A 121,896-nucleotide genomic window follows, 5' to 3' on the forward strand; every position below is an offset into this window, starting at 1 on the left:
TTATAAAACGCCCCCTGGCCGCTCGCATCCTACGTCATCTCCGCTATTTATTAGATTAATCGAGTACATCGAAAGGCATATGAACTGCTCGCAGTGCTTGTGGTTGGATTTTCCTACCGCAATCATGCGACCAGTTCAGGCTAAAAGACAACCAAGTGACGTGGTCAATGACGCTGCTTTGTTAATTATGCACACCCTTAAAATGCCTGTTTTGACCGTTTGGCACGCCTGCGTTCGGTTCTCCACTCCCCGTTTTCAAGCACCTTCCCCTGTTACCACCCACAAACGCCTCATTCTGTCACTCAAATTAGCAGGCATTTGCTATTTTGCGAGCACACAATTTCCGACCGCAATGAATGGTTCGCGCATGCGTATTACAAACCATACGCATGCGCAGTTGTGCGAACATCGCTCGGAGCGAACGAGCGGCCGCTTACGAGCGGCTCTGAATCAGGCCCATAGTGCCTCTGCTGACCAAAATAATACTTTGAAGATGCTGAAACAGATTGTGATTCTACATGGAATTCCAAACAGACAATAAGACACATTATATTGGAAAACAATTTCGACAGTGGGTGGCGGAGCATAGTGTACACTGGTTGTACTACATTCCCTATTACCCTCAAGCAGGGCTAATAAAATGCTTGAATGGGCTACTGAAACAGCAGATTGAGAAAAGAATGCCCACAAATACACTCAGGTGATGGGACAGAGTATTGACAACGGCTGTTCAGAGTGTGAATGATAGAATGAGTGGGGATACTACACCCTTTCAGAGGATGTTACTAGCCCCACCCCCAGGCCACCACTCTCAGTTGTCATATTCAGGAAAAGAGAAATGAAAATAGAAAACAGTGGGGTAGATGTATGAAGCCCAGAAACGGTATCAGCGCACGTTATGTGCGCTGATACCGCTTCTCCCCGATGTATGAACGGGGTCTGGGCGGTAAATGACAGGGGCGCATAGCGCCCCTGTCATTATCGGCGCTGCTATCTACAAGATAGCAGCGCTGATAGCCTGGGCTATGTACGAATGGTCAGATCGTCTGATCGTTCGGCCGGCTGTAGCTGTCGTTATCGACAGCTACAGCCTGGTGTTAGCCTATCCACACAGCAGGGACAGCGCTGTCCCTGCTGCGGCGGCTACCGGCTCCAGGGCTCCATGCGGGGATCTCGCGATACTTGCGAGATCCCGCGCATGCTCAGTGGAGCCGGCTGGGACAGAGACACAGCGCATCAGCACTAGGCTGATGCGCTGCTGTCTCTAGCGGGTAGCGCCGGAGGGGGGAGTTAACGCTCCCCCTCTCCGGCCGATGAGATGTTTATACATCTCATCGGTAGTGCTTCCTGCTTCGCCTCGGTAAAGAGGCGAAGCGGGAAGCGTTATAGCGGCACGTTAAGTGCCGCTATAATACATCTATCCCAGTGTCATCAAAGTCCTTGAAGATGGGGCTTTTTGTGAGTACAATCATTATTAACCTGATAGGGGCCATCCTGATCAGGAATACCGTGTACTGTACCTTTTTTTCTCAAACAAGAACATGAGAGATAGCTGCACATGGGATGACACTGATACTCAAAAACATGTGGTAGCATGTACATGCATGATATATGTTGTATGGAGAAGGGTGATAAGATAGGGTAACTTATACTAGTGCCTCAATAACAGTATATTATAGAGAAATCAATTGAACATCAGGCATGAGGAACCTCATTGGTCTTTTCAGTAGATGGAAACCAGGAAAAGAAAGCAGGGGAAATTATATTAGAAGGGTTAGGAGATACCTTGATATGTTACATTATGAATCTAACCCTGTATACCTTCCTGTCAACAGGTTGATCCCCGTATCAGCATGAGGTACCTGTGGATCCTTGTGATACCATGGATGGTTGCAAGCAAAGCACTGGTAGAGAAGAGAGAATTATATCAACACCTGACTGATCTATGGCAATACTTTCAGATCCAAATGCATGTTATTGCTGCTAAGAAATTACTAGGGTTACAAGACTGCTAGATGTGCACTCATTACCCAGTAGCAGCTACTTTAAATTGGGTAGTAGTACCACTGAAAGAACTGATATTTGGCTATAACAAAAGGACACACTGCGAGCTGGTTAAAAGCATTTAACACTGCTTATTTAAAAAGATGCCCTGTTTATGCTAGAATACTACCAGGACACTAACATGAATGCTATACTACAAATAAGGTGTTTGAAGATAGAGTCTTGTGGTTTTTGCCATCCACCTTTCCAGATGATGTACTGTATATTATGTCTATGGAAGAAAAGCTTTAAAGTGGCTCCCTTATTGTGCTTCTGGCAGATATACATTGGCATGATTATTATCAACTTCTTATTATATTCCAGATAAACATGGGTTAATCCAGCGGTTCCTAAAGTGTGCTCTGTGACGCTTATGCAGGGGTACAGCAGGTGGATGGCACAATGGTAAGCCAGCTGGATGGGCCTCTCTAAGCAGCCTGTGGCCATGTACACAGAACAGCAGGCCCCGTGCTGACACTGACTGATTGTCTGACTCGTGTGGTTCTGCCCCCTTCTCCACTTCCTATCTTTTCTCCTCCTACACTACACAGTGTGAGTCCTATAGTCTCCTCTGGCTCTGTAATTGGTCAGTGTAAGAGGAGATAAGGGGTCTAAACCAAAAACACAGAGAACATCCATGTACATATCACTTTTCAGTATGTACTAGAGTGTTTTCTCTGTCTTCTGTCTGCTAGTGCTGATAGCAGGCTAGAATATTAGAATATAGGTGCTGCCATAGGCCCCTATGGCAGCGCTAAATGACCCAGCTATTACTAAGAAGTGGAGTCACTTACTGTCAGCCGTCTTCTCCAGCAATTATATTGTCCCTTGGAGGACCCATTATCTGCTAACAGGAGAGAGTAGAGTTGAAATATGAATGTCCTCTTCTTTGTGTAGATTTGTTATCTTGTCAATAAAGTATATTTTTTTAAAAAGCCATGAAGCTGCAGTGCATGTTCTTCAAAGTCTTGACATGAGAGCAAACTGAGCACCGGCTTGTGAGGCAGTTTCAATTGGAGGACAGGATAAAGTTATTCAAGACGCAAAGTGTCGCAGTAGCCGCTTCCTGCTTTGCTTTGATAACAGGCAAAGCAGGGATGGCTTTTTCACCATTATAAGTAGAGTATTAGTGAAGATTGAGGGTATATGGATGCGAGACATCCTATAATTAGTAGGTTTTATATAGAGTAGCAGTTCTCAAGTTGTGGGTCACGACCACCTCAGCTTGAAGTAGCAACTCTCAGGAGTCTGAAATCAGTTGAACTGTCTGTTACTTCAGACTCCTCTGATCAATGGCTGAGAGATCTGAGAGTCATCAGGCCGCCCCACCCCAGTGCTCATTCTCTCCTGTCCTGCCCAGCAGCAGACAGCATCAGGCTTAGCTGAAGCTGAGTCTGTCTGTAAAGACAAAGGAATGGGTATGAAGTTCCGGCAGCTGAATGGAGAAGATCCCAACAGGGCAGGTAAGTACCTTATCCCTACCCCTCCCCCTCATAACCCTGACCCTCCCTTAGTGGTGCCTAAGCCTAACTTCCCCCCTACTGCCTAATCCTAACCTCCCCCAGTGGCACCTAACTCTAACCTTCCCTTCCCCTAGCCTAACCCTTCCCGGGGGGTGCCTAACCTTATGCCTCCAGGAGTCCCTAAACCTAACACCCCCACCCCCTCCCAGCATTGGGATTAAGATAGGAATCGGTATTTCGTTACCTATCTTAAGTCACCTGTCAGGCTTTCGTTGTCGGGCTACAAACCAGCGCGGCATGTAGTCCACCGGTCTATTAACTACATCCCAAAGACAAACAAGCAGCCAGCAGTGGTCTTCAGTCAGACACAGAGGAGCCAGCTGCTAGTAAGCAGAACTCTCTCTAAGTCTGTGAAGTAGGTGCACCCAGGTGGGAATATCTTTGTGGAAGTGGGGGAAGAAGCAGCAGGACAGCATGAGAGGGAAGGAAGGGAGAAGTATGTAATGTGGCGTGGAGGGGGAATAGAGGAGTGCACAGTGTGGAAAGTGGAGGTGGAACAAGGGAACACACATTAATTAAACACCCACTGCCTCTCCCTAGTCTCCCACAGCCTCTCCTCAGTTGCTCTCTGCCTCCCACTGCCAGCCTCTGCTTTCTCCTGCCTCTCCTTGCCACCCTCTGCAGCCCTCTATAAACCACTGCCTCTCTTTGCCACCCACTGCATCTTTCTGCCACCTTCTGACTTCCACTGCCTCCCTTGTCACCCTCTGCCTCCCCCGTCACCCTCTGCCTACCCCTGATAATAAATTGTATTATCACTTTGGAAATATTTTGTTGCTGGTTATCTTTGACTGGCATTTCCATTAAACATTTTATGAAGGAATATTTTACGTAGACAGAATGGATCAGATGAAGAAACAGAAAAAACTTGATGAGTGTCAAACAAAATTGTGTGGATATATCAGTACAAACACACAGGAACAGGGAAATATTATTGGTCTTGATTATTAGTTTATCACCTACTTAATTTAATTAAATGTATGCATTAATATTATAGTACAATGGCTTGTGACTCTGGAATTATTGAGGCACAGACAACCAGATGATAGTGGAAATTATGTAAAAACTGCTATGCATGTTAAATGAGAAGCTGATTAGACCCCAAAGAACAGGCAATCTTCATAGCAATTATGGAAATGCAGACAAATATGTATTACTTACTACCAGCTCTGTTTTGCAAAGATAGAGGTTGAGTTGTATTAGCAATAGAGAAAGACGAGGAAAATGAAGAAGTATAGCTGTGGTCCATCTGTACTCTGTGAACCTCTCTCACAAGAGTCCAAGAATATACTGTTTTCAAATTATAGATTTTTACTGTCATTGCCAGGGCTAGGTAAAATATAGCAAATAGATATATGTACATAGAAATACACATCTAACATACAGCAATATCTTATGGGGCTCTAGAAACAGAGAGGAAATAACCAACTGCAAATAGAGACAGTAGCAAATTAATTGTATTCAAGCAAAATGATCTACAAATCAATGGAACAGATTTGACAATTCTTTAGTATGATAATAAAATCCATGTTCAATATGACACTGTGTGATACAAGTAATAACTTTTAACTCTGCATTCAATAATATTAAACAATACAATGAGACCTTCCTTTTTGTTTATCAGAAGTAGGCATAGTACGAGCAAGAGATGTTCCCAATAATCACAATGAGAAAAACACATCTGGTAAATATATTATATACCATAGTGAAAAATACATTTCTGACTGTTCTCTTTATTTTTTGGCATTTCAGTGTAAGGTTCAACATATTTCATTTCAAGGCCTCACATAAATTTACAACAACTCATTTTCAAGGAGTAAAACTCTTACGGGTAAATTTACTATAGTGGGAGTTTTTAGAAATGGATATGTTGCCCATAGCAACCAACCGGATTCTAGCTGTTATCTTCTAGAAGGTGCTAGTTAAGTGTTAAGTAGAATCTGAGTGGTTACTATGGGTAAAATCTCCACTTCAAAAAACTCTCACTTTAGTAAATTTACCTCCTAGGGCCTGATTCAGAGGGCGGCATTAAATTATTTGTGCAGTCCGGATTGCCCGTCTAAAGTGAAAGGAGATTGCGAGGCGCTATTCAGTTGATGCCCATTTTCGTGCTGATTGCACCCATAGTGGTCGGGTTTAGCCACGTAAAACGGCTACCTTCGACCAAAGTGCTGGGCGTGATCGCGTAAAGTGCTGTTTGGGTGCCAAACAGATCACTTTTTGCCCATTTCAGCTTGCACCCCCCCCCCGGGGCTGCGAGCTGAAATGGTGCGCCGGCAGCTGATCGCGCCCGACAGGAGCAACAATTGAATAGCTTCTGTCGGTCGCTTAAGGGGGCAAAACAATTGAATACCGCCCAGAGATGGATGAATTTGAAGAGCCGCACACAAGCGACCGTGAAAATCTGTCCATCTCATTTGCAAATGCAGAAGGAAGTGCTGCAATTGTGATCCCAACGCTGCAGCTGACGTCGCTGGGATCACCATAGCTACCATTGCGACCATCGGTTGCTCCTTTGGTCAGCTCTTGGAGACAAGCCCTGTCCCAGCTCTGCCCCCCAAAATTCGGCAGCATGTCAGTCACAGTGCGGCTTGGGGGGGTCTGCGAGCATAAACACAGGACCTATTGTGCACATGCGCAGATCCAGAAACATCGGAGATGTAAGTTCATCATCGGATGAACATACATCTCTGAAGGCCCTTAGTTCTCTGCTAAAGTATCTTCTCAGATCCTATGTTGTAACACCAGTACTTGTTCAGACACTAAACACATAAGGCCTGATTCAGCTTTGGGAATAGAGTAAGAAAGAGCAAGTAAGTAACTGTGCATCTTGGTAAAACAATGCTAAACTGCAGGTGGGGCAGATATAAAATGTGCAGAGAGATTAGATTTGGGAGGGGTGTGTCCAAACTGAAATCTAAAATGCAGTGTAAAAGTGTAAAATGAAGCTGTCCAGCAGTGTCGGACTGGTGCATGAAGGGTCCACCAGGTATATATAATGGAAGGGGTATGACTCACCATTAGGTAGATGTGGTCATCAGATGGAGGGGTGTGGCCAGATAACTAGTAAATTAAAGATGAAAAAATTATGGATGAAGGCCAGGTTGTGGCAAACAGACTACTTCACCGAACCCCTTCCCCCCTAATGGTGCATGATGTCGCCCACACAGCTGATTCTGGACAATGGAAATAATGGTTCAGATCTATATATATCAATATCTGCTTCAAGTTCAGAACCTGGGCTACACTAATACAAGTAAGTCCGTAATACAACCAAATTAAAGTTTTACCATGTGCGTATACATGTGTATATTATATATATATATATATATATATATTTAAATTTCAGAACATGGGGTGAGATAATAGTAACCATCATATATCATTGCTCACATCTCCCTCAATATCATGTACCAGAACTGCCCCTCCCCCCACAAACATGACAACTCCCCTTCTCCCTCAATTAAAATGCTGTTCCATAACTGTCCCCCTAAATCTAACAACCCCCTTCTCCAATATCATAGAAGTGCCCCCTCCCAGACCTGACAACCCACCCTTCTCCTTCAAATTAAATCCTGCCAGTAATAGGGGAATACCTGACAGCCCTTCTCCCTCAATTAAAACCATGCCCCAACTGCTGATAAAAGATCCATTTTAAATGAGACCTCAGTTCAATGGGGGAGACCCTCCAATAATAATGCTAGCAGCCTGCAGTGTAGTGAGGCCGCGCAGGCTGAATCGCTGCGACGCGTGTGCACGTGCTGCTCTAGAGTAATAGACTTTGGAGTCCGAATAGGACAGGCGCCGGGACGCAGGTAGAAAATGTTGCTGCACTGCTTGGCAGCTGCGACTGTGGTCACGTGAAGCACCCTCTGCCTGCCCCATGGCCGCGGCCCTAAATCTTTAAAACTGCATCCAGTCCGCCCCTCTACATGTAGTCCTTGCTGTCTGCCGCAACGCCGCTGCTACCGGATCAATCAATTCCCCGGCAAGAAGCTGTTACAAATACAAACTGAAAATTGCCGCCGGTGACATGCGCTAGGCAACGCCCTCCCGCCATAAAGGGCGTGGTTATGAACCCGCAGGTACCACCGGGGATTTCACCGAATCCCCAGCAGCCCAGTACGAGCCTGTTGTCCAGCATTTGTGGACTGCATGCAAAAGCAGCCAGTATTTATGCAAAAAATATTTTATGTATTTGCACCCCTTGCATTGCAACATGGTTTGTAAAAACGTGCTCTGTCTTACTCTATTCCCTAAAGTGAATCAGGCCCATAGAGCGGTATCTAACAGTATAGCAAGTCCACAAATAAAATGAAAAATATTAAGGATTCGTGCTGCATGACAGCAAGGGAAAATCTTACAGTATTAGGCGACCATCCAACGTACATATCCTAACTAACCAGACAACTGTGCCTAAACTGATAAGGAACAGTTTCTTAGCCTAGAACACCTGCTGATCTGGTGAAAGTTTAAAGCCATTAAAGGGACTCTCAAGGAGCATACACACTAAGCGATATATCGGACTATATATAATTCCAACGTGGATCGGAACGATATGTCGGCCACATCGCTCAGTGTGTAAGGGTGATTGCGCGCTCCCTTGTGTCATTCGTCACATCTTCTGATCTTCTGATCTGTGCATGCACCGCAGATCTGAAGATACGGCGGCTGATACCATGCCTTAGGGTGCGGCTGGGGAATGAAATATCAGGCGGTCATAAACTAGATCAGGCAGTGTGTACGGACCACCTGATATATATACACAATAACAAACAGACACTAACACATACATAAATACATTCATACATACATACACACATACTAAAACAGTACACATACATAACATACTGACATACTTACAGTTAATGCAGCAGCTGCTGCAAGTAAAGGACAGGTTGCTGATGGGGACACCTCAATTCATTAGGCCCCGCCCACTGACGTAATGCCATGATTCTCGTTGATATGGGGCGAGCTTGATGCATTGACTCCGCCCCATTGCAGCCAGTATAGGGGGAATCGGTGTGTGGTCCGGAGCAAGCTGGGGCTGGGCGGCGGACCCAGTGACCCTCCCCCTCCCCCCTGGTTTGCACAGTTACTGTCTGTGACAGTGCACTGTGCAGAGCATGTGACGGGCAAAGGAGACCGTCCACGGGCCCCTTGGATCCGGTAGGCCCTAGGCGAGCGCCTAGGTTTCCTCATGGGATATCCATCCCTGATTGGCCAATAGGCGGTGGATTGATTGCAACTGTTGCGCAGTAGTAGAGAAGGTGCACCTGAAGTGTTATTTACAGAAAGCAGGTAGCTTTGAGAGATTCTCCGATGTCTCTGCGATTCTTGCCCTCTTTTCGTTCCCGTTCATCCTCCCATGGTCGCTGAGATTACCAATATTTAGGGAGTACCCAATTCAGTATCTTTGTTTTCTCCACAAGCACTACATAAACCTGTAGAAAACATTTCTGTATAAATGTGCTTATAAATGTACTTATTTATAATTCCACTAGAGAGATAATATGGCAATATGGGACCTGTAGGAGAGATGACACTCCCGATCCCGATGAACCAACTTGTAAAAAATGAAAACCTGGGCACTCCTCTCAGAGCTACCTCGATGCCCACTTGTAAAACAAAACTCAGGAGAGAGGGCCTGCACACACTCCTGAAATTGGGTATGTGGCAGCATAGCCTCACCCCCGACCAAACTACCAACAATAACAACAAAAATCATTGCAATGACAATAACTTTCTATACGGTCAGCTACTGTCCAACAGTCCAACTAAACTAGGCAAAAAAATTGAATAGAGGAATAGAGGTGACAACATAAGATCAGTACAAACAATCAACCTTTCATCTGACTAGGGTATCCTATTTGCATGGTGAACCAAGGTAGGAACCCTCGGAGCATTGACGAAGGGGAAAATAGTTGGACATTGGTGCCTCAAAAAATTGTGTGCTTGGCAGTCTTATTCTCCTGGACACCTCACTGCTTTGACTATTGTCCCCCTGACTCATCTCATCTTCACCTCCGTTGGCCCAGGGCTTATATTTTGTCTGAGATATTACCATAAGCTATTTTTTATTACCTGTACTATCTGGAATGTTACTGGAAAGACCTTATCTGGCACATGGTTTATCCAATTGATTTGCTACCTTAAGTACGCTGTATACAAAAAAGGGATTTAACCCTATAGATGAATCATTCATGATTATCACTATGCAAATATCATGGCTGTGTATTAGAAATAAATTCGCCTTTGGCTTAAAGAAATATTGGGACAGTAGTCCACAACTAAACTTTGTATTTCATCTATACAATACAAAAGATGAAAAATAAGGCGCTATACCCTTAAATATAGGAAAAGTACAACAACACATTAATATACAGATGTGCTCAAGTCCATTGTGGCTGATCGCGCCACAAACGTGCGCGCACATCTCACTGTGCGCCACGATATGCTATGTCTCAGATTGCGGAAGTGCGTCTCCATTCAGTCCTATGGAGACGCAAATGCTCGTCTCCGATTACGGGAGTGCATCCCCATTCATTCCTATGGAGAAGCAAATGCGCATCTCCGATCGCAGGAGTCCATCTCGCGCCACTCATGGCGCAATTCGCTGCGCTACAGGCAAGGTTGTAGCTGGGCATATCTGTACATCACATGTATGAGAAAAACAGACGTCCTTATGATGGAATCAGTATGAGATGCCAACGCTTAGGATCCCAGCTGTTAGAATCCTGATGCCGGCATCTCGAAAGGGCTAGCATACCGACACTTGTTGGCCGGTATACTAACCCTCCCCCTGTCCCTACCCTACCCAGTGGCGGGCTGGGCCGAGGGGCAGGGTGCTATGTGCCCCCCGGGCCACAGCGTCATGCGGGCCGCGGGCTGGTGCAGTCTGTGTCACTGTGACACAGACTGCACCGCGTGTGTAGCGCTGACCGGACAGAGTTCGGTCAGCGCTACACTGACAAACACACAGCCGCCGGCTCCAGCAGCTGTGTGTTTGTTGTAAGCAGCAGCCAGTAAGAGTCTGTCAGACTCTCATTAGCTGCTGCTGCGCCCACTGCGGGAGCCGCTCCATCTTCCGGCTCCCGCAGTGGGCAATGGGAGAGGCGTCATGATGTCATATGACGTCTCTCCCATAATGCAGAGCGGCCCGGCCCGGGAGGACAGACGGAGAAGCAGATGTCGGCGGCGGGAGCGGGGATTCAGGTAAGTGTTTTTTTTATTTTGTTTTTTATATTACGTGTGTCTACTGGGGGGGTGTCTGGCACTACTGGGGGCAGTACAAAGGGGGGACTACTACTACTGGGGGCATTACAAGGGGGGTGGGGGACTACAACTACTGGGGGCACTACAAGGGGGGGACTACTACCACTGGGGGCACTACAAGTGGGGACTACTGCTGGGGGCACTACAAGGGGGAGGGGACTACTACTACTGGGGACTACTACTACTGGGGGCACTACAAGGGGGAGGGGACTACTACTACTGGGGACTACTACTACTGGGGGCACTATAAGGGGACTACTACTACTACTACTGGGGGCACTACAAGGGTGGTGGGGGACTACTACTACTGGGGACTACTACTACTGGGGACACTACAAGGGGGGTGGGGGACTACAACTACTGGGGGCACTACAAGGGGGGGGGACTACTACCACTGGGGGCACTACAAGTGGGGACTACTGCTGGGGGCACTACAAGGGGGAGGGGACTACTACTACTGGGGACTACTACTACTGGGGGCACTACAAGGGAGAGGGGACTACTACTACTGGGGACTACTACTACTGGGGGCACTATAAGGGGGGACTACTACTACTGGGGGCACTACAAGGGTGGTGGGGGACTACTACTACTGGGGACTACTACTACTGGGGACACTACAAGGGGGGACTACTACTACTGGGGACACTACAAGGGGGGGACTACTACTGGGGGCTCTACAGGGGGGGACTACTACTACTGGGGGCACTACAAGGGGGGGACTACTAATGGGGGCACTACAAAGGGGGGACTACTACTGCGGGCACTGCAAATGGGGGGACTACTACTACTACTACTACTACTGGGGGCACTACAAAGGGGGGGGACTACTACTACTGGGGGCACTACAAGGGGGGGACTACTACTGGGGGCACTACTGGAGGCCTGCATAAGGGTGTTCTCTCCTGTGGCACACGGGGGCACTGCATATGGGCACTACGACAGGGGGCTGCCCTAATCTTTATTTTTACCTTACATTAATCCCATATGGACCCGCCTCCTCCCTGGAATACTGGAGGGGGGGCGCCGTAGCACGCATATTCTTCTGACACACACGCTACTCCTCTGCCAGGGCCGCCTGCATGCATTTGCCCCCTAGGCTAAAAGTTGCCAGCCAGCCCCTGACCCTAGCCCTCCCTCTTTGGTGCCTAACCCTAACCTCCCTCCCTAGTGCCTAACCCTCCCTCACCGATGCCTAACCCTAACCCTCCCCCTAGTGCCTAACCCTAAACCTAACTCCCCGAGACTTCGGGATGCCTGGCTTCTGACTGGTGTCAGGATTTCGTCACTGGTAATAGGAGCGGCAGCATCCAGACTGCCGGAATGCAGAACGCATATCCTTCTGATATGCTCAAATGTCCCAGATATATCCTCCACAATGTTTATACATGAAAGACAAAAATTTCAAAGAACAACATTGTGTAGTATGTTCTTAATAGCCAGCAGATCTAGTATAGAAGGTAAAGATTTCTCCTCTGGTTTATACGTAGAGAACCTCACGTACCATACTCACTTCACTGAAGTACATGCATATAAAGGTTTCTTTATAACCCCTGAGTAAGATGTGTAGAGTAGGCAAACCACCAAAATGAAAGGGATAGCACGTACCTACTCACTTAAAAACATCCGCACAACAGCACATAACTGTTTCTTTATATGGAAACCTCCAGTACGTACCCCCCTCACATAAAGGCAAGATGATTCTTTCATATAATGGTTTCTTTATATCCTATCACCGATATGCAGTAACTTCATCAACTCCTCAATAGCAACAAGTAATTTATTCATGTCATCCACAAGATAAAAATATAAATAAATACAATAGGAAAGCCAAAGTTCATGTATAGCTCATAGACCAAAATCATCTGTTCTCAATGGAGCATATAAACAGCTTGTAAATAGCTCAAGGTAAAAAGTCTGGACCAAATACAGAGCAAGGTAAGTACCTCCAGAGACAGGCTGGCGTGGCTGTGGAACTTCTGATGTTTTAAATCCCCGGAGTATTTTATGTCTGTCCTTGTGTGTCCCCTTATATTTTAGAAATTACTATTAAAGGTTATATTTTAATATTATACAATCCTTACACAACAAGAGTGGCCCACAAAAGAGTCTTCTTTCTCTCCAATATGAATAGTCCAACAAATATTAGTCAGTGTACAGGGCTCACTTTCTGTCCTCCCATTAGACGACATATTATGACATAAACAATCGGACGATTGTGTTCTTCGCATTCGTATGCATCGCAGTGCACATGCGCGTCGGCCACTGCGATCGGGACTGCGATCGCAGTGACTACGCAGACCCATCGCAGAGTGATTGACAAGAAGTGCAGTTTGTGGGGGTGACGGGGGGGTGGTCTGCGAAATGCTTTGAGCGCCATTGCATGGGCATGCATAAATTAGCCCCTGGGATGCCTGAGGCCTAATAGCGTGTGCGGAAGTTAGCTATTTCTGAGTAAGGTCAGAGCTTGTGCAAGTGTGTGTGAGGCTGCGATGGTACTCGATTGTACTGATGGTTTTGCAGTCTTGCTAAACATTACAGATGTGTGTAAGGTAAAGTGGGCATACTTATGTAGTGTTGCGATTGCAATGAATTAGCATACTATCGCAGTTGAACTGCATGCATAATTGCTATTGCAATCCCTTCTATGTACTCCCCTTCGGCATCCACACACCGCTGCATTCTTATTTTCCATTGGTCAAAGCTGTGCTGTAGCTCGTTATCTATCAGCCGTCTCAACAGCTCCATCTTTTTCTCCTTTACCTAAGTAACTGATGCAAAACGGGTTCCCTTGAGTACAGATTTGACTTAACGGAAAAGATAGAAGTCACTTGGTGCTCAGTCTGACAAGTAAGGAGGGTGTCCTAGCACTGCAATTTGTTTGTCAACCAAAAACTGCTTCACATGGGTATATTTTCTAAAGTAAGAATTTTTAGAAATAGATATGTTGCCCATAGCAACCAATCAGATTCTACTTAACATTTAACTAGCACCTTCTAGAAGATAATAGCTAGAATCTGATTGGTTGCTATGGGCAACATCTCCACTTCTAAAAACTGTCACTTTAATAAATATAGCACACAGAGAGAGCTGTGTGGACTAGTGCTCTGTCCTGATGGATGTTGAAATAATTTTTTCACAACTCTGGCCTCTTTCTTCTGATTCTCTCAAAGTTGCTACAACATTTTTGTCGTAATGTTGATTCATCATTTGGAGTCAACGGTCAATATTTTCCACATTTACTTTTTTTTGTGCAAGGCCTTCCAGAACGTTCACCGTCTTCGATATCCTCATGACCATCACTAAATCTTTTGTGCCACTCAAACACACGTGCACGTGACATACAATCTGCCCCGTAAGCCTCGGTTAGTATACGGAAAGATTCGGTTTGCATTTAGTTCAACTAAAAATTTTAAGTTGACACATTGCTCTACTTTTGAAGTAAACATTTTACGACACATGGGAAAAGCACAACTCCTTCAAATGCTGTGTGACAGCAAACTATCTGTGTGAGAGGGGTGAAACTTGCAAAACCATTTAGGGATAGTCCAAGGTCAATGTTCCCCCACTCCCTTTTAACTCACAGAGTATGGTTTATTTTAAGTTAAGTCTCAATATTGAACAGCAACACCTTGTATATAGCATTAATAGATAAATAAATAATAATAATTGTATTTATATAGCGCTTTTCTCCCGCAGGACTCAAAGTCGCTTTACAGACATCAGAAAACATGGTACATTGTTCAAGGATTAGGTATTGCAGAAAATAGAAAACCACACGGAGAAATTAAAAACAACCAGAACCTAAAGAGCACAATAAACATATTGCAGGGTTGGTGCAGACATTTATAAAATAAAATAAAACATATCCCTATAATATAATTGTGTAGGACAAATCAAAAAAGAAGAATGCAAATCAAAAAAGAAGAATGAAGTAAAAATGTGTAAAAATGTAGATGTTAAAAAAAAAAAAAAACATTACAGCATCACTAGGTTTTTCTCCAAAATTGGAGACTCTTGCAATCCACCTATCCTAATACAGTAAAACAAACCGAGTAAAAAAAAATAATTTTAAGTAGGAAAAATACTTTAGTTATATAAAAATATGTTAAAGTATTTAAAACATTTTTTTTATTTTTTATTCAAGATTCTGTGTAAGAATGCAGATGCTGTGGTATGTCATATGTTAATTGCAGAGAGTGGGTGGGGGGCAAAGGACCCCCTTTCCCACAGACTGCTTTTAATCCTAAATAATAATCATATGGAAAATACTAGTTCTTAGGTTACCTGACAACAGGTTGCACTTTCACCGCAACCTATAGAGATGGTTGATTTGAAGATGTACTGTTCCTGTAATTTTCCTGTCACTGTAATTGTTCACATAAGCAATATGAATATGACCTCCAGCTTGGTACCTTGAACACAAAGCTCTGATTATCTTGTCTTTTTCGCTTGAGATGTTCTGTTATTGGCATCACAGGTCACAGGAAAAGAGGGGCTTGTGTTTAGCGTTGTTTTAGATAAAGCCAAATGGAATCTAATTATCTCTGCTTTACCTTTACAGCCCTGTTGTCACTTTACTCTTTAAAAAGTAAATAAATAAATATTTCCATTATCTAAAATTGATGTGGTTTACTCTTATTATCCCTTTAGGCTAATACTATACACTTTTACAAAATATGGAAAACACAATTCAAATCGATTGTAGTATTAACTAAATTGATAGTCTAGTTTGTCTTTAGCAATTGCAAAAGTGGACAAAGATATGCTTAAGAAGATTAAAACAGCAAATCAGACTACCTTTGGTACCTATATGATATATCAATTATCAACCTGAAATTATAGGTGCAAATTGACAAGAAGATTACCTATTACAAAATACTAGAAACTAAAAGTACAGTAAAAATACTTCCTACCTTTAGTGCTGCCCTTGTTTCTCACTTGATCTCCCGGTTCAACAGTTTAATAGTTATCTCAAAAGAGGGTAAAGACTAGGGGGTATATTTACTAAAGTGCGGTTTAGAAGCAGAGATGTTATCCATAGCAACCAATCAGATTCTACTTAACATTTATCTAGCACCTTCTAAAATATAATATCTAGAATCTGATTGGTTGCTATGACCAACATTTCCACTTCAAAAAACCTGCATTTTAGTAAATATACTATATATAGTTGTGCTCATTCCCACCCATTTCACTGTTGAACATAGTCCACTATGCGAAAATTCTTGGGGATCGTCGACATGCAATGCTACCCAACATGTCCATTGTGACCAAGTGTGTTTTTTCCCAGGTAGGCCTCCAATAATACTAGGAGAGTTGTCAGTCTCATTCATACTATCAATTTTCAGAAATCACCATCTCTTGACACAGAGAAAGCGTTTGATAGCATCAGCTGACTTTTATGCATGGATACTTTGGGCTCGATACAGTTAGGAACAGTGGGCCTGATTCAGAGCCAGACACTATTTGCGGATGGTCGTTCCAAAAAAGGGGCCAGCTATTTAAAATGAGCGCTCGCTCATTGCGGTTTGTTGACGCCTCTATGTCTGAGCGAGCGAACGAAAAATGCGCTCGCTATTTTGTAAAGACGCCCCTTTGCCGTTCGCATCACACGTCATCTCCGGTATTTATTTGATTAATCGGGTACATCGAAAGGCATCTGAACTGCTCGCAGTGCTTGTGGTAGGTTTCTCCTACCGCAATCACTGCGAGCAGTTCAGGCTAAAAGACAACCAAGTGACGTGGTCGATGACGCTCCTTTACTAATTATGCACTCCCATTAAATGCCCTTTTTACCGTTAGGCACGCCTGCGTTTGGATCTCCACTCCCCCGTTTTCAAGCACCTTCCCCTGTTACCACCCACAAACGGTATATTATGTCAATCAAATTAGCAGCCCCTCGCTGTTTTGCGAGTGCTCGATTTCCGACCGCAATGACTGGTTTGCGCATGCGCATTACGACCCATATGCATGCGCAGTTGTGCGAACATCGCTCATAGAGAACGAGCGGCCGCTTACGAGCGGCTCTGAATCGGGCCCAGTGTACAATTCGCCCCCCCTCCTGGACCAATCTCACCCCAGACTCGCACATTTTTGTTTACTGCCCTATGGGACTGCGAACAAAAATGTGCGAGTTGGTATGGCCCTAAATGCTCCTAATTGGTTAGAGCCCTTGGAGTCATTTCAGATTTGGAGGTAATTTTCTATAGGGGATATAAGCACTTTAATCAACATTCTCAGCCTGGGTCTGTGTGAATTATGTCTCTTCAGAATCTTTTGATATCACCAATGGAGCAGGGCAGGGGTGTTCTCTTTCACCCCTGACAGTTAGCTAGTCATTGATCCCCAGAATGCGAGAATCCATAAATCCCCCAAACATGCAGGCCTCATTTGGCTTTCAAGAATACTAAATATCTTTGTTCACTATGTTCTCCTCGAACATTTATTCTATATAACTTTTATAAGATTTTAACTGCGCACGGCCACCCGACCAAGTACAAAATCAATAACAATAAAACAGAAGAATTGGCTTTACATTATCACTCCTCTACATACTCCTTAAAAGCAACTATAGCTTCTCATGGAAATGTAATAAAATTCCTTTGGGCCTATGTTACCGACACTTATGATGCTCTTCATAAGGAGAACTTTCCTATTGTTATTTGTTCCATTAAATGGGTCATGTTCAGATGGAAGGATGTATTAATTTCTTGGCTTGACAGAATAATAGTTCTTTCAAATAAATTTCCTACCAAGGTTGCTTTACTTCATTGCCATTCAAGTGCCCAAATCCACCTTGATCTATTTGCATAAGTGGTTGCCCAATTTGTATGGATAGCCGAGCTCCCGAGAACCAGTTTATTAACTTGTGAAGCACATTCTCAAATAGAGTGAGAGGCCTTCCAGATATCCTTCTTTACTCTCATCTATGCCAGGCGGTAGCTTGGTTTGCTAATAATCTACTTCCTACAGTGATTGCTTTCGAAAAACAATCCTTGAAAGCGAAAACTGCTTATCTGAAAATTAAGAATAAACTTGATGATGGGCATTCCTTGAGCTTTTATATAGCCAAAATGTATGTGGCATAATGTCCTTTGGGCAAGTCACTGCTTAGCGGTTTATGCTTAGTAGAGCACATTGGTAGAAGAGATCAATACTGTAGTGGTTGTGGAATTGGAAGATTTAAAAATGGCCCCATAATATCCCTTTCAACAAGAATAGTATGTGCTTTCCTTGGAAAAGTAAAGATATTTGTCACTATTCCATGAGGTTTGGTTATGAGAAAAAGAATAATAATCCTTGCTTAAGGAGATAGAGATGGAAGCACAGTCATCGAAGTCAGTTAGTTTAACCATCTATTTAAGACTAGTTGTCCAAGTCAATCTCAAGTCCATGGAAATAGACTTGACCATCTCTAGTAGCCGTCCAGAGGAATGTTAAGAAGATGTTTTTACGGCTGAGCTACATAGAGACAGCTGCAGCTGAGTGATACACTAGCAACAGTGCAAGATTAGTAAGAGCCATGAGGAGCTGCAAGACTGTAGGACTGATTTTAACAAATATGCATAAAAAAAGCTTTAATAGGTTTCATGTAAAATAGTGTATTTATATCCATAAGCAGGCCGCCAAGACATCGGACGGGCCCGGATACTGAGGGGCATGACCACTGGAGAGCTAAACCCAGTCCTAGTGGTTATGCCACCCCTGTTCAAGTGTACTTAAACTCAGATTCAATTGCACCCAAGCAGGTTGTAAGCACAACATTTTTTATTAAGATTTGTTTTCATAGTGAAAAATGCATTTATTATTAAATTTGAAAAAAAAATACAACAGGTATAATCTTTCTTCTTATGTACGAATAAAAGTACCAGAAAAATTATTATAAAAGACCCCTACAAAATCATATAATATACACGAACAATGAAGAAATATCCTATAAGCTTCTGAAGGGAATTTTCAATCAGCCAATCAATAGAAGCTAACTAGGGCTGTTGACCATCATCAACAGCAAAATTTTCCTCAGCCCTCAGGCATGTAGTAAGGTTATAGACAGGAAAATATATGTCTCTGTGTGGGTCTGTCTCAATTAAGCATTGTCTTTACTGACATCTGTCTGCCCTTGCATACCTCTTCTGCCTCTCTAAGCTCAAGAAACAGTGGCAAAATTCCAGGAGTGACCTCCAGACGCCAGCTGTCAGAAGATACAAGGAGCACACAGATAAATCCATATATAACGGCAGCCTGTGCCCTGCTGATCACTGCAGCAGTGAAGGCAACGATTATAGATGGATCTATCTGTGCATTCCTGTTAACCGCTGTCCCATGTCTTCAGCTGGTGGCGGTTGGTGCAAAATACTTTTCTTTGTTTATTGTCGCAATAAACAAATAACTTTATTGCTTAAAGAGTTGTTCACTGCTGAAAAGCAGTGGAGTTGAGGCACGATGAGGAACAGGTGCAACCAGAAGACCAAGGAGAAGGTAAGTGTCTATGAGCTGGAGCCAGAGGGACACTGGAGGGCAGGAGAGACAAAAGGGGGCTGACTCGTGTGGAGAGACAGAAGGGGTTGGCTAGAGCTGGATAGACACTGGGGGCTGAGAGAGAAGAGGCTAGCTGGAGCTGGAGTGATATTGGGGGCTGGAGAGAAAGAAGGGGGCTGGCTAGAGCAACATTGGGGGGCTGGAGGGACAGAAGGCGGCTGACTAGAGCATTAGAGACACTGGGGTCTGGAGAGACAGAAAGGGGTAGGCTGGAACTGGGGAGCTGAAGAGGCAGAAGGGGGCTGGATAGAGCAGGAGAGTCTGTGGGCTCTCCAGTGTAAGGGGCTGGTTAGAGCAGGAGATACGATGGGGGGCTGGAGAGACAGAAGGGCTCTGGCTGTATCTGGAGATACATGAGCTGGAGAGATAGAAGGGGGCTAGATAGGGTGAAATTATGGAGCTAGAGAGACAGAAGAGGGCTGACCAGAGCAGGAGAGACATTGGGGGGCTGGGGAGACAGAAGGGAGCTGGCTAGAGCTGGAGACACTGGGGTACTGGAGTGAAAAAAGGTGGTTGGCTGAAGCTGGAGAGACATTGGAGGGCTGGAGAGACATAAGGGGACTGGCTAGAGCGATATTGGAGGGCTGGAAAGACAAGGGGCTGGCTAGAGCTTTAGAGATACTGGGGAACTGGAGAGATAGAAGGAGGCTGGCTAGACCTGGAGAGACAGAAGGGGGCTGGCTAGACCTGGAGAGACAGAAGTGGGCTGGTGGGATCTGGAAAGACACTGGGGAGCTGGAGAGACAGAAGGGGGCTGGCTAGCACAACATTGGGGGCTGGAGAGACAGAAGTGGACTGGTTAGAGCAACATTGGGGGCTGGAGAGACAGAAGGGGGGTGGATAGAGCTGAAGAGATACTGGGGAACTGGAGAGATAGAAGGTGGCTGGCTAGACCTGGAGAGACACTGGGGGCTGGAGAGACAGAAGGGGACTGGTGGGACCTGGAGAAACACTGGAGAGACAGAAGGGGGCTGGCTAGAGTGACATTGGGGATCTGGATAGACAGAAGAGGCCTGGCCATAGCAGGAAAGACACTGGGGGCTGGAGAGACACAATGGGGCTGAGTAGAGCTAAAGACACTGGGGCCTGGAAAGACAGAAGGGGGCTGACCTTAGCAGGAGAGACATTGAGGGCTGGGTAGATCTGGCAAGACACTGGGGAGCTGAAGAGGCAGAAGGGGGCTGGCTAGAGTGACATTGAAGAGCTGGAAAGACAGAAGTGGGCTGGCTAGAGCAGGAGAGACAATGGGGGCTGGAGAGACACAAAGGGGTTGGCTAGAGCAGGAGAGACAATGAGGGGCTGGAGATACAGAAGGGGGCTGGCTGTATCTGAAGAGACTTTGGAAAGCTGGAGAGAGAGAAAGGGGCTGGCTAGGGTGACATTGGGGAGCTGGAGGGATAGAAGAGGGCTGGCCAGAGCAGGATAGACACTGGGGGCTGGAGACAGAAGGGGCTAGCTAGAGCTGTACAGACACTGGGGGGGCTGGAGCGAGAAGTGGGCTGGTGGAATCTGGAGAGACTCTGGGGAGCTGAAGAGACAGAAGGGGGCTCACTAGAGTGACATTGTGTAGCTGGAGAGACAGAAAAGAGCTGGTCATAACAGGAGAAACACTGGGAGGCTGGAGAGACAGAAGGGGGTTTTCCATAGCAGGAGAGACACTGGGTGCTGGAGAGACACAAGGGGGCTAAATAGAACTGACTACACTTGAGGGCTGGAGAGACAGAAGATGGAGAGACACTGGAGGACTGGAGAAACAGAAGGGGGGCTGGCTAGAGCTGAAGAGACAGATGGGGCTGGCTAGACCTGGAGAGACACTGGGAGGCTGGAGAGAGAAGTGCGCTGGTGGGATCTGGAGAGACACAAGGGGGCTCACTAGAGTGACATTGTGGAGCTGGAGAGACAGAAAAGGGCTGGTCATAGCAGGAGAGACACTGGGGGGCTGGAAAGACACAACGGGGCTAACTAGAACTGACTACACTCGAGGGCTGGAGAGACAGAAGGGGGCTGGCCATAGCAGGAGAGACACTGGGGCTGGAGAGACAGAAGGGGGTTGGCTAGAGGTGGAGAAACACTAGAGGATTGGAGAAACAGAAGGGGCTGGCTAGAGCTGGAGAGACACTAGGGCTGGAAAGACAGAAGAAGATGGCAAGAGCATTTCTTTAGCCTCTGGGCACCTGGTATAAATGTATGCCCCTGATAAGGAGGTATATGTTCCAAATATAAATATGGATGTTGGTGTACACCTATTTCTGTGAGCATGCCCAGTACAAATTTCTGTAATTTGTACTCAGCAATCAGCTGTGTGCCCAACTCAGCAATATTTCCATTTAGGGCCAGATTAAATTACCCGCAGTGCTTACCACAGGCTTATAGCTCCCGGGTTAAGCACCCGGGGCTATTCACTCTCCTGCAATGTGAACAAAAATCCATATTAAGAAGGGCTTTCTGTCCCTACTGCGCTGCTGCGAGTGTGTTAACCCATAGCTCCTGGCACTTTATCCAGAATCTATGAGTTAATGTAGACTTACCATGTAAGGAAATGGTATTGTAATTTAATATCTCCAGGCCATAAAGCCTGGAGCTACAAGCCCACGGTAAGCGTCATGGCTAATTGAATGCAGCCCTTAGTATATTGATAAGCATGCTGGGACTGGTAGCGTAACCAGCCTATAACTTCTAAATTGGCCTATGCAGGGAGTGTAGCTGTGATAACAGGGTCTCCAATCCCATGGACAGTGCATGGGTACCTGTAACTAATGTGTAATAATCATGGCCAGAGACAAGGGCTATTGAATAACCTAATGCTGGGTAATAAGCATATTGCACCCACATCTAACAGCATGTGGTGGTAATGTGGTTGAGCTTAATTAACAATTTGCAGAAAATATAATGAAATATAAAGGTGCAAAATTACGTTTTAGAATGGAGATTCCTTGAGCATCTGCAATGATGCATTCCCTGTAAGCTAAAATACGTTATGTGCACAGTGCTTGGGCTCTGCCACTGACCGCCAAAAGAGGACATTTGGAAGTCATGGGCCTGATTCAGAGGTGGACCCAGTAGCAGTACTGCGGCTGTGTGGTAATGACGTGGCTGAAGGGTGTCCTATTGAGATACCAACTGGGCATGGTACGAATTCTCTGATGTGCGCCCAAAGACGCACCATCAATTGGACATCGGCCACACCACTGAACATTAGAGCAACCCATTGGTTGCTCAGAATGTCTGACTTTACATGGTCACCGATGCCAGTGGAACTACGTACCTGACAACGACACACCCCCGCCGCCAATAGCAACACCCCAGTCACCGCCTAGGAACGCCCTTCAAAATTGCATGGATCTACGTGCAACTTGGATATGCGTCCCCTCGGCAGTAACCATCGGGACACATGTGCATTGCATCTCGGATGCAAGCACAGAAATAAAACATTAGGCGCTTGCAGTCAATAATTTAATTCTGTCCACCTCTGAATCAGGCCCTATATAACAAGAAACTGTTTGGGAGGCATGGTATCATTTATTTTGCATACCTATCTACTTTGCACATTTTATGGGATAGTACCATTTTATTCTATGGCTAAAATATAATATAGCCTGGATATTTGGTTTGGCCTGATAATTTGAGATGTGGTTTTTACGTACATGGGGTGTGGCCTAGTTATTTGGGTGTGACCTAGAGCTTTTTAATTTTTTATGTGAATTAGTGTATTAGTTCCACATTTTTTATCTGTGTTTACATATACATTTTATCTCAGTGAGACCATAAGAAAAATATATTTACATTATTTTGGAGAACTGTCCCTATAATGTCTGATCATCTTAAAAACAGATGGACTGTCAAGACAGTACACATCACGGGGTAATTGTAACAGCCTGTGCGATGCAGGCACATACAAGTTTCCAATGTTTTACATGGGCAATCATTTAAAAAGGCAAAAGCAGGCTATTACTGTACATTTACCCCCATAATTGCACTATTTCACAAATACATTATTTGTCTACACATCTGTAACTCATCCCTTCCTGGTTACAAACATAAAACATTCTTCACATGCAGAGTCAAATGTACTAAAAACAATTCCACAGAATTCAGGATTGTCAGCTTTTAAAACCATACATACAGTATATAAGTATATTTATCCTAAATCCTTTCACTCTCTATCTTACTACCTCCTAAACTGTACATAATTGCTGTAATGTAACAATGTTTATGTCATATTGGAACACAACATAAGCGTATCATTATAAGTATGACAGACATGGGCAGGTATATTATTATATGTTGATATCACGTGATAGGTACCAAAGAATTAAAAATTCAGATAAAATGTATTTGTGGCCTAGATGGATATATCAGACACATATATGGGTGAATGTAATAAAGTCTGATCTTTTGAGTGATTTTTAAGTCACCGTATATAATAGAATGCAACTAGATGCAAAGTCGCCAGAAATCAGCCACAATCACTCTCAACTGGATAAAAGTCGCCATCCAGAATTTTGTAATGTCAAACATACAAATGGTCAATAGCCTAAAGCTGGCCAACTAGTTGATTGGTTGGAATGAAAATCTGGTAAGGTATGAAAGCAAATGACAATCAGCAATTTGCTCCCAGTCGCCGGAAAATGGACAAAAACTGTTGTTTGAACAAATTGTTTAGATCAAACATTTAACAAACTTGTCTGAACGACCATTTTCATCTGTTTTCTGGCATTTAGGAGCAAATTGCTGATCATCAGTTACTCCCATACATTACCAGATTTTCATTCCAACCAATCAACTAGTTGGCTGGCTGGATGTAAGTTGGTCTAGTGTATGGCCAGCTTAAGGCTCACACACACTAGATGATGTGCTGTATGAACGATATTGGTGAAAGATTTCCCTTGAACTTTCTGTAGTGCAGGACAAACGATATTGGGTGTACACACTAAAAGATATCTTTCAGTGAAGTCATCCTGCCACATCTCTGAACAGGCAATTCTTGATGATATCGTCAGATTGGCCTTTAAATCTTGTGCGACTCTGGACTCTCCCTCTCAGATCAGGAGTTAGGATGGTTTCCAAATGCTTGATTTTACGAGTGTGGCCAGTCCATGCAGAGGACATAATTAGCATTTATCCAGCTTTAATATGCATCATACAAAGTGTTTTGAACTTTTGAGTGTCATAATTCCAGCATATACAGGACCAGAGATCACAGTAATACCCCTTTTACCTCGGAGCTAAAACCAGGGTTATTGAAGGGTTAACCCAGGCAGCTCCCTGGTGTAAAAGGGTAAAGGGTTGGATCGCCGGGTCGAGTGACCCGGCAATCCAACCCAGGTAAATAGCAGGGTTTAACACTGGAGTAACCCGTGAAACCCTGCTGTGTGTACAGCGCACTCTGGGTCTTGATGACCTGCAGTGTGCCGCAAGCCTGCCGATTGGTCCGGCTTCAGTGGTGCTTGGAGATGACGTCATCTCCAAGCGTCCACTTTCATGCCGGAAAAGCCGGGTCTATGCAGACCCGACTGCTGTGTGAGCGGCGCCGACTCGGGAATATTCTGAGTCGGCGCCAGCTAAATTCCGGGTCTGATCCGGATATCAACCCTGTTCCAACTCCGGGTCAGACACGGAAGTTTGGTGGAAAAGGGGTATAAGCCATTAAATGTGGCAGTAGGGTCATCCTGCCTGAGCTGAATGTTTTTGTTTTATATGTGGGCACCATTCCAGAGTATGGGAGGAAGTCTGGGAGTCTGGGGGAGCAGCAGAAGAACCTAGCACTGCTCTGGACATATATGTACATATTGGTCTCGTTAGGCACTGGTTAGTGTATTATTATATGGTATAAATAATTAACCCTATTGATGGCCTGTAGCAGTGCACCCCTAACAGTCATGTTTTCTAGATCTCCTAGTTGATGCACAGGAGACACATGTTAAAGATCCACAGGTGGTGCTAATTGTTTAATTTGTGATACTTAGAAGAACATGCAGCATTACTAATATTCTATTATATTACTGTTTCTATTGTGGTCATGGTGTGGGCTGGAGAGGGGGGTTTCCAGGCAACCAGAACCCCCCCTTCATTTGCCTTTGTCTGTCATAATGCCTCTGTACTGCATAAGAGATATGAGAATGAATAAATACCAGAGAACTGGCTGTAAAGTATGTAAACACTTTTCGGTGATGCTGAATATGGGCATCACTCTTGGTTACAAACACCTCTGTTGTATACACAGATCCTGTCACAACACAAATATAACAAGGTGCATGTATCCACCAGGAGCAGGGCCGACTCGAGGCATGTGCGACCATTGCGGTCGAACAAGGGCGCCACCCCATAGAGGGTGCACCCCTCCCAGCCATTTCCGATTTCAGCGGGACAGTCCCATTTTTCGGGCACTGCCCCGCTGTTCCACCCATGGGCGGTCGGGAGGTTGGGCACCTCCACCACTGCAGCTGTGCCGGCCCCAGAAAAGAATATGCCGCGCACATGCACGCACCACCAATTCAGTGCAGGGAGAGAGCTGGGGGCAGCCCAGCTACTGACATAGTGCTGGGCTCGTGTGATAGAGGAGTGTGATAGACCTTTTGACTTTTGCAGAGCAGGTTCAGGTGTCTAGACAAATCTGATGGGGTGTTCCTCTAGTCACCAGAAAATGTAGGAATATTGTGGTAAGTTGTTGTATGTTGCATAACATACAGTAGTAATAATGAAAGATAGGCCAGACCAAGGGGTTATAGTAGCATACAGTGATGTGCTAAAGGTAACTATTCCATAATCTTAGGTGGTTAATAGAGAGGGGAGAAGGCAGGACACACACTCAAAGATATTTTACATGTATATGTTAAACCTCTTTTTTAATTACAAAATTATTTATGAACATAATTATTGAGAAATCCATGAGGTCTTCACACTTTGGTGGAGTGTGTGGAAAAATATTTAAACCCATTAATTATAGTGTTATTTTGTTAACATAAACACCTCTACCCACTGTGTTTTAAAACAGCTTGAATGTAGAATGTTAATTTTTCTGTTATGTAGAAATTTGTAAAGCATATTGGTGAGTCAAAGGTACATTTTCAGCTAAGAACACAAGATCATGTTTATCTCTTAATTTTTCAAACCAAAAAATTTTAACTTTGAGAACACATAAATGATTTGGAAATACATGCTTGCCTGCTCGCCCTCTATGGACACTCCTATCCAGTGCCTTCCTCTTGTCCACACATTCTGCCTGGGGGGTGTGCTGCTTGTGAATATCGTTGGCGTTCTAGATTAACTAGTGAATGTGTAAATAGTAGCTGCAGCAGGTACATGTTGTGCTAATGCATTTTGTAGCTCATTAAGCACTGGGCAGATTTGATTAGTAATCAGCTGTTGTGCTTGTGTCTGGTCTTGTACTGTATATCTTTGCTAAACTCAATCATTCTTTAATCCATTCTATGCAGCAATTTCCAATGTGGTTAAATGTGCTATATGATGCAGTTATAATAATGCAATGTATTTTGTATAAATGCTATTAATATGGGTGATTTTTTTTTTTATCCATCATAAAATCAGATTGTACATTTCTGATGTCTTGCAGGCTCCCACAGAAATTGCTTGTGTCTTGTTCAGGTTTTGTTTGTTGTGGTTGTGGCTCGGGGCTTGTTGTGATTGGGCTTGTGTTGGTTGTTCTGTGTAATCTTCAACATTCACACAATGTTTCCATCTTCAGGAATGAGTGTTAGAACGTAATGCTATCAACTGCAATGGCCTTGGGAAATAGACCAAATCGCAACACCGCAATGGGCCACTTCCCATATCTCGTATCTCGGTATACAATTACCAAAGACAATTCATGAACTTTATGAATCAAATATTACCACTATCATTAATAAAATATTACAACTATCAAACTGGCAGCATTTGCAACTGTCCTTTTAGGTACAGTCAACTTTATAAAAATGAAAACCTTCCTGAAATTACTCTATCCCTTACAAGTCTTCCCTCTTCTTTATCTGATGAGAAAATTTTTTACAGCTTTTAAGAAACTTATATGGAAGAATAAGAAACACAAATTAAGCATGAAAATTCTACAAATGACTAAATTGGAAGATTAAATGAATTTCCCAATATTATGCTGTATAACCACGCTGCAATATTTCACAAGTTTGATTCACCATAGTGACCTTTACACAAACTATTCATTAGAAAGATGATTTTTAGACAACATAGATTTTTTTAATCTCAATACCTCATGTTTCCTATTTCTCCTGCTGGGGAACGCTGACTTTCAACATGGTCTGGCATATTATCCGTTGGGAGCTTGGACATCTCATGGTTTGAGGAGTGTCAGACATCTAAAGTGCCCTTTAACCTTTGAACATGCAAAACTTTTTTTTTATTTTCTTACAACTTGTGATTTAAGCTGGGTACACACTGACAGATATATTGGCCGATCAATTGACCAGCCAATATATCTGTTATATCTGTTGCCCATCAACCAGTGTGTACCAGCGATATGTCTGTGAACGACGTCGTTCTAAGACATATCGCGTCTGCTGTGCTGCAGAGCCGATGGCAGATATATCTCCAGATATATCTGGACATCAGCCAGTGTGTACGGGCGGTCCACCAACCGCCAGTACACATGCAGCAGAGGCCGAGGGGAGGGGGCGGCACGCCCTCAGCCGCCTCTTAGCTTTCTGATGAGAAGGTATATAAAAGGCTACCACAGAAGCCTTTAAAAAAGAACTTCATACCATTTTAGAATTGGCAGTTGAACAACAAATAATTTCTAAAAAGATAAAATAGTCTCTAATCATCAACTGGCCTATGATTCCAATCTATTATATGATACCAAAACTGCACAAGAATGGACAGAATCCACCTGGTCGGCCGATTATAGCCGCAAGAAATTTTTTGTACTATACTCTGGCACAATAAATGGATTATTGTTGCAGTCTGTGGTCCAGTCTTTAACTACTTTTTTAACAGACACGACCAATTTCCTTTTAAAGCTACAGTCATCATCGCCATTACCTCGAAATGCTATCATGTGCACTATAGATGTGGTAAATCTATACACCAGTATCCGACATTCAAGAGGATTTTAATCAGGGCCTGATTCAGAGCCGGACGCTATTTGCGCTCGCTCGGTCAGAAAAAGGGGGCGGCTATTTAAATTGAGCGCTCGCTCTTTGCGGTCTGTTGACGCCTCTATGTCTGAGCGAGCGAACGAAACATTCGCTCTGTATTTTGTAAAGACGCCCCCTGGCCGCTCGCATCATACGTCATCTCCGCTATTTATTTGATTAATCGAGTACATCGAAAGGCATCTGAACTGCTCGCAGTGCTTGTGGTAGGTTTATCCTACCGCTATCATGTGAACAGTTCAGGCTAAGAGACAACCAAGTGACGTGGTCGATGACGCTGCTTTGTTAATTATGCACACCCTTAAAACGCCCGTTTTGACCGTTTGGCACGCCTGCGTTCGGATCTCCACTCCCCGTTTTCAAGCACCATCCCCTGTTACCACCCACAAACGCCTCATCCTGTCACTCAAATTAGCAGGCACTCGCTATTTGGCGAGCGCTCAATTATCGATCGCACTGACTGGTTGGCGCATGCGCATTACGACCCATACGCATGACCAGTTGTGCGAACATCGCTCGGAGCGAACAAGCGGCCGCTTACGAGCGGCTCTGAATCAACAATAGTGCATATAAAGGCCCTGACATTGATTTCTTCTTGTCTCTTCTTGAGATCATGTTGATAAGGAATTATTTTCTGTTTGATTACGGAATATATCTCAAACGCTCAGGCTGTGCTATAGGGTCCTGTGTGGCCCCTAACTTTGCCAATATCTTTATGGCAGAAGTGGAAAAAGATTTATGTTTCACAGATACAGAGATCTCCAAGTCAACTGCTGATATATAGATGATATCTATCTGATCTGGTGGGGCAGTTAACAAAGTTTTCGTACTGTCATGGATAACAGAAATGCAGCAGATCCAGCAATCAAATTTATCTGTCTGTTCGAAAATCAATTATCTTGATGTGGAAGTCTCCCTTAATTCACAAAATGAATTTGTTGCCACACTATATTCAAAACCTATAGATTGCAATACTTTACTACATGGGGCCAGTGACCACCCAGGAGCCTCTAAAAATGAACTTCCATTTTCGCAGTTTTTAAGAATCTTGCAAGTCTGTAGTGATCGGCAGGTTGCAGAGACACATATTGACTACATGATTGATAAATTCCTAGTATGAGGATACCATACAGTCAGCCTGAAAAAAAAGCTAAAATCAAAGCACTAGGATTGACAAGATCTGACGCTTTCTCTCCAAACCCTTCTCCTAAAGAAGATCATTGTAGGATCGTTTGGCCCAAGATTACACTCTTGTCAGCAAACAAATTGCTCAAAGAGCTAAGCTGATGTGGCCTATAATTACATCTGATCAGCAATTACCGGGCATCAAGGACTGCACTATCTTACCTTCTTTCCGACGTGGCAAGAATATAAAAGACAGTTATCCACAATGACATTTCCTCATTTGAAAATCCTACTATGGAGCATTTTCTCACACGCAAATCAGGGAATTATAGATGCTTAGGCTGCATCACATACAGTTTTTTAGAGATGGGCAATACTTTTGCTCATTCCCATTCGAGATTTTTTTTTTAAATCAAGCATCCCCTAACCTACTCTAGCAGATTTATAGTATACTACATATGATGCCCCTGTGGACTCTTTTATATCGGCAAGACCTCCAGGCAGTTAAAAGAAGGGATGGCCTTCCATAGGTCCAATATACATGTGGCCCTAGAGGGTAAACCATCTGAGCATCCTGTAGTCACACATTTCTGGAATTGCAAACATACATTGTTCACTATCAGATACAAAATGATAGATTGGGTGTCCCGAACCCAAGAGGTGGGGACCGGGATCGCATCGATCTACCGAGGAAAGCATTGTGGATTCACATCTTACACACTGGTTTAAAGGAGATCCTATCATTTTCCTGTTACCTGTAAAATAGTGATTGTCAATATACTTTTTCTTGCTAGCCGGATGGTTGGTAGTAATCTGTTGTTTTTTTCCATTAGATATCTCTAGGTTGTTCTCTTATATCCCTTTTCAGACATACAACCCGGGAAATTTCCTGCTCAGACATGGGAATTTCTCCTGTGCAAAATCCCGGGTATTTGGTCGAGACCGCCCTTTCACACTAGAGCTTCTACCTAGGAAATTCCCGGGTAGACCTCTTTCAGACATAAGCAGGGTTTTTCTGTTTTTTACACAGAAAATCACAATTTTCTCATTTAAAGTGGACGCTTTGCTGGCATTAATGAGGACATGCAACATTAATTCAACTGTGTAACTTTGAAAAAAAATTATGGCACAACATTTGTGTTTTCAAAACAAAGTTTTATTTTAATAAAGGCCTTTACTGCCACTCCTCTCCTGTCCTCTCTACTCACCAATTCCAGATTGTGTGCGATATGTCCGGCGTCTCTCCTGTCCCTCTCCGGCTGCCGTTGATGATGTCATCATCATGCAGCAGGCTGTCGTGGGCAGATAATCAGGAGCCGTTTGGTGAAGCCCGGGAATAAATTCCTGGGTAGTACCATTCAGACATGAGCAGGGTCATTTCCCGGGGACTTTGCAGGGTTGGCATAGGTACCTTTCAGACATACGCGAGATCCCAGGAATTTGGCAGAGTCAGGCCAAAATCCTGGGAATCTCAGTATGTCTGAAAGGGGTATTAGACACACAGTTAATTTATAGCTCCCTTCAGGTGTTATAATCATTGTTCTGATATCTATGTTTACATCTAAGTTTTATCCTATGCAGTCTATTCTAGTGCCTATGACTTTCTATTGTTGTTTTTCAGCTTGTGTATTATACATCACTATGGTGATGATTTGTCACAAAGAAGCCACACCCCCTGGAGATGCCTGCGCATTGCGTGACGTCATCGGGAGTCACGGCATGGAGGAGGGGAGTACGAGTGCACACTATTTAAACGTATGCATTTCTACTTTATATTGTCTTGATAAAAGGGTTTGCAAACTGAAACGTCGACCTACTCCTTGACCTTTGGAGACTCTTTTATTTATACTGATAGACCCTGAGTGCCATCCAGTTCTTTTGGATATACATCTTTATAGTAGAGGCACCGGGCAAGTTGTTATTTAATCCAGGACTGCCGGACACAATGTATCTATCTATCTATCTATCTATCTATCTATCCAGTATGTGTGTGTATATATATTTATATATACACACCACCATCATTCTTATTCCTTGGATTGAAAGATTTTTCTAGAACGTTGATTACTCCTTTCAGGGTACCTCTCAACCTCAAAGAAATATCTACTTTTGGATAATGTAATAAATTCATAAAACAGTCCTCAGTGGTTAAGTGTATACAAAAATAGGGAAGTGCTACAGAAAGAACCTCCACTGTACCCAGAGCAAATTGCCGGGGGGTCGCGTCCTTGGTTTGGCATCACTTGCAGGGCGAATCATAATGATTTGAAAATGTCATTTTTCAAAGGAACGGATCTTCCATCAGACAGCCCCAGTGACATCATATAACCCTAAATGGAGAGAAAAGCTTGATAGTGAATTTTTTTTTATTAATAAGCGTATACAGAAAAAAAAATAGAAACTTACAAAGAAATCCTTAAAATGCATATTCCAGTAAAATCAATATACCTGATCACACAAAATGTTGAGGTTATATTATCATAATAATAATAATAATAATAATAATAATAATAATAATAATAAAAAAAATAAATAATAATATGTGTGTTCTTTCCAGACTCAGATGATGCCCAGGATCTATGTGTAAAATGTATGTTTACCCCTTTTATATTTAGGGGCATTTGCTTGGATTCCACCTCATTGGTGGTATAATGCAATGGTAAGGACGACATCTACTGTAGGTGCAGCTGTTCTACTCTCCTCAGACATTTTTACTTAGCGTAATTGTATGTAAAAACGTTTTATGCAATTGTCCACATTTCTGAAAACATCTACAGGGTGTCCAGTCAATTGGTTGACAATAAAAAGGTGGTCGACTTCGTCATTAAACCACTTTAAACGTATTATGCTATTATACCTTCCTTTTTCCATATGTATCTCAATATGGAGACTTACTAAAGGGAAAGCATTTCTTTTATGAAAATCGTTGGAAAGAAAAATAAAGTCAAAGTGATATGCCTGCAACCCGCTTCTATCTATATATTAATAGCAGAAGGACAACTTTTATGAGTGACATATTTCTATGATTCCATTGTCTGAGCAGTTCACATAAAATTAAAGATCTTGGGGGTATATTTACTAAGCCTTGGATGGAGATAAAGTGGACAGAGATAAAGTACCAGCCAATCAGCTCCTAACTGGCATGTCACAGGCTGTGCTTGAAAAATTAGAGTTAGAAGCTGGTTGGTTGGTACTTTATCCCCGTCCACTTTATCTCTATCCATGTCTTAGTAAATAGACCGCTAGATTTGCAGAAAAATATTGGCGTTGTAAATGGTTGCTTCATTTTGGAGTTATGTGGCAAAACGTCTGCCAGCCATTTACAATGCATCACCATTGGCTCTGGAAAATGTGACAGTTTGTGAACTTTTCCTGTGCACCTGCCGGGTGATCTGGTACATGTGACCTGCTGGGTGGTCTGGAAACTGTGGGGGTCATTCAGACCCGCTCGCGAGCGCAGGACGCTCGCAAGCGGGTCGATGTTGCCCCACTGCGCATGCGCACGACGGAGGGAGCTCCGTCGTGTGCATGCGCGAGACCCGGCTAGCGACGGGCTCTCCGTTGCTACTGGTCTCGCACCAAAGGGGAGTGCTGTCGATGTTGATTGACAGCACGCCCCCTTTGGTGGGCGTGCCGGGGGCGTGGCTGCCAGACAGAGGCGTTCCCATGGGAACGCCTACCGTCTGAAGCCGGCCCCACTGACATCACTAGTGATGTCAGTGGGAGTGATTTTGGCTCTGATAGAGCCAAAATCACTCCAGGGCTTGCGGCAGCGAGACCCTACCGCAGGGTCTCCGTCGCAAACCCGATGGTCGCGATGGTCTTGACCATCGCGACCATCATCATGGATGCTCGCTATAGCTGTGGGTGGTAACCCACAGCTATGCGAGCATCCATAAGGCCGCTCCATTTTCATGTAGGAGGGCCCTGATTCAGAGCGAGCGCTCTGGTCAGAGCGTCCGGCTCTGAATCAGGCCCTGTGACCGCTATTGTAGCCACATATATCAGCGAGATTTGGGGGGACTTCAATCACCGACTGCAGTATAATTTCATTATTCACGGTTTGTTTACACCAAACATGCCTAAAGGCCGGCCTTGACGGCATAGACGTGGTGGAACCCTTTCAGGTCGCCAGAGCGTACAATTGAAAGATCTCAATCATCATATGACAGAATCAACTGATATGCTGCTTGCATTGGACATGACATTCACATTACTACTGTTTGGATCCTATGGACGTGTAATGTGTGAACTGTGGTGCCCTACACTTCTTGGTAGAAGAGATTAACTGACATTTTTCAGACTGCTGTCAAAATGGAAAGGTTTAATTGCCCAATTTGGTTGTTCCACGATATTTAGCAGAACTCTTTATGACAAATACCCTCAAATTATGGACTAATTATCTCCATAATATCCTCAGTAACTAATATCCTCCATAAAGTGGTTACTGCTGGGATTCCCTAGTATGGTTGATTATGCATAATTGCCAGGTTTACATTTCAACCAATAAGAAATACAGAAGTTGCCATGTTTTCAATAAATCAACAGCGGATTGAAGGAGTATTGTAGGTTTAAATTCACTGCAAAGTGATGAGAACTGACTGTAATTTGTTTAGTGAGCCTCAAAATCCATGGTTATTACATCCAACGACTTTGTGGTCAAAGTTGCCAGAATCTCGCCGCAATTCTTGACAACTTGAAAGTCACCCCAAACATTAAACCTATTACATTTTCCCCATAGTCTTTGTGTTTTCCTATATGCATCACTATAAAACCATTATTTGCTGGGTTTAACACACTAGTGCCCTGATACTGAACCTGTATGTAAGTTATGTTTTGTCCATTTTGTTATTTCTCAGTGTATAGACCAGTGACATAAGAGGGTGAGGGGAATAAAATGAGAACATGACAGGACCGCCGAGGCATCTGATAAAAGCACAGGAACAAGACATGCGGTTGTGATGTAATGAGGATGATAATACTGTGATGTGATGTGATGGAATGGATGCACACACCATACAGCAGGGAAACATGCATGCTGTGGGTGTGACACCATGATCATGAGGATTTCAGGAAAATCTAACACTATGTTCACTGTGTTCTAGATAAGAGAAAGATGAGCAAGCAGTTACAGCCCCAAACAATGCATGCACTGTGATTGGAGAAATAGAGATGTTGTGGAAAGGTTAGAGAGGAAATATTAAGGTCACAAAGCCATGTTACATGTAGGTAATACTGTAAGGGAATCAGGAGACTGCCAATGGACGGATGTAATCCAGAATAAAATGTTTAAGAGTCGTCCCTGAGCCAGAGGAGGGAGACAGCCAGCGCCTGGGAGCCGTCACACAGCACAGCCTGAGCCTGCGTCCGGGCGGTGCCAGAGACAGGCAGCAGGAGAGGGCGGAGCAGCACAGACCGGAGCCTCGCACACACATACATGTTATACGCTGCCGGAGCTCACAGACAGCATAATACCCATGACGCAGCGCTAGCACCTCAGGGAACTGCACAAATCATCGCTCTTGTGTGCGAGCATCCGCAGTCTCTTCCACTGCTGGACAATAGGAACATTGCTGCACTGAGGAGAGCCAGGCAAGGACACCAGTGACAGTGCATGCCAGGTAAGAGGGGGCACTGCCCACTGGCTGGCATCATTACATTGCATACAGCAGACGGGGGATATAATCATCATGTAAGCGGGGGTAGAGCAGTATTTGGGGTTTTATTCTGACAGGCTGTTGCTGAGGGCGGCTACTAATTATACCTGCAACACATTAATGCACTGACATTGTGCGGAGGTTATGGGAGGATATGGGGGGGGGGGGGGAGTACCATATCTTCTTCCTGGGTTATCACTGGCACCATAGCTGGCTATGGGGAGCAGGGGAGATTACGGGATCAGGAGCGGATATATATAATAAGCAGGATGAAGGCTCCCAGCAATAATCGTCCCTGTGATGATCTCCCCCCACTCGGTTCCTGGCAGTGTACTGGTGACATGACAGCACTTACCACTAGTGAAAGATGCACCTCTACCATCATATACCCCCCCCCCCCCCCCCCACACACACACACAGCTAGCTACAATACACAGTGTAGCCATCGCTCTCTTTATACACAGACATGCATACAACATTTATATATGCCATAGAACAATATAGTTAAGTAAAATATTTGGTGATAAGCAGCATGATTCCCTTCTTGTGTTTATTTGTTCAGTATAAACATTTTTTGACACTGCTGGAAAATAAAAATATTACTGCTATTGCTGTTTAGACTTCAGTTATGTTGCCAAACAGCTGCTGCCTTGTGTTTCAGATGCACAAATCCCAGGGGTGTTTTTTTGACAGCCAGATATATTTGGTGGATCCATAATAAGACAAGGGGGACGAGAGTAATTGATGAAGATGATTTAATTCACAGCCACATGATTTATTTATTTTTTTGTAGGTTTTATTTTCATTTGAATCTTTTACTTTATATCTGAATTGCAACCAATAATTCATTTCATTTGTACATGATAATGTAAACAGTAGTTAACAAAACACCATGTGTCTCTGTTACAATACTGTATTGTATTGTGTAGGTTAATATGACATATTGGCAAGACCTTTTTTATCAATTCTGTATACATCAAATGTTTTGTTAATTAGTAACCGGTACCAGAGCTTTACTTTGTTATTTTGCATAGGCTAGGATGATTTGGACACAGATCAAATATTTCAGCTATGGAGCATGTTATTTTCCTTTGTGTTTTATGTTAGATGGAAACCAATATGGAGGATTCTGAGACCTGAGGTAGTGACATTTAGCATTAAAGAAAAAGAACAATCCCTTTCCTAATTCTGTCAGATGAAAGAAAGATTCTTGGTCTTTTGAATCCTGATTACGTTGCAGTGAAGTTGTCTGCTTCTTACTAGCTGTGTAATTAAGGATTCATGAAGCTTGTTTCGTGGGGAATGGGGACAGGCTGCATGGGATGATCCAGTAATTAGTTCAGCCTGGTAAGGCTACAGTACGTTTGGGGAGGTGCAATGAATTATTTGGTGTCTAATATTAGAGATTACTATTCCTAAGGTTTTATTCAAAATTATAAAGGATAGTGTAGTTAACAATTTTATTGGTTTGCAAGAATGTACATATGTGGTTAAAGAAATATTTACAAACTGTCACATTTGTAAATCTTACTCCTGTAACTTCGCCCAAATCTCTAAAAATGTGTATTATAGACCCTGGATTATAAAATACTAGTATTTGTTGCTAGCACAGCAACATTTGTTGTTTACTTTTATGTTATGTTCGCACAAAAGAGTGGTATTCGTAGCTTGTGATCTGATTGACAGTGGCCGTGGGTGGCATATAAGCAGTCATGTTGTACTTTGAAATGATTGTTCTGTTGGCAATTTTTGAATACCATACATATTCTTTTATTAACACTATTAAGTATCAGCTAGGCTAGATAGATCTTCAAGTTCACTAGATACAGTATATCTGCTAGATGTTGATTTTTGAGCTTAACACATAAGCTGCAGACACACGTAAAGATTTTCTATCCAACTAGTTGGTTGGTTGGAATGAAAATCTGGTAACGTATGGGGATAAATGATGATCAGCAATTTGCTCCTAAATGCCAGAAAGCAGATGAAAATGGTCGTCAGACAAGTTTGTTAAATGTTTCATCTAAAAAATTTGTTCAAACAACAGTTTTTGTCCATTTTCCGGTGTTTGGGAGCAAATTACTGATCATCAGTTACTCCCATACGTTACCAGATTTTAATTCCAACCAATCAACTAGTTGGACAGACAATCTTTACGTGTGTACCCAGCTTTAAGCTGCATACACACACAACGATTTTGTTATGAACGATTTTCTGTCAGATTTTTTAAAGTGTAATGAACGATTTTTTTGAACTGCAAATGATTTTTGTAACTTCCCTTAATGAAAATCGTTCAGTTGGTCAGTCAGAATGAGCTACAACCGGGAACGCGCATGAACGATAATTGTTCATCGTTATAACTCAGAAACTAAACGATTTTTTCAACAATTGAATGATAATGACGTCGTTATAGTTAAATTGTTCAAAAAAAATCGTTACATGTGTATGCACCTTTACTATTGATAATGGTTTGAAGAAGATTTTAGAAGGTTTTTAAGGTGTAAAAATGTTTTCTTGTTACAGATAATTTTTGTGTTAGAGATAATGGCCAAATAAAGTGATTTGCTTGTCCATTCAATTTTCCAATGCCTATTTCTGTTTTATTTTCAAAGCTAGCAAACAATATTACATTATAAAGTCTGTGTACATATGGGTGCTGGCCACTATACAAGCATATGGAAGTATGCGCTCATATGACTCTCACTGCTTTCTCCCCATAATTTTCCAGGTGAATATAGGGGGTATTTTCAGGTCTTAGCACAAAGGACAGTGAAGGCCCCCATACATCAGAGATTGATTGCAGCAACCGTGCAATTTGCAATCGATTGTGTATAAAAATCTTTCCCTTTTTCAATCGATTGCAAATTGCACGATTGCTGCAATCAATCTCTGATGTATGGGGGCCTTTAGGCAGGAGCTTGCATGCTAGTCCTTGTGGCATCACGCTAAACTCTAATTCTATTAATTATAATGTGCCAGAATGAGGATGTGGTGGTGTCACAGGCATTTAGAACCTAACAAAACTTTTATAGTCAGAAATGTAATCGCATTTTGCATCCATATGTGTTACTAGCTGTTGTTCCCCTCTCTCTCTCTCTCTCTCCCCCCCTCTCTCTCTCCTCACCTTCTTTTTCTTCTCACTCCTCCCCCCTTACTCCATCTCTCGCTGTTCCCTCCTCACTGGCTTTGCACATAAATGTCAGACACCAATGGTTGCTTTTATATTATTGGCCAAACCCTACAGTAGTTATTCTAGACATTATGTATTGGTTGCTCTCCACACACTGATATTGGCAGGGCTGTCTTTACCTTCTGTTTCATGTCATTGTCTGCCATTTGTTTGTGATAATATATTGGTAATGAATATGTAAATTATTATAATTTCTATTCATTTTATAGAATACCAAATAAATATACTAGGAACACAAATACAACTTGCTGCAAACAGTTTCTTAAAACACATTTAGTTATTTGCAAAGACAGGTCTGTTATTTAAAGTATGTTTTAACATAATATTGCTAGACATCTAGGGGTCTATTTACTAAGTAGTGTTAGGAGACAGAGTGAAAAGTGATAAGGTGCCAGCCAATCAGCTCCTAACTGTCATCTCACAGACTGTGTTTGAAAAATGACAGTTGGGAGCTGATTGGCTGGCACCTTATCACTTTTCACTCTGTCTCCTAACACTGCTTAGTAAATAGACCCCTTAAGGTCAATGAAGCAAGTAGTAAAACGTGTGAGAGTGAAGTTATTAGATTTTATTTATTAAGAATCAGATATACTACATAGGACTGATAAAAAGAACTCATCGTTAGAGACATGGATAGAAATCTGGTGTGAATGGTAGAGATAATGGACCTCATTCAGAGGCGGTCGCACGGAACAATTGGACATAGCGAGCAATGTTTTTTTCAACTGCACATGCGTGTACATGGCAGTGCGCGTGCGCAAGCCTGTCTTTCCAACCGCAATCCTCTTGCTCGTTAGTCACTACGAGGTCGTAGCTGTCATTGACATTTCGTGCCGTTTGTGGGTGGTTACAGGGAAGGTGCTTGTGAAAGGGGGTGTGGTGGTGCGCACGCAGGCGTGGTTGACCTTAAAAAGGGCGTTTTAAGGGCGTGCATATATTACTGAGCGAGTCATCACACACGTCATCTCGTTGCAATAACAATGCTACTGCTCATAGTGCTAAAGGTAGCCCAGGGTCTACCTTAAGCATTGCGAGTGCAGGCGATGGTTTCTGCCTCAATCGATGTCTATAGGCAATTTACACTGTAACAGGTGTTAATCGTGCTGACGTAGAGATAGGAGGTGTGCTTCCATTGTTGTGGGTGTTTCCGCGCTTACGATGTGCATTGCGATTGAGCGCTCGTTTTGCATATTCTCGATCACTTTGGGTGCGACCGATCGCTCCCGAGCGACCGCCTCTGAATGAGGGCCAATGTGTGTATAATAGCATCTCAGTGATGCCAGATTTGTGCATACTTGCTGGAGGGCAATTATATGTAGGAAAATGTGATCAATAAATCATATTAATTTCCATAATAGGGTCAGATAGGTCATGTTACGTATATATGTCCAAAAAACCTAGTACTCCACAGTGGCAGGATGAGATATTTTCTACCCACAGCAAAAAAAATGTAAAACCGCACCTATTTCTGGGTTGCTGTACTGTCTGCAGGAAAATAGCAGCCTCTCTCTTATGTCTCTGTCCTATTAATGACATTGGCATCAAGTCTTATACATGGCTGCTTTAAATTAGTCTATGGGGCCTGAGGCAAATATCACTTTACTGGCATCCCATTCTCATTTGTAAGCAAACGGATAATTTGTAAATGTATTACACAATGTTTTATTTAGTCTTGAAGAACAATGCATTAATAAAAAAAAAAGCTACAATGTATACAAAACTTATTGCTGGCAACAAAAGTTGTGATTTGAAAAGTGTTGGTGCCCTATATAATATATATATATATATATATATATATATATATATATATATATATATATATATATATATATATATATATATATCTCAGATATGTAATTTCCCTCAGTCTAGTGTCTAGTTATACAACTCAGGTAGATTAAGCAGCAGTGACTAGACTGATCATGTGACTGACCTACATCATAAAAGAGTTTTTGTGATGTCACTCAGCTTGGACATAAAGGTCAGTGCTGGTAACAGAACATCAGTAATCAGCTGACATTGAGCACGTATGTACTGTACACATTCACTGTTTAGTTCTGCGTATAATAAAAGAAAGACAATATAAATATATATATATTTACTTTAATATTTGTTTGGTACATATTACACTTTCTTACAGTATTAGAATTGGGGAGCAAGCTTCCCAATGTTTGGGCTAGGATTAATCTTAGGATAGGTTCAGATGTATGACTTGGGCTAATTGCTATGCAGAGGTCAGTGTTAAAAGTATCACATTTGTTCTAATTTGCTAATGTTTCCATTAGAACCAGGAGTTTCTAATTAGTTTAAGGAAACTGTTGTTATAGACACAGGGGATCTCTTGTCCTGCTAGGATACCTAGTGCCTCTCCTATTATAACTTCATTAGTAGGAAGTCTAATGGTAGAACATATGAAATGATGGGCCTAGAGAATATGCACATATTTATCTATTAAAACCGCTCTGGTCCAATATTTACCAGTCACCCTAATACCATAACAGACCAGTCAGGCTACAACATATTGCTATTCTTCTTAAGCTGGGTACACGCTAGACGATATTTTGGACGATTTGACTATTTCGGACAGATCAGTACGACAAATAGTTCAAATCACGCAGTGTGTACCCACGATGTCGGGTGGAGCATGCTCCCGTGGGGTCGTCAGCCGCATTGCCAGGTCGGCCCTACATGCAGCTCAATATGACGACGCGGCTGATGACCCCATGCACTGTCATTTACAGTTTGGAGGCCTATACACAAGTCCACCCACCTGCTGTGCATTGGTAATATGTTCCTACTAGCATTAATTACACCTCACAATTTCATAAATGCCAATTATTATTATAACACATTAAGCAATTTCAAAGTTCCCTCCATTGTCTTAAAGCGGCCCATACACGGTGCGATAGTCACCGTGCGACGTGACGGGGGATCCGACATATCGGGTGGTCCCCACACGTGGTGCGATTGGGTGGCCGACTGCCCGATATGCCACATAGCGCTGCATGGGATCGCACATCTCATCCCCAGATCAACTGAACCTGCAGTAAGATCTTGCGGTGCGATGTACGACCCCACTGATACGCACACTATCCGATATCATGCCCATACACAGTGCGATATAGCAGCCAAATCGTACCAATCCGTCGGATCAGCTGATTTATCGCACCATGTATGGGCCGCTTAAGAGTTTGGGGGAAAAGCCGAAATAAAGTGATTGTTAATTTTTATGCTCTGGTCTGACTGGCAGAAATGTATGTATAAATACATATAGAAAACTAATTAAATATTCTTGTATTAAATTTCACAGTCTGTTGCTTATATACAATATAAATGAGTTGTGATGAGTGTTACAGTAAGCACTTTTTGAACATTTTCGACTGTGAGTTTTATGTTACAATGCGCTAACACCTTAAACTTAGTGTAAGCAGCCATTTGGTTCTCTAGAATGCAGCCTACCATTTGCTAGGATTAGAATCTATTCCGACAGTTATTGGTTAAGTGAGGGCCATTCTGTCCCATTCTGCTGCATAGACAGGTTGATAATAGTGGTTGGAAGACGACTGCTACTGGCCTGTGTGTACAGTCATCTTCTGATAGGATTTACTGATCTTAGAACTGATAGGATTAAAACCACACATTTGACCAAGTGCCAGCCCCAGGTCTTGTCAGATTTTTTATCGTCAACAGGCCGAGCAGTAGGATCACTGTATGTGTGACCATCTGTAGATAGGACAACATATATGCTGGGTAGACCAGTTATAGCCAATGCACAGATCTGAGATTATGGGCCAAATGTAATAGGTAGTCTGTTTTGGTAAATTACGAGTTTGGTGCTAAACTCGCAATTTTTCACAACTCTCCAATGTAATAGGGTGTCTGTTCACTAAAACTCGCATTTTTCAGAGTTACTAAAACTCCCCATTCTCAAACTCGCATCCAGATGTTTTCACATTGAAAACAATCAACTCGCCCAATGTAATAGGGTGTCTGTTTCAGACTCGCAAAAAAAAGATAACCAAAAGTCCCCAAATAATAGACCTGCTTCAGGCTAGAGAGTACATCCTGAGCAGGTCAGATTAACACAGAAACATTCACATATCCATGAGATATGTACACGTTTCTGTGTGTACTTATGTAAAATGTTTTTAAATTTAAAAAAAAATGACGTGCACCCCCTCCCCAAAAGCATAACCAGTCCCGGGCTTTATAAAGCCTGTTCTGGTTCTAAAAATACAGGGGCCAAAATGCGTATTTGGCCCCTGTATATTAAGAACCAGCACAGGGCTTTGTTGAGCTGGTCCTGGTTCTGGAAAATCAGGGGACAAAACGAGTAGGGGTCCCCTGAAAATTCCAGAACCAGCACCAAACTCTTTCTAGCGGGGGGATAATGCCACAGCCAGGGAAAACCTTTCACTGGTTTCCCTGGCCAAAGCATTAACCCTGACCGCTAATCAGTCCAGGCCGGGGATCCCTGGGGAGTTGGGCACCCCCCCAATAAAGGGGTACCCCTCTCCATGGCACCCCAGGCCTAGACTGATAGCCCGGGGCTATCCCCGGCACCCTATGGCCGTGGGTGCCGGTTTGATAGTTTTAGTGTAAAGTGTAAAAATTACGTTTCCATATTGTCTTTAGTTGTAGAACCACAAGTACCAGCAAGCCTCCCCTGCATGCTGGTATTTGGAGAACCACAAATACTAGCATACGGGGCATTACGGGCCCGCTGGCCCTTGTAGTTCCACAACTAAAGAAATACATAAATAAACAAACATACACCGTGAATGTAAAATTTTAATAAAACATACATGCACACTCACACTTACTCACCTAGTATCCGAAGTAATCCATAGGGGTGTACCTGAAAAAAAAAATCCATACTCACCTCTCCTATGCGTTGATCACGTCCACTGGCAATCCAGGGGTTAAAATAAAAAAACGCAAAAAAACGATCCATGCCGGACACAAAGCCCTGTGCTGGTTCTTAATATACAGGGACCCCCTACGCATTTTGGCCCCTATATTTTTAGTACCAGAACAGGCTTTATAAAGCCCGGGGCTGGTTATGCTTTTGTGGGAGGGGGTGCACGTTTTTTTTTTTTAAACACACACAGAAGCCATCACGGATCTCACTGATCTGTGATGGCTTCTCTAAAACTCGTACCTTTTAAAGCTACTCGCATTAAAAAGGTGTCAGTTTACATAGTCCTAAACTCGCAAATGCAGTAGCCTCGAGCTGAAAAGTTCGCAGGCTATTGAATTTGCGAGTTTCAGTACAAACTCGCACTTTTCAAAAGTGCGAGAAAGTGCGAGTTTGTACTGTTACTAAAACTGACTACCTATTACATTTGGCCCTATATGTTGTTTTATTCAAAGATAACAGAAATTAAGTACTCTGCCTAAGCAATAGAATTCCGTGCATGTTTAGTTTCAAGTATATATTCAGCATGGAACTTTTTTGTGCGTTTTTTTAATGAATGAGAACTACAGTCTAAGTTTAAGACAATCTGGGAATTTAGGGGGTCATTCAGACCCACTCGCGAGCGGCAGTACGCTCGCAAGTGGGTCGATGGTCCCCACTGCGCGTGAGCACGACGGAGGGAGCTCCGTCGTGCGCATGCGCGAGACCCGGCGAGCGAAGGACTTTCCATCGCTCCGGGTCTCGCACCAAAGGGGACGTGCTGTCGATGTTGATTGACAGCACGCCCCCTTTGGTGGGCGTGCCGGGGGCGTGCCTGCCAGACGGAGGCGTTCCCATGGGAACGCCTACCGTCTGAAGCCGGCCCCACTGACATCACTAGTGATGTCAGTGGGAGTGATTTTGGCTCTGATAGAGCCAAAATCACTCCTGGCCTTGCGGCTGGGAAACCCGACCGCAGGGTTTCCCTCTCAAGTCCGATGGTCGCGATGGTCAAGACCATCGCGACCATCTTTTTGCACGCTCGTATATGCTGTGGGTGGTGACCCACAGCTATACGAGCGTCCAGGAGGACGCTCCATATTAATGGAGGAGGGCCCTGATTCAGAGCGAGCGCTCTGGTCAGAGCGTCCGGCTCTGAATCAGGGCCTTAGTATTTTAGTAATAGATTTTCCTTCACCTTCCTTACCTCAATCATTATAAATGTTTCTAAGTGGCAGATGCATCATTCTCATTTATGATCTGCTGCTGAATTGGCTGTAGAATTACAATGAGATACAATTTAAAAAGACAAACCCTGGCAACTGGAACACACCTAAAGCATTACAAATGGTTGGAAATAAGTTATTTGCACGTATGGTTTATGCTAGTCATGCAGACACTTTCGTTACACTTGTGCCCATGTTGTATACCATTTATTTTATATGTGCAGCAAACGCATTCACTATTAGGCGTCAATTAAATTAGAAAAAACTCTGTAATAATGCAGAGACAACTCCCCATGTCAACACAAAAATTTTAAGCTGGGTACACACGTAAAGATTTTCTGTCCAAACATCCAACTAGTTGATTGGTTGGAATGAAAATCTGGTAATGTATGGGAGTAACTGATGATCAGTAATTTGCTCCTAAATGCCAGAAAACAGATGAAAATGGTCGTCAGACAAGTTTGTTAAATGTTTGATCCAAACAACAGTTTTTGTCCATTTTCCGGCGTTTGGGAGCACATTGCTGATTGTCATTTGCTTTCATACCTTACCAGATTTTCATTCCAACCAATCAACTAGTTGGATGTTTGGACAGAAAATCTTTACGTGTGTATGTACCTTTAGAGCGACGAAGAAAGCACCAACCGGTGTCAGCAGATATCTGACAAATAGCCAATCACAAACGATATGCTAGTGCCGGTGACTGTGATCATTATCATCTGCTATTTGTACCTGCCTCTGATTTATCGCACATAATACGGCTTACCCAGGTGTAGATGCGTCTCTTTCCTGGTCTGCATGTGTAGGCATTTGCGATAACATGCCCTTACTGCACTTGGCCTGCATTTGAATGCCCCTGTCATGCCCATCCAGATGCAGACAGGCATAAGTGATAAAATCATGCAAATCTGCATATGCTCCATTTGTTCTGTGCATGTGCAGTTCTAATTCACGCAAGAGGCTGTACACGCTCACAAACAGTCCTCCATCCTTTAGTTTCTCACGCCACATTTTCCCGATATCCTATCCCCCTCCACTCTTATGCCAGCTACACACTGGCCGATCAATTGATCAGCCAATATATCTGCTGGCCGTTGGCCAGTGTGTACAGATGATATGTCTGTGAACCGCATCGTTCACAGACATATTTCATTGGCTGCACAGCGGATGGACAGATCTATCTGCAGACCACCCGTACACACAAAGCGGCAGCCGCTGGGAGGGGGCGGCCCCAACACGCTTTTGCTGGATAGGTGATGGCCGTTGTGTATGAACACCATCATCTAAAGATATATCTGGAGATCACTCGATCTGCATATATATCTATCAGGTGTGTACCCACCATTTTCTTCTTCTAAGAATTGTATCTCCTTTTAGTGTTCACTCTAGGATTTTTTTGGGCAGGGTGCTGATCACTGAAGAGGGCATATTTTATATTGAAGGGCAAGATTTTGGACACGACTCGTCGTTAAAGCTGTTATATACAGATATAATACATTATAATCAATGTGTTACAGTGTAAGATAATGCATCCAAATCTTATTATGCCACACAGTAGTGCCCTAATTTATATTATGCTAGAGAGTAGTTCCCACAATTCATGTTATGCCACGCAGTAGTACCACAAATTCCTATTATATATCACAAAGTAGTGCCCACATTTCATACTATAAAGATATTTAGATCCTGGAGAAATTCCCATTTGATACTCCACGACTGTTTTCGTTTTCTTTTCTTTATTGCTTTTTTTACTTTTACTGTAAGGGTGTTAGTTATGTTGGGCACATAAAAAATGTTTTAAACTGTACTAGGGTTAGGAGCCCTTCTGCCGGCACTCACCCTCCTTCCACACTAACCCATCCTCCACGAAGGTTCGTTCCTCACCCACAGCCATGGCTGACATCCTGAGCAAATCTGTACCCCTCTGCCAGAGCCATAACTAGACATTTTGGTGCCCTGTGACAGAAAGAGCATTGGCGTCCCCCCACCCCTATTGTAAACAGGAACAGTCCATGCGGCAGACATGAGCCCCCAAAAGGGGTGTGGTCTTGTGGGTAAGGGGTGTGGCCACACTATAATACACCCAATTCACATTATGCCACACAGTAGTGCCCCGTACACATGTTACACAGTATTGCCCCTTACACATTAGTCCACACATTAGTAGTGCCCCTATACACATTATGCCACACAGTAATGGTCCTTACACATTATGCCACACAGTAATGGTCCTTACACATTATTTCCTTGCACATTATGCCACACATTAGTAGTGCCCTTATACACATTATGCCCCACAGTAATGCACCTTCCACATTATGCCACACAGTCATGCCTTTTACACATTATGCCACACAGTAATGCCCCTTACATATTAGTGCCCTTTATACATTATACCATAAATCATCACCTCCCCCAATCCCCTCCCTATGTCAATATTAATAAATCATGATTTAATTATTTCCAGCCCCAGCGTCACTTCCAGTCCCAGCCCCCAGTCGCACTTCCAGCCCCCGCTCCCAGTGGCGCTTCCAGCCCCAGCCCAGTGTCTCTTCCAGCCGCTAACACTTACCTTCCGCGACTGGCTGCCCGCCGGTCCATGGCTCCCTTGCTGGAGAGACGAGACGTTATGACATCTCTCCCTGCAAACACTGAGGGAGACTGAGGGGGTCATGCAGTACGCTCGCAAGCGGGTCGATGTTCCCCACTGCGCATGCGCACGACGGAGGGAGCTCCGTCGTGCGCATGCGCGAGACCCGGGGAGCGACGGGCTTTCCATCGCTCCGGGTCTCGCACCAAAGGGGGCGTGCTGTCGATGTTGATTGACAGCACGCCCCCTTTGGTGGGCGTGCCAGGGCGTGCCTGCCAGACGGAGGTGTTCCCATGGGAACGCCTACCGTCTGAAGCCGGCCCCACTGACATCACTAGTGATGTCAGTGGGAGTGATTTTGGCTCTGATAGAGCCAAAATCACTCCAGGGCTTGTGGCAGGGAGACCCTACCGCAGGGTCTCCGTCGCAAGTCCGATGGTCGCGATGGTCAAGACCATCGCGACCATCTTTTTGGCCACTCGCATATGCTGTGGGTGATCACCCACAGCTATACGAGCGGCCAGGAGGCCGCTCCATTTCCAAGGAGGAGGGCTCTGATTCAGAGCGAGCGCTCTGGTCAGAGCGTTCAGCTCTGAATCAGGCCCTGAGTGCAGAAGACAGTCACTGCCCGCTCCAATGTATAGAGGTAGTGGTGCACCTGGCAGTGAAGGAGCTGGGCGCACCACTACTAGTATGCATTGCTGCGAGTGAGGGCTTTTACTGATAACGGTGGTGGTGGCCGGTTCCAACGACAGGGCAATTGCGTTCTGTGCGACGGCACCAGCAGCACCACCCTAGTTACAGCCCTGCCCTCTGCTGCCCCCTGAGCTGCAGAGCTTGCAATTCAGCCAGTGCGGCAGATCCATGGAGAAAGGAAAGATGGTGGGCCAGCTGGGGCAGAGTACAGAGTACATCACAATCTCACTCTTGCCTCAGAGGGCTTCTGGTGACTGTTTCCTTTGCATGAGCTGCAGAAGAAAGGGGGAAAGCTGCACCTGGGTGTCTCCAGCTTGGTGGAATTGTCAGCAGCATTCAGTGGGAGCCCCTCTCTTATTGTGTGTGCACTTCTTAGGGACTGGGTTGTTGCCAAACGGCTGTTTCCGGCCCTTTGCTCCACCTTCTCTTGTTGCTCTGTCACGGTCTCAGTGTGTGTCGGAGAAGGCATGGCGCAAGTCATTATTTACAGAGCGCAATTCCCAACAGGCATGGCACAGTGCGTCGCTAAAAGTGCCTAGCGGGAACACTATCATATTGTTGTATCGTTTTTCTTAGTTTTGTTTTTGCCCCTGTTTATGTCTGTTGTATCGCTATTAAATGTATATTAATTTTTGATTGTTTTTTATCCAATTGTTATTCTAATATGGCACTGGTTACACTCTGTGGTGTCATATAAATAAAATATAGTAAAATATATTTTACGCTAATTCGCACCGGGATGCAGTCAGGAAGCAGACGGTCGAAATGCAGACTGCCGGCTTCTCGACTGTCAAATCCCGGCAGGGGTCTAATGATAGGCATCGGGATTTCGACGCCTATCATTATGCCTACGCTGGGAGTCCGACGCCTGGCATACCGAACGACGGTAAGCCGGGCGGCAGGCACGGACACCCACTCTTAGGTTAGGGGCTCCCGGGGGGGACTCAGGGTTAGGCACCCCCCCGGGAGGGTTAGGGTTAGGCTAGGGGAAGGAGGGTTAGGGTTAGGCACCCCCCAGGGGGAGGTTAGGGTTAGGCACCCCCCCCAGGAGACTTAGGTTTAGGCTGCGGGGATGGGGAGGGTTAGGTTTAGGCACTAGGGGGGAGGTTAGGGTTAGGCACCCCTAAGGGAGGGTTAGGGGGGGAAGTAGTGTTAGTTTTACTTACCTTAATCCCCTGTCGGGATCTTCACTCCTGACGGTCATAGGGCCGGCGGTCATTCAAACTGATTCCTTGGCACCGTTCTCTGCATCAGTTTTTATAATTGTTAGTACTGTAGCTTTTAAAGTGATATATGGCATCCTGTAGAAGGTGTACTGTTGTAGCATAATATAAACTAGGACTATAGACTTTTACAAAAAAATCAGTGAGCCTTATAATGTTGTAGTGATCATAATTCCATATATTCTCGTCATGCAACAGTTGAAGGTTATTCTTGCCACTGTGAACTAAGCAAGCTGATACATGGGGAGATTGTGATCTGTGTTATTTTTATTAGTAATGTAAAGTTAGAACAAGAGAGATTACTGTTCCATGTCATTTATATATACCCAGAGATGCAGATATGTTTTGTCAGATTATTTCTACAAATCCTGCTCCCTCAGGTTTCTACAGTAAATTGCCCATCTGAGACTGCGGCATCTGTGTGTTTAGGATGTTCAGATTTAGTTTTTCCCCTGGCAGTTATTACTCTTTAATGTACCAATTATATTTGCTGGGTCATATTATGTAGGATAGACACATTAGATACTGTGTGATTCTGCCGGATAGCTAGTTTTTGCTTAAGCAGTAAAATTAAAAGATAAAAGACAAGAGAAGACACTGCCACATATAAAGATTATAAACTGACAAAGTAAATAGAAAATTAATGTTTAAACAATAAACTTTCCTGTAGGTCTGGTACAGTTACAGAGACTAAGGGCCTGATTCAGAGCCACTCGTAAGCGGCAGCTCGTTCGCTCCGAGCGATGTTTGCCAAACTGCGCATGCGTACGGATCGATATACGCATGCGCGAACCAGTCAGTGCGGCCGAAATTCATGTGCTCGCAAAATAGCGAATGCCTGCTAATTTGAGTGACAGGATGAGGCGTATGTGGGTGGTAACAGGGGAAGGTGCTTGAAAACGGGGAGTGGAGATCCGATCGCAGGCGTGCTTAAAGGTCAAAACGGGCATTTTATGGGTGTGCATATTTAAAACAGCAGAGTCATTGACCACGTCACTGGGTTTATTTTTAGCCAGAACTGCTCGCAAAATTGTGGTAGCAAAAACCAACCACAAGAATAGCGAGCAGCTCATACCCTGTTCGATGTACTCGATTAATCTAATAAATAGCGGACATGACGTAGGATGCGAGCGGCCAGGGGGCGTAGTTTCCCAAAAAACGACCGCAAGTTTTGTTCGCTCGTTCAGACCTAGAGGCATGAACAGACCGCAAACAGCGAACGGTTCATTTGAATAGCCACCCCTATTTTCTGGACGAGCGAGCGCAAATAGCGACCGGCTCTGAATCAGGCCCTAAATTCACAGTTTCCCTTAAAGCCATTGTGTCATATTGCATGTCTCTTGGAAAGTGTAGTGTTTGCCATTTTTTTAGGTATGTGTGTGTGTGTGTGTGTGTATGTATGTATGTATGCATGTATATATATATATATATATACACACATACACACACACATATATATATATATATATATATACACATATATATATATATATATATATACACACATATATTTACACACACACACACACACACACACACACACTGCCGTTCAAAAGTTTGGGGTCACTTAGAAATGTCCTTATTTTTTAAAGAAAAGCACTATTTTTTTCAATGTAGATAACAATAAATTAATCAGAAATACACTCTATACATTGTTAATGTGGTATTTGACTATACTAGCTGCAAACATGTTTTTTAAAGGAATATCTGCATAGGTGTATAGAGGCCCATTTCCAGCAACCATCACTCCAGTGTTCTAATGGTACATTGTGTTTTGCTGAGCGCGTTAGAAGACTAATGGATGATTAGAAAACCCTTGTGCAATTATGTTATCACAGCTGAAAATGGGTTTGCTCGTTAGAGAAGATATAAAACTGGCCTTCTTTTGAGCTAGTTGAGTATCTGGAGCATCACATTTGTGGGTTCGATTATACTCTCCAAATGGCCAGAAAAAGAGAACGGTCATGTGAAACTCGACAGTCTATACTTGTTCTTAGAAATGAAGGCTATTCCATGGGAGAAATTGCCAAGAAACTGAACATTTCCTACAATGGAGTGTACTACTCCCTTCAGAGAACACCATAAACAGGCTCTAACCAGAGTAGAAAGAGAAGTGGGAGGCCCCGATGCACATCTGTGCAAGAAGACAAGTACATTAGAGTCTCTAGTTTGAGAAATAGACGTCTCACAAGTCCTCAACTGGCAGCTTCACTAAACGCCAGTGTCAACATCTACAGTGAAGAGACGACTCCGGGATGCTGGCATTCTAGGCAGAGTGGCAAAGAAAAAGCCATATCTGAGACTGGCCAATAAAAGGAAAAGATTAATATGGGCAAAAGAACACAGACATTGGACAGAGGAAGATTGGAAAAAAGTGTTATGGACAGACGAATCGAAGCTTGAGGTGTTTGGATCACACAGAAGAACATTTGTAAGACAAGAACAAGTGAAAAGATGCCGGAAGAGTGCCTGACGCCATCTGTCAAGCATGGTGGAGGTAATGTGATGGTCTGGGGCTGCTTTAGTGCTGGTAAAGTGGGAGATTTGAACAAGGTAAAAGGGATTTTGAATAAGGAAGGCTATCACTCCATTTTGCAATGCCATGCCAATGACAGCGCTTGTTTGGAGCCAATTTCCTCCAACAGGACAATGACCCAAAGCATACCTCCAAATTATGCAAAAACTATTTAGGGAAGAAGCAGGCAGCTGGTATTCTTTCTGTAATGGAGTGGCCAGCGCAGTCGCCAGATCTCAACCCCATTGAGCTGTTGTGGGTGCAACTTGACCGTATGGTACGCAAGAAGTGCCCATCAAGCCAATCCAACTTGTGGGGGGTGCTTCAGGAAGCGTGGGGTAAAATTTCTTCAGATTACCTCAACAAATGAACAGCTAGAATGCCAAAGGTCTGCAATGCTGTAATTGCTGCAAAAGGAACATTCTTTGACAAAAGCAAAGTTGAAAGGAAAAAATTATTATTTCAAATAAAAATCATTATTTCTAACCTTGCCAATGTCTTGACTATGGGCCTGATTCAGAGTTGGGAATAGAGTGAGATATCTCTCTCAACTGTGAACCTGAACAAACAATATTGCAATGCAAGGGGTGTAAATACATACATTTTTTTTACATGTGGGGTAAATACTAGCTGCTTTTGCAAGTAGCCCACAAATACTGCACAGCTTTATTATTACTCTACAATTCAGATGTCAGTTGGAAACACTCCTCCCAAATCTAAATCTCTCTGCACAATTTATATCTGCCCCACCTGCAGTGCAGCATGGTTTCACCAAGATGATAAGTTGAGAGAGATATCTCATTTGCAAGTCTGAATCTGGCCCTATATGTTCTATTCATTTCGCAACTCATTTAATAAATAAGTCAGTTTTCATGTAAAACACGAAAATTGTCTGGGTGACCCCAAACTTTTGAGCGGTAGTGTGTGTATATATATATATTCAAAAGGTTGTCTGTTTACTATAGTTCAGTAAGGATTATTGTATATTATATTTGTTTTCAGTTATCCAATCAAATGAGTTTAAAATATTCTAAGCTAGGTCATGCTCCAGATTGCAGTAGATTTAAATTTGCAAATGACAACATAAAGTTTCGGTGGCAGCGAAGGACGGAGGGGAAGGAAGGGAATATATAACGAGAAACAAGACGATACTGTACAACTCTCAACTTAAGTCAACACACAAGATCCTGGAATGAAAGTATTCTGGGGATGACTTAATTACAGGAGTTGTACATTCCCGAACAGCACATCACGATCATCCACATTACAAGTTTTCCCTTGCACCCCATAGGGCTGCGCGTGAAACCTTGCAATGAGAGAGGCAGAGCCATAACTAGACTTTTTGGTGCCCTATGCCAGAGAGAGCATCTACGAGTGAGAATGATAATAAACAGGAAAATTGACAGGCCCAAACAGCACCCCCTGCCCTGCGGTCCCCTGTGCCATGGCACAGGTCGCATTACCCTAGTTACGGCCCTGGATACAGGTATCGTAATTGGTTAATATGTGCACTACCAAACATCGCATCACTGCCCGGCATCACATTGCCTTTAAGAAATGATGATTATTTTGTATGTTTGCAAAACTTAATTCAGTCATAGTTCATAACAATTTTGGGTAGTTTTGTTGCATAAATTAAGCATAGTTTGTGTACCAATGGTTTGTTACACTTTCAGAGCTTGGGCTTTTTTGTGTGACTGAGGGGGGTCTCTCATCTCTCAGGTGATTATTGCCTAGGTTTACAGTGTTGGACCAGACAGACTAACTGCCATCTGCCAAGCACCTCCAGCAATGTAGCTGGACAAGTTGGGAATATTTTACCAAGTTTATGAATCTTGGTAGTAATAAATATTTATAAAGTAAAAGTGTCTTTAAATTAGACAAATATATGCTTATAGGCATTTTTATACACCCCCATTTTAGAACATTTAATTTGCCCCCCAAAAAACCACTTGCTTTCTATTATTTGACTGCTTTTGAAATATGCATAAAACAGCCATTTGACACAATTTAAGAACCCCAAATACTTTTATCACTTTGTCTTTTTTGGGGGTACAAACAGATCTCCCCTATTTTCACCTATACTTAACACCGGTAAAACCAGGAAGAAGTTTTGCGCGAATGATGCTTTGCGACTTTTGGAATGGAATTGCGCGAAAAACGGGTGCACGCATAGACGCGATAAGCTTTCCTGGTAGTACATAGACTTTTTACAGGAGACATGTTTTGGCAAATTTGCATGTTACTTTTATTCTACTGCATTATATGTCTTGCCATCTGACATCTGTACAAGGCTAAAATTGATAGTGACCCATTCACAAAAACAGATCTGAGATTTTATATCAATTTATGAGACATGCAGTGCTGTTTCAGCAGCATGTTGCCAAATCTGTTACATTTTAATGTGTTCTTTCAATGCATACAGAATTCACAACTACATTTTATAGGCAGCACTTTAAAAAAAAATCCCATTTTATGGTTTCCTCAATGTGCCTGCTGCGTGGCTTTTATAACTAATTCTATTGATGCATCAAACAGGCAAGTTTCTTGTCTGGTACTACTCATAAACTAAAAGAAAAAATGCATACCGAAGGTGACCTCTAAAGTGTCACAACTAAAGTCTAAAGGTCAGCTACAAAACTATAGCATTCAGATGAGGCTAGCAGTGAAATCTACTAAAACTGACAATATGCAATTAGTGGTATGGAATAAATGTATGTCAATGTGTCTTACAGACATAGAGAATCAGCTTCATATTGTGTGAAAACTGACAAAGGGATATACAGTGTAATAGATTTAATTTAACTAAGAGTTCTAAATTGTATTTAATTAAAATGTGTGTGTTTAATTTTTATTTTTACATCTTTATTTATAGTGAAGCAACGAATGATATAGCAACATGTAACAAAGATATTATCAAATTACATATGACACATAGATGAAAATTGTAACATGTAAACCAAAAAATAATTTTACAGAAATATTTGCATAAGGTTAACAATTCAACCAATTCTCAAACAATATGAATATTTCAGGAACAAAACAGTCCTATAGATAAGGGTAACCCTATAGCATAAAATGCACATGCTGAGCCAGAAAAAAAAATAAAAATCATCATCTTAGTATACAATAAAATTAACTAATAAAAATAATAAATTAAATAAAACAAAAAGAAAAGAAATTGTGCCCGCCCCCTCTCCCCCAACTCTGTACATATAATTGAAAAATCATAGGACAATGGGTGGATCTCCCTCTGCTACCAAACCGTATTGGACAACGAGCCGTGGAGTTGAGCCCTAACAGCACTAGATAAAGTTGTAATGTAGCTCTCCCATACACCAAAAATTTGCTCCACTTTTTTGTCCCCCTCCATCATCACTCCCACCCTTTCCATTCAGAAAAGGTAAAAAAGTTTAGCTTTAAATAATGACAAAGATGGGGATTCACCAAATTTGTAAAATAGACTTACGCGCTGCTGCCATAATTGCAATCATCAATTTTTTACCACCTCTAGAAATATTTTGTCCCCTTGGAGAAATACCAAAGAGCGCCCATTCAGGGATTAAAGGCAAATAATTTACTAAGTGTTCAGTTGAGAAGTTACGCACCTGTACCCAAAATCTATGACCTAAGGGACAAAGCCAAAGGCAATGATAGAGATATGCATATGATTCGCCACATTTAAAACAGTCATGAGTGGTAGATATTCCTGTTAAAAATAGTCTATAGGGGGACAGATAGGTTCTATGCAGCACATTCAGAAACATCTCTTTATACATTGAAGAGGAAAGCATTTTGCATGATTTAGAATGTGCCTGCAATAGATTGTCTATCTGAAGATCAGGTAGGTACTGAAGCCAACTTGCTAGACCCGTTGATTAGTGGAGTGATCCAAAATAATTTGGAAGTGCTTATATGCCAAAGAGATTGCCCTCCCAACTGACGGTGGTCGCCCAAGCATCGTATCAACTGGATTCTGCCAATCCACCGGGGAGAAATATCACAATATGGAGCTGATGTAATGTTGTGCAAGGAGAAATGCCACCGGATATGCTGCCAGAACGGGAAATTTGTCGGTGGCCTCCTGGAGCGTAAGTGGCCTCCGATTATGGTCATTGGTCAAATTACTTATATTAAGTATCCCACTCAGCTTCCAAATATTAAAAGGGTGATGCCCTCATCCTTTTTGAAAGTCTGGGTTAGCCAAAAAGGGGAGATATAATGATTTGTGAGCATTAACACTATGTTTATGTCTCATCCACATCCATAATTTCTTAATGTTCCATAACAATGGATTTTCTCTAACTGGGGAAGGGACCTCTTGATCGTGGAGATGTAAAAAAGTGATTAAGTCCCCACCCTGTAAAAACTCCCTCTCAAGGTCTGTGTTAGCGTAGTTTTCCTGGTTATGTATCCAATCTTTGAGCTGCTTGGGAATACCACAACAGATTAGGAAGATTAACACCACCCTTAGAAACGGGCTGCTGCAACTTAATCAAACCTATACGTGGCTTCTTTCCCTGCCAAATAAACTTTTGAAAAAGAAAATTGATATATTGGATGTCTTTGGGTGAAAGCACAGCTGGTAAGGCCTGAATTAAATACATAAGACGGGGGAATGACACCATCTGGCCCTCCCCTAATAAGACAAAGAAAGAGATTTCCAACTCCCCATTTTTTGAACAACATTGGTAAAGTTAAGATTATATAAAAGAGTCCAGGCCTCCTAGGAATTTGTATTCCCAAATATGTGAGATGGTCAGATTTCCAAGTCAATAGCATAGTGCCAATACCCCTCCTAAGAAAATTACCTGAACCCAGTCGAAGCACCTCCGATGTGGACCAGTTAACACAAAATCCTGAAACGGCACCAAAAGATGTCAAAATGTGAAAAATGTGTGGTAGAGAGTCAGCGGGTTTAGATAAATAATGTCGGCAAAAGCTGTCAACTTAATTGTTCTACGTCCAATCTGAATCCCGGGAAACTGGGTGTCATCTTGTAATAAACGTAAAGGGGGGTCAATTTCCAAACTAAATAAAAGTGGGGACAGGGGGCAACCTTGGCGTGTTCCTCTGTGCATAACAATGGGGTCGCTGTGGTGGCCATTAAGCTGCAGGGAGCTGGAAGGAGACTAATATAAATATTGAATAATTTTAATAGAGTCCGGATGGAAATTCCTATGTTGCTATAATGAAAATAAGTGCAGACAAGGTCCAGTATCGAACACTTTGGTGGTGTCGACACTCAGCAATATGTTTTGAGAATTAGGTGAATGAGAAGATGCAATGACCGCAGCAATTGCTGCTCAAACCCCTTTGACAGAATGTTTGTTGCGGACATATCCAAGTTGGTGACATGTCAAAGCCTGGGGAAGAAAGGCTTGAAGTCTATCGGCAAGAATTTTTGCTAGCAATTTAATATTCGTGTTCAGTAACATGATAGGCCTATAAGAGCCTACCAACTGAAAGTCTTGGTTGGGTTTAGGGATTAAAATTGTGTGGGCAGTGTTAAAGTGCCTATAGTATTTAAATCGGGAAAAAATTAAGTCACGTTTGGCTTGCGATAATAAATAATCATTCATTAATTGCTTAGCTTGGATATATAATTGTAGAGATTCCTCATTAGGAGAGGTCAAGTGCACCTGGAGGGGTTTGGTCAATGAATCATGCAAAGAGCAATACATTGCAGCCAATCTCTTTTTCTGTCTAGTGAACAGTTTTGGCTGCACCCCAAAATATGGTTGGTCTATCCCAGTAATCCAAGTTGTCATCTAGATAATTCGACCAATTATTAGTTAGAAATCTACGAAAGTCATCAGATTGATAAAGATAACTGGGAAAGCGCAAGGATCTAGAATTGCCTGATTGTATTGACTTTTTGAGTATTAAGGAAACTGGGGCGTTATCGGAGACTAATATGCTATGAATATCATTATGTTTAACCTGAGTTACCATGGAGTCAGCTATCAAAATAGTATCGATCCTGGACAAGGAATGATGGACTCCAAAATAAAATGTAAAAGATCTATCAGTAGGATTTAGGAGTCGCCAGCTATCCATAAGCTGGAGAGTGGATCTCATTGTTTGAACTTGTTTCCATGAGGCAGAGCCAGTATGGCGTGGTGGAGGCCTTTTGTCCATGATGGGGTCATCCACTGAATTTAAACCCCCCCCTAAAATAAGAGGGAAATTAGTACGTTGTAATAAAAGATTGGTTCAGTCCTGCAAGAAGTCAGGAGTAGCTAGATTGGGGGCATAAACATTTACCAATGTGTATTTGGAACCCTATATTTCCACATCAAGAAGCAAATAACGGCCATTAGGGTCCGCTATTGAATTCAGGAAGTATAATGAAGGCTTTTGTCAAATAGTATTGCCACCCCTCTAGCTTTTCTATGGAAATCGGCTGAGACACACTGGTCCAACTAGGGGGCTCTAAGAAAGGAACCACTTCCCTCCACCCAGTTCGTTTCTTGAAGAAAAATTATTTGTTTTAAATGCGTTATTACCCTTTTACGCTTGACAGGGGAGTTAAGGTCACCCACGTACCAGGTAAGAATTTTAAAATGCGATCTGGCAGAAGAATTAGTTACCGAGGGAATATTTACATCTATATTAGCCAATACCTAGCCGAGGGAAGATATGCAAAAAAAGGGATGAACATATTCTTCCCCATCTCCCCATCCCAGCGAGTAGGGAGAGTCAGGGGGGAAAAAACGACTTTAATAACAAAAAAATAGTCAGAGATCCAGGGGAGAGGAGTGAGGCACAAACAAAAAAGAAAATAAAACTTATAAAACGCACATCGCTTCACACAACATTTTCTTTATTTTCCAAACAGTATTAGCAACTCAGCAAGTACCAAACAATAAAATGGTACTTGCAATATGATTTGAAACATAAATTACAGTAGACATTTTGAGTCTGAGTGGCTCTAAGATAGACAATAACACTTAATCTTAGTTGATGAAAACACTTTATGAAGAAAAGAAAAAACGAAGTAAATGTCAGCGATTAGAAGGACTACCAGGACCAAGCATTCGTGTGATATGAATTTTAGCTTGAGCAGGGTCAGAGAAGAACAGTGTTCGGCCATTATCTTGTATCCGCAATTTGGCCGTATACATTAATGCGAACCGTGTATGGTTGTCATGAAGTATTTTACAGGCACTTGAAAATTACCTACGTTTCTGCGCAACTGAGGCAGAAAAGTCTTGAAAAATTACAATATGCTTGTCATTTACTACAAGTTGGGGAATTTTACGGTAAGCTCGCAAAATGTGTTCTTTCATGCGGAAAGCCATAAATTTTGCTATGACTGGCCTGGGTCTAGCATCAGTATCAGGTCGAGCAGGGCCAATATGGTGTGCTCGCTCAATATGGGGTGAGAAAGAGGTACCAGAAATATCAAGTGTTTCAAAAACATCTGTGGTGAGATATCCTGACAGCTGTGCATCTCGAACAATTTCAGCTATAATAATTTTCACCTATAAATCTTAGATTATTTCTCCTACCCCTATTCTCTAAGTCGTCTACTTTGGCTTGTAAAACTGTAATGGACGTTGCTTGGGCATCCTGAGAGTGTTGAACCGCATGTACCTGATCCTCTGAGTCACCCACTCTCTGTTCAAGTGTGTGTTTAATTTTAACTGCAGAGAAATCTACTTTTAAAAAGTGATTTATCGAAATTCAGACTCTTACCTGAATGTTTCCGTAGGATTGCTTCTTCTGCTGTTAGTGGCGTAACTATAAATTTTGCTCCCCCCTGCCAAAAAGTTTCTGGCACCCCCCCCTCCCTAATTTAGGTTTTTGATATATTATATAATTAAAAAAAAAATTGCCTCTTTCCAATTGTACCATCAACTAATGTTTTAGGCCACACGGCCATATGTGCACTGGTTTACTTGGTTCCATTTTTATTTCTTGTGGAAATTGACTCCTTATACAGAATTAGTAATAGTTTTTTTTTTTTATAGAATACCTTGTATGAACAGAACATTTACTTCATTTTTTTAATCCAATCAAACTTCATACTGCATATCCTCTTATGTCCATTAATGCTTTTTATAGCATTATTCACATTGAGAAATTATAATAGGAAATGATAGCCATAATAATAAATGAAATCTCATCTCTACAACTGCAAAAAAAGTATTCAGTTCTGTATGCAAACATCTTCCAAATGTCCACTTCTTAGGCGTAAGTTTTAATGCACACTCAAACATGATATTATATCAACCAGAGATATAAAGAAACCACCATGAAAATTAAAAGTTTGAAGAAGCTACAGTTTAAAGCAGTATGATATGCATCTGGTTGCTTGAGAAATTGATAACACTGCACAACAATGAAAATGTTTCCGATGTGAAAATAGTTACTTCTAATTGATTTCAGCATGCAAAGAATGAATATGACATTTAAAACTCAGTTAGCGCTGAGTTCCAAGATATAGCCCATTTATGATGATGTAGGGGTATTCCTAGTGAGGTGGGCAGAATGGAGAGAATCTTACCAGCAATCTGCATTCCACGCAGAGGGGGCGGGGCCTAATGACCCAATTAAATGAATCAGTTATTTGTCCCCTCCCCTATTGAAATATATGCGACTCACGGGATTACCCACACAAGATAACTGTGGTGCACTGAGTGACAAGCATAGTGAGCGATTCCACCAAGACATTTCAGCAATGGAACAAAGATATCAGGGGAGGTGAATCACTACTGTTGGACAATGACAAGAGATGTCCCAGAAGAGGCGTACAAGCGGCAAGCAAAGAGAAAGCACCCCCATGAATAGGCCACTATATTAGATAGTACTTTCATATGCTGTATGTTTGTTTCATATGCTGTATGTTTGTTTCGTATGCTGTATGTTTGTTTTGTTTTGTGTTCTTATTTGTGATTGATAGAAAATAAATAACAGTTGTTTTAATTCAATCAAGAAAATATCAGATTATTTTAAAATAGCGTTTCACTATGACTATATTACTAATGTACATACAGTATAGTGCAAGTAGTGTAGCTGAAAAAATAGAGCTAGTAAAAACATTCTGAAATCATTTTAGTTTTTCTTGACCTCAAATTAGTAATGTATGACTATTTTTAGAAAGGAAACAAATTAAAAGTATTAATTTGTTGTACAGTGTAATGGAACGACTTATTGCAATATACAAAGGTATTATATATTCTACCTTATAAGCACTTGTTTAGCGAATATTACAATAATAGTTTTGAGGACCTTTCACTCGCCAGGGCAATGGGCACTAGCTTGTGCCCAGCATTGTCAGGCTTTTTTTTCCCCCTCCTCTCTTCTGCCCTCTTGCCATTTCGCTCCCCCTTCTCCTGTTTTTTCCCTACCACCCTGTCTCTCTTTCCCTTCAGCACTGCAGCTCACTGACTTTTCAGTGAGCCCAGCACCGCCCGGCAGTCCCCGCAGGCCGCACGCGGTCCTCACCTCACCTCAGGGCAGCTCTTGCTGAATAGATCAGCACTCTAAGGACACGAGTCACACGACGAGTCTTCACACAGCCATGAGCGGAGCAGCCGCTGCCCAGCCCTGTATCACCACGCCGGATCCCACGCGCCTGCTGCCCGCCTGACAGTGACTCCAGTCTCCGACACAGGCACATCAATCAGCACAGCAGCCTCTCTCCCCTCAAGTCTTTGACGCCGGCACCGCCCTTGTTCAGCATCGCCCCCAAGCCACCGCGGGGGCTGCAGGGACAAGTAGTTTCGCCACTGTCTGCTGTTACACTTACATTCATGGTGCACAAAATGTTTTTCTAATCAACAATAGGAACACTAGTATGAAAAGGTATAACTGTCTTGTTATATACTGTAACACGGGGTGTAGAAATGAGGAATACAGACAGGGAGGTACTCGGTAAAGCAGTGTCTTTTAATGTCAGCAGACACTGCACTTTAAAATACATGAGCATTGGCCAGGACACACACAGGCACATAACAGAAAATAAATGAATAAACACAAAAGTTCCCAGCACTCCTCATGCTTGGCAGTCATCAGGGGATTGCAGCCACAATTGGCCATGCTCTCCCAGCATAGCCCTTTCACACACACTAAAGACCCTTAATCCTACTACCTGGCCGCTAGACAGCATCAGGGCAAGGAGCAACAGGTGTGTGAGAGTTTTAAACCCTTTCTGTGCTACTGATTTCCTGCTGGCTCTGGGTGACCTGGAAAACCCGGAATTCTACATTTCAATTTGAGTTGCGCAGCCCAGAAAACCTGGAGTTCCAAACAGATTGCAGGTGCAGAATGAGCCGGTCTTGTTTTACTCTCCCTTGGAGGGAGCTGATCCCTCCAGAATGTGGGCAATTCAGGTGAGAGCCCTTTCACCACAATACTAATCATCAGAGGAACTTAATCCAACCTAGAAACATCTGATTTTGTTTGGGATGTAACACAGCATCAGCAGATTTTGAAGAAACTAGTCAGCACTCAATGGTTTACGTTCTCACGGCACGTAGTCATTGAGTGCCGACTAGTTTCTTCAAGCTTCCGGAGTTCGGATGGCAGTTGTGGAATCTATCTATCAAATACAAAATGCCATTATTTTACTTTTAAGCATTATTATCCAAAGGCAAATGGGTGGTATGAGGAACGCCACAAAAGCTGTTTTTTTTGTTTGTTTTCTTAATAGTTTTTTTCTTTGGTGGACTTGATTTTTCTAGGGACTATGCCCACTATGACTGTGGACAGCTTCCTTCCTGTTCGCCCCCATCCCTGCATTAGTGGTAGTGACAGTAAGTGCTGGTGCTTAGATCACTTTTATTGTGATGGGAGCTGGAACACTTTTTGTTTTTCTATATATTTATTTTTTTCCACTTATAATTCAAAGGTCTGTGCATAGATCTTTGCACCTGGGGTGGAACACCCACAAGAAATACCCCTGCTGGCAGCTGCATTCTAATTCCTCTAATTGTGCCGTAATTAGGCGATCACACTTACTGTGGCCCATGGGTCATTCCATGTCAACTGGATCAGGGGCCTCCACCTGACTAGCTCCAATTTTGATAAAATTTTACATGAAGGTTGGCGCATATGTCCAACTTATTTTAGGAACATTATAGTTGCAAAACTATGGCCCTCAAAGTGGGGTTGGGTGCAACTGTCACTGACTCCACAGTGCACAATATGCAGGACGAGCTTCAAAATTGGTCCACTTGGCATTGAACGACCCCTTAGATGCTTCATGTCTCAGCCTGCTCCTGTCTCTCCTGGTCTCAAACTCACAACACCTCAGGTAGCTGCGTTGAGATGCTATTCACCAAAACCTGCTTTATTATTTATATTGGACGCTCATAATTCTGCAACAATATCCACCCATCCTTCCCCCTCCAATTCTTATTCCACTGCCTTCTGTATCATGTGTTTCCCACACTTCTTAGATTGTGAGCTCTTTTGGGCAGCTCTATCCTTAATTTTTGTTTCATATCAATGAACAGCAATGCGTAATATGTCAAAGATTTTAAAATAAAAGACAATAATATATGAATACAGAACATGCGAGTCTACTTCTCGCATTCCACAGGATGCAGTTATCATGTCGACACTGCAATGTTGACAGTGGCTATGTTTTTGAATTGTTAACATGGAACAGAGGGTCGACATGGAACACAGGGTTGACATCTGAAACATCAATGTGAAATTCCGTCATTCTCAGAATATTGACACAGGCTGCGGGACAGAGGGTGAGGATCAGTCTGCGGTAGCATGGGGTTAGTGTTAGACTGCAGGAGGCTATTAGGGTTAGGGGTTAGTGTTACTCACCGCCAGAAATTGCCATCAGCTGATTCAGAAGACACCTCTGCAGCTGCTGACATTTCAACCATGTCCTTGACAAAATATACCCAACACACCTCATTTTTTTGTATGATGTGATTTCTACTGTGCAAAATATATAGGGGGACATGTATTTAAATATACATGTGCAAAAAAAAAGTTCTGTAATATATACTGTAGCAACAAATTACATTCTATCAGCACAGCATAGGAAATAAAAGCTGAACACCTGGTTGATTCCTATGTGTTGCAGTATGTTTTGTATACGCCAGTTTGCATAACCATCATCCAGTGAGTCACAGCTAATTTGTACATCCAATAGATCAACAGAATAGCAGAACTCATTAAAATGATTTTAATATAGGTTGTTGGGGAATATTTTGTGTGTCTTAAAAAGGTCACAAAACATGATTTTCACAAATCTAAATGGCTAACTGTGTGTCAGCCTGCCCGCCTCTCTGCCCGTGCCAGTATTCTCAGCTTTATGCTAATGAGCAAGGCACTGGAATATTTCAGGCTTTTTGCTTCTGTCAAAGATGATTTGGAGGCTTTGTTTTCTGCAAGGCGTTTACAGCAAGCTAATGTCAAGCATATCATTAGAAATTATTAGCTCCATGGGAATACATCTTTAAATGTCAGGCTGATGGTAAAATTGTCAATTAGCGCTTCCCCCAGCACATTACAGTTGTGTAACAGTGTTAAAGGTATAGTGCCTGTATTTCAAACGTGGACTTTTAGCCCAAAACATGAAGTAGCTCCCTGGGTGCCTATGGCACTTTCATGTCAGAAAGAAAAGGCTGCAATCATTACACACATTACAAGTTGCATCTATATAATTTAGTAATATTCACAAATGCAAGGATCATCAAAAGGGCTACAGGAGGTATTCATTTCAAATGGCCAGTTTGCTTTTGTGGTATATCTTATTACCGGTTTTATTTAGTTTCTTAAAGAGTAATAGAATTGTGTGATTCAGCTCTCATCTATTCTGAATGATTCTATCACTAAATCTATATTATACACACTTTAGTTTATTTAATATTTCATTATTCTATTTTTAGTTTAGAATTCTTGTTATGCCCTCACATAATCTGAATTGTTTTGGTTACATCATAATTGCTTCATCTGTAGCGGCTTTCCCGCCCAGCAGCATATTGGTGGAAAATTATTTAAGCTTCAGCTGCATGGGTCTTAAGCCAGATAACACATTAGACAATGTGTGTACTTGGCCGACAAACAAAGCAACGGACGACACCGCACAATCTGGTGAATGACAGCACGATATGTAATTTACCAGCCGCCTCCGCAAGCATGGGGTCGTTCATCAAATTGAGCTACACGTAGGCTCAATCTGTCAATGCGATGAACGACCCAAGGAGCGCGCATGGTCGTTCATAGTGGATACACACTGGCCGATGTGAACGATATGTCGGGCCAATCCGCCGGAGCAGGCGACTTATTGTCTAGTGTTTACCCACTATTATAAGTACCTGTTTTAGTGTTTTTTTGCATGTGGTAAAGGCCATTTATTTGCAAATCACTGTACAACAAAGAAATACTTTTAATTTGTTTCCTTTTTACAAATAGTCCTACTTTACTAATAAAATCGAATAAGACTTTAGAATGATTTTATTAGCTCTAGTTTTTGAGCCACACTACTTGCGCTATAAGTACTTCAGTAATATAGGGGGGTTTTATATTTCCAGAACGTTATGCCAACATACTTTTAACATTTTAAATACTCCTATTAAATATTACCATTTAAAGTGCAGCAAATAATATTTGGTAAGAATTGCATCTAACGCTGCAAACCCTGTTTGGCTCTTTTTGAGCTGCTCACATTCCAATATCAATGTCCATAATTGTTTATGCAGTGCCCACACAAATGTTACCTTGTCATTTCTCAGAAGACCTTGAATTTCCAGAAAATAGCATTTGTTTGCTTATTTCTCCTCACACAACGAGCTACCCAAAATAGATTTTTATTGTGAAACTCCAACGAACTAAAAATGTGTTTATTTCTTCTAACCATCAAGAAATACTTTAAGGCTCTTCAGCATTAATCCGCTTTCCAAAAAGACAAAAAGCTGCATTCTACACAAAGGCTTTAATAATAGAATCTGCACTCGTTACATGTGAATAATGCACACAATGTGTGGAAATAATATGGTAGCACAACAAGGCACACCATTGTGAAAAGTAGACAAACTTCCCCATATGAGGGGACCCCTGTGTTTATTGATGCCCTAGGCCGTGGAGAGCTCTGCTGAGTCCGGGAACTTTTGGGGTATACTTACCGACAATCAGCTCCCTCCTTCCGGGAGGGAGCTGAATGTCCATTTCTAGGCTTCAACTGCGGGGGGGTAGTGGCAAAAAGTGGCGTGGTGAACTGATGATGTAGTATTGGGGCCAGGGGCGTGACCGCGTTAATGCCCCCCTCGCAGGGGTGTATTGGTATGCAGGGGTCCGGGGAGATGCGGGCAGTTGCGGGTTGCCTTCTTTTCCAGGGGGCCGAGAGGACCACCCGATTTTCGGCGGCGATTCCTGGCCATCCCGGGAGAGTAGGCATGTATGTTTTGGGGGCTAAGCCTCCTTACCAAAAAACAAAATAGAAAAAAATAGTATTTGCTGCGTCGGGAAGCAATGTGTGCTGGGCTGGGGAGACAGGCTGCTGCCGATGATAGGTAAGGGGGGAGTGGAGGCAGACTCGGGCCCCACCGGCGCCTCCATCAAGCCCAGGCAATTAGTACCCACTCCCCCCACTCGACAAACCTGTTGATGCCAGGTTGCTGGAAATCTAGGCATTGGAGATCCCCAGCTGTAGGCTTTCTGCATGGTGTTCTTGTCGGGTGATCACAGAAATTAACTACTAAAGGGGCATTTCCCTATTCCAAACAAGGATGTCCCCGAGTATGTAAGTTGCAAGATGGAGGGAGATGAGCACATTAAGGAAAATACAGGATAAAATATACAGTCAGGTGCATAAATATTGGGACAGTGACAGAATTTTCATATTTTGTCCTCTATTCACCACCACAATGGCTTTGAAATGAAACAAACAAGATGTGCTTTAACTGCAGACTTTCAGATTTAATTTGAGGGTAATTACATCCAAATCAGGTGAACGGTGTAGGAATTACAACGGTTTCTATATGTGCCTCCCACTTTTTAAGGGGCCAAAAGTAATGGGACAAATTAAACAATCCAAAATCTAACTTTCACTTTTTAATACTTTGTTGCAAATCCTTTGCAGGCAATTACAGCCTGAAGTATGGAACGTATAGACATGACCAGACGCTGGGTTTCATCCCTGGTGATGCTCTGCCAGGCCTCTACTGCAAATGTCTTCAGTTCCTGCTTGTTCTTGGGGCATTTTCCCTTCAGTTTTGTCTTCATCAAGTGAAATGCATGCTCAATCGGATTCAGGTCGGGATTGACTTGGCCATTGCATAACATTCCACTTTTTAGCCTTAAAACACTCTTTGGTTGCTTTTGCAGTATGCTTCGGGTCATTGTCCATCTGCACTGTGAAGCGCCGTCCAATGAGTTCTGAAGCATTTGACTGAATATGAGCATATAATATTGCCCGAAACACTTCAGAATTCATTCTGCTGCTTTTGTCAGCAGTCACATCATCAATAAATACAAGGGAACCAGTTCCATTGGCAGCCGTACATGCCCACGCCATGACACTACCACCACCATGCTACACTGATGAGGTGGTATGTTTTGGATCATGAGCAGTTCCTTTCCTTCTCCATACTCTTCTCTTCCCATCACTCTGGTACAAGTTGATCTTTGTCTCATCTGTCCATAGGATGTTGTTCCAGAACTGTAATGGCTTTTTTAGATGTTGTTTGGCAAACTCTAATCTGGTCTTCTTGTTTTTATGGCTCACCAATGGTTTACATCTTGTGGTGAACCCTCTATATTCACTCTTGTTAAGTCTTCTCTTGATTGTTGAACGCAGGCGTGCCTGAGCATCCTAACGCTGTTTCAGAGGCGTGCATAATTAACCGCCAGCGTCATAGTACACGTCACCTGGTTGAATTATACACTGAAGTGCTCGCAGTGCTTGCGGTAGGGTACAGTCAACCACAAGCGCTGCTGTCAGTTCCGATGGAACCCGATGTACCGATGGTTGTATACACTTCCTGGAGATGACGTTTGCTAGTGGGCGGTTAAAGACAGGCTGGTGGGCATCTGCATACACAAAGTGATCGCACGCCAAGACATAGTGAGCGTGCTTATGCCTTGCCATGCGATCGCCTGCCTTGATGTCGCTTAGCTGAATTTGCATACGCAGGGAGCGAGCGTCCGCATCTAGCGACCGAGTCTGAATCAGGCCCATAGTGTAGTAGGTACAACACTAATTTCTGTTTAGTATAGGTGAATATTAAGCATACTTGAACATATGAGTAAACTATCTTGATAAATTGGGATTGTGCTTCATATTTTGCAGTCTCAAGCACAATCATAATTTATCAGAGATTTATAAATAGAGGGTCCAATAAATTTAAAGCATTCAATAAAAATAGATTTGATATGTTGAGAGAAAAAAACTCCCAATCAAATGTCAGTTCTCAATTCAATAAAAGACTTTTCATTATACAATTTCACATGGAAAATATGAGGATATCTTGAATCAACAATAGGGCATACAGCTAAGGGACCCAATTTTGGGCACATATTTACCAAAGAATCCCGTTACTGTTTACAAAAAGGCAAGGCCTCTGAACACAATATTAGCCCCAAGTAATTTAAGAAATCAAACTCCATCTAAACAAGATAATTGGATAACTCTTTATAAAAAAAAAAATAGGTTCTTACCTCGCACTAATTGTATAGTGTGCAAATGTATGGATAAATATCCTTTTTTCCATGATATCGGCAGAAAATATGAATTAATATCTTCAGTAACTTGTTATACAACCTATGTATTATATCGTCTTGAATGTGGCTGTGGTTACCACTATGTGAAACCTATAAAAAAACACATTCAGGAATATCTGCGAAACATAAGAAACAAGGTCAGAAATCATAGTTTACCAAGACATTTCACTGAGGCACATGATCCTAATACCCAGATATTTAAGTTTACCATTATAATAAAGATTTGTTACTATCTAGGAGGTAGTCATTTTGGATTTATACAGTTAGGTCCATATATATTTGGTCACTAACACCATTTTCTGAATTTTGGCTCTGTTCGCCACCCCACTGGGTTTGAAATGAAACAATGGGGATGCAACTGAGGTGCAGACTTTCAACTTTAATTCAAGGGTTAGACCAAAAATATTGCATGAAACGTTTGGGAATTGCAACCATTTTTATACATAGTCCCCTGTTTTCAGGGTCTCATATGTAATTGGACAAATTAACATAATTATAAATAAAATGTTAATTTTTAATACTTTGTCTAAATTCTTTAGCAGGCAATGACTGGTTGATGTCTGGAACCCATGGACAACACCAAATTCTGGGTTTCCTCCGTTGTTATGCTTTGCCGGGCCTGTACTGCAGCAGTGTACACTTGTTTGTTCATTGGTCTTTTTGCCTTTAGTTTTGTCTTCAGCAAGTGAAATGCATGCTTGATCGGGTTGCGATCAGGTGATTGACTCGACCATTGTAGAATATTCCACCTATTTGCCTTGCTTTCGCAGTATGTTTTGGGTCATTGACCATCTGTATGACCTTATACACTTCAGAATTAATTTGGCTATTTCTATCTTCTGTGACCTCATCAATAAACACTAGTGGCCCAGTGCCATTGGAAGCCATGAATGCCCATGCCATCACACTGCCTCCACCATGTTTTACAGATGATGTGGTATGCTTCGGATCAAGAGCCATTCCAAGCCTTCTCCATACTTTTTTCTTCCCATCATTCTGTTACAGGATAATCTTCATTTCATCTGTCCACAGAATGCAGTTCCAGAACTGGGCTGGCTTTTTTATTTTTTTTCTGTCAAAGTCTAATCTGGTCTTTCTATTTTTAAAGCTTATGAATGGTTTGCACATTGTTTGTATTTGCTCTCATGAAGTCTTCGCTTTATGGTAGACTTGGATAATGATATGCCTACCTCCTGGAGAGTGCTCTTCACTTGGCTAGATGTTGTGAAGGGTTTTTTCTTTACCATGGAAAGAATCCTGTGATCATCCACCATGGTTGTTTTCTGCGGACGTCCAGGCCTTTTTGTGTTGCCGATCTCACCAGTGCGTTAATTTTTCTCAGAATCTACCACACGTGTTAATTTAGTAGATACTCCCAAGGTTCCCACTACTTGTCTGATGTTTTTTTTTGTCTGTGCAGCCTAAGGATGACCTGTGTCACTTGCTTTGAGAGCTTCTTTGCATGTTGTGGGTTCATAGCAACAGCTTCCAAACGCAAATGCCACACTTATGATGGGTACACACTGCCCGACATTTTTATTGTGTACATGTCGGACAGTGTGCAGCACAGCCAATGGCAGATATATCTCAGACGACCATCCGTACACTTGCTGAAGAGGCCGGCTGGGAGAGGATCGCGTCGAGACCCGCGGCCAGGGGCAGTGATGGTTGTTCAGTTTGTATGAAGTCGATCTGCAGATATTTCTTTCCATTGTGTACCCACCTTTAGAATCAACTCCAGATCTTTTGTCTGTCCTTTTTGCTCGTTTGACCGTGATTGAAACATTGAAGAACTAATTATGCTCCCTGTAATGGATTGTTTTATGAGCATTGTAATTTGGTACATAGTGTTCAGTGTAATATATCCATGCTGTTATAGACTTTCTGTAGTGTAATGCATGCTTGTCAACTCTAATTGTCAGAAAGCCTGCCTGAAATAGTAGCAATCTCCCTGAAGAGTCTACCAATTTCTCTGATTACACTTCACCCCCATTATGAAGCTGTTATATGTAGAAAAAAAAGCATCCCATACATTTAAATGTGATCATGAATATAATTTCCCTGCATTGGTTATAAGGCACAATGATCCCTATGGCTACATGCATTTTCTGATAAGTATTAGTGTGTTTTCATCACCAAGTCGATCTTACTGACTGCTTTGTGGCTCATTTACATTTGTATGTAAATCAATTTTATGACACGCCTCTCAGATGTAGCAGTACACGCCTACTTTACCGCCGCGCTAATAGGCATTGCTTTTATAATCTTCCTGAAATGCTTTTTCAAAAGTTGGCAAGTATGGTGTAATGAAACATGAGTATTGTAATATACATGGTCATTTTTTTTTTTATGGTATATGAATATGCTGATAGTTGTAGGTAAACATAATGATTTCAGCTGGATTGTTAGGGAAATGTATTTACGTTTATTTAAATATATTACTTTGGTAGGTAATAAATAATAGAGTATTTGAGCTCCCCCCAAAATGGCACCCATGGAAGTTATGTGAAAAATGTTAAAGTGTTAAAATAGACCCGCAGTTACATAGCCTAGCATGTCACTTATGGTCGTGGGGGATGTGGATCATAAACAGACACTGCCAGCACGTCACTTTAACTTGAATACTGCAGCCAGTCCCAGGACACAGATGATTGGTTCGTTTTTAGGCACATGTTCACATCACCCAATCAATATGTCCACAACAAGTGCTGTCATTTTTGGTTGCCCAATTTATAATATAATTGAAGAATAAATATCATTCACATTCACTTTTTTATTATCACAAATCGCTTTTTATAATTATTAATCATATCCAAGACTTACCGTATATACTAGAGTATAAGTCGACCCGAATATAAGCCGAGGTACCTAATTTTACCACAAAAAACTGGGAAAACTTATTGACTCGAGTATAAGCCTAGGGTGGGAAATGCAGCAGCTACTGGTAGTAATCCCCCCTCTGGTACTGTCCCCAGTAGTAATCCCCCCCCTGGTAGTGCCCCCAGTAGTAATCCCCCCCTGGTAGTGCCCCCAGTAGTAATATCCCCCCCTGGTAGTGCCCCCAGTAGTAATACCCCCCTGGTAGTGCCCCCAGCAGCAGTATCCCCCCCTGGTAGTGCCCCCAGTATTAATCCCCCCCTGGTAGTGCCCCCAGTAGCAACATCCCCCCTGGTAGTGCCCCCAATATTAATCCCCCCCCTGGTAGTGCCCCCAGTAGCAATATCCCCCCCTGGTAGTGCCCCCAGTATTAAGCCCCCCTGGTAGTGCCCCCAGTAGCAACATCCCCCCTGGTAGTGCCCCCAGTATTCCCCCCCTCCCTGGTAGTGCCCCCAGTAGCAACATCCCCCCCCTGGTAGTTCCCCCATTATTAATCCCCCCCCTCTGGTAGTGCCCCCAGTAGCGATATCCCCCCCTGGTAGTACCCCCCGGTAGTAGCCCCCCCAGTAGAAAGAAATGTAAAAAAAAAAAAACACTTACCTGTAACCCTGCTCCTGGTCCCGACGCTGCTACAGGCTCCTCCGCCGCTTTGCATAATGGGAGAGACGTCGTCATGACGACGTCTCTCCCATTACCCACTGCGGGAGCCGGAAGATGGCTCCCGCAGTGGGAGCAGCAGTAGCCGCTGAGAGTCTGACAGACTCTCAGCGGCTGCTGATTACACCAAACACATAGCTGCCGGCTCCGGCGGCTGTGTGTTTAGCAGTGTGTAGTGCTGACCGAACTCCGTCCGGTCAGCGCTACACACGCGGTGCAGGCTGTGTCACAGTGACACAGTCTGCACCGCGGCCCACATGGTACGCTACTCAGCAGCGTACCATGCGGGCATGACTCGAGTATAAGCCGAGGGGGTGCTTTTTCAGCACAAAAAATGTGCTGAAAAACTCGGCTTATACTCGAGTATATACGGTATTTTTAGTAACTTACAAATTACTATTTTTTTTAAATAAATGCAGGTATTTAGGTATGACATTCCATTTTTTTTATGTTATAATATGAAGTCATTATGATTAGCAATACCTGATTTTATGTGATTGGCTCTAGTTGATTGTCAGCCCAGTTTAATCACCAGCATTTGCACAAGCACTTAGGGGGTCATTCAGACCCGGTTGTTAGCGACGATGCGCTCGGACCGGGTCGATGGCCCCCCACAGAGCATGCGCACGACGGCGCTGGTGCCGTCGTGCGCATGTGTGAGACCCGCTACGACCGACAGTGTTGATTGACAGCTCGCCCCGTTTGGAAGGCGGGCCGGGGGGGTGGCAGCCCAAACGGGGGCGCCTAACCTTTGGGGGCGGCCCCACTGACATCACTAGTGATGTCAGTGGAGAGCTTCCGGCTCAGACAGAGCCGAAAGCTCTCCAGGGCTTACGACAAGGGAGACCCTACCCTAGGGTCTCGTCGTAAGCCCCGACGGTCGCGATGGTCTTGACCATCGCGACCATCACCTTAGGCGGTCGTAAGGCTGTGGGTGTTAGCCCACAGCCTTACCACCGCAAAGGAGGACGTCTTGAAAATCCAAGACGTCCTCCCCTCATTCAGACCGACCGCACGCTCTGTGCGACCGGCTCTGAATGAGGTCCTTAATTCCTAAGGAAATTTGTTACAAATGAAATGCGTTGCATGATCCTGTGCATTCCTTTGAACACTCTTATCCAGGGAGAACTTATGCCACTGGGAGCTCCCATTCACCCGAGTGAGCAGGTTCACAATATCCCTCTTCCATAGATCCAGGTGATTTAATTGTTGATATTTGATTGATTACATTTTTAAATGTATGTGTTTTTAATCCATTGTCCAATATTTTAAATACTATAATACTATACTATGAGAGTCTTTTGTGTTTTTGGTGCTGGCCTTAATACCAGATTTGGAGACTATTAAGAATTTGTTTGAAATGGTGTTCCATCGGAGAACCTTTAGGTGAATTACAATTTTTTTGAGTGGCGTAACATTGGATAAGCTCATTTACTCATATTCAAGTACACTTATTATTCACCTATAATAACCAGAAAATGATGTTTTACTTACTGTAATATGGGGTATATTTACTAAAGGTCGATTTTAAATTGATCGAAATCGATGTTGTGCTTTTGGGGCTAAATCACACATTTACTTACAGACAATTATTGATTCGTTTTTTTTAAGTGTTAGTTAATGTGTGATTTAGCCCCAGAAACACAACATCGATTTGGGGCAGTATTCAATTAGAAGCGAAAAGTCAGTTTCGGCAACCCCTCTAAACCCTTTTTACACCCCCCTTGACACTAACTGCGTCAAAAAACGCAAAAAAACACACAAAATACACCCCAAAAAAGCACTTTGAAAAAATAGGCGGAAAAAAATCAAAGTGAGGGTACAAAATAAAAAAATAGCGAAATAGCCTTTGGGGGGGGTCTGGAAGTATGGGGGAGGGGTTTTTTGGGTTGCAGGTGCTTGCTGAAGGTGCGGTTTTGGCGCTTTTTAATGCTTGACTTAAGCAACTTTAAAATATGCTTGCACCCATTTTCATGTACCCCAAATATGCTGGAACTACTTTGTCCCCACCTAAAATGCTATTCTTCACCACTTGCTCAAGGGAGCTAAACAGCGCCTATTGAGACTATTTAAAACCCCCAAATACCTTCAGCAGGGCTATTCGGGGGTACCCATAGTGATCCCCCATGTCAGTGCAACTTTTGGGGGTGCGAGGCTGATTTCCCCAAAACTGACAGAACTTTTCGACGATTTCAGTTTCGCAGGGTCCCTTTTTCGGCGATTTGGAATTTAATACGGGGATAAACAGGGACGAGCACGATACTTTTTCGCACCCAAAACCAGCGATGACGGCGAAAAGTCCGGCAGTGGACTTTTCGCTTCTAATTGAATACGGCCCTTAGATTAAAATCGACCTTTACTAAATATACCTTTAGTAAATATACCCCTATGTTCCTGTCTTGTTTTTCCAAGTTTATTTCTTAGATCCACAACTGGCAACTATCAGACAGGAGGAGCTTCCTATTACCTAATCACTTATTGATTATTATAATTATTATACTATTAAAGGGGGAATTCAATTAAACCTGATATTTTTTCAGTAAAAATAATGCTACTGAGGAAGTTGTGGCTTCTCCATGACAAAACGAGTGTAGCACCCCACTGGCATCGACTTTATCAACATTGGAACCTCATTATGGATCTTCTGGACTGGCACCCAACATCACACTACTTGTGGACTCCATTTCTGGTAATTATTTACAAGCTGGATAATATCCCGGATCATATTATTGAGGCCAATGACTATACTTGCACACGTGTTGATTGTCATTTGGATCAGGACTTAACAGGAACATACCATCTATTGATTTTTATAATTTTTACCATATTTAGTGTTTCCTCTTTGCTTACTATTTTTTATATATACCCTTTCATGGTTTATATTGTTTTTTTTATTTACCTCATTGCACTAGATGTTGAATATATGGATTTACCTATTTTTTTTTAAAAATGCAGGGATAAATGAGTATTCTTTATTCAACCTAAGCCGTATAAGTCATACATCTATGTAATATATATATATATATATATATATATATATATATGTGAGTGTGTGTGTGTTTATACGCATATCGGTCTTAAGAATGCACGTTGCCAATTGATGTATGGTAATTTTGATGACCTGATATTCCACTTATACTTGAATAATATTGCATTAGCGTGGTTCATCTCCCTACTATATTAATAATAATACAACAACCTGTAAATAATATTTAGGGAATTATTTCCTGACAATAGATCTGACTTTGAATGATCTTTGTACAATTCATCAGTTGCTTGGCTGTCAGTGTAAAATTACCATGCATAAAATGTCCCTTTAACACACTGACTGAAATTACACTCCTAAAGTAGAGATATACATACAGTGCCTTGCAAAAATATTCACCCCCTTTGCATTTTTCATGTTTTGTTGTCTCACAACCTGGAATTAAAATGGATTGTTTGAAGGTGTGCATCATTTCATTCACAGAACATGCCTACAACTGTTAAATGTTTCCCCTTAAACCACTCGAGTGTTGCTTTAGCAGTATGCTTCGGGTCATTGTCCTGCTGGAAGGTGAACCTCCGTCCCAGTCTCAAATCACAGGCAGACTCAAGAATTTCCCTGTATTTAGCACCATCCATCTTTTCCCTCGACTCAAATGAGTTTCCCAGTCCCTGCTGCTGAAAAATATCCCCACAGCATGATGCTGCCACCACCATGTTTCACTGTGGGGATGGTGTTCTTGGGGTGATGGGTTGAGTTGGGTTTGCGCTAAGCATTTTCCTTGGTGGCCGAAAAGTTAAATTTTAGTCTCATCTGACCAGAGCACCTTCCTCCATACATTTGGGGAGTCGCCCATATGCCTTTTGGCAAACTCAAATCATGTCTTCTTATTTTTATCACTAAGTAATGGCTTTTTTCTGGCCACTCTTCCATAAAGCCCAGCTCTATGGAGTGTACGGCTTATTGTGGTCACATGCACAGATACACCAGTCTCTGCTGTGGAACTCTGCAGCTCTTTCAGGGTTACCTTTGGTCTCTGTGCTGCCTCTCTGATTAATGCCCTCTTTGTCCGGTCTGTGTGTTTTGGCGGGCCGCCCTCTCTTGGCAGGTTTGTTGTGTTATTATGTTCTTTACAATTGATGATGATGGATGGATGATGGTGCTCCGAGGGATCATCAAAGATTTGGATATTTTTTTTTATAACCCAACCTACAATTGTACTTCTCAAAAAACTTTGTCCCTGACTTGTTTGGAGAGCTCCTTCGTCTTCATGGTGTGATGCCTCTTGCTTAGTGGTGTTGCAGCCTCTGGGGCCTTTCAGAAAAGGTGTGTTTACACTGATAGATCATGTGACACTTAGATTTCACACAGGTGGACTTAATTTCACTAATTATGTGACTTCTGAAGGTAATTGGTTGCACCAGAACTTTTGAGGGGCTGCATAGCAAAAGGGGTGATTACATATGCACATTCCACTTTTCAGAATTTTATTTATAAAGATTCTTTTTTATATATATTTTTCTCATTTCACTTAACCAAATTTTACTATTTTGTGCAGATCCATCACATAAAATTCAGATTAAAAAAATAAATAAATTACAGGTTGTAATGTAACAAAAAAAGATAAAAAGCCAAGGAGGTGAATACCTTTGCAAGGCACTGTGGGCCTCATTCAGAGGCGGTCGGAGGATGCAAGCGGTCGCTCAGAAACTTGGCGGCCGCTTGCATCCTGACCGGCCGCCTCTGTTTCGGTCGTTAGAGCTGTGGGTGTAAACCCACAGCCTAACGACCGCTAGGGTGATGGTCGCGATGGTCAGAGACCATTGCGACAATCAGGGCTTACGACGAGACCCTAGGATAGGGTCTCACTTGTCGTAAGCCCCGGAGAGCTTCTGGCTCTGTCAGAGCCGGAAGCTCTCCACTGACATTACTAGTGATGTCAGTGGGGCCTCCCCCAAACGGTAGGCGTTCCCATGGGAACGCCTCCGTTGCGCTGCCACCCCCCCGGCCCGCCTTCCAAACGGGGCGAGCTGTCAATCAACATTGACAGCTCGCCCCCTTTGGAAAGAGACCCGCTACGACCGGCGCTGTCTGTCGTAGCGGGTCTCACGCATGCGCACGAAGGAGCCGGCTCCCTCGTGCGCATGCGCACTTGACAAACATCGAGGCGGCGACCGTACGGCCGCCTCTGAATGAAGGCCTGTGTGTATGTATATATATATATATATATATATGTTTGTGTGTGTGTGTCTGTACATGAAAATAAATTATATATATATAATAGATGGTGGTGGAAGGCACTCAGAGATCCATCAGTCAAATAATTAAGACACAGAAACTGTGTATCAACGTTTCGGAGGTACAAACTCCTTTATCAAGACATGTCTTGATAAAGGAGTTTGTACCTCTGAAACGTCGATATTATTACAGACAGTTTCTGTGTCTTAATTCTTTGACTAATGGATCTCTGAGTGCCTTCCACCACCATCTATTATATATACTATTAATGATGAAGGGCACCAGAGCAAGTTGTATCTTTTTTTTTTTTTTTTTTTTTCAGAGGGGATGTGTCAGTTATGATACAATGGAGCCCTAGTAGTGCATAATGGGGCCTATCCATTAGCAGATGCTTTTCTGAAAGATGAAAGGCAAAAGATATCTATTGAAAATTCCGGTGGCTGTGCTGAACGATATCTGTCATGTACATGACAGATTTTGGCAAAAGACGAACGATGAACGATATCGCATGTTATCATTCAGGGAGTGGATTTTTTTCTCTGCAGCGCTGTGTAGCTGCTGCTAATATCTTTTGTCGTTCGTCGTTTACCGCATATAAACTGCCAGATATTTCTAATATCTGACAGCGATATGCGATAATTGACCAACATGTTGGAGAGCTGATTCAATTTATCGGCCGCGGGAGTGTGCATCTGTCATCGTTCAGGGTCTATCCATAGCAGATAAATTGCACGACTGAACGATATATCATTCAGTCGTTCAATTTATCTGCTAATGGATAGGCCCCTTTAGTGCTTACTTTCCCATTCTTGTTATAATTCCCCATCTCTGTGTAGTTTGCATGGTTACAGTTGCCTATGGACATTTGTTAAATTAGCTTTTTTTTATTTTATTTGAAAAATAAAGAAAGAATCATTAGAACAAATAACAAAAGCAGATATAAAAGAGGAATTTTATAGTAACCGTAAATTGACCTTGATATAAAGTGCATGCAGCTGGGAGGCTGTGAAGTCACTACCCAGCCTCTGTCACGTCCTACTAAATATAGCTTGTTATAAAAAGATACATTTTCTAGAGAGTAGAGTTATTTTCATGTCCCACTTTTTCGGAATAACTTATCTATTAAAGCAGCAGGAATCAGACAATTAAAGATTCATTGTTAAGCTGATCTTTGCAACCATATTTTTCCTCAAGTATTAAGCTGTGGTATCAGTGCACAAAACCAGCTACAAATGTATATGGTGTGGATTTAGTATTTTAATATTTAGTATTTTATTTTGAATCCAATTTCCTCTTCCCCTCCAACATTTTGGAAATGAAAACTATAAAATGACACATTGAGGCTTTCACACAAAACCAGTGACCTGTTTCTGCAGTTTATATTATAGATTAGCCATTGTGGATGATTTAGGCTAAAATTCTCACAGGTTAAAGGTCACAAATCAGTTTTTTGCATATAAATTACCATAGCGTTTTTAACCATGTATGTAATCCAAACCAGTTTAACATTGGATGAATGAAGATCCTTGTGTAACCTATTCAGGAAGTAGGAACCAATACATCAATATTAGTCATGAGGTTCACCAATCATATCATTGGTTTCACGAATGTTGGTTCAGTATATTGCAGTGGTTGCCTCCACTGGGGAAAGGACTTTATTTTATGTTAAAGCCTTTTCCTTTTGTGGTACCCCAAATAGGTTGTAGATGTTAGTGGATACTACTGGCTGCAGCAGGATACAAGAGATCAGCTTCTAGCTGACTATCACAATTTAGTTCAATGTTGTAATAAAATAGAATTATTGGTAGTAATCCATTTCTTTGAGAACATGTTATAACTAGATAAACCTTATAATCTCTCACTCAGGATCCAGTTTCTATGTTTACTTTGTAGCAACTATAGATTCCCTAGTCGTACAGACCTAATTACACAGTGATCTATTATATCTAATAAACAGTAAACTACAGCCCTATCACACTGTTATTCCAGGTAGGTGGTACTACTTACCAGTCTGGGGTACAATTGCAATGAAACTTTTAATGGATTTATTTGAACGTGTGGGCCATGGTTGGAGTATTTACACTTAGAATGACACCATCAATGCACTAAGAAATGCTATTTTATCAGTCTCTGCACATTGGAACTTAGGGGTATATTTACTAAAGGTCAATTTTAATCGATTTAAAATCGATCTAAACCTATCAACATTGATGTTTTTCTGGGGCTAAATCACACATTTACTAACACTTAAAAAAAAAATAAAAAAAATTGTCTGTCAGTAAGTGTGCTGCTATAACCCCAGAAACACAACATAGATATTGATAAATTTAGATCAATTTGAAATAGATTAAAATTGATTAAAATCGACCTTTAGTAAATATACCCCTCACAGTCTAATGTCTCTATCACAAGCTAACACACGTACACACTAGGGTCCATTTTTGTCAACCAGCCAATTAACTTACAAGTATGTTTTTAACCTGTACGGGGGGGGGAACTGCAGTACTCAGAAGAAATTCACAGTAAGAACATACAAACTCCATACAGATAAGGGCTATGCTTGAATTGTAACCCATGGCCATAGCACTGAGGCAGCTAAACCACTGTGCCATCATGCTACCATCCTCAACTTTTCTTTTGACACTGCTCCAAATGCTAGAAATGCAGGTAACCTCTCAATAAGTACACAAATAGGAGCATGATGTCTCAAATGTCTCTTCATAAATGGCATTTAGTGTTCTGACTATCACCCTGAAAATTGACAGAGATTTTGTTACCAGAGCATAATTTATACACAGACGTTATCCCATTCTATTCTATTATCAAGTTACACCAAAAAATGATTAGGATTAAAAATATAAAGTATTAAAAAATAAATAAAAGGAAGAAGAAGAAATGGGATCTTTTAAGTCTCACAAATACTGCGTGCACACATCCCTATTAGTGCTGCCTATTCTAGAGTGACCTGTTATTCCCGTTTGTGTCAGGATTTCTGATAGTACAGCAAGAGGTAGAGTACATGCACTAGTATACACAGGCCCGCCAAGAGCCGTGGCTGGCCCCGGTAATAGGGGGCGTTGCCTAATTGTGGGAGGCATGGCCATGTCCCCTTCCCGAGAAAGACAAAAAGATTTGCGCTGGGGAGGCGGGGGGGTGCTCTGAGCCCCCTTAGCCCAGCGCAAAGCCAGGGGGGGCGCGATCAGTGTGATCGCTCCCCCGCACAGGCATAGGAGACTGATGTGGCTGCTGCTCAGCAGCCACGAGCAGTCTCCAACTGCAGCTCAGCACACGCTGTGTGCTGGGCTGCTGTGAGGGGGGAGCGGCGCCGGACCCGGGCCCCCGCCGGGCCCCTCAGGAAGCCCGGGCAATCTGTACCTGCTCCCCCCCCTCTCGGCGCCCCTGAGTATACATGAGGCGCAGACTGCTCTGTTCATGGTTACACTAGTATAGTACACTACAGTCAACTCCAACTAATTAGAGATCAGTATAGGAAAAACAATCATGGCACTGACAGTGGTTATTGGTTTTGTACTTTGCGTTATGCCCGTGCTCCCAAAGGTGGATTTTTAACAGTTGCTAAAAAATAGTTGCAAATTAGATTAGAGGAAAAAAAATAACATTAGACCTAATTCAACAAGACAAGGACAAACACAGACGAAAAACATCAAAGGATGGTGATGGAGGTACCTATATAATGTGGTACATCAATAAATCACTTACTGCAGCTCTATCTAAAATAAAGTAGTGCTGGATTAATGTAAGGCGAAATATAAAATGGAATACATCTCATATCAAAACACCGATTGGTGTGATAAATAGAGAGTCAGTTGGTATCAGAAATGCAAACATACATATGAACAAGAAATATCAGAAAAGTCAGGAAAAGAGATATAATGTAGGCAGCTCTGCTGTATCCCACCTGGTCCTAAGGCCGTCTATGGGAAAACTGCTAAGCCTTCTGCATATATTTAATCCTTAGAAACAACAGAGTAATTGATACATTGCTCAGATATGTATTCTCACCCCTGGGCGTCTTGCTGACGTATAGGACGCACGAGGGAAGACCAATTTTCTGAGTTAGTTTTCAATCAATCAGAAAAATAGTTGTGATATACTTTAAGTGAATTTTCTAAAAGGAATTTCCTATGGTATTAAGGTGTGAGGATAGTGAGGGAAAAGGACCGCTACTACCAGTTCTACCACTACTCACTTGTTCTAAATGACCATAGGTGAGAAGTGTGACATGGAAGGACGGTAAGCCCTCTCCTGCAGCTGTTTCCTCCGTGAACAAGCCCTCTCAGGCGAAACGCGCATCGGCAGGACGGGTGCTCGTGGCTGCGCAGCATGAGACACCCCAGCAACTAGTTGGTATCTTCACCTCTATGTCACTGACACCTACTTTATCGTTCTATGGGTTATGTTTTCATTGGGTCTTGCACCATATTTTAATTACTTCCCGATCAACGTGCATGCATATGTATAGTTGACTCTGCGGTCTGTACATGTGCTGCAGCAATCGGGGATCACAATATGATATATGTTTATTAGTATTAGCATTCTCCAGTTATGAGCTTGAACTGATGTTTATATCTGAACTCATAATTATGTGCTTCTAGTCAGTAAATGGGTGATCAGACAGCACAGATTAGCTGTACTCTATTCTAATTGTGGCACAATAACAACATAGACTAGCTGTATCCCATTGAATAAATGATTCTGCCATTATCTGTATATTTTTCTCGATCAGTACATACACATGCGTATAGTTGACTTTGCGGTCTATACACATGTTGCAGTAATCAGGGACTATACAGCGATGAACACTTATTATTACTGTTATTACTATCTAACTATGAACTCTAATCAATGGGTATGTTTGACCTGTGCCTGAAATATGCATCCCCTTTGTTGAATACACGCACAGTATATTAGACCACATGTCTTAGACTCATTAACGTGTAACAGGTGATTAAACAGCATGAATTAGTTTGAATTGTTTGGCATAATAACAGCACAGACTAGCTGTATTCTATTTAAAACATAATATTGCCATCTTTCTTTATTCTTTGGCAGATACTGCACTGTTCTATGCACTGAATTATTGATATTCTGAATGTATAAAGTTTATATGTTTAACAACTATCTATTTTTTATCTATATATTTTTTCCATATTGATTAGTTATAATCTCAGATCAGTACTTCTCTCATCAGGTGTCCTATGCTTTGGTATGACACTTGAAAGCAGAAAGGATCATCTGAGTAACATATCACTCATTTCTTTCTTTCAAGAGGGCTTACCGTCCTTCCATGTCACACTTCTCACCTATGGTCATTTAGAACAAGTGAGTAGTGGTAGAACTGGTAGTAGCGGTCCTTTTCCCTCACTATCCTCACACCTTAATACCATAGGAAATTCCTTTTAGAAAATTCACTTAAAGTATATCACAACTCTATTTTTCTGATTGATTGAAAACTAACTCAGAAAATTGGTCTTCCCTCGCGCGTCCTATACGTCAGCAAGACGCCCAGGGGTGAGAATACATATCTGAGCAATGTATCAATTACTCTGTTATTTCTAAGGATTAAATATATGCAGAAGGCTTAGCAGTTTTCCCATAGACGGCCTTAGGACCAGGTGGGATACAGCAGAGCTGCCTACATTATATCTCTTTTCCTGACTTTTCTGATATTTCTTGTTCATATGTATGTTTGCATTTCTGATACCAACTGACTCTCTATTTATCACACCAATTCGTGTTTTGATATGAGATGTATTCCGTTTTATATTTCGCCTTACATTAATCCAGCACTACTTTATTTTAGATAGAGCTGCAGTAAGTGATTTATTGATGTACCACATTATATAGGTACCTCCATCACCATCCTTTGATGTTTTTCGTCTGTGTTTGTCCTTGTTCTGTCATATATTTGTCAATGAGACCAATGTTCTTTGTTTATGTGTATTCAGTTTTCTTATGTATCAATGATACTTGGTGATTATTATTTGATTTATTAAAAGTTATGTTTTAACATTAATATTTATCTTTAAAGAGTGCTCAGTTTTTTTCTCTTTCCCCTTTCTTTACAAATTGCATCAACTCTAGTGAGCACCGCCACCACCTGAGTACATTTCTTTTCTAAGGATTAGTCACACTATTATAGGAACAGTGGTTGTATATATGTATATCCATGTATATATATATATATATATAGGTTATTTTTTCATTGTCTGTGCGATGATATCCCTCTCCCCCTATTTCCTTGTAGTTTACCTAATTCAACAAACCACTGATAAGAACGTGCTTAAACATAGCCTTGTATATAACCTAAATACTTATTTACTCTACTTTTTGCCACACCTTATCTTGCATATATTGGTGTTCCCCAGACTTCCCCTTATTTTTCCATCCAAAAGCTTTAGCTCACAATGCTTATTTTCCATATTTCCAATGCCCCTAAATTAGCAGGATAAGTAAAAAAGTTCAGTCAACAGTTTCACCTTATTTGCTACCTAAAAATGAAGTATGGGGTGGATTTTATAGTTTCATTTCAAAATGATGGCAGTCGTAACCTACCACGCCTTTAGTATTTATTTATTTATTTAGTGACGTACATTTATATAGTACACAATGCCATGTTTAATGTAAGTTTCACACTGTGAACTACTATAAGCTGTACTCCGTTTTATTTTAAAACCTGGTCACCTTGGATTACTTATCATTAATGCACCTGTACTTTGCTAAGCATTTGGCATGTATCATGATCAACTGCATCAACAAATGAGTATTTTATTACAGGTTGAGTCTCTGATATCCAAAATGCTTGGGACCAGGGGTATTTTGGATAACGGAATATTCGTATTTTGGAATATTTGCATATCATAATGAAATATCTTGGGAATGGGACCCAAATATACACACATAATGCATTTGTGTTCTATATACATCTTATACACATAGCCTGCAAGTAATTTTATACAATATTTTCAATAATTTTGTTGCTCAAACAAAGTTTGTGTACAAAGATAAAATTCAGTTATGTTTCATATACACCCAATACACACAGCCTGAAGGTAATTTTATACAATATTTGTAATAATTTGTGCCTTAGACAAAGTTTGTGTACATTGAACCATCAAAAATCAAAGGTTTCATTATCTCAGTCAAGCCAAAAAAAATTCTGTATTTCGGAATGTTTGGATATGGGAGACTTAACCTGTATATAATTCTCCATATACTGGGGCCATAATTACAAGAGCATTGCGTGCAGGGAACTAATTGCAAATATTCGCTCATACACCGAATTGTAGGCATTTATGCGGACACACAGACCCTTTTCCTTATGTTTGGTTGGTAGCCATTAACATTATCAGCATGAACATGCAACAGCCCTGCTGAAATCAGACCGATCTTTACATATGCACAACTCAGCATAGCTCGCAATTAAATCTGCATACTCTAAACACGCTTACTCAACATGCAAATTGCCACCCAAAGTTTGTGTACATTGAACCATCAAAAATCAAAAGGTTTCATTTTCTCAGTCAAGCCAAAAAAAATCTGTATTTTGGAATATTTGTATATGGTAGACTCAACCTGTAACTGTAAATTTAATTAATACAAAATATATTTAAGTATTATAACTTTTTACATTAATAATTGCATTAGCAATACTGGATAAGGTTACAGAAAAAAAAACACTTCTGTTACAGATTATGCCTTCAGACAGAAAAAAAAAGTCAGAATTAATATTTTTGGTACATAAATGAAATTAATTTCTATGGTTCCGGAATGGTTCTGTGTTATTACAATGCAGACAAACAACGCATCCAAAAATACGATAAAAATCTGAAATAAAATGCGATAACCGATATAATACATAATCTAAAAAGAAAATCTAAATACGATAAAAACACGAAAATGGCACTTTATTGAACAGAACATGTTGATACATATGCCCCTAGGTGATTACAGCTGAAACTTTGCATTGACTAGAAAATAACACTTCAACCTTACATGAACTTGTGTGCTGTGCAGTATAATCGTCAAAGCACTGCTATAAAGCACTAGAGGTTTTTCTGATTAGTAATGGAGACATTTATGGATAATTTTATGCCATTTGTAATTATGTTCTGGAGAATGAAAATGCTGTGAAATAGTTACTTATTTCCTTCGCAAAGAACAGTACAAACTCTTCAAATCAATGATACTGCTGCCAAAGGTCTTTGACCCAACGTAAATGATGAGGATTTTGTACCACATAAATAATTGTGTCTGCTTACTGTCATGTGGTTGTTTTACTCTCCAGTATTGGACATGATCAAGTTTGCTGATATGAAAAGTATATAATGCAGCATTCACAGTTATAACAAGATTGTTCTTATACCATTCCTCTGATTCTGTGGTTAAAAAGGAATTGTTTTATGACTCTGCCAGTTAAAATGCAAGGGTGTCATGTCATCAATTATATAGTATAGCATATAAAGGGGTAAGCATAAAGAGCAATACATCAATTTGTGCAGTGTAAATTGCGTGATTTCAGCCTCCACATGTCCAGAAAAGTGGGCGCACAAATAGGTGCCAAGCAGATTTGTGTCATCCTACCACTTACGCCTGTTTGTTTACGGATAAGTAGGACGGAATAGGTATGATTTACCGCCGGACCCCTGGCCGGCGGTTCATATCCCGACAGCGGCAGCCCGACAAGGATGAAAATCCTGATCGTCCCCAGGTAAGTATTCACTAACCTAATTCTACCCCCTAACCTTAACCCTCCCTTAGGGGTGCCTAACCCTAACCTTCCCCCCCAGTGCCTTACCCTCTAAGTGTCTAAACCTAACCCCCCCTTCCCCGCCGCCTAAACCTAAGTCCCCCGGGAAGGGGGGGGGGGGGGGTGTAGCCAAGTATACTGTATGGCTAATAAAGAGGGATATACATAGTTATATACCTAATTATCATTCACGCTGCTTAAGAGTAGAGGAGGATGTAGTAATTGTTTATTTAGTTATGTATGTGTATTGTTTAATACTATGTGCTATGTAAAGTGTTATTTATTCATTTTATGAGGTAAACGTTATGAAATAAATGTATTTAATTTGTATGTAATACAGGGATAGTGTTTATACACTAAGCAGAAGCCATGGCAGGACTTATAAGCATACAGGGTATGGGGTTGACTAGGGTTGGAAGCCAGCCAATGGTGACAGGGGAGCAGGGAGAAATAACTAGAAGCAGCATGAGCCAGCTGAGCAGGGGCTCGTGCTCAGAGCGGGAGAGAGAGGGTGTGGCCTCTTAGGAAGAGCTATATAAGGAGGGAGCGCTGGCAATATCAGCTGACTGCTGTTCCCCCACGAGAGCTCACACTAGGGACTTGCCAGCACTGCCTAGTCTTAGAGAGGTAGTGGCAGTAGCTGGGAGCCCTGGATGATTGAGGCCAGGGTGGGCTGTACCTATGGGAAGTAGCAGTGAGCAGCACTGGTCGGAGATTCAGTGTTGTTGTCACTGAGTCCCAGCAGAGGAAGCAGCATCAGAGGTGGGCTGATCCGGAATTCCTGGCTCCCATCTAAAGGGGGGCATCCACTACACGATTTTTGCAGGCGATTGAACGATAATGACGTCGTTATCGTTCAATCGTTTAAAAATCATTTAGGAATCGTGCAGTGTTTGCTCGTTAACGATCAACAATGCGCGCTCCCGTTTGATCGTCTTGTCAGTCGACTGAACATGCAGGTCAATTTCACTTGATCTATTAAAGATAGTTTGCAAATCGTTCAGACTGAAAGATAAAATTTCAAGGGAAAAAAATCAAGGGAAAATCGTTTAGAGATTGGACAGGAAGTAGATAGTCTAGTGGATGTGCCCCTTTAGTGACAGGCAGAGCGAGGGGGAGAGAGAGAGAGAGAGAGAGAGAGAGAGAGAGAGAGAGAGAGAGAGAGAGAGAGAGAGAGAGAGAGAGAGAGAGAGAGAGAGAGAGAGCTCCAGCTACGGGGGTGTGTGGCTTAAGGCTGTCATTCCCCTGGTAACAGGCTACGTGTCTGTGTGCACACAGAGCCTGCCCCAGCGGTGTCTGGCTGGAGCTGACACTGAACACTGACAGGTGATTGATGACCCTGTCCCCCTCCCTGCAAGGCAACGTTATCTGGCAGCTGTGAGTAACTTAACTCCTGCACCAACACAAGGAGGGCTAATTATTAAGCAGTTAGCTCTGTACATTAACTGGCTGTAAGCCAAAGAGGGGAATGTGCCCCTTAGGTACTGGACAGATACACTACTATAAAGGGAGTCTAAACAATATACCTTCTATTCAGCATAGTGCTAAGGAGGAAGTCGGGGGAGCAATATTGTCAACTAATAAAAGGAAAAACTTGGTGTAGAGAACAGGCAACATAACACCCAGGACTGCCTTGATATACCTATAAGCCAAACACAAGTGAAAGTACATAAACTGCAGTATAAGTCTCAGCAGCCAATGAGACCTGTAATATCATAAGGTTGGTGTTGGGAAATAGTAACTAAGTCCATATACATAATGTCCTGCTCTGGCTTCTGCCTTATGAACTAGCAGTAAAGTATTAACCCCTACAGCTTTGAAAGAACCCCTAAGTCAAAGTCCACTATAATTTATATGAACAACAAGCTTCAGGCCAAGAGATACAATTTAAAGGAACTTATATCTCTATCCACATAGTAACCGGAGGTCAAGATAGCTACTATTAAACTTCAACAAACTTTTCTCAAAGCCAGAAGACTTTGGGACTTATGGTCAGATTTGTCAGATGAACGATTTGAACGATTTTACCAAAGTTTTGAACGATTTGAACAATTGAACGAATTTTTGACTGCATTAAAATGAATGGAATCGTCCAAGTCTGACTGCAAACACATCAGATGTCAGATATTGTTATCTGACAAACGGGAACGCACATCGTTCATCGTCCATCGTTCAGGCATGTCAGATATGTCAGATTTTCCTTCAGATATGAACGACTGAACGATTTTTAAATCGTTATCGTTCAGATCTGAAGGAAAAATCTGACCGTGTGTATGCACCATTACTTGGACTTTTCACTCTAAGGACACAAGTCTATTTGATGGCAAATATAGGATAAAGTATAAAAGTATAGGTTCCATCTACTAGTTAATAACAATTGTATGTATTAAAGTATTAAAGTGTATTGTATCTAATAGAGCAGGAAGCTCACTACTGACATCACAAGTAATGTCAGTAGGGCCGCCCCCAAACGGCAGGCGTTCCTTCGGGAACGCCTCCGTTTGGCCAGCCAGCCCCCCAACCCGCCTACAAAACGGGGCGAGCTGTCGATCAACATTGACAACCGCCCCGTTTGTAGCTAGCCCCGGAGTGAGTGAATTTCTCACTCGCTCCGGGGCTCGCGTGTGCGCAGTGCCCCACCATCGACCCACTTGCGAGCGGGTCTGATTGAGGCCCTGAGTACACACACTGGTGATTCAATCACAGGAGAAAGTTTGCAGAGTAGCACTGAAGTACATCACTGGAGATCAGCACACAGATTAGTGCTGAAGTATATCACTGGAGATAGTCACTGGAAGCATTTAGCGTGGAGCCTGAAACTCTGCTAGTAACAGCAGCTTCTAGGTGTAGACAAGAGTTGAACAAGCAACTTCCTGTTTCTTGAAGTCCTGCTATATACCCCAAGGTAGCTGTCCATTGGAGGAGAGAGTCAGCTGAGAATTGACAAGGCTACCATTGGCTAAGAGACCGGTCAGGTAATACAGACAACATGGCTGCTTCCATGACCACCGCCGCGGGAACTCCGATATGGAGGATCGCGTAGAAGTTACCTGGGCCCCGGGGAGAATACTCAGCATGTCACCCACCGCTGAACCAGACGTCTGGCCGCGCTTGCTAGTCAGGGGAAGCCGGCGCTGTGGTAAGTAACAGCCGATCCAAGGCTGAATCCTGACAGGGTGGCTCTGGAAGTATCAGACAGTGCACCTGCCTCTCATTTCAGCTGGTGCACAGCATCTGACATGCTCTGATGCTGTGGCTGGTCCCTCCAGGATCATCCCACTATGGGCTGCTCACAGTGGCGGGCTGGGCTGGGGGGCAGGGTGCCATGTGCCCCCCGGGCCACAGCGTCATGCAGGCCGCGGGCCGCGGTGCAGACTGTGTCACTGTGACACAGTCTGCACCGCGTGTGTAGCGCTGACCGGACGGAGTTCGGTCAGCGCTACACAGCACAAACACACAGCCGCTGGAGCCGGCAGCTGTGTGTTTGCTTTAGCAGCTGATGAGAGTCAGACAGACTCTCATCGGCTGCTGCTCCCACTGCCAGAGCCGGACATCTTCCGGCTCCCGCATTGGGTAAAATGGTAGTGACGCGTCACTCCCATAATGCAAAGCGGCAGATGGAGGAGCTGATCTCGGCGGCGGGACCAGGAGCAGGAGCGGGTGTCAGGTAAGTGTGTTTTTTTTTTTTTTTTTGTATTATGTCTACTGCGGGGGGGACTCCTGGGAGCACTACAAGGGGGGGACTACTGGGAGCACTACAAGGGGGGGACTACTGGGAGCACTACAAGGGGGGGTGACTCCTGGGAGCACTACAAGGGGGGGGGACACTCCTGGGAGCACTACAAGGGGGGGACTCCTCGGAGCACTACAAGGAGGGGGACTCCTCGGAGCACTACAAGGGGGGGGGACTCCTGGGGGCACTACAAGGGGGGGACTCCTGGGAGCACTACAGGGGGGGGAGAATACTACTGGGGGCACTACTAGGGGGGACTACTGGGAGCACTACAAGGGGGGGACTACTGGGAGCACTACAGGGGGGGAATACTACTGGGGGCACTACAAGGGGGGGGACTCCTGGGAGCACTACAGGGGGGGAATACTACTGGGAGCACTACAAGGGGGGGACTACTACTACTGGGGGCACTACAAGGGCAGGACTACTACTACTGGGGGCACTACAAGGGGGGTACTACTACTGGGGAGGACTACTACTAGGGGCACTACAAGGAGAGGGGACTACTACTAGGGGCATTGCATAGGGGGGTGGGGACTACTACTAGGGGCACTGCATCGAGGGACCACTGCTGGGGGCTCTATATAAAGGGCAATAGTGGGGGTACTGCATAGGGGGAAGATTACAACTGGGGCCACTATTTAAGGGGCACTGCATAAGGGTTACCACTACTGGGGGCACTATATAAGGGGCTTACTACTGGGGGCACAAGGGGCACTGCATAGGGGGGATCACTACTGGGGGCACTACTCAAGGCCGGCATAAGGGTGTCCTCCTGTGGCACAGGGTGGCACTGCATATGGGCACTACGACAGGGGGCTGCCCCATATCTTTATTTTTACCTTACATTAATCCCATATGGACCCGCCTCCTCCCTAGAACACTTGAGGGGGTGGGGGGCGCCGTAGCACAGACGTTCTTTGGAGCACCCTGGCTACACGCTACTCCTCTGCCAGGGCCGCCTGCATGCATTTGCCCCCCAGGCTAAAAGTTGCCAGCCAGCCCCTGGCTGCTCAGCTGTACAGTAGTGAGTAGGCAGACATCCACACAGTAGTCCCTCCCATCTTCTGGACTATGCCCGCCCACTTCCTGCTCCTATACCCATCTGCCTCCCTCACTTCTTCTACTCCTCCCATCCTCAGGCCCACCCATCCTTCCTCTTATCATTCCTGAAATTGCCTCACTCTACTTCTCCATCTCACACAGCATACATATACACACACACAAACATACTTACAGCATACACACACTCACATAAGCAAACTTACACATAGCATAAATACATATGTACATACCTACACACACACAATCATACTTACACACACTCACATAAGCATACTTATATACTGCATACATACACACATAAGCATACTTATACACCACATACATACACACATAAGCATACTTATACACCACATACATACACACATAAGCATACTTATACACCACATACATACACACATAAGCATACTTATACACCGCATACATACACACATAAGCATACTTATACACAGCATACATATACATATAAGCAAGGGCTAATTGGCCGGTGGGCAGATTGGTCTGTGGGCCTGCTTATCTGTGGCCCCGCCCCCCGAATTGCATTACCTTTCACTGCATTCTTGCGTGACAGGCTGTTACAGCCAGGTGGAAGCTGGGCTGCCAGGGAGTTGGGGCAGCACAAACATTGGGTACAAAAGGAGCTGGTTACCGGGTCGTATGGGGGACAATGTGGGGACATATATGTATAAAGCTGTCAAACCACAACAGAGTGATAATAAATGCCTCTGCAATCCTAAGATATCACAAATGCATGGTGATGTGTAGATGTGCAACTAATGATCTGTAATTTGAGTCAGAAATGGCACAAAATGTGGGGAAGCCGCAAATCCAAGAAATGGATTTTAGCAAGATTCATTTCTGGTGAATCCTTGAGATTTATCTATTCGTTAGACACTAAATTGTTTAACTCTTCATCATTCTGAGTCTCCATCCCAACATTGTTTTAAGAAGACATTGGAATAAAATAAATTAGTTTGATGAAGGGTGCACTCTAAAGTGGTTGATGTGATGTTAAAGTTGCTGGGCATGCCCCCAGCATGATGAAAATGGGGGAGTGGCTTGCGAGCATGGCATTTTACATACAGCCACACCCCATTACATAAGGTCACGCCTTTGGCGCACGTACATATGGCCAGTTTCATAGTTTTATCCAGGGCCACTTTAAAATCCCAATCCGCCCCTGCACAACAGCATACATATATTAGAGATGTGCAGACACTGTTTTTCTTGCCTTAATCGGATTCCAAAATTGAAGCACAACATCATCATCCCAGCGTCGGATTCTCACAGGTTTTGGATTCTATACAAGTCCCTCCCGTGGTGATTCAGGCGCCATTTCATACTGACTCCAGTCTGTGCTGTGTGTGCTAAGTAACATGTCCAGTGGCTGCTGTGCTGTGTCCATCCTCACCACCTCCGCTGGCTGCTGCTGTGCTGTGTCCACTCCAGTCCCTGTGACCAGTGGCTGCTGTTGCTGTTGAGTCCATCCACTCCCCTTACTTCTATTAGTCTAATGATGGGTACACAGTTGTCCAATCCACTGCAGATCAGACGGTTTATACAATCCTACCGCAGACCTGCTCGCAGATTCTACATCCAATGCTCGCCACTCACTTGTCCAATTTTTCAGCAGACCTCCAATCTGTGTATGCTGAAACAGTCTGCTGAAAAAATTAATTTGGCTGTGCAGGAAAGGGGAATTATTAATGAGGAATTTAAATAATTATAATGGTGAAGAGGGGGAGGCTAAGAATTAATAACATGATTACTGGATGGGAACAGGATTTCAGGTTTAAAAAAAAATAAAAAATACAACTGCGTGGGGTTCCTCCCACAGAGGCGTAACCAGCCTGGGCTCTCTGAGCTGGCCCTGGTTAAAAAAAATACAAGGAACAAAAGGTGTAGGGGTCCCCCATATTTTCAGAACCAGCACCAGGCTCTTGGAGATGGTACTGGTTCTAAAAATATGAGGAACAAAACAAGTAGGGGTCCCCTATATTTTCAGAACCAGCACCAGGCTCCACTAGCAGGGGGATAATGCCACAGCCAGAGGACATACTTGACTGGTCCCCTGGCCGGAATCAGTATTAAATACCGTCCGGCCGCACGGTTCAAATCCCGACAGCAGAAGCCCCCGGCAGTGGTGAAGATCCCAACAGCTAAAAAGGTAAGTATAACTAACCCTATTCTTCCCCCTAACCCTCCTTTAGGGGTGCCTAACCCTAACCTTCCCCCCCAGTGCCTAAACCTAACCCCCCCGTCCCCGCAGCCTAAATCTAAGTCTCCCGGGGGGTGCCTAACCCCCCCCTTCCTCTATCCTAAACCTAGCCCTCCCACCCCCCGCAGCTGTCCGCGCCCGGCTTATCTTCGTTCGGTATGCCAGACATCAGGCTCCCGGCGTAGGTCTAATGACAGGCGTCGGGATTTTGACACATGTCATTAGTACCTTGTCGGGATTTGCGACCTTGGCTTCCAGACTGCATCCCCCCTGGCCAAAGCATTTATCCCCCATAACTAGTCAGCCCAGGCCGGGGATTCCTAGGGAAGTGGGGACCCCCCCCCAATAAAGGGGTTCCCCCTCTCCAGGGCACCCAAGGCCAGGGCTGAAGCCCAGGGCTATCTCTGGCACCCCTGGACTGTGGGTGCCGAGTTAGGAAAAGTGTAATATTGTCTTTTACAGGTGGAACTACTGGTCCCAGCAAGCCTCCCCCACATGCTGGTACTTGGAGAACCACAAGTACCAGCAAGCGGGGCATTAAGGGCTTGCTGGTACCTATGGTACCCATGTAAAAGAAATATTAAAATAAGAACAAAACACTACATGTTTTAATAATTTATGTTGCTGCACCTTCACCTGGGGGGCGGCTGCCTTTAAGCTCTCTTACATGACCTTTAAACTCATTTGCATGGCCACCACCCATCCAGGACTTCTCCGGCATCTGCAATGTTTAGGAGCTCTTCGTCGCTCCTCCACATTCACAATGACACCCTCTGCCTCACGCTGGCTTATATAAGCCAGCATAAAGGGATGGGGCGATGACGCAGAGAGCCGTGATTGGCTTGCCACGGTAATCTTGAATTTCAAAAATGGCGACGCGATGCCATTTTTTAAATGGTGTGTTTGGCTGCTGAGACCGGAGATCAGTCGCCAGCTCCAGTCTCCGCAGCCTACACACTACGATATTGGTCGCCTGGTCGGCTCTCCTAGTTTTTAAGCATGGTTAAAAACCAGGAGACACGACAGGTGACCAGGGACTGGTGGGCAGATCTGTCGGCGGCGGGTACACACTTGTCCAATGTCGGGCAGACCAGAAGATTGGACATGTGTGTACCCAGCTTAACTATCACACAGTGGTGCTGCACTGTGACTCTGCAGGCCATACTCATATTCGCAGAGTGACTCTGCAGTTGTCATTTGCGGAAAAAGTGAAAAAAAAAAAAAAAAACTGTGTTTGTTCATGTACATATAAGCACTGTGACTGCACGCAGTGTGAGGTGAGCTGCAAACTAAAAAAAAAAAAAAAGTAGAAACCAGTATTTTCTTCTATTGTTTGTACGACGTCTGTGCGCTGTTCCCCAGCAGTATTGCATTTATGTAGCGTGGGGAGGTAGTGTAGTCACGTAATGGGGGAAGGTAGGTCAGTGATACAGTGTGGTAATGTAGTGGGGAAAATTAGCATAGTAATGTAGTGTGGTGAGGTAGTGCTGGGATATAGGGCCTGATTCAGAGATGGACGCAGTATAACTCGCTGCTATGTCTTTGGATACAGCAGCGATGTGTAACTATGCTAATGCTGCAGGAGGCGTACATCGACACAGCAGCGGATCAACATTGTGACCATCAATGTTTCCAGCATTGGCAATCTGAGTAAGCTGAAACTTACTCAGACTGGCTGCTTCCTGACCTCTTGCAAGGCCAGGAAATCTGCGTCCTCTGATGCAGATCCTGGCCCTCTCAGGAAACCGGTGCTGCAAGCCTCCTTTTTTTGGAACGCAGGCTGGCACCAACCCTTCCCCTCACCCAAGTGGGCACTGCATGTCAATCATACTGCGGCTTGGGGGCACTGCGTATGATCGTACAGAACAGGGCATACGCTGGCGCCTCCACAATCGGAGATGTACATAAACCATCGGGTTTACGTACATCTCTGAACCAGGCCCAAAATGCGGAGATGTAGTGAGTAGTGATATAGTGTGGTACGGTAGTGTGGTGTAGTGCTATAATGAGGGCATGTAGTGAGGGGAGGTAGTTCAGTAATATAGTGCAGGGATGTAGATATAGGCCCGTATTCAATTTTGAGCGAAAAGCCGATGCGTCATTTCGCCAGGCGGAAAAGTATTGCCGTATTCAATTTGAAAGACTTGCAATGTAATAGGCAAAAAAGTTTCACCTATGAATAGCAGGCGGAAAAAAGTGCAGAATTGGGGTTTTGGGGTGTAACGTTGCGGGAACCTCCGTGCAGCCTTCAGACAGTCCCCCAAAGGGAAACTGCATCAAACCCCAGTAAAAAAAAATCACTTTCAATTTGGGGGCATAAAAAAAAAAGTTGGGAAGTTGGGGGACAAAGTTAAAAACTAGAGAACTAGACTCCAGGGGTGTCCCCAAGTATGCCCCATGTGTTTTTTCATTGCAGGTGCTTGCGGAAGGTGGATTTTTCACGATTTTTTAAACTTAAACTTTAGCAACTTTAAAATATGCTGGCCCGCATTTTCAAGTACCCCAAATTTGCTGGGACAAGTTATTTTCTGCAACAAAAATACTGTTCTGCACCACTTATACAAAAACGCTATTTAGCATCTATTGAGCCAGTTTAAAAACACCAAATACCTTCAGCAAGCCAAATCGGGGGTAACTATAGCTAGCCACCATGTCAGAGCATCTTTTGGGGGGTGTCAGGCGGATTTTCCAAAATCTGACTGGACTTTCCGCTTGTTTCAGTTTCGCCGGGTCCCGTTTTCGCGTACTTTCAAATTGAATACGGGGATACGCGGGGACGAGCGCGATACTTTTCCGCCTGCAAAACAGGCGAAGTAGGTGGAAAGTGCGGGAGGCGGAAAAGTATCGCGGGTGCGAATCAAATTGAATGTGGCTCATAGTGTGGTAATGTTTAATTGGGGAAGTAGTGTGATGATGTGTGAGGAGGCAGTGCAGGGATATAGTGCAGTGATGTCGTGCGGGGAGTTAGTGCAGTGATGTCGTGCGGGGAGTTAGTGCAGTGATGTCGTGCAGGGAGTTAGTGCAGTGATGTCGTGCGGGGAGTTAGCGCAGTGATGTCGTGCGGGGAGTTAGTGCAGTGATGTCGTGCGGGGAGTTAGTGCAGTGATGTCGTGCGGGGAGTTAGTGCAGTGATATAGTGTGCCACCACACCCCCATTCCCACTCGGGTGCAGTGCTGATCACTGCTATTATAAAAAGCATTTGTTGCTAATAAAATCAATGGCTAACAACATGCATATTAATAAATGTATGCTTGCCGTAGCCCTGGCGTATTTGCTACTGTTGCTGATCCATGCGCATCTTACGATAGTTGCCGCTTTGCATATGGTCACAATAGCAGCTTTTTCTAAAGGGACATAAAATTACACCACTGACTTGTGGCACAATTGCCCCCCACTCTGCATCAGCCCCATACAGTTTAATAATTGGTTCCTGTAGACTAAAGACCATTAATATAACTAAATAGCTGCCTGTGGCTACCAATTAAAGATAGTAATTAAGAGCTATAATTAGTAAGCCTGTCACATTTCTTAAGCATTTTTAAAAGTCAATTTTCAGTAGCAAATCTAGCACAGTACTGCACATTTTGGATGATATAGTAAAATAAATGCAATACATGCACTGTAAGCCAAGTACATTGAGTGATATTTTTTTTTTTTTTTTTTACATTTGTACAAAATTAAATGAAAATCCATTAACAATTACATGCTGTATATTCCTTTCTTTTTCTCACATCCTCTTATAATTTAAGGACATTTTTTCAATGCTCATCATCATAACAGTCTAGCGAGTACACACCTCCCAACTGTCCCACTTTTCGATGACTGTTCCGCCTTCAGTTGGGAGGGAGCACTCTCACCTCTGCATACAGGGCCGTTTCTAGGGTCGGGCGACCCGTGCAATCGCACGGAGCGCTCCACCCTGACCCCTTCAGCATAGGCGAAACTGCCTCTGCCGCCATTTTGCATTTGTATTGACCAGGAATCAGGGCGGTGGTAACGCCGCTGAGACTGACCGGGAGCGGAGGACCTTCAAAGTACGCACCTCCGCCTCCCCTGTGTAAGCACCAATCTAATCAACTCTCTGGTGCACGAGCGCTCGGTGACTACATGACGTCGGACCGTGCGCGCTCACGTGTCAGGAGCGGAGGAAGATGTGTAATAGGGATAGGCAGAACGATTCACTACACTGAGTTGAGCCACATGGCTCAACTCAGTGAAGTTTCTCGAGTCAGTGTCTCGAGATACTACTCTTTAGATAGTGCAACTAGCGCTGTAGCCAGCAGGGGAGCCAGCGACTCAGAGTGAGTCGCTGACAGCTCCGCCCCCCGCAGCCCAGCACTACAGCTCAGGGTTCTCACTGACTCTACTGTGTCAGTGCACTCCCCGATCCCTGGCAGTAGCTGCACGACTCAGAGTGAGTCACTGACCGCTCCGCCCCCTACACTGCTGATCTGACTCAGAGGAGAAGTATAATCAGGTCGGATCAGCAGTGTAGGGGGCGGAGCTGCCATTCACTAGCTCCCACTGACAGAGAGGCTTGGGGAGCTGGGTGTCTCGACTCACCAAACACTGAGTGACTCGAATCATCCACTCATCTGAATGATTCGAGTCAGTGTGTTGAGACACTCACTCACTAGCCATCTCTAATGTGTAAGCTTGGTTACCTACAACCGAAGGAGGAAGTGCCGCCGTAACCTCACCCACGCTGTCTCCTTACAGAAGGACTCTGCAGCATCAAAGCTGTATGGTCCAGCCTTGTGTCCCGGAACCCCCGCCCGTCCGTTCAACCACTCGCGTGTAACGAATGCCCGGCCGCCGCTCTGTGTCAAGTGAGGGAGGGGGCTGGAGGATGTTGCATTCTTACAGGGAGAGACTGGTTTGGGACATAGAGACCTCTGGGCTAGTTGGTGAGGAAAACATACGAATTACAATTCCCGACAGCGGCAGGCCGACACGGCTGAAAATCCCGATCGTCCTCACATAAGTATCAACTAACCTAACCCCCTAACCCTTCTTAGGGGTGCCTAACCCTAACCCCCCCTTCCCCGCCGCCTAACCCTAAGTCCCCCGGGGGGGTGCCTAGCCCTAAGTCCCCCCTGGGGGTGCCTAACCCTCCCTCCCCCTAGCCTAACCCCAAGTCACCCCCCCCCCTCCCCGGAGCCCTAAACCTAACCCCCCGCGCGCGGCTGTCCGCAGCGGCGGCAGGCATCACTTCGATCGGGATGGCAGTTGCCGGTCTCCCGGCGTCAGTAAAATGACAGGCGCCTAGATAAAGCAGTCGGGAAGCCGGCTGTCGGGCTTACGTCCGCCGGCTTCCCGATTGCATACCGATGGTGAATGTCATTATTTTAGTCAACAGTGAATCCGCAGCTGCTGTATCTGTCTGAAATGTATCTGATGTATAAGGTACAAGCAATATCCTCCATTATTATAATCCTTTATTTATATGAGGTGTCTGTTGAGGGAGGGGTCTGGTGGTGTCAGGTGAGGGGCCTGGAAGTGTCAGGTGAGGGACGGGGCTGGAAGTGTCTGGTGAGGGAGGAGGTGGGAGGTTTCTGGTGAGGGAGGAGGTGGGAGGTTTCTGGTGAGGGAGGAGGTGGGAGGAATCAGTGGAGTGAGTGGGGTCAGGAAATCATGGTGAGAGGAGTCAGGAGGCTGTTTGATCTGTCAGGTTTTGAAGGGAGATAAATGGAGACAGGTGGTGGAGGGGAATGAGAGGACTCAGATATATTGGAAAAGGTGGGAGGAATTAGTTAATGTGTTGGGGTGTATGGAAGTCAGCTAAAGGAAGGGGATGAGCAGAATCCGATAATGGCACAAAGTCTCTGAACCACCGCCCGGCCTCTTGCGTGTGTCGGGTGCCTGTTCGTTGCCTGCCAGTGCAGGGCACTTGGTGCCCGTTCCCCGCCAGTAGGTCTCTGCAGCGTCCAGTACACGATGCAGAGTCCGGAATTGTAGCTCCACCGCCTGCCAGTGTGTGCTTGTCCTGTGCTTTTAGTACAAATAAAGGATTTATGCTCGCACCCTCCTGATCGTGCGAGCAAAAATCCAATTAAAGTGCTGGACGTGATGCTGTTTTTCAGTTTAGCACGGCGCTGCACGCCTAAACATCTGGCTCAAGGCACACTAACCAGCATTTTCCAAATAAGTGTCGGGGGCAGGAGAAACAATTGAATAGCTGTGGGAACTTCTTTTTTCCATGGCCATGCCCCTTCGGCGCGCACGCATAGTTCTTTGTACCCCTACTTCAAAATATCCCCTTCAACCACTGTGTGTGTGTATATATATATATATATATATATATTTATATATTAAGGATGTGCAGGCTCAGATTAGTTGAACTACTTAACTACACCATCACGCACCTGGCTCCATAAAGCTTTGGGCTCATGGACACCTTAATGATGCTGCGGGGATGCAACGCTGTCACAGTGTGTAGAAGAGCTGGGTGAAGTGACTGGGACTACTGGACATAACTTGCCTTATCCTAGCATGAATAGTTAAATGAGGATTGGTGTTTGGTACCTGTAAATAAATTAAATCGCACATACAGTAACAAGTGTTGTTTTGAAAATGGGGGTGTTGAATGAATTAAGTGTATGCTATGCACATGCTACAAATATCTCCTCACTGTTATGTTTCATATGACGTTGTAAGTCTAGCCATTTGAGCTGTCATTCCCGGCACATCGGGCAGACAAATTGGTAAGTGTATATACACTTACCAATCGTCAGATAGGTCGGTCTAGTGTCTACCCAGCTTTAGTCTCCGTGCACATCTTACATCTGCCCCACCTGCAGTGCAAAATGGTGTTGTCAAGGTGCAAATTGCTCCTTTTTTTGGCGTGCTCTTGGATTTGCTTCTAACTCTGAATCAGGCCCACAGTAAGACCATAACTGCTGCCCTGTTAATATGCATACTAGTGTAAAGTAATTAAAAACCATCAGTATGCCAAAATCAGTCAATAAAACACAAAATACATAAATATAAAACAAATAACTATAAATATTACTAAGGTGATTAAATATTTTGTAGAAAATAAATTTTTCTAATTCATTCACAGGGGACACTGGAGTCAAGACTGTGGGGTATAGACGGGTGCAGAGTGGAGCCGGCACTTTAAGATTTAAAGGTGCATACACACAGTAAGATATCTACGAATCATAACGTTCAGCGATATATCGTTCTTTTTTATGCAGTGAACGACCAACGATGCGCGTTCCCGCATGAACGATAACTATATCTATGATCATACGTACATGCAGGCCAACTTGGACAATATAGTGAACTTTACCTGTTCAGGGATGTGGCAGGACGACTCACAAAGATATCTTTCAAGTCGTTGGTGGTACAGATCGTATAGTGTGCATAGTATGCAGCTTTAGAAGTGTGACTGGCTCCTCCCCCTATATGCCCTTCACCTCTTCAGTTTTTAGAAAAGTGCCTCTCATTTCTCATCTGGTTTTCAACAAGCCACGACTGTAGGAGTGAGCAGTTGACCCTTCACGGCTGCATGCGGCTGAGTTCGGGTCCCCCACAGTATACTGCAGCCAATGAATGAGTACTTCCAGCCTTCCCCGCTAGCAGGGGAAGCACTAGTCTTCAAATAGCCGCGGTGGTAGGAGCTGCCTCCGTAGCCCGACAGCTCAGTATGGGCGGCCATTTCCTGAGGTGGCGGAGACGTCTCCCTGACAGAGAGAAAAGAGTGCGTCACTACTCTCGCGTTCTCACAGTCACTGGCCGCCAGTACAGGATCAATGCTACACAGACGCTCTGTCTGTTCAGCACAGCAGCAGCTCCTGCTGACAGTTCCACCAGCGATACAGCAGCACTATTCTTGTCTAGCTTACACAGGGGACAGTGAGTTATTGGGGGTACTGTTTGGGAGCCTTATTGAGGGTTGTGTGACACTCCTCCCTCTCTATTGCTGTGTATTTCTCTCTCTCTCTATATATATATATATATATATATATATATATATATATATTTTCCCACTCTCTTTCACTGTGTGAGTGCAAGTGGAATATTGCTATCTGTTACTGTACAAGTATGACAAGCAGAGATGCTGCCTCTAAGGCTTCTTAGAAGTTGTACGCCTGTAAAAAGTGTAATTCTGAATTCACACAGGGGTCATTGCGGATCTCTCGGCAGAACCATCAGAGTCCTGCAAAGAAGGGGAGGCTTCTCCAGAAATTGCTGGACCGGCCTGGGCTCAGGCCTTAGCGCGTTCTATGGAAAGTTTAGGCGGTGGGTTCTGGTTCACTGGTCTAGGTGGCGCCACCACATCTCCTGCCAGGGAGAGAGCCGTACCGGCGATTCTGCAGTCGGATGAGTCGGAGGACGACAGAGTGTCTCTAGTAGAGGAGGGAGATCTCCTTCAGGATTCAGAGGAAGAGATGCTTCCGGAGGAGGATCCTCAGGGGCTAGACGCTCTCATTGTAGTAGTATGCCAGGTACTTAAAGTTTCGGATGAGGAGTCTCCGGCATCCATTTTCGCTAAACAACAAAGATCTGCTATCTCATTACATATCTCACAGGAACTTGATGATCAGTTGGCGGTAGTGTGGAAACATCCGGATAAGAAGTTCCAGATTTCTAAGCGCCTTCTTTCATCCTATCCTTCTCCTAGAAACAATAGGACTCAATGGGAATCTCCTCCGGTGGACTCCTCTGTATCACGTCTCTCCAGGAAAAATACCCTCCTAGTTCCTGGAGTTATTTCCTTAAAGGAGCCTGCTGACCTTAAGTTGGAAACAACTTTAAAATCCATATATACAGTAGCGGGGGTTCTCCTTCGGCCGGCCCTGGTAGGACCCTGGGTCAATAAGGCTATTGAACGAAGGGCTGAAGAGTTAGCAAGAGGTTTACATTTGGGGATGCCGAGATCAGAGCGTCTTACTTTAACGGAGCACATTAGAGAGTCAGCCATCTATCTTGGTGAGGCTTTCAGGGATGTAGGTTTAATGGGCTCCCAGATTTCAGCTTCAGCAATCGCTGCTCGCAGGGCTTTTTGGCTCCGCTCCTGGCAGCCTGATGCCAAGTCAAAGAAGGCGGTAGAGGCATTGCCTTTCACTGGGGATATACTTTTCGGCCCTGAGTTGGATAAGTGGATCTCTCAGGCCACTGGAGGTAAGTCCACTTTTCTACCTTCCTCTTCCTCGTCAGCTCCGTTACCACGAAGATTTTTTTCAGGAACTTCCTTTCGCTCCTTTTGGGTCCCCATAATGTTTCAAGGTCATGCAAGAGGTTCCTCTGCGGCTTCATGAGGAACAATAGGCAGAGGAAGTGCAGCTGCCCCCATCGCTGTCAGGATAAACCTGCCGACAAGCCTGTGTAACATGACGGGTTACCAGCCCACCTGGAGGCTCCCACGGTGGGAGCTAGTCTTTCTCTTATCAAGGAAGTGTGGCTTCAAACATGTTCCTACGCCTGGGTCCAAAATCCAGTTTCACAGGGTTACAGTTTTGATTTCGCGATCCATCCTCCTCCTTTTTCTTCATGACCGGGCTTCCGTCCTCGAAAATTAAGAGACGGGTGTTACAGCAGGCTATCACAAGGCTCCTAGATTCAGAGGTGGTGGTTCCAGTTCCAAGACACCAGCAGAATCACGGCTTCTATTCGAATATTTTTGTGGTCCCGAAGCCGGACGACTCGGTTCGGCCTATTCTGAATCTGAAGTCGTTAACTCCACACTTGACGTTCTTCAGATTCCAGATGGAATCCCTGCGCTTTGTGATAGCAATCCTGGAACCAAGGGAATTCCTAGTGTCTTTGGATATCAAAGACGCTTACTTAGACATTCCCATCTGGGAATCACATCAAGACTTTCTCAGATTTGCCATTCAGGACACGCACTATCAGTTTCGGGCTCTTCCATTCGGACTATCCTCAGCCCCCAGGGTATTCACGAAGGTCATGACCACCATGGTGGATCTTCTTCGTACTCAAGGAGTAACTATAATCCCGTAGCTGGACAATTTTCTGCTCAAGGTTTCGTCACCAGAGCGGCTTCTTCAGGATGTATCTACCACCTATCACCTTCTGCTTCAGCACGGCTGGATTATCAACTTTCCAAAGTCGCAATTGGTTCCTTCACAGCGCCTCGTTTTCCTGGGGATGATTTTGCACACCACTGTTCAGAATAGTTTTCTTCCAGAAGACAAAGTTGCGGCAATCCAGGAATTAGTCAGACACGTCCTTCTGCCTTGGAGAGTCTCAGTGCATCTTTGTATCAGATTTCTCGGCAAGATGGTAGTGGTGACCTTCGAGGCCTTAGAGTTCAGTCGTTTTCACTCTCTGACCTTTCAACTGGACCTCTTGTCCCAATGGTCCGGTTCTCATGTAGACATGCACAGTTTAGTGCGGCTGTCTCCAGAAACGTGGATTTCCCTTCTTTGGTGGCTACAGTCCAACCATCTCCGTTTCGGTCATTGGGACTGGGTTATTATGATGACAGATTCCAGTCTGAGAGGCTGGGGAGCAGTGGTTCTGGATCATCATTACCAGGGCTGTGGGTTGGGTCAGGAGGGCCTCCTCCCGATAAAGGTTCTATAACTCAGGACAGTTTACAATGCCCTGCACAACTCCTTTCCTCTTCTGCGAGGGCTGGCCATTTGAGTTCAGTCAGACAACGCAACCGCAGTGTCTTACATAAATTGACAGGGAGGAACTCGAAGTCGGGGAGCCATGAGGGAAGTCTCTCGCATTCTCCGTTGGGCAGAAAGGCACGCCACAGCTCTGTCAGCTGTATTCATTCCTGGCGTCGACATTTGGGAAACTGATAACCTAAATCCCCAGGATCTTCATTCAGGGGAATGGACTCTTCATCCTCAGGTTTTTCAAGAGTTGATTCAGCGATGAGGCAGGCCCCAGATCGATCTCATGGCATCCAGATACAACCATCAGCTCCCTCATTATTGCTCCCAAACTCGGAGGCACTGGCAGTGGACGAGCTAACAGTTCCATGGCCATTCCAATTCATTTATCTGTTTCCACCTTTTCCCCTTCTGTCTCGAGTGCTCAAACACATCAAACGGGAGAAGGTCAGTGTCATTCTGGTAGCTAGGAAGTGGCTTTGCAGGGCCTGGTTCTCAGACCTACAAATGCTTCTCGCGGCAGATCCTTGACTACTGCCTCTTCATCCGGACCTCCTTCAGCAAGGTCCTTTCCACTACCCCACCTTACAGAGGTTGCATTTGGCTGTTGAAACTGAGCTCTTGAAACGGAAGGGTATTCCATGAACGTATATTCCTATCATGCTTCGGGCTAGGAAGCCGGTGACCTCGGCCCATTATTATCGCATTTGGAAGGCCTACGCGGCATGGTGTGAAAGAAGGGGGTTTCATATCTCATCTTTTTGTTTGGGCCATCTCTTGGGGTTCCTTCAATCAGGTCTGGATGCGGGCCTTTGCCTGGGATCTTTGAAGGTTCAGGTTTCGGGTCTCTGTCCATTTTCTTCCAACGAAAATTGGCATTGCTTCCAAAAGTTCAGACTTTTTTTTTGCAGGAAGTCCTACTCATTCAACCACCTTTTGTTCCTCTGACAGCCCCCATGGATCTTCAGTTAGTTCTTTCCTTCCTTCAGTTTTTCGTATTTGAACTATTGGAGACTGTTGATTTGAAATATCTTTCTATAAAGGCTGTTCATTTGCTGGCCGTGTCAGCTAGCAGAGTCTCGGAGCTTGGAGCTCATTCATGCAGCTCGCCTTATCTGATTTTTCATATGGATCGGGCAGTACTGTGTACTCGACCTGCCTTTATGCCTAAGGTGGTTTCTTCTTTTCATATCAACCAACCTATTGTGGTTCCGGTGTTGGGTATCCGGTCATTAGGTCTACATTGTTTAGATAGACAATGTATGGGTAGACAATGGCAGATAGACAGGCAATAGGTCGACAGGGACTGAAGGTAGTCACACTAAAGGTAGACTAGTAACAATGTTGACAGGTCCTGAAGGTCGACGTGGTCATTAGGTTGACACTGATATGGTCGACATGCAAATGGTCAACATGTTGGTTTTTTTTTAGGGTCAGGGTTAGGCACTTACCCCAACGGTTAGGGCTAGGCACTTACCTCGACGATTAGGGTTAGGTACCAGGAGGGAGGGTTAGCGTTAGGCACCAAGGGGAGGGTTAGGGATAGGATTAGGGTGAAGATCAGGTCTATAAAAAAGAAAAAAAAAACGTGTCAACCATTTGAGTGTCGACCTAATGACCATGTCTACCTTCAGTACCTGTCAAACTTGTTACTAGTCAACCTTTAGTGTCGACCTTCAGACCCTGTTGACCTCTTGCCTGTCTATCTTCCATTGTCTACCCAAACATTATCTATCTAGACAATGTAGACCTAATGATCCACACCCCCGGTGTTGAAGGAGGACCTTCCTTCCTCACGTTCCTTGGATGTGGTTCGCGCCCTATGTGGACCAGACTGCTCAATTGCGCAAGTCTGATTCCTTGTTTGTTCTGTATGAAGCGGCCAAACGAGGATGGCCTGCTTCTAAACAGTTCTGGCACGTTGGATACGGCTGACTGTCAGGCTTATTTAGCGGCATCTCGGTCTCCACAGCTTCCATCCCAGCGCATTCTACATGCATTGTCAGGCCATTTTGGGCGGCTGCCCGAGAGATTTATGTTTCACTTGGTCGGGACTCACACGTTTGTTTGATTCTACAGGTTTGACACTTTTGTGGCTTCTGCCGCTCAGTTTGGTTGTTCAGTTCTGCATGTGTCGCAGCTCTCTCCCTCCCATGCGGGTAGCTTTGGGATGTCCCCACAGTCTTGAATCCAGTGTCTCCTGTGGATAAAGGAGAAAACAGGATTTTGGTACTCAAAGTTAAATCTGTTTCTCTGATTCCACAGGGGACACTGGACACCCTCCCTGCGCTGCTGATCTGTTGTGATGTGACTGCTGTGTTCTTGTAGATCGTTACTGTTCTTATTTTTCCTCCTTCTCTAGAGGTTCTTCCTCTCCGTCTCCTCTCTGTTCTATAATTGAAGAGGTGCGGGGCATAGAGGGGGAGGAGCCAGTCACAGTTCTAAACTCTTAAAGTGCCTGTCTATAACCCACAGTCTTGACTCCAGTGTCCCCTGTGGAATCAGAGAAACAGATTTAACGGTGAGTATCAAATCCAGTTTTTTTAAATAATGTTGGAAACTAAGTATTTCACAGATAACTGAAATAAAGTAAAAATAAAGTAATGGTGACTCAAGGTGTTTTAATCCAGTCATGTAGAAAGGCAAGCAGCTCAGGTTATGATGAAAACATCCATGTGGAGATGTAAATAAATCAAAACCAGTCCCAAACTAGGTTGTGTTAAGCTACCCACAATTGTATTATATATTGTTCGATCGACAAATCGGTAGTGCATTGGTGGGTATGTACACCAGATATGTCTGAACGATGTTGCTCAGCATTCCAGTAGCACCAGAAAGACCAGCATGCCAATTTGAAAAAATATATATATTATTTTTTTATAAAATATTAGCCAACATCATCCAGTCACAAAAATGTGTAAACATGTCATTCATGCCTTCTTCAGTCACAATTGCATAAACTCATCCTTTCTGGATTTGGCCTACCCTTGTCGGCCTCTTCCCTATCTTCTTCAGTCATAAGCAGCCATAACTGTGTAAGTGCAAATGCAACAAATAAAGATGCATGAGTTTGCATTTTTGATGCATGTGCAACGCGGAAATTTGTATTTTACATTAAAAGAAAAAAAAGATTTACAGCCAACTCTACAAGAGGCCCACAATGTATCAGTCACATGTAGGTGTGACAGTTGCAGATGAAAGTGGAAACTGTTTCTAAAGCCGCATACACACTAGATGATGTGCTGTGTGAACGATATTGGTGAAAGATTTCCCTTGAACTTTCTGTAGTGCAGGATAAACGTTATTGATGTACATACTGATAGATATCTTTCAGTGAAGTCATCCTGCCACATCTCTGAACAGGCAATTCTTGACGATATCATCCAAATTGGCCTGCATGAACGGACGACTAAAGAGATCATTATCATCCAGCGGGAGCGCGCATCATTGGTCGTTCACTGCATACACACTGAACGATATAGTTATAGTTCATATTGTTCAAAGGTATCGTCTTGTGTGTATGACCCTTTAGAATAAATACATGATTTACCAGATATTGCCATTTTCCATATGGGCTAAATGTGAAAATTAATCAACGCATCAGTGTCAGTGATAAAGCTATGAAACTGAGCAGAGCACATCCCATAGTATGTTACAAGCCTGTAACATAAAATGCTTACTAAGATAACAAACACAGTGACTTATCCTGAGTTGGGAGCAAAGTGAAAGAGCAAGTAACTTACATGCCTGTAACATAAAATGCTTACTAAGATAATAAACACAGTGGCTTATCCTGAGTTGGGAGCAAAGTGAAAGAGCAAGTAACTTTGCACCTTGGCAAACCCATGCTGCACTACAGTTGGGAGAAATATAAAATGTGCAGAGATTTAGATGTGAGAGGGACATGCCCAAACGCAAACTTAGGCCCTCATTCAGAGCCGTACGCTCTGAGCAGAGCGCACGCTCTGAATGAGGGCCGTCCTCCATAACTATGGAGCGTCCTCCTTGACGCTCGTATAGCTGTGAGTCACCACCCACAGCCTATACGAGCGTGCAGTTTGATGGCCGCGATGGTCTTGACCATCGCGACCATCGAAACTGCGAGCCGGAGCCTGCGGTTGAGGTTTTCAACCGCAAGGCCCGGAGTGATTTTGGCTCTATCAGAGCCAAAATCACTCCCACTGACATCACTAGTGATGTCAGTGGGCCGGCTTCTGACGGTAGGCGTTCCTTTGGGAACACCCCCGTCAGGGAGGCACGCCCCCGGCACGCCCACCAAAGGGGGCGTGCTGTCAATCAACATCGACAGCACGCCCCCTTTGATCAGACACAACGAGCGAAGGAAAGTCCTTCGCTCGTCACGTCTGGCGCATGCGCACGACGGAGCTCCCGCCGTCGTGCGCATGCGCAGTGCACAACATCGACCCACTTGCGAGCGGACAGCCGCTCGCGAGTGGGTCTGAATCAGGCCCTTAATCTGCAGTGTAAAAGAAAAAAAAAAAGCTGTAGAAAAAAAAAAAGAAAAAAGTATCTGCACCCCTTGCAGTGCAACATGGTTTGACCAGGTGCAAAGGGATTAGGTATGATTTAACGCTGGCAGCAGTAACAATCCCGATCGTCGAGAGGTAAGTATTGATTAACCTATTCTCCCCCCTAACCCTTCCTTAGGGGTGCCTAACCCTAATCCCCCCTCTAAGTGCCAAAACCTAACCTCATCTTCCCCGCCGCCTAAATCTAACCCTCCCTTCCCCTAGGCTAACCCTAATTTCACGGGGGTTGCCTAACCCTATGTCCTCCCCGGGAACCCTAAACCTAACTCTCCCAGGCTGTCCGCACCCGGCTTACCTTCGATCGGTAAGCCGGGTGTCGGGCTCCCGGCGTAGGTAAAATGACAGGCGTCGGGATTTCGACGCCTGTCATTTAGCCCTTGCCGGGATTAGACAGTCGGGAAGCCGACGGTCGGGATTCAGTCCATCGGCTTCCCGGTGCAAAGTTACTGTTTTTTTTATTGCTTTGCTCCCAACTCAGAATCAGCCCCAGAATGCTACATCCACGCCATAATTCAACAGTTTCTTCACATTGGGGAGTAGTTCTTATATTTCGAAAGTAGACGATATATTGTATGATTTGTCGTTTTGAGGCGAAACGGAACGTCAACTTGTCCAAAGAGTAAGCACTATCACATGCTCCAATGCGTCGTACATCGCATCTTCAGATCTTCCTGCAGTGCAGGCAGGTCAGAATGTCCAGCGCCTGACGCCATGGTTCTGGGTGCGGCGAGGGACCAATATATATTGGGTGGTCGTACACCAGATCGTGCAGTGTGTACGGACCGCCCGATACATCATGCGTCGCTGGGTACACACATTGTCTAGTACGCACCCAGCAATATTTACCATATCGTATATATATCTGGCTGGCACTGTTAAGTCACTTTTATGTTTTTGAAAAACACTTTTTTCTTTATGGGAGCATAAGAAATAATTACAGAAGTTATGCCAAGGTAAAGACCATCAGCAGCAAAACCAGACAGTCTAGGTACAACATAACAAATCAACATTCACTATTTTTATATTTTATATATGTGAGCTATCTGTAGCTTGCATCACAGTAAGCCATTAGCCAAATACAAGGCCTACCTTTTCATATGCACGGGGCTGGATCATTACAGCCTGTCCATAAGTTACATATTTGCTATTAGCATTTTGCCTCATCACCATCTGCTCTTGCCTATAGCATGCCTTCTATACTGACCCTTTCTTTTTTCTGACCTTCATCTTGACCCTGCTTTTGTATCTGCCTGATTTAGTCTTTGGTTGTCCGCCTGTGTAGTAGCACATTTAAAATGATTTACTCAAGTGTAGAATTATATTATTTACACTAGACTGCTCTTTCTACTTTTATAGTGTAAAATGTAGACAAATCCATTATGAAACTGACACAGACAATAAAATATAAAAGCAGAATATTTGTGTCTAGCCTTTGTTTATTAACATTTGTAAGAAAGGAATTTGTAGCATATAACTGCCCGTGTGGTCAGAGTATATTATAAATTGTGCAATTGGACACATATTGTCAGCTGCCTTAACAATTAGCATTAGAATTCTGTAGGTTGTAATAATAGTACGCTTAATAATCAGAGTAATTCACTGTACTGGCTGTATTTTCTCCCTGGTAAAAGTTGAGTATACAGAAATAAAATGCTTGGGAATCTAAGGTGGGCATAGAATGAAACCTCTTTGAACAATAATGGTTTAATGGGTAATAAATCGCAGGGGAGTAATACAACTTACTTATTTTTTTACTTAAAAATTTAAAGTTAGTAGCTTTTACCTGTTTGGCAGAACTAGTATGTATATAGAAAAGCTTGAGTTTTATTTATAGCATACAAATGTACAATAATAAAGCTTAATTGTTTTATAGTATACATATATAGTATATGCAGATGCAATTAAGCACAATCGCACAATGCTCGGTTTGACATTGTTGATATCAGCAGTGATTTCAGTATGGCACTTAATTGGATCAGTCCCCTTGAGTAGTACGTAGCCTTGAGTATCAAATTTTGTGTCACCTTTAACTGTTGAGTCTCAGGAGCATATTTAAAAATCTAAGGGCCTGATTTGCTTATGGTATAAAAGATAAGTTAAAATGGTCAACAATGTCTAGATAGACACCAGATGTTAGACAGACAAAAGGTCAACAGGGATGAAAGGTCGACATTGAATGACATCGGCAGGTACAACTGGTTGACAGGGTCAAAAGGTCAACACAAAAATGGTCAGCACTTTTTTTTTCTCATCTTCACCCTAACCCTCCCTCCTGGTGCCTAACCCTAACTGTCGGGGTAGGTGCCTGACCCTAACTTCCTTTCTAGTACCTAACCCTAACTCTCTGGTAAGTGCCTAACCCTCACCCTCCCTTCTGGTGCCTAATCCTAACCGTCAGGGTAAGTGCCTAACCCTCCGGTAAGTGCCTAAAACTAATAATAAAAAAAATAGTTTGTTGAACGTTTGTGTCGAACTTTTGACCGTCGGCCTTCTTCCAAGTCAAAATTTAGTGGGTCGACCTTGTGTCCCTGTCGACCTATTGCCAGTCTAACATTCGGACATTGTTGACCTTTTAACTATCTAGCTATAGTCCGGATACCCCTGATTTCAGCTCCTGTCATTTTACAGGCTGTGTTTGAAAAATTATGGTTATAAACTGATTGGTTGGAGCACCTGGGCCGTAACTAGGGTAGTGTGAACAGTGCCATGGCACAGGGCACCGCAGGGCAGGTGGCACTGTTTGGACCGGTCAATTTTCCTGTTTTTTAACATTCTCACTTGTAGCTTCCTGTTCTTTTATCCCCAGCATCTCCTGGCCTCTCCTATCTCTTCCCTGGCCCTTCCCCATGAGGACATGGCCCTTTTTCAGGTGCACTATCTTATGTCCCTATTTAATAAATGGGGGGGGGGGCACAATGCTCTCTCTGGCACAGGGCACCAAAAAGTCTAGTTACGGCTCTGAGGAGCACCATTTAAGATTAGTAAGGCGAGATAAAAAGCATATCACTCGTTATTAAATCAGGCCCTAAATATTTTGTGGTATAAAGGGCATGTGTTGAGTTTTCAGAGTGCTGAGTTGGTTGGCAGTCAGATAAGCCAAACAGAGCACCTGAGCTGATCAGCTTTATATATGGAAGCAGGGAATGGTTAGTCTCAGGAAAATGAAAACATGGGTTTAATGGCAGCCAAATAGGATAGAGCTGGTGTAGAGCTTACCCTTTAAAAATGTGGGCGAGGTAATGATGCTGGACCCGATGGACGATCTTATAGTCAATTGGACTGTGGGCCTGATTTAGACCCGGTCGCAAGCGCTGAGCGCTCGCAACCGGGTCGATGGTGGCCCCGTGCGAGACCCGATTAGCGACGGGCAATCCGTCACTCCCGGTCTCGTACCAAAGGGGGCCTGCTGTCGATGTTGAGTGACAGTACGCCCACTTTGGTGGGCGGGCCGGGGGAGTGGCTGCCCAAACGGAGGCGTTCCCATGTGAACGTCTCCGTCTGGGGCCGGCCCAACTGACATGACAAGACCTCACCATCGCAAGCCCGATGGTCGCGATGGTCTTCACCATCGCGACCATCTTCTCTCTATATATATATATATATATATATATATATATATATACACATACACACACACACACACACACACATACAGTCAGGTCCATAAATATTGGGACATTGACAGAATTTTCATATTTTGGCCTCTATTCACCACCACAATGGCTTTGAAATGAAACAGATGTGTTTTAACTGCAGACTTTCAGATTTAATTTGAGGGTAATTACATCCAAATCAGGTGAACGGTGTAGGAATTACAACGGTTTCTATATGTGCCTCCCACTTTTTAAGGGCCAAAAGTAATAGGACGATCAACTCAAAAGCTATTTTATGAACAGGTGTGGGCTATTCCCTAGTTATTTCATTATCAATTAAGCAGGTAAAAGGTCTGGAGGTGATTCTAGGTGTGACATTTCCATTTGGAATCAGTTGCTGTCGACTCTCAATATGAGATCCAAAGAGCTGTCACTATCAGTGAAGCAAGCCATCATTAGGCTAAAAAAATCAAAACAAACCCATCAGAGAGATAGCAAAAACATTAGGTGTGGCCAAATCAACTGTTTGGAACATTCTTAAAAAGAAAGAACGCATCAGAGAGCTCAGCAACACCAAAAGACCCGGAAGACCACGGAAAACAACTGTGGTGGATGACAGAAGAATTATTTCCCTAGTGAAGTAAAACCCCTTCACAACAGTTGGCCAAATCAAGAACACTCACCAGGAGGTAGGTGTATATGTGTCAAAGTCAACAATCAAGAGAAGACTTCACAAGAGTGAATATAGAGGGCTCACCACAAGATGTAAACCATTGGTGAGCCACAAAAACAGGAAGACCAGATTAGAGTTTGCCAAACAACATCTAAAAAAGCCATTACAGTTCTGGAACAACATCCTAGGGACAGATGAGACAAAGATCAACTTGTACCAGAGTGATGGGAAGAGAAGAGTATGGAGAAAGAAAGAAACTGCTCATGATCCAAAACATACCACCTCATCAGTGAAGCATGGTGGTGGTAGTGTCATGGCGTGGGCATGTATGGCTGCCAATGGAACTGGTTCCCTTGTATTTATTGATGTGACTGCTGACAAAAGCAGCAGAATGAATTCTGAAGTGTTTCAGGCAATATTATATGCTCATATTCAGTCAAATGCTTCAGAACTCATTTGAAGGTGGTTCACAGTGCAGATGGACAATGACCTGAAGCATACTGCAAAAGCAACCAAAGAGTTTTTTAAGGCTAAAAAGTGGAATGTTATGCAATGGCCAAGTCAATCCCCTGACCTGAATCCGATTGAGCATGCATTTCACTTGATGAAGACAAAACTGAAGGGAAAATGCCCCAAAAACAAGCAGGAACTGAAGACATTTGCAGTAGAGGCCTGGCAGAGCATCACCAGGGATGAAACCCAGCGTTTGGTGATGTCTATGCGTTCCAGACTTCAGGCTGTAATTGCCTGCAAAGGATTTGCAACAAAGTATTAAAAAGTGAAAGTTAGATTTAGGATTGTTTAGTTTGTCCTATTAGTTTTGGACCCTTAAAAAGTGGGAGGCACATATGGAAACCGTTGTAATTTCTACACAGTTCACCTGATTTGGATGTAATTACCCTCAAATTAAATCTGAAGTCTGCAGTTAAAGCACATCTTGTTTGTTTCATTTCAATGCCATTGTGGTGGTGAATAGAGGCCAAAATATGAAAATTCTTTCAATGTCCCAATAGTAAAAAAAAAACAAATAAAATTCAGGCGCATATATATATATATATATATATATATATATATATTATATATATATATATTACAAAGTAAACACAATTCATACATATACAAGTTGCCTTACATAAACAAGCTACATTTAGCATTCTCAGAAATATATGTACATGTATCTATACCTTGACAGGACTGGAGATGTGTCATGTTTTATATAATATCTGTGAAGTTGCGTGCAAGCACTTCTATGCCATTGGCTGCTCTGCCCTTCAATGGGATTAATGGACAGAAAGGCTGCTGTGTGTAGGAAAACCTATATACATAATCACATTATCTAAAAATGTTTAGATCTTTAAATATTTGCATATATACTGTATTTACAACTATTATGAAAAACATAACTAAATTTAAAATATTGGTAAGCTGGTACAGTTAAAGATAATGTACCCACTTTACATTATAGGTCTAAATACTGTATTAAAATGATTGGGCTATTACTAATCTGAAGCTGCAGTTGGTCAAAATGAAGCCTAATGCCATCTATATCCTATACTCCACGATGACACCTATAGTTCTCACACATAAGTAATGCACTGACTGTTCCTCGCCCTGGGGTGGTGATATGGAGGAATGACAGCATGCTTGCGCTAAGTGGATATGATGAGAGGTAGATAGGCACTTTCTGAAGGTGAACATCTCTGAAATATTGAACTTAAAAGGTACATTTTAGGTTTTCATTTATTTTAAATAAAAACGTGATTAAAAGGAAAGGATCTGTGCATTAATGAGATGTCCCAAGGTTAACATGTGTAATGTAATGCTACAAAGACTTCCTGTCAGCTTTGTGGGCTTCTGAAGCCCTGCTATTGCAGATGTCATTTCTGTCATCAGGGGGAGATTTACTAAAGAGATGTTAAGTAAAATCGGCGGATTTCAAGCTGCAAAATTTGCTAAATAGCACCTGATATGGAACGGTCATATCACCACATCTAATATGGCAGATACAATAATGATAGTGTTCCCGCTAGGCTGTTTTAGCAGGGCGCCGCACCATGCCCAATTTTAAAACAGCCTGCCCTGTGCCTTCCCCACCCACGGGCCGCAGTGTCCCGCACAGCATCTATTCACTGTGAGGGGAGAGCTTGGGGGAGGCCCAACACCTCTGAAAGTGCTGGGCATGCCCCAAGTGTGACAAATTGGGGGACTATTCTCAAGGACACGCCACAGGTCAGCCACGCCCCCTGTACTTTTAAACATAACCAATCCACTAATCTCCCTCCCATATTTGTTTTAAGATGATATTTATGGCACCTTATCGGGGGAAGGGGGGGGAGGAGATGTACTAAGCTCTGGAAAGTGGTAACTTGGAAAGTGATGAACTACCATCTATTCAGCTCCTAACAATCCTGTTGCAGGCTGTGTTTGAAAAATGACAGTTGGGAGTTGATTAGTTGGCAGTTTATCACTTTCCAGAGCTTAGTACATCTGCCCCCAGGTTACAAAATCAATAACTCCAACTCAGAAGCTTTAGTACATCAGCCCCAAGAACTCCAGGTAACTGGGTGAAAGTCCTCAATATCTCTCAACTTTATATGCCTATCCATGCCTCTAACCATCGTCATTGTGCATGTTTCATACACACAGTCTGAAAAGTAAAGTATAAAAGCTATGCAGCAATAAATCAGTGTTAAAACATATCACTGTTTGTAAATAAAACAATGCTTTATGGGAATTCTCCCTTACTTTAGGCTTTATAGATCTAGTACAGGAATTCCCCCCATTATGAACCAATCCCCATTTATTAAAAAATAAAACATTGAAATACATGGTCAGGCATTTGTGTGCTGCCCACAGGAGACTGAATAAAGGGATTTTCCAGGCAAGCATGAAATGCATTCTTCCTTTATCTCTTCTTCCAGCAGCATACTGCTTTCCTGGCCTTGTGCTGGTGTAGCTTTGTATCTCCTTGTACTCTATTACGTGCTTCATCTTTACAGCATGACACAATATCTTGTATGATGGTTCTTTTCTGGCATCAAATTCTATGTTTCTATTAGTTACCAAAAAGGTAAAATAAGGGGCAGACTAGATGAGCCAAATGGTTCTTTTCTGCCGTCAAATTCTACATTTCTAGAGGATCCAAAATAATGAAAGTGGCAAATTTGGCTGTGCAAAAGTGTTAAAATAAAATGAAAATTGAAATCCAAAATCATGAAATCCAGAATGAGATAGCAGAATAGGAAAAAGCTCGGGTAGGTAATTACAGCACAAACTTTAAATGCTAAACGCAGCATTTCTGCGTCCAATACATCATGTCTATGCGGTTTAATAAATTGGTTGTAAGGTAGCTCCTTATCTCACTGCTTATGAAGTAGAAATTAACTCATGGAATAAATCTTTAACCAGGGGTGACTGGTTGATGCAATGGAGGCTTCAAAAATATACTGGTCCTGATCGTATTGCTCATCAACTTGAAAGTAGGGAGACCCATGAATCTGAATGTGTTTAGTTCTAGTTTTGAGACCTTTAGTGAGGGGTTTCTGCAGAAAAGCAGTATCTTGACTCTATGGAGTCAGAGACAATTTTGTGTGGAGTCGGTAGAATAAAAACAGGTGAGACAGAAAACAAGAGACGAGGGAGAATGAGGAAAACCAGGGACATAGAGAAAAGGAGATTGGTGGTATATATATATTTATTAGTGATTGCATTAACTCATGTACAGGCATCGATGATTCATCATTTCCCAGGAACTCCTCCAGATCAGTATCATGCATCTCTGAACACGAGCCATCATGCTCTTGCAGAAAATAAACACTGAATGGCAGGGGGAGATACACAAAGTGTTGTTAACTGAGACAAAAAAAAAAAGACCAGCACAGAAGTATTCGTTCCCTGTTTTGAAAACAATAAAAGTTTCTTCACAGTGGGAAAAAAAGCTGCAAATCTGGTGTTATTAGCTAATATATATTGTTATTAGCTTGGAGAAATCTCTAGCATCAGGATCACACCTTTAGATCCCAGCCTAGTGTGGCCACTACTGTATCTTGTATTCTAGTAACCATACGAGGACCTTACACAAAAGAATAATTGGTCCATAGACTTCTGGTTATGTATGAATAGGTGTCCCTGATTTTCAGTCCAACTCATGCCAAGTGCCCCCTTTCCCTTACAGATTCCCTTGTTGAAATTTTATAGAATTTGAGCTATTCGTGATCTTTCACTGGCAGCTTTTAGTGATGCAGACCCTTTGCAGCAAGGCAGGGTTTTCTTACAAACTAGACAGCTGTTCACCAGATTAGTGAACTCTTCCTCTTAAATAAGAAGAAATGTTCTGCCTAAGTGATCCAGGTCTCTGTTCCTGCAGCTTAGAATACCTTTTAGAAGAGGATGTCTTGCCCTCAGGCACTTGTAGTCAGTGTCATCATGCCTACTTGGGGTTAGACCAAAGGGCAGTGACTGAAACCAACATGTGTGGTTGTTTTCTTGCTGTTGAAATCCAGATCAGATTACTTACATTTCAAAACCATTTATGTGCTCTAGTAAAACTTTTTTTATAAAGTACAGAGAATCTTATAAATGGATGTGAGTAGATGTGTTTCTGTTGTCTGGACAATGCCACCTCTGCATCTTCAAAAAAAGGAAAATACTAACATGAATCTAACTGAAAGTACTGCTAACTTTTCCATAGGTCCTTGATTATTTTTCCAAGAGAAGATTTGCACTCTTGGCAAGTCAGTAGAGGTACACTGGCATCAATTGCATTCTTGAGAACATTCCCAGTTTTCACAATCTTGTAATCAGAAACACATATGTTCTAAGTTTTGAGATAAATGCTTTTTGTCTACCAAAACAACAACAAAAAATATTTGAAGAGATAATTTTTTTTTCTGCCATCGGCAATTGGCCTTGAATATTTTCATTAGAACAAATGTTTTAGGCTTTTTAAGTTAATTTAAAGTTGAACCTACATCATTGTGTTTGTAGTGCGCATGTGCACCGTTATTTGGACATATCACTGATATGCATACACTTATACCTGGAGAGGTGAAACTGGGGTCACCCCTCTAGTGCTCTCTAGCTTTTGCTGATAACATATTGGACCTCTCTAGCTATTATTAATTACATTATTATTAGCGATGCACATATATTATGTAAAGTCACAACTGTCTATGGAGTTTTTTTTAATTATTATTTTTTAAAGTGGTGGACAATAGATGAGGAGTTGTTTGTATTTAATTACATTTTATAGGGAAAATACAAATTTTGCGTTTAATAACACTCAATACACAACTCTTTATTATACATTATATTTTGTAGAATTAGGTTAATGAGACTTTAGTATTTACTACCAATACTGTAAAGCCAGATTTCCACACTATAGTGGGTATAAAGCATACACACTTGATACAGATACCCAAAAGTATTTGTTGTCACGTCAAATAAATGGTGTAATTTATATAAACTTATATAAGAATTCTGACACTGGGCAGGGAACCTAGAATTGAAAATATTGGGAGTGTTAGCTTTGTGGTGGACTGTAAAGGGGTCTATCCATTAGCAGATACATTTGAACGATTTATCGTTCAGTCGTTCAATTTATCTGCTAATGGATAGGCTCTGAACGATGAAAATGCGCACTCCCGCGGCTGACAAATTGGGTCTTTTGTCTCTCTAACATGTTGGTCAATTATCATTTATCGCTGACAGATATTAGAAATATCTGTTGCGGTAAACGACGAACGATTTTTTAATGAAAATGAATAGAAACATTAAAAAAAATCCACTCCCAGAATGAGGTCATGCAATATCGTTCGTCGTTCGCAAAAATCTGTCTACATGACAGATATCTGTCACAGCAGCCCTAGGAATTTTCCAAAGATAAATCTTTTGTCTTTTGGCTTTCAGAAAGATCTGCTAATGGATAGGCCCCTTTAGGATGCAGAGCTATTTCTCTGAAGTGCTTTTGAAATCAGATGTGAATGAAATGAATGGTAGGCAAAATTGTGGAACTTATACATTCTTAAACCAAATAACCCCAAAAGTTACTCAGAACCAGTGCTATTTCAGCAGGAACAAGTTTCTTAACCTCTCATTAACTATGATGTAATGTCCTGGGCCAAAATTTATTTTCCATAAGAAGTTTTAATTTTAAAAGGCCCTTTCGAGTGCCTTAATTTCTAAATATTACTATCGCTCTCTCTCTCTCTCTCTCTCTCTCTCTCTCTCTCTATATATATATATATATAGATATAGAGAGAGAGAGAGAGAGATATTAATATTTAGATTATATATATATATATATATATATATATATATATATAAATAAAATCTCTATATAATGGTTTTTCTATAGCTCCACCCCCAGTTCCTGAACTTATTTTTCCAGAAAAATAGCCCTGTTCAGAACATTATATTCTTGTAGGTGTTCCTAGATCCACATTGTTAATATTAAATACAGCTCAAAGTAATCAATAGTTCTAGGGAACTGGTAGCATCTCTGAGATTAATAGATTGCAATGATCGTGTGTGGCATCTTTTATTCAATGTTATATAACACCCTGCCTGTCTTCCTAAATCAAATGGTTTCCTACTTAACTTTTTTTCTGTGATCTTTGTTTCGGTCTTGAAAAACTCAAAATAATAAAACAAATTTTTCCTGTATTTTAGGCATAAGACATAGCTGTAGATTTGCTAAATGCCAGTTTAACAAGGCCGCCAATTATCGAAAGATGAATCAATGCTAAATCAGTTAGTAAATTTACCACATAGGCTTTATATAAAAAATGTTTATGAGGTAGGGATCTTTAAAATTAAAAATTCTGTATCACATACACATTACACAGGTGGTACGTTTGGTTGACTTCTAAAACTATGCAGAATTTACATATTTTTGAACAGCAAATAAGATTTTAGTAGACTTGCTTTTATGATGCCAGGAATGGAGAAGACAGGATGTTCTGTATGGTGTTTGCTTAGCTTCTTAGAAAAATCTATTGAAATATAAGTTTTAAATGACTGAAAAAGTTGTGAACAGTTAATGAGAATTGTATTTAATGCTAAACTTAAATCTGTTATATTCTAACAATTTTTTTCATTTTCCTTTGTTCCCCAAGCCACTAAGATGACCTGCATGTAATTCCTGCATAGTTGTGATGGACAGAAAATTCAGCAAAGTCATGTAAACGCTAGCAGCGTGTGGACCAAACTCAGCAGTGGCACAAAATGGAGGAACTCTATAAGGAAACACCAGACCTACAAATGGACTTGAACAACACTTCCTCCACTATTTCAAACAAACTTGAAAATGGAGTTGCCCAATTGATTACTGCAGAAGCATGGAATATTAATCCCTCAGGTCTGATGAAAAAAGCTCTCTCCCCTATAGTGACTGTCCCTGCTGCACCCGTTCTTAGCCCTTCATCTGACTCCCAGAGTGGGGTAGCACTGAAAATGGCTGCAACTGTGCTTCAACCAATTTGCCTGGGAGAGAGCCCAGTTGTACTACCAATACACTGGCAAGTCGCAGGCAGCACACCACCTCAAATGAGCACAAATGGCGGTAGCACCCCATATGTTATAACTACACAAGGCCCTGTACCGCTGCCAGTGCTTTTGGAGCAACATGTTTTTCAGCATTTGAACTCTCCACTGGTGTTACCACAAGGCCCTCCATGCCCTAGTGCTACTATTCAGAACCACCTTTTCCCAGGAATTGCTGCTACAGTTGGACAACCACAAATTTTAGACCAGAAGACTTCTAGCCCTGTACAAGAATCTGTTCTGCCACCAGTTTTTCAGACACCAGGGTTTTCTGCTGTATTACAAGATTTGTTTCCTTTACCAAACAGTTTAGGCACCCCTTCGCCATGCCAGGTCTCTCCGGATTATGTGTCTGCCAATGCCCACTCTGTCCCGTCTCAAGTCTTTAGCTCACCTTTATCGCCTCTAGTTCCCCCTGCTACCCTCCTGGTGCCATATCCAGTCATTGTCCCATTGCCAGTACCTGTGCCTATACCCATACCTATCCCAATACCCATGCCACAGGCAGAATGTAAAGAAGATATATACCATCCAAAGCCTACAGTACAAATCCCAAAGATCTGCAAGGCCACCCAAACTCCTTTGGAGAAAGAAGAAGTCAAACCTTTTGAATTTACAGCAAAAACTGAATTTACACAATTTAATCGACATTCTGTCATTAAAATAAATAATGAAAATGAAGCACTGGATCTTTCTATGAAAAATGAGCCACTGGTTAATAACAATGATGTAAATAGTGCAGTGCTCCAGGAAGATGGTGTCTTAGATCTGTCAGTCCCCGTGTACAAGAGGTTTGGAAATGTAAGTACTCTCGTTGGCACATCTGTGCCATGTGGGTCTATGAATGACCCTTTAAGTCATTCCTTAGGTAAGAACTTCCCTGCTGCTCCGTTTAACCCACCCATGGTCCATCATGAGCCGGCACAGAAGCAAGACAGTAGGGTCATCTGCACAAACCCAGCTGAACTGATACGGCAACAAAAATGGGTTTCTGAACAAAGCAGCAGAACCGGTTATGAGCCTAAAGCTTCCAGCAACATTGAGCTTGTGAGTACCTCTCAAACAGCAAAAGTCATTGTTTCCGTGAAAGATGCTGTACCTGCCATTTTCTGTGGCAAAATAAAAGGACTTTCGGGCGTCTCAACAAAAAATTTTTCTTTTAAGAGAGACCTACCTCAGGACTCGATGATGCAGAACTATGATGTAAAGAGTCAGTCAGAAGGGAGAGAAAATGGGGATGCTTTACGAAAGCCAGTAAAAAACAGAAATGTGAAGTTAAAGAAAATTAATTCACAAGAGATACATATCCTACCAATTAAAAAGCAAAGACTAGCAGCTTTTTTCCCAAGGAAATAATTTTTCTCAGATTGCCACGTTAGAGACCAAATATTTAAAATAAATTAAACTTTGTTTCAGAGAAAAAAAAATTAATTGGTGTAAGAAATGTATATTTACTTACACAAAAGGATTTTGGGGATCATCTTAAATTAATCGGTCACGCTGAAACTGGGACTGCAGAGATGCATCATTTTTCTGTTATTAATTATATTGCATTTTCTGAAGGTACTCGAGCAGCAACTGAATACTTTTGCCTTTAAAAATAAAACTTTGTAATTTATTATATTTGGAAGGTAAATAAGTAATTACGTACAAAGTTTTTTTGTAACTTGTAATGGAAAAGGCCACAAAACAACTTATTTTTAAGCAGATTGCACATTTTATGCAGCTTTTACTAGAGTGGTGAATTGGCCAGAGCTGTTTTTACTGCCAAGATTGGCTTATAATGCTGTTTTTTTAATATTAACAGCTACACTGCATATTTAAAATAAATGTTCGTATGTGTTAATGATCTGCTCTACTGGTCTGTTTTAATGGTTATGTTGCCAAGCACTCACACCAATGCTTGAGGTGACCTTATTGTCTGCAGAATACTATTTTAACTGTTCCCATTCAGGGTAGGACAAAATAAGTAATCTGTATTCCATTGGCAATATCTGGAGAGTCAGAAATGTACAGTGCAAGCAGGGAAGCCAATCCCTGTCTCATGTTTCAAACCCGGGATTCAGGATTGAAAAAAAAT

General features: G+C 43.0%; 1 protein-coding gene across 1 annotated transcript; it reads left to right on the top strand.

Annotated features, from left to right (window-relative positions):
* The first annotated feature begins 34,991 nt into the window (after positions 1 to 34,991).
* Positions 34,992 to 121,665, top strand: RAI2 (retinoic acid induced 2). Its single transcript, XM_088449500.1, has 2 exons — positions 34,992 to 35,253; positions 119,390 to 121,665. Exon 2 carries the CDS (start codon positions 119,499 to 119,501, stop codon positions 121,170 to 121,172), a length of 1,674 nt encoding a protein of 557 aa, XP_088305626.1. The 5' UTR covers positions 34,992 to 35,253; positions 119,390 to 119,498; the 3' UTR covers positions 121,173 to 121,665.
* The last annotated feature ends 231 nt before the right edge of the window (positions 121,666 to 121,896 follow it).

This window comes from Taudactylus pleione, unplaced genomic scaffold, assembly GCF_031769625.1.
Source record: "Taudactylus pleione unplaced genomic scaffold, aTauple2 ptg000487l, whole genome shotgun sequence".
NCBI classification, from domain to species: Eukaryota; Metazoa; Chordata; class Amphibia; order Anura; family Myobatrachidae; genus Taudactylus; species Taudactylus pleione.

Excerpts from the sequence above, each read along its gene's own strand:
- RAI2 (XM_088449500.1), top strand. The coding sequence starts at position 119,499 with ATGGAGGAACTCTATAAGGAAACACCAGACCTACAAATGGACTTGAAC.